This window comes from Plectropomus leopardus, chromosome 3 (genome assembly GCF_026936395.1).
Source record: "Plectropomus leopardus strain MGB_pleo_1.0 chromosome 3, ASM2693639v1, whole genome shotgun sequence".
NCBI lineage: Eukaryota > Metazoa > Chordata > Actinopteri > Perciformes > Serranidae > Plectropomus > Plectropomus leopardus.
In genome coordinates, this window is record NC_142178.1 from 34,242,784 (window position 1) to 34,386,499 (window position 143,716).

Below are 143,716 nucleotides of genomic sequence, written 5' to 3' on the forward strand. Positions count from 1 at the left end.
TTCAAAAAACAAAAAAAAACATTTCTGAAAGAGGTTCCCTCAGCACACAAACTAGGTTATCATTCACATCTGATTAGACATGTTAATAAATTAATCAACTATCACTTTATACCCCTATAGCTCCCCACCCTCCCACCCATCCCAAAAAAAAAAGAAAAATCTCCTCACACACAGTATTCAAACCCAAATTTCGAGCATCCTATCGACCATCACTTTCCTGAGCTGAAACTGACATAAAGTCAATCTTGCATCGCACTTAACAGCTTATAAAATACCATCAGAAGTGGAGTGCTTTACCGTAACCGGTGGGTGATTTTACATTAAGGTGATATGACGTGACACACAACTGTATAAAGCGTTTTTTAACTTGTCAAAGTCTTTGGCTGTCTTTCAGAGTTACACAATCCCACATTCGTGATGGCGTTATAGAGGTCGCTTCAGCTCGGGGCTGATTTCAGTTTTATACTAAATCTACGGAGTCAAATAAGAGTCAAAAACATTTAAGAGCTAGCAAAAGAAAATTTTAAAAACATATACAAGGCTTGTGATTGTTCATCACTCTTGCTGGTGAAAAATCGGTTATTAAGTTTAAATTCCTTCTACCAAGCAGTTGTTATATATTTAAAATTTTTTTTTTTTTAATTTTTCTTTTTTTTCAAAATTCATTCAATTCAATTTTTTCATATTGCTTCTGTCAGTTTAGTACTTATATATTTTTTTAATATTATTTATTTGATTATTTTGTTTGTTTGATTTCAGTAACACTTACTTTTCACAGCCTCAATAAACTTATGTGCCAATGTCTCCTGCTTAATGTGTTGAAAAATGTTACCAAATTGACAAAAACTAAAGACATTTCCTGTATATTCGTATTGTTTCAAGTTAGTTTCGTAGGTAAGGTAAGGTAGGTAAGTCTGGTTTTTATTTTAGTTACCAAAGATGTTTTTTTATACTTAGTTTTTCTTTTCAGTTTAGTTCAGTTTATGTCTGTGCTTTCCTATTTTTCTTCCCCTTATGTGTTTCTATAACCACAAATCATTTCTTTTAACATTTAGAAACTACTCTTTCCGCACGGCAGCGACATACAACAACAGGCTTTGAAATAATTCTGAAATTCATCTCATGAGCTCTAAATCGATTTGACTCTTATTTGAACCCACTGAAATCAATGAAACATTTACATTTTTATATCCTTAAAGGTACTGTTCACTCTCAAATAAAAAATACATGTTTTTAGTTTGATCTTATTTTTGTGCTGAAACTGTAACTGAATGGCTGCGCAGAGGGAAGTGTGCATTTAGCACGACTAACGTTACAGCTCAGTCACGGAACACGTTATTAACTGTTTGCATCTCGCACTTTTACGAAAACAAGCCTCTCGTCCATGAGTCGATGCACACTTCCTTCCTCACAGTGATACAGGTAACAGGTGCGTTTTTTGCACTTTGAGCACCAGAAGCTGATTGCCACCTTATGCCATTATATTGGAGAAAAGGCGGACATCTTTACGGCTGATATCTCCAACACTCCGTAACTCACACCAAAACTATCTAAACTGAATAATAACACGACAGGTAAGAGGAAAAATATGGATTTTTGATCTGGGGGTGAGCTGTCCCTTTAGTTAAAGCAAATTCCAGCCACATTCGGATGAAAATCCCCTTTGTGTATTTGCTGAATCGACCCAAATGCCGGTAGGTGAAACACACTATCATCCACGCTCTCTGATGGTGCGTTAAGACCGATAATCAAAAGCAATCAAGTGCTTTCAAAACGCAAGCAAAAGATTTTAGTTGACCTAGATAAATTACAAAGGTATAAAAATGGCTCATCTTCTATCACAAATATTAACAATTTTCTTAGACGAGTGTTCTGGAAAAAAGGAGTTTAAAAAACAAAACAGAAAAAAAAAACAACCTGTAAAATGTCAGCGATCAGTCGGGTGAATCTGAATGGCTGATGAGGTGGTGGTAATGCGCATCGAGTGGTTGAGGCCAAATCACATCTTATTGAGCTAAATAGTTCACTTGCACCTACAATTAGCCACTCCAAACGTTATCTAGTGAACCGGCATCCTCTAAGCTAACCCGCGGCGCGCTCTGAGGCTGCAACCATGTGTGCAAGTGTACCATTCAGTGTCCCAGGATGTGGTCTGAGCTGAGCCGGGTTGGGTCCTCATGTGCGTCTCGCCTTCTGTCTCTTGGCCTGACGTTTGGCTTCATCCAGAGCAGCGCTGTCCCCGCTGGTCTGGGCCATGCTCCTCACTCCCTGGATACGGTTCACCACCTGCAGCAGGAGGGGGATCACCTGCAAAACAGGTTTGCAAAAGCTTTTAAATAAATGCTTTTTAGATAAACAGTTTCTTACTTGAAATATTAAGAAAATCCCAGACAAAAGTCATGTTTATAATTTTATTTCGAACATGGCAAAAAATGGGAGACTAGAAAATGAAATATGAGTATATAATTATTGTAAATAATAATGATTATAAATAAAAATATAAAAAATTAATAAATAAATAAAATTTAAGTAAAAATACCTTTTTCCTGTTTGATAAAGAATAAATAAATACATTTAAACATAAATATTGCCATTTTCTGCTGCAATATTCACTATACACACCTAAACAAGAACAGATTGATCAGAACACACACACACACACACACACACACACACACACACACACACACACACAGACAGACACAGACACACAAACACACACACACACACACACACACACACACACAGACACACACACACAGACACACAGACACAGACACAGACACACACACACACACACACAGACAGACACACAGAAAACACATCAATAAAGAAAACAAAATCACACCTACCCATCTTGTACTCTGTCTTCTCTACCATCTCACATCCCTTTAATGTGTTGTTTTCAAAAATGTGTTTAAATTTGTTAAATATTCAGTAAACACTGATTAGAAAGCAATAAAACTACAAGAAATAAGACATTCTTCTGATGCCTTTCTAATTTTTAGGCTTTGCCTTGATGAAGCTGAATTCCAGGGAGGTTTTTTTCCATCCAAACAAATTTAAAATATTCAACAGTTGAGCAAGAAGAGCTCTTTGAACATATCGTGTGCAGCAGGAGGAGGTGACTCTGTACCTTCTCGTGGTTGTACGCTGCTAACAGGAGCAGCAGCGTGAGGGGCAGAGCTATGTAGGAGCCCTGGGCAACATCCTGGTCAGGCACTTTACGCTGTGGGGAACGCAAACGCAGAGATGTTTTTATACAAAGCTCCCAAAATCTGCACAACACACCTCACCAGAAATCCTGTAGTTCTTATCAGTGACATATTCTGCAGGTTAAATGTGGGTGAAAATATAAAGAAGCATCTCACAGTGGGGTTGAAGGTGAGGGTGACGTGCTTGTGGTAGCCGCTGGAGGTGAAGGAGACCTGAGGCAGAGTGAAGTCGTACTGGGAGCGCGACAGCGTGGAGTACAGCATCAGCACATAGCTCTGGAGACCAAAGAGAAAGGTGACTTTAGATCCACCAGCAGCATATTCTGGGTCAATACATTTAGTGAAACACAGAATCCGGTCCACATGAAAGAAACTTACAGTCTCTGAAAAATACAGACTGGAAAATATGACTTTTAGCTTTAGGCTTCGTCCACATGGACATGGGTATTTTTGAAAACAGAGTTTTTCTCTGCTTTGCTGTCAGAAAACAAAAAAAATGAAAATGCAAAACACAACTGAATTGCTTTCAAGTGCATGCAAAACCAACAGGTAGTGATATTACTTAACCCTAAAGGCGTACAAAGATGACGATGTTAGCCAAAAAACTTTCACCAGAAGGCTCCCTGTAGCAGGAACATTTATGTGCAAACATGTAAAAAATCCTAGAGCCGGCACTATTTTAGTTGTTGCACAAACTGTTGTCTCATTTGTGGCGCTTTACAAAGGAGATAAAAACACACACTGTTGTCTTTACCGAAAATCTTGTTGTTTTTTTCCTGTCTGCACATCCACACTGATAACTGAGTTTCTGCACATTTTCACCCTGGATGGAATTTTATGGAAGATCCATTTTCAGTGCCCTAAAATGCAATTTGTGTAGGAAAAAAAGGCCAAAATGCACTGCAAAAGCTATATTTTCAAATATATATCCGTGTGCGTGTGAACAAGGCCGTAGAACTACAGTGAAAATGTTTCAGTAGTTTGGTCTTCACAACATCCTTTTTAAAATTAAAAAAAATCTATAAAAAGATCATTTGTTTATCATTTACTCACCCAGTATTACCTTGAATTCATTAAAAAATGTTTTTCTCACATGCCTCCACAGTAAAAAAAAAACTGTGAAGAAAACTCTTGATGAATTGATGGAAGTTGGAGCTGAGCTTATCAACAGCAAAACTCTCACACAACTCATGCAGAACAATTAAAGTCTAAATGATGCGGTCATATGCTCAGTACTTCACAAACACATGCATCTTTGCTAAACTCCGACTATCTTAAACATTTCTGCGTCCTATGATTCTTCGGTCACCGTTCAGGCATGCGAGAAAAACAATGTTTTCTTCACAAATTCGTGATGACACACGGCGAGTAACTGATATAGAAATGATCATTTTTGGGGGCAAGTATTCCATTAAGAGAGCAGAATTACAAACAGATACCTCTCCATCTCTGTCCAGAGGAGGGAAGTGGAAGAAGAGGGACTGTCCCAGAGAGACGCTGTTGATGGGGTTGTCCAGATTGTCACTCTTGTAAAGCTTCACCTGGACAAACAAAGCGGAGAAACGCGGTCTCAATCATGTTAAGCTGCCATATGGGCATCGCAGAGGAGTTGTAGAAATGTCATTAAGTTCAATTTAAAAGAAAATGCAGGGACACTTTAAGCCGTGCACTCGTACCGATAGTGTTGCGAGATGTTCAGGGGACGTGTGGACGTTTCCGCTGAGGTCAAACTGATTGATTTGCCTGAAGGCGATAATGTTGACTCCTTCAATGTCATTGCTGCCGACCTGAGGGGGGAACACAGAGTTTAATGTACAGACACAAACTTGGCCTCTTAAAGAAAACGTAAAATGTGAACTGTGGATAAAGCTTTGTACAAGTCACACGGTGCGATAATAACAGAGAATTAAGTGGAATTAAGGCATTTCCAGCCTTGCCTGAGAGATTAGGGGGTGCTGCACTTTGCAGACAAGCTCAAATTATGAACCGAGAGGTTTAAACTTGCAATGGGATTACGGCTGCTTTTGTTCTGCGTATAGAAAGGAACCATGTGATAAGGCTGCTGATAAGTCATAATCACAGGGTTCCCACAGTTATTTCAACAATTCAATTAGAAAGTTTTCCGTACCCTCCTTTCTAGTTTTCAATGCCACGTATAAAGAAAAAAACACTATGACATTGAACACGAGTTACTGTTTGGACTGAAGGATCATGAATAGCATTTAAGTAGAGGTTTTAAGTTCATTCTTTTCTGGAGCTTTTGATCAAAGCCCATGATATTAATCAGCAGATGGAGACGTCCACTCGTCATCATCAAAGGTGGTATCTGAACCAGAGCTTTTGAAAGATGACTTCAGTATTTTCCAACCCGGACCCCATTTTCACATGTTTTTGTGTCTACGTGTCTGATACACCAGGCTCTATTTAAATAAAAATCTATTTTAGCACGTAAACAGCCAGCATACATTTCATAAATTAAGGGTTTATTTGAACCAATCTGGAGTTGGTGGCTGTTGGATCAGTGTACTTTTCAGTCTTCGAATTTTTGTTTCTTTAATATAAATAAAAAAAACAAAACAAGTAGTTATTTGATCTTTATTTCAAAAACAAAGCACTTTTGGGGGTCAAAAAACCGAGGAGAAAAATAGAAGACGGAAAACAATGTTTTATTCATTTTCTGTTATCCTGGGTAAAAAAAAACCTAAAAAAAACCCCAACTCATCAGAACAAAGTCTATCATCTCTGCCCGTTTGTTGCATGAGTATGGGGAAGTCAGAGGTTTTTCCTGCGAGGTGTGTCAGGAGATTCTGCACTGAAAATGATGATTTTATTTAATATTTAAGAGACCTTTTTAAATCCAGTTACTGCGGCAAAGCAATGCTGGCTTGTAAAGTAACAACGTTCAGGGAGGCTGCAAAAAAACTGAAGGTGCTGCGTTGGCCAATCACATACTGCACATTCCTGGTTAATTCTTTGGTAACATGAGAGGAGGATTTCGACTGTTTACCTCACCATCGCTGTCATGAAAGATGAAATAGTTGCCGCGGTGATTACTTTCCAGAGTTGCAGAATCCTTTCTTCGAGTACTACAAACAAGTAATGTTACAAACCTGCTGTGTGGGCCGAGAGAGGCCTTTAATGAGTTTGCTCCTTACCTCTATAGCTCTGTGTTGCGGTAAGGCCCTCTCTATGTGGTCGTTCCCTTCAGATCGCAGCTGAATTAGATATTTGCAACCAGGCTGCAAGGACACATTACATTCATTAAGTCGTATAAAGTGTGGAGTAAGAAAAGCTAACAAGACGCCGTCTGTTCAAATTGCTTACACAGTCTTTCACAAGGTCAAGTCACTACTTTTTCTAAAGATCTGAGACAGGACAGTCAGGGGTCCCACACATTTTTATGGACAACGTTTCAAAAATTTCCCAGGGCTTTTCAAGGACCCACAATAATAACAACAAAAAATTCTTGTCCCACAGCATTTTTCAAAACACATAATATTCAAACTCTATACTTTCAGCAGGCTGGCACACATGGAGGGAGGGAGAGAACACAGGGAAAAACTGAGGAAACACACATGATGGTAACAAAACGTCACGCATTGTTGTCAAACATCTGCTGAATAAAATTAATTTGCTGTTTTGCTACATCACGTGCGATGTTGGAAATTCACTTTTCTGCCCAAATGCTACTGTGGCTGGTGGATTCCAAAATCTACCAGCCATTCAATAGATTACTAAAGTTCTTTTGGCTGGAGAGTGAAGCAGTTAGCTCATGCTAATTTCTAACCCTGATTACATGAAAGGTTACCAACATAAGATTTCTGTGACAATTTCATTAAACATAGCAAAACTACATGACTTTTTCAAAACTTTCAATGATTTCCACTAATTCCATGACTTTTCCAGGTCTGAAAAAATGTGACTGTAAACATCAATGACTTTTCCAGGTTTTCCATGACCCTTGACTGTGATCTGAACAATGCATACATTTTATTTCTAAACCTTCCTATCTAATTTTAACATGTTAGCTTGCGTACTCACCAGCAGACCCCTGAGTCTGAAGCGGCCCTCCTCGTCGGTGACGGTGTCCTCGCTGTAGAGGCTACACTCTCCCTGTCCCACCGCCTCCACGGCCACGTCCCTCTCTGCATCCCCGCTCAGAGACTGCACCGCTCCGTAGCAGCTGAGGACAGCACAAGACCGAAACACTGGTCAGAATCATGTGATGTGGACATTTTTGGAGCTCCTGAAACAAACAGCATGCAGGTGTATCCGTTTACCTGTAAGCAGTCTTAATGCCAGTTATATCGATGCTGAGGTTTTGACCCTCCTCCACTGTGATCATCTGAGATGCCGGCTCAAAGCGGAACTCCTTCATCATGGGCTTGAAATAGTACTGACCAGGACTCTGGGGACAGAAAAGCAGTGATTACATTGAATGTGAAGCACAAAAATACAGTACATAAATGGTTTGCACACATTTTCACGGTTGCAATTGCAAAACTTTTCCATGACCCTTCAAAGACCCCTAATTAAAAAAAAAAATCTTGCCCCACTTGCAGCACGTCTTTCCAAACAACAGATGCAAACTCTATTCAAACATTGTTTCAGCTTGCCGGTATAAATGAAAAAAAGAGAGGCAACACGTGGAGAAAATGAACAAACGTACGTGGTGGTAAACAAAACGTTTGTAACGTAACGTAGTAACAGCTATGGAAAACCATTTCATGGAAGGGTATTCACAGAAAATAACTGCAAAATTTTTACAGCTATAAATCAGCTTTACAGTTCAGCAGAGTGATATCTGAGACCACGGAAAGAAAATCACAAAGGGTGAAAGCACATGAACAAAGTGCTGGATCCTTACCAAGTTATTAAAGGTGAGCAGGCCGGTGTCCTGAGTCAACAGGTTGGAGCGAAACTGTCCTCCACTCAGAGACAGGAGGACACCCGACAAGGGAAGACCATCTTCTGATTTGATCTAAAGCACAGAGGGACAGAGAGGACAGGTTATGACATGAGTGTGTCAAGACTTAATAATAAAAACTGACAGATAAGTTTGGAAGTAACACATTAAACTCCTCCAGTCTTTTCAAAATAAAAGACTGTGGACTAAATGCCCAATGTAATGATGCTAAACTAGCACAGACAAACTGTGAGATTGTGTGTATAATCAGACTGACAGGTGAGTTTAGTGCCTCTAGTGTTTTATTCCAGAGAGGATTTATAAGAGTAAATAAGGACAGAAATCTCATTGTAAACGCTGTACAAAAGATTTCAAAGCAATTTATTACACAGTCTGAAAAGGAAGCTAACACTGATCGTTTGTGCCAGGATCTCATGGTCGCTGCAGATAATTGCAGACCATTTTAACAAAAGCAGTACAAAGGCGATGCACTAAGAGCACGCAGCAAAGCAGACAAAGTGTTTCAACTAATCATCTGTGATATTTTCTTTTAATTGTATTTGATAAAAACATACTGTATGAACTAACAAATGGCTTTTTTCATCGTGTAATTTCATATTCACTTTAAACCACATAATCACTCAAAGTAGCAAGTGTGAACAAAGAGCTACAATTGTAAGACACTCTGGACCAAAGTGTCAGCCGAATGAGTGCAGATGTAACAGCGGCTGCTGATTATTAGGGTGTAATATGTATGCGAGTGAGGGCTGGTCACATTGTACCTTGAAGGTGACACCAGCCAGAGCGAACGCCTTGAAATCTCCCTGGGTTCCCTCCACGGGACTCAGGACGAAACCCTCTTTACTGGCACTGATGTCGTACTGCCGGTCGCTGTGGAGCGGACCCACACTGAGGGAAACGGAGGAGCAAAGCGGTGGTTAGGACGTCAGGTCTCCGGGATGAGATGCAAAAACAGCACACAATATCATCCAACTTAAATAAAAAATAACTTAAAAATTATCAAACTGTTACTAGTGAAACAAGAGCAAAAAAGACTGAATAAGGGGCATTCATAGGAATTCATTGCATAATGTTGTGAACTTGACATCTTTACTTTTCACACTGACATTTTAAAGTCAGCACAAAATGATTTCTAGTATGTTCCTGCCTGTGAAGAACTATTTTGGTTCAGGGCTCAAGGCAACTGCCGACAAACCCCCGAGACACCCATCTTCAGGGGATCTCCCAGAGGCCAAAACGTGAAGGAACAGTAACCTGCAGATTCAATTTAACATCTTAAATAGCTCCTACACATGTATTATAGGAATCATAATGTACAGCAGTATCTGGAGCAACATGGAGAAAAAAATATGTTAATATTTTTTTTCTCAGAAGATAATTATGCTCAAACTTTTGAAACTAAAGTTCACACAACGCATTGATGCATCAAAAATTTCACTATGGTTTTCATGACACAGACAGCTAAATATCATACTTTCAGGATCCATACATGGCTGCGATTTCTTTTTTTTTTAAAAGATTTTTTGGGGGCTTTTATGGCCTTTATTTGACAAGAAAGCTGGAGAGATGACAGGAAATGGAGACTAGAGTGTGAATGACATGCAGCAAAGGGCTGCCGATTGGATTCGAACCCGCGACAGCTGCAATGAGGACACATAGCCTCTGAATATGGGGTGCACACTCTACCAAATGAGCTACCCAGTGCCCCATAGCTGCAATTTCTACACTTCTTTAAGGGGTTAAAATATATTTAAGGACTGGCCCCCTGGTGTACGAATGATTTGTGTGAGTAAAAAATTTACAGGAATGCTATTTTCATCTCTTTGTATCACAGACAGCTAGTTTTTGTGATGTTTACTTTCATATCTCAGATGAAGTGTTGAGCTCATACCTGTATGCTCCCATCTCATTAGTGGCCACAGTAATGAGCGGTGCAGCGGCGCCTCTTTCAGTGATAGAAATCTCCACACCTTGTAGCTCTGGCGACACCTTGCCCTCCAGGAAGAGACCTGCGCGCCCTGCGATGTCCACCAGCCGACCTGGACACGACTCTGTCGAGAGAGTGTAATTACTTTATTTCTTCCTCCAGTGTGCAATCAATACAGTTCAAAGTTGGTGCTAAAGTATTACAGGCGCTCGCACACAGCTAATACAAGGACCCAAAAAGCTGCCGTGGGTTTGTCAGATTGCAGCGTGTGTAGGAGTTTACCTCCGGTGATAGTGGCCTCCACCTCAGGAGGGTAGAACAGCAGTTCTTTGGATGAGGGTGTCACTGTGATCTTCTCTCCAGCCCTGCACAGTCACACAGTCTATATCAACTCATCACCACATGGATTCAGGACTCAGCAAGACTCTTAGACATGATGGATATTATTAGCTGATAATATTAATGTTGCAAAGTGACAGGAGTCATTTGTGGTTCCAGTGTTTTAAAAGGTAAAAGTCCTAATTATCTTCTCCACAGACAATTTTATGCGACCCACAGTTAGAGCAGTTTGAAAGGTCGCCGGTGCAAAAATATGACCAACTGTGCAAATAAAATATCGAGTACTTAAATAAAAGGTCAAAAGCTACAAGCCTGTGCACATAATAGAGACATTAACTATAACTCCTCGAGGTATATTTCATACAAAAACATTCAATCACTGAACTAAACATTCTTATCAGTGTGAAAGACAAGTGAAGCTCAAAATTAGGCTTTTTTGAAAACTGTTTTACTCTTCTATTTGACTCATGAATCTCGGCAGCTGAGACTCATGGGTACTGTTGTGGATTTACTAAAAAAAAAAAAATAAATAAAAAATCAATTAATCATTAGTTATCTATTCTGATATTCTGCTGATCATTTTCTGCAGTATCGATACACTGGAACCAGCTGCGCTCTCTCTTGAACAAACCAAGAAACAAACCGTAACATAAATGTTTAGGATCGTCACATTATCTGGGAGAATCTTTTCTTTAGGAACACAGTGAATTTCATTAAAAGAAAACTTCGAAACAGAAATTTACTGGAAAAAAAATGCTCCAAAAACCAGCATCTCATTCCACTTTGCACGGCTGAAAAACACTAAGCGCTGTAAAATGCAACAGGCCCATTTTCTTTAAAAACTGCAAAGAGCATAAATAGTATAAATTGAAAAACGCAGTGCAGCTGACCTGGCCCAGTAGGAGAACTCATAGTGGAAGGGGCCAGTCAGTTCATCAGCCTTCTCTTGGATAGGCGGGCTGTCGTCCTTGGCGCCTCCGTCTTCCTCGGCAGCACGGCGCTCTCGTTCCTGACGGCGCAGTTGAATCTCTTGCAGCTGCTGCTCTTGCCTCTGCTCCTCCAGGCTCCTCAGGGGACCCAGCACCAGCGCCGGCTCACTCTCGATAGATGATCTGACCGAGCAGAGGAGAAACATTTGGACATTTGCAGAAGGATGTGCAGAAGCTAATATAAGCACATGGGGTAAAATAAGCCCAGTCTCACTGCGTCTTCTTACTTGATAGTAACTGTGACGTCCATGATCTTGTCGGTTGTGATGAGGCCAGTCATGTGATGCCGCACTGCGGTGAGGGTCAGGATACTTGGGGCCGAGCTGTTGATATGACACATGTTAACAGTCACATGGCTGCACAGAGGAAGAACACTGTTTTTACCCTGAAATAAATGGACACAGCATGCCATTACTTACGTATCGTAGGTGTAGAAGTCCTGCTCAAACTGATGGCAGGAGCGAGGGGTGACTTTGTAAACACCTGGACAAGCCATTTTTAGTTGATTAATCACTTTGCTCCAGTTTTATATTTAGATAAGTCTGACACAGACCTTCGGGCTCAAACACTGTACTCTAACTATGCACGAGGGAGCACTTGGTGCACTGATATTTTTCTTTTTCACATATGCTAATTCATGCTATGTTTAGCTAATGAGAGGTCAGAAGAATGAACCTCACCAGGCTTAGAGAGGCAGAAGCGGTTTACTCCCTTAGAGAGGTTGTATACGCCGACGTTCTCAGGTTTGCTGCCGTCTTGGAAGAACTCCTGTGAAGAAGAAAACATTGGTTAAAATTAGAATAATAATTGTGGACGTGCCACCATTTGCCACCATACACGCTGAATACTGACCAAAGTAATGGCATGGGAGAGGGAGCAGCGCAGGATGTAGCCGATCTGTCTGAACTCAACCCCCACGACGTCAGAGTCCAGAACCTCCACTTCCATGGACTTATGCTTCCAGCACCATTCCTCATGAGTAATACTCACTGACGGGTGTAAACATGAGGGAGAATAATTAAGAAATAGAATGGAAATAACAAAAAAAGCAGAGATGTAAATGTTAAAAAGGACTGAAGGTCCAGTGTGTAATATTTAGGGGATTGCAGGTTACTGGCTGAAAGTTCTCCCCATTAGAATTCCTTGTGTCCATTTTCACTGGGAGCAAAACCATCTGCAGAGGACTCCACCTCTCCAGAACAAGCAGACCAGGTGATTAAAGCCATTTAAAACACTAAATAAAGTACTTAATGTAACTTGTTGGTAGCCAACAATAGGTGGGATGGTGTCAGCAAACTTCCCACTTTTTTGTTTTATCTTGTGTGTGTGTGTGTGTGTGTGTGTGTGTGTGTCCCTTTTTTTTCATTATTCTGTGCCCCATCTCTAAATTCTAACTTTTTTGAGCGTCTGTGAACGCAGTGCAGGTAGAACATATGAGTTATTTATGTCCCTTAGCAGCCGTTTGAGCCGCAACGTGGATAATTGATCAGTTGATCCTGTCAGAGCTGATCAGATCGATGGAGGAGAAGCAGAATGAGTAAATGCAAACTTTCAGACCAAGCATAACGAACGGCAAACTCTTACTTTCACTGCACTTGGTATTTGCTGGTAATAACATGTTGCTTGGCGCAGCGAGATTGTGCTGCATTGAATAACTTCACTGTATATAAAATTCAATGTTTACATGTTTTGATTGTGACAGCCCGTGACAAATTAACAAATGTGTGGGACAGCCTGTTTTCTGAGCCTCATGTCACTGAGGGGGTTACTAGCTATGGCAGCTGATGCAAAAAAGCAAATGGCCCTCTCTTGAGCCAATGTTTAGTTTGTCCATGCTGGGCTACTGTAGAAACAGGGCGGTGCAACATGGTGATCTCTATGGACAGCTCCCTATGTAGATATAAATGGCTCATTCTAAGGTAACGAAAACACAACAATTCTTATTTTCATGTGGTTATAACTTAAAGAAAACATACTTATTATATTATATTCAATTTCTGCTAATATATCTCCCTTAATCCTACACACTGGACTGTGTCACGCCAGCCAATAAGGAACAACCCTCAGAAGCTGATCACTTCAGGTCGATGGCTTTCCCTTCCTATAATTATCTCATCTTTAAACAAATGCTTAAGAAAGTAAACTTCTCGCTGCTCGGTCTTGGCAACACTACAAGCTGAGTAAACATGCCTCAAAAGAGTGCTGTGTGTGCAGACAGCTTGCAGGCACGCAGAACAGATTGTGTGTATTGAACAGCGAGTGAGATGGATGCAGCACCAGAAGGTACAGAAACACTGGCTGAATAATGTGTGTGTCCTGAAGGGCTGGAGCTAAATATCAATTATGATCGGAAGCTGGTAATTACTAATTGATTTCCCTGCAATCAGTCAAGAGTAATTAGTGTGAATTCTGAATGGAAATGTATACAGGACGGAGGAATCAGTTATATAGTGGATTTGAGTTCCTCCAATCAAAATGTGCGTGCTGACTGTGCATTTGTGCTCTCTTTAAATCTTAATTTACACAACTACAAATATTGAAAACCACCAATTTCTAATTTGTAATAGCCCGAAATAACCCCAAACCTAAAAGAAAAGAAAGAATAAATATCACACCTATTGATAATTTTGTTATTAAGAATGTAAAATCTAACTGAGAGTGAGTCCTGACCTTTGTATTTCCCAGGTAAAACGTCGTCAAAGGAGAAGCTGAGGATGTCGCTGCTGCCAGACAGAGCCACCGCCCTTCTCTCTCCCTGCCGACTCACTGGTTGCAAGGTCACGGACAGGTCATCACAGGATGCTAGAGGTCAACCAGAGGACACAAGCTCAGTGAAAATATGAACAACCACACAGACATGACAGATTTTTGTGGGGTTGAAGGCCATTTTAGACAAAGACTGTAATGTAGAAACACATGGGGAAACCGACTTTCATCCAGCTCTGTGTCATCACAGTGTGGGCAGAGTACAGATGAACAGTGCTTAGGTTTGCCTCTTGCCAGCAGCGCGGGGATCTACCTGCCTGTGCTGTTAGCAAAAATTCTGGCTGGTGGATGGGCGGGTAGCTTTGGTAGCTGGAGGCAAACACTGTTCAGCTGCACACACTGCAGTAACACAGAGCTGCTTTAAAACTGGCAAAGTTTCCCTACACATGAAAATAAAAAAACCTCTACCTAAACAGTAGACTTTTCCAGAGACAGAAGCCATGAACTGAGTGAAGAGAAGGTCTGTGAGAGGCCGGTCCACAAGGGAGACCTCCAAGGCCTGAGGCTGCAGAGCTAGACCTGCCTTCACCTCCGCCTCGGGGAGCGACACCTGAACACACAGAAATACAAAAAATACAATATACAAGTTATATATATATATATTTTTTTATCATACTACTAAATAAGCTCTGAAATCAATTATAACTCGGACAATAAATCTAAAAACCTTGTAGTATAATATTTATGACTTATTCTGGCTGTTGGGCTGTCCCTTTTGGTAGGACTGTTATACGTTATGGTGTAAATAGACAAATACTGGAAATCTGAGAGTCAAGAGATTATGGTGATCTTATTTTCATTTAATTAGGCCAATAAAAAGTTGTTTTTGAGATTTTTCCAATGAAATTAGTGAATCTGAATGTTGGACTTTCAACCGTAATTCGGATTTCATTCCCATATTCCCAGTTAAAAATATTTATTTCCTTCTGTGGATTGGAAATCTTGTCAGAAGCGCATCTTATGCACAGACAATTGAGAAGGCATCTATTAAAACTTGTCTTACATGGACACTGTAGTCTCCTGGTTTGGCCTGGAAGCAGAAAGCCCCCTGAGGATCAGAGTCGATGGTCCTGCTAAAGGCCTTGTCTTGGCCCTGGTGTGTCAGAGTGACCTTGTAGCGGCCCTGCTGCTTCATACCCTCAGGCAGGCGGCTGATGGAGATCTGGCCACAAACACTGAACCTGTGTGTGACAGACAACAGAATAATTGAGATAAACTCATAGCACTGAAACAAAGTTTTGGTATTTCAAACCACGTCTTATATTAGTCTTATACTAGGTATTTGAAATTTTTGTGAAAACATATTCAGCGTGTGGACAGACCCTGCTGTGATGATGTCGGGAAGTTGGGGTGTGTTGGGGGCGATCTTCACTGTGATTGGCTCAAAGAACATGAGCTCCTTGTTGACACGGATGGTGTAGGTACCAGCTGTCATGTTCTCCAACCGGAAAGAACCGTCCTCCTTGCTGACGACTGTGAGGACAGAACGGCAAAGGAACCTGCAGTGAGAACATGTCACTGCAACACCGCAACAAAAGCGTGGAGTCTCTTACTATCTACCTTTGATCTGGTTGTTGAGGGACACGGTGGCATCAGGGACGCCCTCACCACCAACACTGTTGAGAACTCGGCCTGTCACAGAGAAGCCCATGACACGGAAGATGGGCTGCGTGCAAAGCAACAGAAACAGCATTACATGTCAGAATCTGGTACCGTGCATAAAATGTACTCACATTTACAAGATAATGACAACTATTAAAACTAATATTGACAAAGATTTGACTCTGTACCTCAAGCTTCAAACTGTTATGTTCCACCTTGAAGTTCATCCTAGAAGGAGCAACATCAAACGTGATCCTCTCCCCCCTGTAGAAAGGCACCTAAATACGGAGAGAGTGACAGAGTCATTTTCAATGCAGTGTTGTCATGTTGTGTTAAGTTGTCATAAAGGGAAACCCCATTTTCATACTTTTAATGGTTGGAATTTTTCTGTTATACTGATTTAATGTATTTAAATTAAACAATTATCTCTTAAAAAAGTAGTTTTAGTGGTGGTGGTGGCTTTTATTGTGAATAAGTCACAGGAAAAATCCTGTATTTGTCACCAGTTAACTGTAATAATTTATCAAATCTGTCTATGAATTGGAAATGCTAATTTTCAATATAATTTTGACAGAGGATCTAGTTTAAATATTGTGGAGCAATAAGGAGCTGCCACAGTGAGCTGAGTGAGATGTGCAGTCTGTTGCCTCTAGCTCTTTATCTAACTTTGCATCTCACTAAAATCACATTCTTATGATTTTTATGTGACAAATAAATAGAGCTGATTGATTCTCAGCAAGACAACCAACTTTACTATGCCCTCAACGGAAAATGACTCTTGCTGTGTACAGTCTGAAATCACAGTGACAGTGTACTGACTTCATTAATTCAACAAAGGGTTGAATACAGAGGAAACATTTCACTGTACAATGTACATGTGACAATAAGAAATTCCTACCCTTCTGTTTGATTTATGACAAAACCACTGCTCCAAGAGTGTTTGACGTGTTGAACTGCACTTGTTGTCACCATAGTAACCACAGATGTCACCATAACCACCAGAACAGAAATCTGAAGGACAACTTTTATCTAGATCAGAAATGGGGACAGCTGTCTTTTGCTGTTTCACAGAAAGCTTACCACGGTGTACTCGCCGCTGGCCAGTGAGGGGAAGACAAAGGTCCCGTCCTCTCTGGACAGAGCGCTGCACAGATAAAGCAGGGAGCTGTCCCCAGAATCTGCCCCCTCCACTGGGGATGTGTTACAGCCACCGACATCCTGAAAACAAACAAATTAAAATGTAGTGATGTAACTTTATTTTGTGGTTATAATACAGTTTCATGATGTTCCAGAAATACCGCTGAAATTAACGTTATAGCTTAATATCTAGACTTTCATCAAATAATGCAGGATTAATCAGGCAAGTCCTGTGCAATCATGATCTAGTTTGACTCCTGACTGTTTCAAAAGATGGAAAATAATGTTAGTTTACCTCTTTTTTGACTGTGGCCGAGTACAGGAGGAAGGTGACCTCTTTCATGGGCTCTCCATCACTGCGGACCTCCCCTGAGACATCGTAGCCTCCAACTACCAGATGGTCGGCGGCCGGGGCATTGGCATTGGAGACAAGTACTGAGGTGGCGCTCTATAGGAAGACGGCAAAGGTCACCACAGAAGTTACAGTGAGGGTCGGAAAAATGGTGCCGTCAGAAGCAGTGCAATCACTTCAGGAGATCATTAGTTATACACCTGCTGACCTGACGGGGAACCTTATCAGCTGAGCGAGTGGGTGAATAATGACGTTTTCCACACTGAAGCGATACAGAATTAAAAAGGCCTCTGAGGTTATGCGTTTACCACTGTGTTAATGACACTGCTCAGACGGAGAACTGCCACACTACGGTACCAAGCCGTGTGTTATTAACTGATGTCAAACATAGGTCGAATCTGACTGCAGCTGGAGATCATTAGTTACAAACCTGCTGATTTGTTCTGATCTCGCTCCGTTTCAAACGTCTCCACTAACAATGTATTATAGAGAAGATCTTAATCCATCTTTTTAAATGATCATTGTGGGTTATCTATTTATATTCCACGCCACTCAAGTATCTACTAATGTAGTTTTTTCATTCTTAAACAGTGTGTGTGGTTTAGTGTATGGAAAGAGTTAAAATACACAATAAAATACACACAGCATTAAAGTTCATGTGCCATTAATTAATCATTAAACACAGTTTTGAAGGTGGGTTTTGATAAATGTTTTGAACTGAGAGTTTGGTGCAGTCATGAATCCGTTTTAGGAGAGTTGCAGAGGGAGGGGGCAGCTATAGAGAAGGCCTCGTGCTTATGGACAACATGACATCTAATCCATTCATGTTTTATATGATCACTGATATTGATACAGCTTAATGAAAACTGAAGTGAAGGAACCAACCTGCTCCAGAGTCCAGGAGGGGTGGGCAGCTGTGATTTCATAATTTCCAGGGAGTACTTTTAAGAAGGTATACCTGTTAGAAAGACCAAAAATATAAAAGCCCATGAAATGGCAAACTAATGAAAAGACAAACTGCAGAAATACCCGTGTAAAGCTCTAACAAATGTAAAAGTGTGAGTCACTTACTTTCCTCCTGGCTGCGTGACGACACTCTGGAGTTTCTCCTCTGTTCCTGCTCGTGTGAGTTTGACTTCTACTCCAGCTGGACCCAGGAGATGGCCTTTACTCAGAACCTAAAGAGAGATATTTTATCACATTAATACATTAATAATTAATTCCTAGAGTGACATATGAAGAGCTGAACCTGAGCACTTTTGATCTCAGTCTATACGTCAAACTTTAAACCTCTTTGAGTGCAGATAAGACCAACTTTGTAAGGGTGATGTAGACTGATGATGTATTTTAATATAAAGTATTTTGATATAAAGATGAATTTTGATACAAAAACAAAATAATGTTTTGAGCATTTGAGATATGTTTGATGTTTTGTACTATGGCCTTAACATCAATGTTTTTCCTTTACTATGTACTTTTTCTAGGTATGTTCTATGTATTTGTTTAATGCCAATTATTTTATCACCCTTCATGGTTCAGATGGTTTAACACACCTGCCACCATAGAGCTCTTCAGCCTATTGATGTACATTATGTATAAATAAAGGTGGTTTTATCTTTTCAAACATTTAACCTGATGAAGATCCAAGCAGGATCGAAATGTCTTAAATAAATTTATGTGGCATGGAGTAAGAGCGCAGGTATTACCTTTTTCTTCATGTGTGCTTCTTTTTTGATAGTGCTGCACTTACATGGTGTGTATGTGTAACTACCCTCTTTCAAAAAGACAAAATGTTTTCATTAAGGAGGCAGGAAATCAATTCTCACCGCTCCTGACACTGAGAAACCAGTGAAAACAAAGTTGATGTCTTCTTCTTTTGTACAGATGTCACTCACTCCATCCACATGGAGGTCGACACTGGTTGGCTCTGGTGAGAGTTAAAGAAGAAAGTTGAAGAAAAAAATCACAAACCAAATGGCACAGAAGTAAGAGCATAGATTAAGCAGACAACTTCTGAGACTGTCTTTACATTTCCTGGACAACAGCAAGGAGGGCGGAAAGAGGAGAAGTCACAGTCTCAAATGACGTCACACATGTGATGAAATCTGGTCTGCTTTGCCGAATCAACACCCTGCAACTGCAGACCAGATTTCACTGCGCATATCCTGTACCACAACTGTGTGACGTCACTTGAGACCGTGACTTTTTTTCTTTCCACCCTATTTGACAACAGCTGTCATAAATTATATTTGGTGAATTGTTAAAATGCAAGAATCGTACCAAAGCTCCACCCAAGAGGAGGCTCAATCTTCAAAACAAAGTCCCCCTGTGTAAAAGAGATAAATCTTTAGATTACAATCATCAACAGTGAGTAATAACTGAGTACTTAAAGAAGTGAATTTCATACCTTGTCATATAGAGGGATCATGAAGTAGCCATTGATGGGAGCACAATCCGTTTGATATTTCAAGGAACCTTGTTTGGTGTACAGTTTAATCTGTGCGTGACAGAAAACAGAAATTGATCATTAAAGTACAAGGTTCCTGCAGATTAAGCCAAGGTATAAAAAACTGAACCAAGAAGAACCATCTTCTGGTGCTCTTTGTTTTTTCAAACATTTAACCCACCACAGAGCACCATGTTTTACCGCTATTAACGCAACACACTGAGCAAGCCGGTCTCCTTTCATTGTTTTTATAATGTTAGACTTAAAATTTCATTTCATGTTTATTTTATCCAAATCCTTATTGTAACATAAAACATAAGTTATTTTGTGAAGTGTGTGTTTAAATATGTAAATGTATGTATATTTATTAGAGATGAAGTTCATGAATTCAACAACCGATTAGCCAAGAAGGGGTTGGAAATAATACTTTTATAATTCCTCCTAATCCTTTTTGCACATGTAGGATGCAATTTCTGGTTGCTTGTTTGAATCAGTTCCTTGAGTATAGATTATCACCCACGTTTGTTATTGCCATTTTGTTTAATTTGATCTTTTCTGTTTGTTTGTTTTACATGTTCGGAATATCTATCTATCAATATGAGTAAATTAAATACCAATAAAGGCCTTATCTTTAGATTAATTTAAATGAATTTTAAGATTATATAATTTTTAACTGGTCTGTTATCGCAGGACTGTCTGAATGGCAGACTGGTGGAGTAATGTGTATAATCTGTCATTCACAAACAGACTAGTCTGACTGGGATTTGGTTTATTTCACTAATTAACCAAATGGCTAATCCCATGGAGCCTGTGAATGAGCAGGATTAGGACAGGTGGCTTGCACTTAAAGTCTCGTCTACAGACAGGTTAAGGGTTTAGGAGTGGGCTGCCATGTGGGACACAAATATATTAATGCTATTTTTTGGTAAGAGAATAAATGGTGTTTCAGTCAACCGTTACCGCGTACAGAAAACACTCCAACTAGCAAACTAGCCGAAAGCTAAACTAACATCTAATTACACTTTCTCCTTTAATTTTTGTTCACCGACAAAAAAGAGCAAACTCTGAGATAAAATAGACTGTTGTTGTGGTAATTTCATTCAGACTGTCATTCAACCAAATCCCAAGTCCTCCTAACCTTTAGCTTACTACGATAAACCGGCTAACTGTCAGCTAGCTGCTAACTAGCATGCTAGCCTGCAGGTTTGCACTCTCACCTCGATCAGGGAGTAATTGATCTCAACGTCGGATTTCACGAATCCCCCGCAGGCCACCACGATGTCATCAGAGGACACGGTCAAAAACTGCGAATACGTGATACAGAATAAAACCCAAAGGGCTCCGACGTCCGCCCGGATTGTAATTCTCAACATTTTGGCTGACTGATGTCTCGATGAGCCGAGCGACAGCACGCTGCCTCCGGTTCCGCACCAGCTGAGCTGCTGTCAGTGGCCGAGAGAAGAGTCCGGATCAGCGGCCTCTGCCGGGCCGGAGGTGCTATAACATGACGCTGATGAAATGTGCATACACTGTATATAAATAAAAATAAAACATATATCTCTATATACAGTCCATGGTTCTGAGAGAGTAGAGGAGAAAGGATAAAAGAAAAAAGTAAGGGACGGTTCGTTACTTGTGAGAGAGGAGGGGGCGGTGCAAAAAGGGAATGGCATGTCAAATATATTTTTTAACACTTGCTTTTTTTGTTATGTACAAAATGTGTAACTAAGACACTATATATATATTTAAAAGGAAGAAACAATTCACATTTTTTAATATTTATTTTACATGTAAACATTTTAATATTAAAGGCAGTCACCACAATGCCTCATAATAAAGTAAAACAGCATATATTCCCCAAACTAAAAAATATTTATGTATAGTGTTTATGATGTAGACTGTTGGGAAATCTATATAAAATCTTCCAACAAAAGGAAAAACAATGAAGTCACAGTTAAAAAAAATAAAAATAAAAAAACACAGTTACAGTTTAGTATTTTGAAATGTGTTAGTTCCTCACATTATCACACCACCTCAGTTGTTAAAAATAACATTATAGGATAGATGTAAAAATGCACAAGATGCATAATGAGCACACTGTTCCGTAAAAACAAAAGTTGTACAAGTAAGAAAATAGTAGTGTTAATACATTTAAAGTGCATAATATTCAAAAAGATTTCCCATCTCCAGTGGTTTTAGTATTCAAGTCCTTCTCAGAAGGAAAAGATGTCAGTATATACATACAGCAGAGAAAAACACCACAAAAGAAATCTAAACCGCAATGACTGTTTTGGTTAAAAATACTTATTAGTTTTATAATAGTCAGATTGTCAACAAACGAACACAGAGATGACACATTACAGTAAGCAGGTCCATAGAAGCTCCCAAGTTGTTCTCAAAATTCAAATAATAAATTTAAGAAATCAATTCAAACAGTTTTCACCTCCAGTCCACCTGTCCTGGCTTGTATTGTGTTATGGTCTTTTAATATCAGGCCCTCGCCTCACACGTGTGTGGAGGAGTCAGGAGGTGAGTGTGCCAGGAACACACTTTCACTGAAATTGCTGGCGAAGCTGGTGTGGTAGCTGGGGCTGCTCCTGCTGCTGCTGCTGCTGCGGGGCTGAGATTTGGACACTGGGGATTTGATAGAAGACAGCCTCTGGGCCTGGCACAGCTTTTGGATCAGGAAACGCTTATCACGGCCCTCCTGGGACATAAAACGATAGATAGTAGATCTCAATTTTGGTAGTGACTCAAATAATAAAGCATAGTTAATGTATTTTAAGAAAAGAGAGAATAAAGAAAAAGAAATTAAACAAAGACAGATTTTGAGTAAACCTACCATAGCTAGCTGCTCTCTTAGCTGCTTAATAACTCTTTTGTGAGCTCCAGCTAGTGCGATCACATAAAACATGGCCAAACTGCAGGGGAAGATATAAAAGTGTTTAAATTAAAACAACAGAGAGAAAAAAAAACACTTATTGTGAATAAATGCTAGAATACCTGACTGAAGCACATACCATGTGAACACAAAGAAGGAGACGGCGAAGGCCTCTGACGAGAGAGCATAGAGGAGCTTTCTGATTCCATCTGGCAGCTCAGATACTGTAACTGGCAGCACCTCCCAGGAGGTGCTGTAATTCACAAATGGTCCACAGGCCTGGGAGGAGTTTATTCTGTGTGACAAGAGAGGAGGTGAATGAGTGTATATGCCAAGTGAAACATGTAAGCAGTGGCAATGAGCAGTGCTTCTTTTATTTATGTCCTTTTTCTACTAAAGTTAGTGCATGCAACCAGGTTTTTAAACATGGGTAAACCCGCTAAAATATGCCATAGACTGATTTCCCATTACCAGTAGAGTGTACACGGCTCTGCAGCAGACGAGTATGTGTGTGTGTGTATGTGATTGTTTCAGTAGACAGCAGCATGGACAGCTGTCTGTGAAAACTTTCCGGTGGTGACTTTTCTTTATATATCTCATTCTAATTTATTCTCTCTTTTAGACTCGGTGGAGACTAATGCGGATCGATGTTTTAGTGCTGCTTAGGTAGAGACAGTGGTAGTGAATTGTGGCACATTACTGCACCTTGTCAGTTAAAGGGCTAAAAGCAGCGTGTTCATGATGTCATGGTAAATGGTAAATGGACTGCACTTGTATAGAGCTTTTAAAGTCCTCCGACCACTCAAAGCGCTTTCACAATACATGTCACATTCATCCATTCACACACAAATTCACACAATGGTGGCTGAGGCTGCTGTACACGTTGCAAAATGCTACTCAGTAAGCACTCACACTCTGATGGCGCAGCATCGGGAGCAATTTGGGGTTCAGCATCTTGCCCAAGGATACTTCAGCATGTTGATTGGAGGAACAGGGAATCAAACCACTGACTTTCTGATTAGAGGATGACCCACTCTACCTCTGTGCCAAAGCCACTATGCTGTTTTTGCATAAATGCTGATTGGGGGCAATATATACCCGTGACTACTGCAGTCATTTGATAGTTTACAGATTTTTTGTGCAGAAATATCTTGTCTTCATGTGTATTTAACAGTAAAATTTGTGTGACAAAAATGGAAGTATTATCCAACAGATTATGGTCATCAACAGTGCATTACTCACTGTGCCACACTGAAGATGACGGGCACACAGGCCAGAGCCAGGCCGATCAGCAGCACCGCCAGGAAGAAAAAGTTGGAGCTGGAAGCTCGGAAGGGGCGTGTGGCTGGACGGCAGTTGTTCATCAATGACACCTACAAAGCAAACAGTTAACTCTGGAAACATCCACAACATCTGGTTTCAATCCATGAAAAAATTGTAATATAAACTCACCTTTTTGATATAGAAAATAAAGAAGTATTTAATAGTGCAGATGGCGGGCAGCATTGGGCTGTAGAAGGTGCCGATCCAGCAGATGGTCTGTCCGTAGACGATCTCCAGCACATTCTGAGGGATAGCAAACTCCTGCTGGCCCCACCACTTCACCAGGCCACAGTCACAGTACTTCACTATCAGCCTGAGCAGGACAGAGCAACACAAGGACAGTTACAAATGACTACAGAACTACGGCTGAGAAAGACTTCCACCTAGAGGCATTACCAAAGGAAACACAAGAAATGTATTTGGGATGACACAGAATAAAATACATATCAGATTTAAGCAAGGCTTTAAAAAAAGTAAAATATGTTAATTTTAAACGTCCAAACATCTTGATATGTTTTAATGGTCATATATTCGCCACAAAACTAGACTGATAACAGTTTTTAAGGTTCTATTTAGATGATGATTTCTTTTTTTTTGTTAGATGAGGACTTACTTTCTGGGAAACTCCACAAAAATGGTGACTGCGACTATGATGATAAAGTCAAAGATGGTGAGTTTGTACATCTCCTGGCCCACACGGGTCTCCCAGCACTGTGGACAACGACAAAGAGGCAGACAGAGACACATATATTAAGTACTATAAATATATTACCATAAGACTGGAGGGAGAATTTCTGAGACACTTCCCAGGATCACTTCCACCACGTGTTACAGTTAAAAAATTCATTTTATACTAAAAACCCAATTCAGAGACTGGGAACTAAACAAATATAGAGCTCACTTACAAATGGCTTGCATTTTGATTAAGACGAAAAACTTACCACTCTGATTAATATAAATTTAAAAAGATTTAAATGATTAAAATTATAAAATTAAATAATAAAATCTTAATAGCTTTGCAACCCCATACATAGTTTCAGGAAATCATTTAAGCATTCAGTTACAGGTATTAGGGCTGCATAAACAGATAAAGTTGCTCAGGTCTTGACTTAGACTTGCACAGTAACTGTGCTTGTTGTTCTCTTCTGTATTCAAAATATTGCCTGACGGCTGACATGGCATTTCTTTTTAGGCACCAATTTCTCTCAGGCATTCACACTCATCTGTGCTCATAGTCACACTTTCGTCCTTCAACCGTGAAGACTAAAACGGAAGCACTAATCTAATAAATCTCCCATATGTGTGAAGATTCTCACTGATCACATGATGCCTAACAGTGTGGGCTCTGTCTGATTGGTCAGACTGTGATTAAATACACTATAACTATATTCAAAATGCAATATCACAGCCTTCAGTGATGTGTTTGTTGCTAAAGTTGCATTTAGAAAATAAGCCCTAACAGGTATGCATGACAGAAATAAAAGTGAGGTTGATGCTGGCACCTGTGTTTTATTTCAAGGAATCATTGTTAACTGAGTTGTAACACAAAAAAATGACTTACAGAGTAAAGCTTATGGTTATAGCCGCAGATGCAGGGATCCGTTTCACATTTAGTGATCTGATACCAGAGAGAGAAGAGCAAAACCCCGATACTCGTCAACCGCATGAAGACGCACCTGAGAAAAATAAGAAGGAGAAAGGAAAATATTGAGCATTTCACAATAAAAACACATGTCTGTACAGCTATAAATGCTTTCAAAATGTCAAGCAATGTACCAGTATGAAAAGGAGGGCTCGCACACTCTCAGGGAAGATTAACTCTTGGCAGAATGAACGCAAGTTTTACACACTCCTTTTGCACAGTTTTTTCCAGATAGTATTTGTCTCTTTATGCACCTATTTATCAAGTTAGTATGACCACTGAAAGAAAGGATGAGTAAGTGGTGAGTGAATGGTAATCCACTGTACCTCATGAGAGTGAAGCGGATCTCGAAGGCGGGTGAGTAATCCTCATAATTGATGATAACGGAGAAGAGGAGCGGGGTGATGAAGTTGGCCATGGTGATAACAATTGAGGGGAGATACTCGTAGATGAGATCCACAATGAAATTCTCCTGCAAACAAGCAAAAAGTTTCATTAGAGAATTTCCTTAATTACCTTTAAAGCTTACTGATGTCTGTTTAAAGTTTTTGAGTGAATTTAGTCCAAATCTCTTTGAAAAAAAAAAAACTCTTTGAAACCTGGGCAATTTGGCCTAATTTCTTTCAAAAAACACAGGAAGAAAGCAATGAGCAACTCAAGGAGAAATTACTAAAAAGTATAGAAAATGAAAGAAAATTGAAATTGCCTTAAAATTAGTCCAAACACAAACAAACAAACAAAAATGAAAAAAACAAAAAGAATAGAAAACAATAATTCTGTGAAAATAATTTTAAATATAGAATTATGATAGCTGGAAATACAGTTTTCTAGACATTTTAAAATAATAGTTTTCAAAATCTACTAATTTTCTGCAGTACTTTTTTCCCCATGCTTTCAAATGAAATCAAACCAACTTGCTCAGGGTTCATAGGTTCAAATACTTGTGAGAGGTATCTGAATGCAGCCCAACAGAAGTGATGCCGATCCAGGTTTCAAAGGGTTAAAGAGTTACACAAAAAAGTGAAACACAGGTGATATTACTTGAACGAAAACTAGTTTAAAGTTTAAATTAAGTTTCCAGTAGAGACGAGCAGAAGGATCATAATAAAGGACTGAAATGGAGGCCATCTTTCATTACCTTAATCTTATCCAGCTGGACTTTTTGGGAGAAGATTGTGGCAACAGAAATGCTGTAGAAGCAAGCGGCCAGTACGGCGATGACAAAAAGGTTGAGAATGAGGCGGATGAGGTATATTCGACACTTCTCTTTGCGGGTGCGGTCTGCTATTTTCTGTTTGATCCTCTCCTCCTCCAAATCTGTCTGGACACATAAAAACATGCAGTTTTAGATTACAGGTAAACATTCAACGGATACATAAATTACACATTTGCAACAACAAAGTAATTTCTGAGGGAGAGACACTCCATCAGCTTTCTGAAAAGGCTAAAAAAATTACAACATACTGAAGGAAATGAGAGATAGAAATCAAAGTCCCTCTGTATTTTATAAAGCTCTCTACTTTGCACAGTCATATCCACCAAAAAACGCTTGAGCCGAAGTTAACCAAGGAAAATCATGGTGGACTAAAATTCTGCTTATCTTCAACCAACTGACTATTACACGGTAAATAAACCTGCAGGTTATCTATAGATTCACAAAATCCACCACAGGGCACTGCGTGTGTTCTACATAGTAGCGTTGACTGTCCACCAAGCGTTTTCTTCCTGTCACAGGGCTGGACATTAAAGACTCTGTGTTCAGTCATAATACTAATATCAATAATAATCATCATCATCGCCATGCAGTTGTCCAATCAGGCAAGTGAAAGTATCTGTAATGTCTAATGTTATGTTATTAAATAATACAGTGCGTAATGTATCACAGAAGAAGTGCTTTTTCAGCTGAGCTGTGTGTGCGAGTCCGTCTCACCACTAACCGCTGAACAAGACTAGGGAAATCTGACACTCGATAAAACAGAAGTTGCAGTTGGAGTCGATTATGCTACATACAACATAACGTTCCTAACGTTAAATATCTCCTGGAACGCTGCATGGGTCACACGGGTACTTTTTCTGCCCAGAAGCTAAGTTAACCTTTGTGCAAAAATGACTACAGTGTGCTAGAATCCCTTTCAGAGGCTTTGTAATCCAGCCTTGAACTGCAGTGTCTTTTTGGAGAGTTTGCAATATAAATCCACACTGATAAATGCAACACTGAATGTTTTCTGGGTTTTTTTTTCTCAGTTTTTCTGATTGAAAATGAGTCTAAAAAATGTTAAAACTTTGGGTAAAATGCTGTGCTCCTTATTGCCACTTTTTTACCTCAACGTCTGCTCATAATGGAGAGGCAGGAAAAATATCACAAAGACCAACCGTCCCATAAATATGCTACTGCTGAACAAAGTTGGTGTTTCAGCTGAGAAAAACGCTCAAGGTGGACAAACAGCTTCAAGAAAGTAATACCAGCTGGACCAATGAGAATTTGGCTGGACATAAGCGTATCAACAAAAGGTGTCAGCCCTAAAAAATACACCCAAAACTACTATTTAGGTTTACATGAAACTGAGCATTTAAACACACCCACTGATACCTTGCCGTTCCTGCTAAATTATGTCCCATAAATCCTCTTGTTTAAGAGAAATGATCCACTAACCCTGAGCTCATAGAGCAAACTGCTTCTCTTCAGCCTCACTGCGTTCTCATTGGTGATGCAGAAGTCCCAGCCAGCAAATATCTTGTTGCAAAAACTCTGAAAGCGATCCTCGTCCTGAACCAGGTTGCGTTTGAATCCTGTGGCAGACCTAGGAGAAATTCAAAGTTAACAACATTCCACACACTGAATTTAATCCCTCATGATTCTTGCCTTTTCAGTACCTTTTAACAATCCAGATTAGACTGAGGATCAGGTAGGCGATGGTGACCATCAGGTAGGCCAGCGGCAAATTATACGTGGTCTTCGGAAAATATATTTTGTCCACCTTGTAGTAGCCGTAGAAAAGATAAGTCTGCTCCAGGAAGCCCTGCAGATTAAAAACAAAAGCTGAGTGAGAAAATCAAACTAAGCTTTACTCCAGGGCCCCCCATTTCTTTATTTTTATTAACAGATGCTCAAATTACAGTGCAATTACAGTTCCAAAATGTGTTAGGTTTCATTTGTGCAATTGAAAAGATTTTTTTTTTAAAAAAAAGTAAAAGTTTAAAGATACTTATCCAAAAACAAAAGAGAAGATGCAAAAGAAAACAACAACAAAAAAACCCCACTAACTATAAGGATACCATTCCTTAAACATATATACACACAGAAAGGATGTAATAAGGGACATTTGCAGGTACTAACATATGAGTCACGAATGGATCAGAAATGACCAGAATTGGGAAAGAAAAACAACAATCTAAACTCTCTATTTTCTGTCAATTATTTGAATATGAGAAACTATTTAACAAAACCAACATACAAGTTTAAGTTAAGGTTGGTCCAGAAATAATCGCATCCCTGTGAGAAAGACGCATCGCTCAAGGCATGACCACTCCTAAAACGCCTTGGAAGTGCATCTGGAAAAACCTCTGGGAGCGCCTGTGGAGTGTGGCTATGTGGACGTTGCCAGAAGTGACACTGACGAGAGGTGCGACTCCATGCCTTGAGCGGAAAAGTTGAAAATATTTGAACTTTTATGCGCAGCAGGCACGCTGTACCATAGGGAAATGATGGTTTTGCTGGCAACGCTTCATTTGCGACAGTGTGATCGGCAACTAATTCCAAATAAGGCAGTGTGTTAATAAAGGACTTACTCCACCAGACAGCAGATCTGTGATGTGCTCATGAAAGATGACCAGACCTCGCCGGGCGCTGCTTGGATACCAGCTGCACACACTTCCTGTAGCAAAACACAGGAAAGAAAAAAATAAGATGATTCTATGCCTGGTTTATGCTTAAAGCTGCAACAAACAAGCGTCCTCTCACCCTCATTCTGGTTGTAGGTGATATTTCCAGAAACACTGGGGGCGATGATGATGGGCAACATGACAAAGCTGAACATGAGCAGAAAGATGATCAAGTTGAGCATGACCAGGTAGCGCAGGAAGGAGAAGTAAGACAGGATCCCTGTGCCAAACGTCCCTGTTGAGAGTAAAAGAGAAGAAACAAAACCACAATTGGTACACTTTCTGTTAGAGCGGGAGTATATTTACTCATGTCGACCATCCAAGCAGAAATCAATAAATGCCTCTGAGGCTTAAGATATAGTTTTCTGACAGTCCATTACAGCTTTCATCTCTCACCCTCTATCAGGTGGATGTCTCCCCTCCAGAGCTTCAGGGAGTTCAGCCATTCCTGGGCATCATCCCTCAGCCTCCTCAGGTACCTGCTGGTGTTTTGCTTCAACTGTCTCACTTTGCTGAGCTCTCGATCTTCCTCCAAGCGCTGTGTTCTAAAAAGTAACAGTCAAACGCACACTGTCGGTTTGAGAACTTTTAAAGAATAAAAAACAAATAATTTTTGAACTCTAAAAACATCTTTCCTACTTGTCTCTGCGTTTCTCTGCCATGCTCTTGGCCAGTTCCCTGATGGGTCTGTGCTCCGTGTGAGTCTTGTGTTTCTCCCGATGTCTTTTGAACGTGTTAATGCCCCATTTCCCGCTGCCCGAAGAACCAAGTCTGCCTCTAGAGCTGTTCCTACGTTTGCTGCCGGTAGCGGACGACTTCCTGCGGTACAGCAGGGACTGGTAGCTGGGGAGCTGGTCCAACAGAGGGTTACTGACTCTTCCACTATTATCAGTGTAGAAGACTAGAAAAGGAGAATAAATACGATTAGATCTTACAGAGTTTAAGTGTTTTACTGCTGTCTAATTAATAATTAGGCTGTCTATGCAGTAGGAGGATGCAAATACTACACTGTCATATGATCAGAGAAAACAGAAGAAAAGGGACTGTGGTGTTTGCTTTTTCTCAAGAGGTAGAAAATGTACAACTACTAGAACACACTGGAGAAATAAACGCTCCTGCTGGCAAATATGTCACCCACCACCAATATGTGAATCGTCACACAGCCTCTGGTTTGCTACATAACTATCTTCTTTAAAGTCACTTCTGAAGACTTACTTTTATTAAAAGGTGTTCCTAAGATTTCTCTTTAAAGGATTGTTATTATTATTATTATTTTTATTATTATACTGTACAATACTCCTAAGATAACTTAAGTCTTGCACTGCTGTTTGATTTTAAATTCAATCACTGTTTTCATAGTTTTCTTCTGAGTTGTATTTTTGCTTTTAAAATGCGTGTCCTTTGTATGTGTTTTATTGTGATTTCATGTATAAAGCACTTAATGTAACGTTGCTCTGATAAGTGCAATAAAAATAAACTTTACAATAATAATATTAATAATAAGAAAAAAATATTATTAGACTAGATTGATTAAATTAGATTAGATCTTTATTTGTCCAAAATGTAAAAAATTGTCTTTGGCCTCACAAAAAAAACCACAATGACATGGATTACAAACAAAACAACATTTAAAAACAGAGAGATTAAGATAGCGCTTTAATTATTATTACTATTACATCCGAAGAGTATCTTATACACGTTAATGTATGTTATGTTGTAATTTGTGTTAATATGACAAGATGTTGCTTCTAGTTATTAAAATATGTTCCTAAAGCGATAAAACAAACTAAGCTTTATGTTTGTTGCGCTTTATAAACAAAAGAGGATGTCGTAGCCAAGACGCAAAGTCAGCAGGTAAAAATGCCAACCGCGGAGTTTCGACACGTAACACTGACGAGACTCAAACAAAACCAAACAACTCTTTAAACACCGTAACTTTAGCTTCAGAGACATTTTAACAAATCATTAACGACCAGGTCAAAGCTGTCAGCAGCTCTGTGAACTAACTTTGAGGTTAGCATTACTAGCTGCTGAGCTAACGCCGCACTAAGTTTTAATGAACCAGGCTAACTTCTCAGTTAGCAGCAGACTCAAGTAGATGACTTTACCTGAGTCGACCTCCATCGTTCTCGTTTCTGAATAGAAAATATGTATTTATCGTAATAATAATGTTTGCAAACAATGAACCTAGCAGACTCTGTGGACAGGGAGTTGACTCTCCGCTGTCAGGAAGACAACAGTCCTTCCCGGAGACAACTTCCTGGATATGGATCCAGGAGCAGCTCCGACCTCTCACTCACTGGGTTTTATTTTTTGGCATTTTATTGTACCCTTTTCGAGTGCTTATTCTAATTTTACTGGTTTTAATTTAATTAAACATATTTTTAAAATAATATTTTCAATCCTTCATCTATTTAGTTATGTTAGACGGTTAAAAAAATATGAAAGAATCAGAATTAATAGTATAAATAATAACAAACAAACAAATAAATGAATAAACAAAAAGTAATACAATAAATTAATAGAACAATTTAAAAATAATTATTTATTTATAAAAATGAATGAATAAGAATAAAGATAAATAGTTTGAAATTATTAAAGGGTAGCATTCTCAGTGATTGTAAGTGAAAAGACACTTTCAAAAATTAAAGTATAAAAATATGTATTCAATTTGATGCAGCAGACTTTGAGATTTGGATGGGCAAATTGTCAAACTCATGCTCAAACTCCAGAGACGCTACATCCTACAATTCTCATAATGCAACTGCATACCATCTTTTTAGACTTTACCTATGCCCATGTCTGTCAAACTCCATGAGCTAATATCCCATGCTGTCTGTTATAAATTTGAAGTGTTTTTTAATTTTTATTTATTTATTTTTTTTAAATTTTACTTATTTTACTCTTGTGAGCAGACAGAGATTAAGCTGGTCCTGGACACATTCTTGTGCAGTGAAGGATTTGTGTATAAAGAGGTTATTGGTACGTAGCAACCGAAACGTCGGAAGTAAAAAGATCAAATGAAATATAAAAAAAATGAAGTTTATAATTATAATAAATAAACAATATTAAGACAAACAATACACCTTGATAAATGTTTCTACGTACAAATTGAATTCAACCTGAACTTGGCATATATTAAAGTTTGGGAAGGACTTAGACAATCTTGCCTGCACAAGTGTGAGATTTGTCATGTACCTCAGAGACTTGTTATGATACTGCACTCAAATGTGGTTTTACCGTGTTCATGAGAAGAGTCTGAATGCACCCGTTGTGGTATTCAAAACCTTGTACATTTTTTGAGAGCCCTGAGTTCACAAGGTCGTGTTCACAACATCCCATGTCATAAACACGAGCTCACAAGTTCCATTTGAAGACAACATTACGTCAGAATTTATTGATAATGACGGACAAATTTGAAGTCTCATGCCAAGATAACCCCCAGTGACATCATCGGTTATTTTTCCCTCCAGGTCCAAAGAAGACAATGTTCAACTCTTTTTACATGCTCTGTCTTTGTGGTCATTTGTAGAAGAAAGGGAGTGTGTGTTTAAGGTTAAACAGGAGGAGAGAAAAAGAGAAAATACGATCTCAAGACAGAGAGCAAACATTCATGAAATATCCTACTTTTTTAAGAGAATAGATGAGCACTTTTGTTATGTTTATGTAAGAGTAGTCTGACCTTTACCAGTTATGCAAAACAATACTGTGTGTGTAGTTTGAGAATTTTCCTTTAGTAGGTGTGTAATCAAATCCGATTTGCAAGAGCACTTCCTTGTAAAGGACTTCTTAAAAGTTTGTGGATTTCTCTCTCCTTCTTTCCTTATTTCCAATCTGTAGATCTTTCTGTACATCTATCTATCTATATATCTATCTATACATCTATCTACACATCTATACATCTGTACATGCATTCACACATACACACATTGACTTTTCTGCACCTCCACAGGTCAACCTACAGCACACACACACCATTCACTCTCTTAATACGGATGCAAATTACACTTCAACCTTAGGGGTTTAATTATTTTTATCACTCCACAAAGAGTGCTCATGGGATTACCATCACCTATTCTGAAGCAGTGGACTTTTACCTTTATGAGCTCGGTCACACACTTCCTGGTAGACAGCATGTCTTTTTTTATCTCACAGACGGTGCTTCTCAGACTCATTTAGCACTCAGGCTGGGTCGGCACGGACTTCTAAAGAGATATTTTCCGACTTTAAATCTACAGCATTTTAGCAGGACTTGCTACTATACATTTTCCATCATCACAGCACATCTACCAGGTAAGCAGAGTATATTTTATGTGACATGTATCATTCATACACTATTTGAAGTCCCACTGTGTGAGTTTGTTCTCTTCTCAGCTTCTATTGTTGATTTGTTGGAGAGTAGTTTTCTGTTCATTGTTATTCAGATTTTCCGTCACCCTTCAGTGGCTCTGTGTGAGAACCACAGAGCCAGGCTACTACATGAGGTGGAAACCATACCTGATGTATGAATTAATGATGAACACACGAGGATGGGACTAAAAGATTAAATTACACATGCTTTCCCCCCCTCCTGACAATAGCTGTCACTCTGAACCCAAAGCAGCACTCAGACCTCAACATGTGATGCTTGATGCTTGTTTAGACTTCATCAAAGTTGACTCAGCTGCCCCAATAAAACATGTCATGAAGGCATACAACTTAACACACAAGTATAGTCACTGAAAGTGCATGTTTTTTTTTGTTTTTTTTTTTAACAGTGTATTTCTGGAATTGGACTATACAAGAGAAACTGCGCCGGGCTGAAGGATCGTCCTAACAGAAGAGCAAAGGGATCAAATTGAAGGATCTCATGACAAGTTACAGCAGCGGAGGATTGTTCAACCCTGGTTACCATGACAGCGACACTCTGGAAATTGATAGGTCTGTGTATTTAGATCATCTTTTATTATTTGCAATGTGTTGGAGTGAATGCCGTGCTTTTGTTTGTACTTGTAATCAAAGAGGATGTGAAAGAACGAACAGGATGTCCTCAAAGAGCAGGCTGCCGTGTGATATTTATCCAGCGATACTGCAGGCTGTAGGAGTGATTTCATTATTTTTCACCTTAAAAACATAAATATTCTGAAAGTTTCTAAAAACAATTACAGCAAACTTTAGAAATAAATATATAAGTCGGTTGGTCTCTAATCCTACACTTCCTTGTAGGATGTTATATCAATAGTATTAGCTACAGGAGAAAAACATCTCCTCCATATTAGTCATATCTATGACACATTTTTCTTAGTCACTTTGGAACATTTCTTGGATCAAAATAAAGACTCCCAACACTACTTGTTCAGCCTTCACATCATCTATAGTCACTTGTGATTAACATGAAAGCAATTTATCCATATTTTTCAGCATAGGGGTGTCATGTCATAACTCTGTTGACAGTAGCCAGCTTGAGCAATGAGCAACTGTAGAAGAAGTTACCCCAAAATTTAGTACAAGAAAATTACCTAAGAATTAGAAGGAAAAACAAAACAAAGACAAATAAAGTATAAAAAGATCAAGAAAGTGACCTTAAATGCTTAAAATAGCAATTTTATTATAAAACATTATTATCATTTAAAACAGATAATTATGATAATATAGTTTACAATTTACTCAGGGTTTAAAAGGTTAAATGACCAAATGCCACTTAAATCTTTTTTGTGTCTGTGCTTGCTTTGTCTTCCTTTTCCAGCACTGTTTGGTTGCCTTTCTACCTTCTGTTAAGTTTAACAAGGACTCATCATTCAAATCACACTGACATGTTCACTGATATAAACTTTTGAGAGCCAAACTAAGGATTTTGAGCAAGTTACAGGCTTTTGTATTGTGTGGGACTGTTTACAAATTGTTCCGAGAAACACTGTTTTGCAAATATTAAGGATGATTCGAGAAACGAACCAAAGCGACTGTAATTTCAGATAAGGATAATGAAAACTTTAAGTTCCTGTTCATGTCTTGAGCTGATAACCCCGGTGCTCTTAAGTATTGTAAACACAATCTGACCTCACTGATAAGCAGTTTCACTTAACACATTATGTGTTCCTTGTTGTCTCTGTGTTTTCAGCAGAACTCAGCACGCTAACCCCTATGCCAGGGGTGAGAGGGTGGACACTCGTTACTCCACAACTGGTCAGATCGGGGGTGATGATGCTGTGGGGAGAGTGCCCTGGGGGGGCTGGCGGGAGGAGAGCTGGAGGGAGAGAGAAAACATCCCCATGGGCCTCATCTCAACGCGCCCTGGGAGTCCTTCCTGGCAGCATGACCTCAGTGAGTGAACCGGCACTGAACAGCTGAGCTCACTCAATGTCAGAAGAGTGTTTTGCCTCAGTGTGTCACAGCAAAAAGCAACGTTAATTTGGTGTTCTTGTTCAGCTATATCATTTGGCTCTACAGGCTTTTTATGTGCCTCTGTGTGTTGCTAAGTGACACTTGTGTTGTCTGTCCTCTTTCTCTCTCTCTCCTCGCTTTTATTCAGATCACAGTACGTTCCAAATCCCACCTGACTCTCAGTACGATCGATCGCCTCCTGTCCGCCTGCCCTCTGTAACATCAGGTAATGTGTTCACATTAATCTTTCTCCAAAGATAATAGCCTATTTTCACAGGTATTGTAAGCTCTCACACTGTTCCTATGGTACCGCCACACACACACACACACACACACACACACACACACACACACACACACACACACACACACACACACACACACACACACACACACACACACACACACACACACACACAGACACACACACACACACACACACAGGCAACAAACAAGGCAATTATTTAAAATAAATGTGACGTTCATGTTGACCTGTTGACTCTGATTATTAATCAACCCCTTTGCAAAGTCCTACTGGATAATTATTAATGGAAGCCACACAAAACAACAAATGACGAGGAAGTTGGAACAGCAAATAAAACGGAGAGGAGAGGAGAGCTGTGGCGGGGGGTGGGGGGTGGGGGGGTGTCTTAAGCTGAAGGACACGAACTAAAGGTTTTGTGTCTAAAAGTAAATAAGTGGACATTCAGTGTTATTAGGGATCAGTGTTAGGAAGGTTACTTTTGAAATTTAATAGGTTACAGATTACCCTGTTAAAATGTATTAAGTTATGCAACTGTTACAATTACTAGTCATGTAACCTATTATATTTGATTACTTTTGATTACTTTTCTAACAAATGTTTAAACGGGGCAATAAAGCTGAAAAGATCTAAAAGACAGTACGTGTGTTATGGCTTTATTGACCCGAAAAATCTGCCAAAACAAGGCATTCCTGCAGGACAACAAGCTGTAAAGCAACAGAATGAATGTTTTTATGTTTTAAGATGATTTTTATATGTTGTTATCACTGACATTTTGATTAGTAACCATAATTTAATGACATATTTTCTTCTCAATAACTAACTGGTCACAATCGCATTTATTTTGTTATGCAATTACTGTAACAAAAAAGCCCTGAGCATGGCTGTGGACGCTGTAGTTTAGTTACAACTTAAATGAATTATAATTTACAGGCTTTATTGTTTTATTGTATTTCTCTTTTAAAATTGTGTAATAAAGTCACAGAATAGAACAAGTGAAGGCAACTAGCCTACAGGGGAACGTGAACAGCCTAAAGAGACAATAAAAACAAAAGGGTGCAAAGTTAACTATTGAAAAAACAACCAAAAAAACCATAAAGAGAGAGAGAGAAAAGGAGAGAGAAGGGGAAAAGTGATAAAAGAAAAAAAACTTCAACTTCAAAAAATCAATGATTACCACTATTATACCCATCACTGCCACTATTATGCAAGCCATATTACTAAGCATTACATAGGCTACTACATGCACGTAACAGTAATCACTTTAGCGACAGAGTTGGCACAGTAGTTTAATCAGGTGTAAAGATAATCTAAAGTCAGCACCCACAATAACTCATACTGTATTGCCCTGCTGTCAGCTGCACTTTCAGTGTATCTACAGTACACACAGTTTATTTGCATTAATTAATCAGGGATATATAAAAGAAGAAAGTAAATCTCTGTCACTGTTGTGATATAGTAAATGTTTGCATGTGTGAGCAGCTGCAGGTGTTATATTTAAAAATGCCAATCTGCCCTGAGACAAAACATTTTTCTCTTTACATTCGTACGCCCAGGCAACATGACAGTGAGATGGAGGGGAATGAGGAGGATGAGCATGTTTCCTAACGGTGATGCTGCCCATCTAGCCTTCACAGAGGACGCCATCAGGAGCGAGATGGAGAACGGTAAGAGCTGGTGATGGGAGACAGATTGACACCTGATCTGCATTCTGGGTGGTTTCTAACAGGGAGGGCTATATCTTGTCATCTTGTGTGACAGAGGAACAGAACCTGGTTAAGGAGCTCGTCGCCATGTCAACGCAAGACCGAATTCGGGCCATTCGGGACCTTCCAATGAGCTTTGACGAGAAGAAACATATCAGGTGCGTTTTGACTGACAAGCAGTTAGAGGTGATAAGTTTCCTTGTCAGTGTCATTCCAGGCAGCGAGTTAACCATTACACCCTGCTGGGAACCATAAAATAAAAGACTGATACTGTGTTGCAATGTGGATCACTGGAGGAAAAGTTACATATGTGTGTGCAAACACACACATATGTACGCACGGCTCACTTGTTAAAGTTTCATTACACAAGAATCTATTAAAATGACAGAAAGTCCAACGTCTTCTTTTCTGAAACTGCATGGTGTCCATGGGTAATTTATGAGACAATGGTCACAAATATGCAAAAGGACCCACCACCTCTTCTACTCAGGAACAAGACACAGACTTTACTGTTGTTTGTGGTCGTTCTGTGTCTATTTGAGACAATCCTGTATTTTTTGTATTCATTTTGTGTCTCTTTATTGTCATTTTGTGTCTCACAAATGTTTTTTTGCAGACATTTATTTCGTTGTCATAGTGTTTCTTTAAGGTGGCATTTTTTTTTTTTTTTTTAGCTTTTTTGAATCTCTTTGTAGTTGTTTTGTCTCTCTTTAGGGCAATTTTGTGTCTCCTTTGTGTAATTTTGTGTCTATGAGCTATTGTATATCTTTTCTGTCATTTTGTGTCTCTTTGTAGTCATTTGTCTCTCTGGGGTCATTTTGTGTCTCTTTATAATAACTTTGTGTATCTTTGAAGTAGTTTTGATTCTCTTTTAGGGAATTTTGTGTCTCTTTGTCATTCTTTTACTCCTTTTGTAGTTGTTCTGTGTCTTTTTGTTGTTCCTTTGCATCTTTTCGTGATCTTTCTGAGTCTCTTCCTGGTCAGTATGTGTTAATTTGAGTGATATTCTGCAGGCGAGGGCCAGAGAGTGATACTTTTGGCCCCTGGTAGGGGTTAGGCCAGTAATCCTTCCATGGTTGTCATAATTTATCTTATTAATCTCATCTAATTCATCAGGCAATGTAGATTTTAATGGTAGTAATGTCATTATCAACCCTTAAATATGTTCTAAATTACTTCTACAGGAGCCAAGTGCTGGCATTCAAGTCTTCCAAGAAATCTCGCCAGTTCACATGTTTTGCAGATTGCTCTGAGAATGTGTCACTGGTGAGTAAACATTATGTTGCAATGCCATACTTAACTCATTTTGAGTATAGCCATCTGATTCATAACCTATGCTTGCATTCTGTACACATCACAAAGTGTTCTTTCAGTCTTTCCGCAGGTGCGGCTACAGTATGAGGTCAGCCAGGCAGACCCTGGAGCTTTGGCAAGGCATCATGAAAGAGATTAGCGGCAAGTTTGGCACCAGCGTCCTCTCTTATTTTGTCTTTCTCAAGTGGCTGCTCATGTTCAACATTTTCTCCTTCCTGGTCAACTTTGGTTTTATCACCATCCCGCTGCTTGTTTACGACCCCTCACCCAACATACCTGCGAATGTGAGCTTCAGAGGGTTGGAGATACTGACTGGAGCTGTAAGTGGAGGCTCTTATCACGCCATAAAACCTGTTTGTAAAGACACAAGAATACAAATGATGCCTAATACGTAACAGTTTTTTCTTTTCAAATCATTGCACAATTCAATTCAGCTGCTCTGATCAATATTTTTATGTTTATAATTGATGAAACTATGATGCGTAACTCATACATTTCTGCAGTTCCCCTCCGCTTCACCAAACGTTTAGCATCTTTTAGCTCATTGTTTTGGTTGTCTGCAGTTGGTTAAGGGACAGATCACCCCCAAATCAAAAATATATATTTTTCCTCCTGCCTGTAGTGCTACTTATCAATCTAGATTGTTTAGATGTGAGTTGCCAAGTGTTGGAGCTATCGGCCATAGAGATGTCTGCCTTCTCTTCAGTGTACTGGAACTAAATAGCACTCAGCTTGTGGTGCTCAAAGCACCAAAAAAATACATTTGAAAAACTCAACAGCAATGTCTCTTTTCAGAGGTCTTGACTCGGTTACTTGAGATAATCCACAGAACTTGATGTGAGCACTGTCATGCAGGAACTATTTTCTTTCTACCGAACTACACCAACTAACATCACCGCTCAGAGGGAAACCTGCATCTAATTATGGGCGAGAGGCTCGTGGGTTCCTCCTCTGCTAAGCTGTAACATTAGCTCCTTCCAAGTGAACGAATTTCGTAGATTTAGCTTCCTTCTGTGCAGTGATACGGTTGGTGGGTGTGGTTTGGTAGAAATAAAATAGCTTTTACATTAAACTGCCGACAACAAGGTCTGTCGTCTTATCTTGAGCACTTCAGGAGGTTGAGACCAAAATATAGCCAAAAGGAGAGTAAATATTTGACTTACATTTGTCAGTTGGCCAGAACTACAACTCTGAGTGTATGTAAATGTCGCCCTATGTGTGCTAAATGTGTAAAGACACCACTGTCTACTAACATTTACAAGTAGCTGTAACAACTTTATGTAGTCATATGTCAGTGTTCTGTTTACAGCTTGTTGCACTGCTCCTAAGTGGCAAAAATAATCAATGAATGCAGGTTTAACTGAGATAAAGATGCTGGGTCAAGGTGCTTTTTTAATGCATAGTAAATGTGTTTTGGTTTCTTCAGGGTTACTTCACCTACACTGTCATGTACTACGGTGGCTACAGCAATGAAACCCTGGTGGGTCTGGTGGAGTACAACATGCAGTTAGCCTATTTCTTCACCATTGCAGTCTACATGGTTCTTTGTGGAATTGCACTTATCCTCAGGTCAGCCCATTTGTCTCTAGAACATGAAGTGTACATTATAGTATTTCGGGTTTATTGTACATTTCCTTCAATTTACCCCTCTGAATTTCTCTCATGCAGCATGGCCAGCTCATTCAAGAAAAACTACGTACTAGCAGACCCAATTTCAAACAGTGCGTGGCAGCTTCTATGTAGCTGGGATTTTAATATTACCAATGAGAGAGCAGTGAGACAACGCAAGAACAATCTACGTGTCCAACTCAAGGTGACTATTGCTGTTTCACACTCGCTTTTGTCAGTCGAGAAAGCCAGTGAGGAAAGAAAGAGGTTTTTTGCTTACAGAATAATTTTACATGTCAAGATATATATCTGACACAAGACACTGTGAATGACATGTTTAACATATCCACTAATTCATATTTTTCAATTTCAGGAGTCTCTGTCGGAGAAGGCCCAGGGGGAGCTGCTAACTCTCTCTGAAAAGCTGAAGCACTTTGGGGTTTATCTTGGGTCCTGGTTCCTCTCCACTGGTTTGGCTGTTGGCTGTGGAGCTAGCATCTATTATCTCTGCCAATATGAACAGCAGGTACACAAGTTAAGATTGAATAATTAGTTTCAATTTTAGTGGAATAGTTGTTTTTGTTAGATATAGACAGCTGAGAACAGATGGTTTCTTCTCCAACTGGAAAATTGTTCCTGTCTATTTAAAACCAGTAATAAATCGCCTTGCCTGCACAGTTGTAGATCTCTCACATGTATTGGGAATCTGTGTATGATAAAACTTTATAGCATGGTAAAGTATCAGTATGCTTCATAAGATTGCAACTTACTGAAAGCAATGTGTCAAGTAATTTACCAGCAGCGCAGGGTATGATTTGTTGTATTGCACATAGTTTTTGCCGTCTAGTGCTATCTTGAGCTGACCTCCATCTGTTATCTTTATAGCGGGCAACAGACGCTGCAAACTGGTCTCTGCTTCAGGAGGCAGAGACTCTGCTAGTTCCCTTTGTGGTGTCTCTGATGAACCTGGTTGTCCCGCTCTTCTACTCCCTCTTCAACAAGTTTGAGCCGTACTCCAGCCAGCGCAGACAGATCTACGCTCTGGTGATCAGGTTAGATAGCAGAGGCGAGTGTGAATAAAAGAACATAACATCAATGTTTTTGAAGGAGTTGAGGAATTCTGTAAAATAAACTCATTTTCTTCTTGCAGACACCCTGGCCAACGTATTGTCATACAACAGTTCATTTTATATCTAACTAATTAGCACCCCTCAAATTATGTTGCGCATTTAATGCATATTTAATGTAGTTACGCAGGTTAGGTTTAGGAAAAGAAACATGGTAACAATGTTCCTTCAAATGACTCAAAGTTAACTTAGTCCGAAACATTGAACTCTGGGGTTAAATTCTTATGTTTTTTGACCAATCCAACACCCAGCCCTGGCTCCTTACATGCTACTTGTGTTTTTGCCCTTTAACAAATTGGTCACATGATTGCAGCCTTCTCAAATATGAGGGATATACACAAATTACAGGCTCATGATTACATGACATACACAAATTTTGATGCATTATTTTTCATGGGTACAAAAAGTGCATGAGAACAGCCTGACCAGGCTCAGTGTTTCTACTGTTTCAAGGTTTCTGTCATTATTTATCACAAGGTAAAATAAAGTGATTTTGATGGAATATAACTATTTTAAGTGTAGATTTAACTATGTTTCCTAACTGAAGTGTCTGTCACACATGATGCGTTAAGAGACTGTCAAAAATGGGAAAATCTGCTGATAATTTCTAATGTTACAGTTTTTGGCCATTTTAAAGTATAAATTTGGCCATAAAAATGCCTTTTAAACCAATAAACACAACCATTTAAAGCTGTATGTCCCCTTAGCCAAAGCAAAAAAAAAACATAAGACCCTACCCAGTGCGTAAAAGATGAACTGATGTGTCTCCCCTGTTTCCACCCCATTCTATTCATGCTTCATAATTACAATAAAGAAGTGGTATCAATCTTCTAATCTAGCGCTAAGCAAAAAAGGAAGCATATTTCCCAAAATTCCACACTATAACTTTGAACATCAATAGTGCTCAAAATATTTTTTCTCTTTTCCCACAGGAATGTGTTTCTCAAGATGTCCATTTTGGCAGTCTTGTGTTACTACTGGATGAACGTGGTGGCCACGAAGTTTTCAGTATGTTTGACATAAATTAACCTTTAATTTGCCATCTTTAAACACATCAATATTAGTTTGGTTAGAAGACACTGATGTAGAGAGTCATTGATTAACTAAATGTATTCTTCACAGTGTTGGGAGGCCATCGTTGGACAGGCTTTGTACCGTCTGGTCATTTTTGATTTCTTCTTCCTGATGTTGGGATCCTTCTTTGGAGAGTTTCTTAGCAAGTGAGTTACATGCTTTCAGTTTGTTTGCATGCTTTACAATAATAAAAATGAGGAAAACTAACATCAGTGGTAAATTATATTTACTTTTGTGTAACAGTGTGATTGGGACGAGATTTCTACCGCGTCTGGGAGTTCCAGAGTTTGACGTAGCCAGAAATGTCCTTGAACTCATCTATGCACAGACTCTGGCCTGGTAAGAATGATGGTTACAATATAGTAACCCTGGCTCTGTTAGCACAAGCAGAGCACTCTACTGGACTTAAGGGGTAATGAGCATGCCTCCCCCCCTGAAATTTGCAGAAACCTATCCTCCCAACAGGACACACTTACCTAATAAAATGCAAATTCCACAAAGGCAGCACACAATGGTGTCTGCTATCCTATGCCATTTTCAGCAAGCTTTTACGGAGCAACAGGGCCCCTAGGTCACTGGCTCTGCTTACTCAGTGTTGGTATCAGTACCACTTTAAGCGTTGATTTTTGCTCAACATTCGATATGTATATGGACATGGATGGAGCCCTCTGGCCCTACTGTACATTCATTTTGTCCGTATTTGTGCAGATTTTCTGAAAGCTAAAGGATATGAAAGAAACTGAGCAGTACCACCACAGATCATGAGGGCAGTGCAGTGTAGCTCAATGACTGAGGAGGTGATGATGGGACAAATTGGTAATATAGTGAAAAGAATTATCCAATGTATATGAGTGCCCAACAGACCAGTCCAGTAAAAGCTACATAATTATGACCTTTGTTAATTATGACATTTGTTGTCGTCTGGAACCTTTGAATCTGCCCTCTAGTGCCATCTGTTGGCTGTATCTAGTATGTGAGCAGTGATGTTTACAACATTTGAAACCAACGTATCTATTTTTGTACATAAAGGGTGCTAAAGTTATCCTTTATTTTGTCTCCATAGGATTGGAATCTACTTCTCCCCTCTGCTTCCTGCCATCCAGATCCTCAAATTTTTCATTTTGTTTTACTTGAAGAAGGTAAACACAGGTTCATTAAGTTTAAAGGCCATGGTGATTGTCAACCAAACTGCCATGACACATCACCATAGGCACATACTGTACAACGCTGGCTGAGCTCCTTTGTATAATGTATTAGGCTCATGTTGCACTATTTGTGCACCTGGTTGAATAATTGATTTAAATCCTTTCATCACACTGACAGCATGCTTTATTTTGTGTTATGGAAAAGACGGGTAGTTTGGGATTTATGAAGTCGACCTGTTGTTGCACTGTAAGGTCAATCAATCCCAGAAGATTGAATGAATGATTGGTAATTTGACCCAGGCTGGATCTGGTGTTGAATGTTTTATGAGCATGCTGAATGACCTTTGAAGCAACGCTATTCAAAGCTCTAATGAGCTCTTTAAATTTTCTATTACGGAGTGAAATAGATATGATGTTATGGCTCAAAGAAGCTCATGGATTGTAAACTTTAATATCATATGAGTTATTGCAGTAATGACTGGAGAAACAGTGTTTATGTTATTCATATGTGTGCGTTACCTCTCTCCCCCAGGTCAGCCTGACCCAGAACTGCCAGCCTCCGCGGCGGTCAGGCAGAGCAGCTCAGATGCAAACCATCTTCATCTTCCTCCTCTTCTTTCCTTTCTTTGTGGGAGCCCTGTCCATGGTTGCATACACTGCCTGGAGGTACGAGGTCATTTTGATCATTATAAACATTCATATCAGAACAGCCTGGAGTTATTTTGCTAGAATAAAATTATCACAAAACCACAACACCAAAGTTGCTGCATTCATTACCAGAACACAAATCCCCCCCAAACTAAACTTACGTCTTGTTTGTCCACTTTGTCCCTCTCTGTAGACTGACTCCCTCAGAGACTTGCGGCCCTTTTCGGGGACTCAACAACACCTTCAGTGTGGTCGGGGTGTGGATGGATGATCTGAAGGAGATTCCTGGTTCTCAGTGGGTCGTCTGGATCTATCAAAATGTCATCAGAAGTGAAATCTTCTACTTTCTTCTCACACTCATCATCATGTAAGTGCGTGGTGCAAGTGTTTCGTTGTGTGTGGCTACATCTATTGTGCTGATGCAGATAAAATCCAGTCGAATCAGTTTTTGCAAGACACCTTCACTCATTCTGGGCCTGCAGATCAAACACAAGATTTAAAAACAAACAGTTTAATGTTTTGTTATGTGCAGCTCAGATGTTAGCCTAACTCTAATGTTGATAAAACAACCTCACCTTAAGGTCCAGTTAGTAGCTGGAGCTTTCCATTGTTTCTCGTGATCTTCATCAGTATTAGATTTTAATATGGTTTGGATTTGCGGAGCATCAACTAAGATGCAACCATACCAGCAGGTCTATGATGCTACACATTGGCATGGTGAAGCAATAAGAGATAAATGTTAGCATGCTAACATACTCACAATGGCAATGCTAACATAAAGATGTTACTGAGGAGTTTGACCAAACGAGAAAATTTTCCCTTAATTTTGAAAAAGGTGGCAAAAAAGAAAATCCTACCCGGTCCAGGGTAACAAAAGTTGCACTGTGGACAAAAGCTGACAATGAATTTTAAGCTTTTGTCTTACACCATTCAAGTTGTCTTCTAGTGGACCGAGCATGAGGGACTGTCACCGGTCAGTCCTCTTGCCTTCCTTTCTCGCCTCTGAGGCTTGGAGAGGAGCCTTTTAGCCAGTGCTGGGCTGATTGGAGATGAGCTACAGCTGTTTCTCCCTCTGATTGAAGCATGTGGCAGAGAAATACTGATTACCTTTCACAATCCCCAGCTGGCATCTGTTCCTTCAGGGTCGTTGTTCGTTGCTCTAGCTCCATCTCCTGGTGTTTACTGACCCAAGATTTGGCACAAGCATAAACATAAAAACAATGGACGTAGCTATTGTGATGCCATCCAACTATTGGCAGACAGCTTGTCACTCAATTGTCTTGCCCTTTAAGCATTAAAAAAATGTTAATGGATGAGTTATATTAAAATTCAACCACCATACAGTAGTCATGAATGTTGAAATTAGCTATAGAGATCAAAACAGTTTTGTACCAGGCTGAAAACGTGTACTCCTGCTGTAAAGTCGGGACTGTCTTCTTGATTTTAAGGTTTGCAGAGATATTAAACGATCTGTACGGGTTGCCCAGTAGCTCAGTGAATGGTGCGTCACCCCAAGTACGAGGGCAGTGTCCTTGTCTTGGGTTCACTTCCCTTTCACACTAAAATTCTGTCCTGTTCAATTAAGGCTACAACGAAGAAAAAAAAACTAAGAAAAAAAAACCCCCAATCTGTACACTGGTGAGTAAGTCATAACCGTGGTGCTAACTTTAACAACATATAATAGGCATCATACTGAACAGTCAAACTGTTGCAGTGCCCTTACTGACATTCATTTGCTTATGAAAACATAGACTGATACATCCTGGAACAATGTGTGCGCACAGCCTGTTCTTGTGTATGTATTCATGTACAATTTTACATTTTTGCATCTGTATGCAAAAAGAGTAAACAATATTATCATGTTTTCCAACTCAGGGTTATCATATACATCTTCTGGAAAGTCACTCAAGGCCGCAAGCAGCTTATTGGTCTACTGAGACAACAGATTGTTAATGTAAGTATGTTTCGGACACTGTCCTTTAAAATGTGCTTTTGTATATTTTTGCCTTTATTTGGCACCCATTTAGTATGTAGGCCATCCCTTGGCTGCATTTAAAATTCGCTCCTTCTCTCTTACAGGAAGGGAAAGACAAGTCCTTCTTGTTGGAAAAGCTACAAAACCTCCAGAAATCTCAGCCTGATAAAAAATCCAAACAGAAGAAGCAAAAAAAGGTTTGTTGTGAAGATTCGTCCATGCTTGCTAATCACCTTTCAGGCTGAGATTTGTTATCAACCTCACTGCATATTTTCTCCCTTCGTTCAGCACACCAAACGGCGCTCAGATGACAACTCCTCTAGCGGTCAGTCCAGCTCAAACGCCATGGTTCAGGCTTTACTCGCTCGCCAGCAGCTTGAAGAGGAGGAGAGATGCAGCTCTGGAGGTGTTCCCGTTCCCTCTGAGATCTCCACCTCCAGAGCTGTGATTCAGGCCATGCGGGCCCGTCAGAGAGCTGACGACCAGGATGAAGATAAATATTCCCCCAGCGCCTTAATGCAAGCCAGGCAGCGGGCCGAGGGTCAAGAGAGAGATGAATACTACAGCACGGGTTTTTCTGAAAACTCTCTCAGCGCATCCAGTGCTGTCACACAGGCGATGCAAGCCAGACAAAGAGCAGAGGACAGAGCAGATGACCCATCGTCTTCTGTGTCAAGTGTTATGATGCAAGTGATGCAAGCCAGGCAGAGAGCAGAGGCAGAGGACAGGACTCAGTGGAGCCCAGATCCTCCACAAAGCCAAGCTCCTGCAGGCTCCAGCGCTCTCATACAGGCCATGTTGGCCCGGCAGCAGGCCCAGAACGAGTACGATGACGGTTACTGACCAAAGGGGTCTAACTTTTTCTGACCGTGGGGAGAGGGACTGAAAAGATGACTGAAATCACACTTGTCAGGTGATGATTTCTGTTGTCACCCACAGATAAAATAGCATCAGTTATAAGTCTGTAACTGCATGAAAGTGGGATTTTCCTGAATAAATCACCGTGGACGTGCAGGTTAATGACTGCTCACAGGGGAATTAAACTAGAGTCGACCCCGCAGCTGCTCATCCAGCGTAGGTTTTCCTGCTGGAGTGAAAATACAGTGAACGTAAAAAATGCAAACAAAGATAGCAAGGGAATTTTGACTCATCAATGGTCCAGGGGTTTCGACTTCTTTTAAGGTCACATCCACACTAATATGTTTTAGTTTCAATCCGACAGCTCGAGACAAAAGTGATCTCAGTCCAACCAAGTGTTTTACCACCGTTTCAGAAATAATTTCCGTCCTAGGGTACCCACAGACTCAGTGGATAGAGCGGGGGCCCCATGTACAGAGACTGTGTCCTCACCACAGTAGCTGCAGGTTCGATTCTGGCCTCAACCCTTTACTGCATGTCGCCCCTACTCTCTCTCTCCCACTTAAACTGTCATCCATTAAAGGCGAAAACGCCCCAAAATATAATCTTTCAGATAAAAGAAATAACCTCCGCCCATACTAACATAAGCAAAGTAAGTCCTTTGCTTGGACTGACGATGAGGTGTGAGGGTAAGGCGAGTGTATGGCAGTTAAAGTGGTAGAAAATAGATTGGGAGTCGTTGCAAAGTAAATACGGCGACGTATAAGAGCAATACCGGGAGTGTTATCCATCACCAGAGGAAGCCACGGCAATGGATAAGGAGTACCCACACAAGAGGATAAAATGACAAAAGATATGCAGACCTCTTTATACTCAGCTCCATGACTACAGTGTTTTGGATTGAAGCTTCATGATTTATAAGACACAGAAAGAGGATGCGAGTGTTTACTTCATGGTTTGGAAAAGTCTAAAATGCAACCCTGTAGTTATCAAACTAAGAAGGGTCAGCAGCGTTTTAAAAGGGCTCCGTTTTAGGGGTTCCAAAAACCAGAGCAGGGTGGACACTAGCTGTTAATGTAGCAATATTTTTGTCTTTTAAAAAGAAAACGTATTGGTGTGGATGTAGCCTGAGAAGCTTGGAAGTTGACTCCTCAGCCTCAATGAAAATGCTGTGAGCTATACAAATGCAAATGCAGACAGTAGGCTGATTCTGACTCACCCATTGGTCTAGAGCAGGCATGTCAAACCGGTCCACAGGGGGGCCGGTGTGGCTGCAGGTTTTGTTTCCAACCAAGTAGCAGCACACCAGACTTGACTCATTTAATCAACTGATCTCCGTCTTCAGACAGTTGATTGGTCAAACTGTGTGCTCTTGGTTGGTTGGCACAAAAACCTGCAGCCACACCGGCCCCCCTGTGGACCAGTTTGACATGCCTGGTCTAGAGGCTACACCCTTTTTTTTTACAAGATACTAACTTGATTTTAAGAAAATCTCTGGCATAATATCAGCCTTAAAAAGACTCATGAACTGTAGCTTGAATAGATTTGTTTTAAGTATGTATGAAAGTATTCTGTGGAAGTTAGTAGAATGGGATGTAATCACAATTCTTGCACACCTTTGTCATCCCATCTGAGCTCATAGTTTTCAGTAAGCACGTATCCCATCTTACGTTTTGGACAAACCACATATTGTAAGCGCTGGGGATGCCTGTCTATTTTCTAAAGAGGAATAAAGTCTTTGGAATATTTCTTTCGGCACCATTGATGCAAACTGCACGTCCCTCTACTGGTCACCCTGAGCCTTCCTAATACAGGCCGAGGTAAACCCTCCTTTACAATCATAAAAATAAAGATGATAGTGGTTTAATTTTAACTTATGAATATAATTAGTGAGCTATATACTGTATAGTCATTTGATATATATGTTGTATATATTCATGTTGTTGCTATACTATTGGCTACACTATAATCAATAACATGAATATTAATTGAAGCTGGAAAGAAAAAAAAACATTTGTAAAATATGTGTTGATTAAATGTAAATCTTTAGAAGTATTAGCAGATACAAAAATAACAAAAACAATACCACGAGTTATGTTACAGCAGGACCTGGGGCATCAGATGAGCCTTGAAATGTCTTTTTGCTGCGTCTTTGTCGTATGAGTTCAAAGGCATCCTGTCCGAAGGCGGGCCGATGCGCAGACGTTTGGGATGTGTCGCCGTGTACTTCGGACTAGCCTCCAGTCTTTTCTGAAGCGTGGCACACAGATCTGAGAGCTCCTGGCTGCGAAAGGATGGCGGCCGCACGATGAACCCAGACACGCCCCCAAAGCAGCCGTCCTCCTCATCGGACATCATGTCCATTGTGATGCCACTCCAGAAGTCCATTTCATTTGGCGCTAGTACACTCTGCCTCGCTTCCAGCAGCTGTGAACACAACAAGTACTGATCAATGCGCTGCGTGGTGCCAGTCTTTATTCTTTAGCACACAAATACTCAACTTTCAAAATGACAGAGGGTCCGGGACCAGTTGCAGCAGCCCAATACATGTTTCTGGGAGTTCAAGACATTTCAAGGATTTTGATACATTTCTAGGATTTTAGCATGTTTCTTGGATGTTAGGACATTCCTAAGATTTCAGCACATTTCTACAAATTTAGGACTTTTCTATGATCGCAGGATGCTTCTCGGATTTTAGGATATTTTGGGGATTTTAGCACATCTCTAGGAATTTCAGACATTTCTAGGATTCTGAGACGTCTCTAGGAATTTAGCACATTACTAGGGTATTAGGACATTTCTTGGATTTTAGGACATTTCTAGGATTTTAGGACATTTCTTGGATTTAGATCATTTCTTGGATTTTGGGACGACCTATAGGGTTTTAGGATGTTTTTAGGATTTAAAAATGTTTTGAAGATTACAGGACATTACTATGATTTTAGGACATTTCTATGATTTAAGGACATTTCATGGATTTTAGGATGTTTTCAGGATTTTAGGATGTTTTTAGGATTTTATGAAGTTTCTAGGATATTAGGACTTCAGGGGCTTAGCAAGGACCTCTGTTAGGGTGCGCATAGAATCCTTCACTGGCACTTTCTTTCATGAATAAGCTCTATTTTGATGCTGTTTTATGCACTCTTGCACCTTTATGAATCACAGAATGGTTCGAGGGTGATCTGGCATCTTATCGGGGGCCAGATTTGGCCCGTGGACTGTAAGCTGAGTATCTCTGCTTAAGTACATTATATATTACACTGTACAGCACCTCAATGCATCTTTTGCACTTCCGGTTAGATTCTGAACTGCATTTCGTTGTCTCAGTGCTTGCTCTCGGCGTAATGACAGTAAAGTAGGATCTAATCTAATGAATCTCACTGAATAAATCTTACCCTCTTCCTTCTCTGTCGGCTCACAGCTGAATACTTCATGGCTGCCGCCTGAGCTGCAAGATCTGGCGGCTGGCTGTACCGCAGGTTTCTGCATAATGTCTCATAGTAGTCCCTACAGGCAGCTAGAAAACAATTCAATGAGTGGATTTTAAATTCTTTAAAAGGGCAATAGCCACAGTTCATTAACAGTTACTTACATAGAATGGCGTCATTATCCATATTGTACAAATCCGAACTTGCAGCTACAGCTTTGACCAAATAAGAAGTGACTGCCTTGTTGTGAGCCGAGTACAGTCTGTGAAAACAAAACGTGAACAGATCACAGGATGAAATTATTTACCCCAATACAGCAGAATGCATGTAGCCCATTTTTTTATGCTACCCTTGCTCTGGTTTGTAGCGCTTCCAATTTGCCTCAGAGTTGTGAAGACGTCGCACTGTTTCCTATCAAATACAAGACAAAATAATTACTTTTGTGAACAAATATATCCAAATTTAAGCAGTTGAGCTGGGCGATATGAATGAAAAAGTTATGCTAAATGTCAATTCATTATTTCTTTGAAGTTTAAAAGCTGATTTTTTTTACTTGCGAGTGAAAGTTAACTACACCAGACTGTCAGTTTCAGTTTTAATCTAATCCCACAGTTGTTAACACGCTATTCAGATTTGCTGGTTACTTTAATTTAGCAGGTAGCTTGGTTAATGTATTTTTAGTAATACATTACCTCAATTTTACAATTGTGCGCCCGTTTTTTCCTCTTAATCTCCTCCACACTGGTGCTGCAGTTCACATTGGCTTCTACAGCAGTAATCCTCCCCTGAATGGAGAGCAATTTAGTGTTCATTGCGGTCAGTTGCGGTTTCACCTCAGCAGTAAACTGAGTCAAGTGGTGAGTCAGTTCGCTCATCATAGTCAGCAGTTTCTTGTCGTCTGTTGCGGGACTGGCTGAAAGAGGTCCATCACCAGACGGTCCGTGTCCACGCTGAGGAGTTTCTGTGGTGTTGAAGGTTACATATTACAGTCACAATCTCATCCTCTGCAAATGTGCAAATACAAGGAACAAATTGGGAGTTTTTCCAAGGAAGACAAAGTATCACTGCCTTTTGATTGTATGCCTCCAAGTACCAGTCAAGATGTACTTACAGTTTAATTGTGTTTGTGAAAACATGCATGTAGATCTGCTTCATGCATCTCTACAGCTCAGAAGATTTAAACAATCAGCACAGTTTAAAGGTGGGCACCCAAGACTGGTGTCACCAATTCTGACCAAATGTCTCCCCTTTGGTTTATGAGTTATGGTGTTGAATAATGGCCAAAACACACCCAGCCCAGATTTTACCACTGTCGTATTGCTACTTATTTTTTTTAGACCAGAATTCTTCAGCCAATCAAAAATATCTCTGTGTAGTCGTAGGATGCTAATGATCAATTACTACTTCCTAACATTTCTAGCTCCTGTGTTTTGTTATATAAACAGCTGAAAGGACGTAGCAATCTGCTGTCTACCAACTCTACAGAACGCCACGGCAACCTGCTGGAGACTACACTCATTCATTCATACATGACACACACCTGGTCTGAAGAGCGTTACTCCATCTGTTAAAACAGTCCGCTGCTCAATCCGCCGTTTCAACAGGTTGATTTCTCTCTTGGCTCTGCATTCGTTAGAAGTATCTGCCTCCATGTCGTGACTGATCCACTGATCCACCCTCTCCTCCTTGACCTGTGGGTAGGGCTGGGCGAAAGAATGAAATAAAGTCTTATCAAGATATTTTTTTTCATATCAGTCAATATTGATATATATCACGATATACATCAAATCATTATTTCTGTCAAGCTTAAAGGTTCCCTTTTACTCCTAAGTGAGATATGAAGATATCATGAGGTTCATTTTGGTTTAAATCTTTTCTGTCAGACGTTGAACATCACAAATATACCGTAGAACAGGCTTCGCCAACCTGAGGACCTATTCTACTAAAATTCAAAGACATTTCCTCCCAGCAAAGGTCCAAACCTCATACTTAAAATCACTACCACGATTAACTGAACATTTTACATTGATAACGATTAAAGAACGATTATTTTGCTATTTGCTTTTTTTTTTTTTAAGATTACTTTTTTGGGGCTTTTATTGCCTTTAATTGACAGTGAGAGTGTGAAAGGGGGAGAGAGAGAGGGGAGACATGCAGCAAAGGGCCGGGCCAGATTCGAACTTGCGGCCGCTGCAGCGAGGACACAGCCTCTGTACATGGGGCGCTGCTCTAGCCACTGAGCCATCAGGTGCCCCTATTTGCTCCTTTTTTTGTGGTTTGTTTTTTGCCCTCATAGTTCACTGACACAGTAAAAAGCTCCATCTTAAACAAACTTCAGATAAACTTAAGCACATTGTGCTGATAACAGTCCAACCTCTCCTGACTGCAGGACTCTGACTTTAACTTCTGAGAATCTTCTGTGCTATTAATCACTTACACGGGAATTAAAAACTTCTCCTATATCTGCCAACAGCCTGCCTAAATTCTCAGTTAGAGAAAGGGTGAAAATAAGGTCATGTGCTTGTGGCCCCAGGCCCCCAAAACATTACATCTGCCCCTGGTAATAATAACGAGAGCTCAGCGCGAGCGGCTGGATAAGACACGGAGTGATGCGTCCTGGTGTATCTAAATAATTCATCCAAAGTCTGATTAAACCTGAAACTAACACAAAGTAGTCTGTAGAAGTTTAAAGAAGTCACTTTCTGCCTCTGCAAATTTGGCTGTTTCGACGCTGTGGCTGTCAAACACTCAGCTGTTTAGAGTCAAAGTCGTTGACTGCATTTGGTTCACCGTGGCTCTAGTCTTATGATCATTGGCTGTTCATTTGTCTGTCAAAACATGGCTGGATGCGTTCTATCGACATTCTATCGACTACGTTTCATGTTTCAATAGAGGAAAAGTTATTTCACAATTGATATTGTTATCATTTTATCGCCCAGCCCTACCTGTGGGTGCTCTTGGATCTGTGTTTGCTCCTGAACGGGAATCTCTTCCATCTTAATGACAGATTGCTGCAAAGAAGCAGGCGGTTCCTCAGGGATCAGCGCGGTGTCTAAAGAACAGAGAGGACAAGTAGGGGTAGGGGAAAAAAATCGATACAGCATAGTATCACATGGCAATATCGAACTGACACATAAACACCAAATACTGATTTTTAAGGTATTAATATTGCAAAGACATATTAAACTTTTAATAATCTACTAGAGTAACAAAATCAGTTGCTTCTTCAGTCAACTGGATACAATTTGCTGCAATAATAATGACTAAAGGGAGATGGTCAGACTGAAATCTTTTTAACTATAACAGGTTAACAATGTTTTTCTTTAGGGAAATAATTTGCAGTTTAAGAAGGGTACTAAATCAAAATATTTCACAATATATGTTATAGCAATACTTGCCATATCCAAAACATTTAAAACTGCAGCAATATAGTATAGTATAGTATAATTGGTGTTCATGAAACACAATTTTTAAAAGTGACTTGGCGTTACAGATGAAGATGGGAGAGTATAAACTGGGCTGAGGTCATGGTGCAAAACAGGGAAAGGCATATCAAATAATTACTAAAGCACTGGGGAGAAACTTTTTATTTTTTATTTTGGCTTAGCATGACTTGACATGCCTTCGTGTTTTCTTAAAAAAATCTTTGAAATTGCCAAAATTACACCATTTAACATAACCAGAAACTTTATTTTTATAAAAAAATAAATAATGGTTGAATTTTGATATTTCTGAAAATCCCTAAATTCTTTGTATGGGACTAATGCTTCAGCCAGAAAAAAACATAACCAAATATGAGCTTAAAATGTTCTAATGATATTTCATCAAAAATTACAAGAAAAACTTTTTTCACTTCCAGGATTCATTTTTACATTCAACTTTTAACTTTCAAACATAAAAGGGTAAGTTTTCAAAATCCAACAGCTAATTTTTGGTGGAGGAAGGGTTTTGCATTTGCCTCAAGTCGCTCGGGAGGACTCAAGGGGGAAAAAAAACCCCTCCTCTGATAAATAAAGAACAGTCCCTAATATCCACAGCTGTATCACAGCAGTTGCTTAGCAACGCAATACCAACCGGCTCGAGGCTACACTGCATGCATGATGACACAAACCGGCTTTGAATAACACTACTGCAGGTTTTAAAAAGGCCAGCTGCTCGATCTGCTGCCTCAGCTCGATGACTTCTCTGTTGGAGCGGACAGCTTCATCCTGATACTCCGCTATCGTCTTCTCGACCAGCCCGAAGATTTCCTCTGCAGCCGCCGACAGCCGCTCCTTCACCCGCAGCCTGAGCAGCTGCGTCCCCGACATGACGGAGCTCCGGCTGGCGGTAAATGTGGAAGGCTTCGGTGTTAGACCGACTTTCAAAATAAGAAATGAACTCTCTGTGAACTGACTGCTGTACTGTTCAGCAAAATAAACTAACCATGTTGGTGAAACACAAGTTAGTAAGCTTCCGGTTTGAGGTAATGGTGCACAGGATTAATTTTCTGTAGCTCCACCTGCTGCCCTGGATGGCTCCTTTTTCCGCCACTGTACATACATACATACATACACAAATAAATAAATAAATAAATAAATAAATAATAAAATAAAATAAAATAAAAAAAACACTGCTTTACATTTATTTTATAAAGACAAACAAATAATAAAATCCAACAAACAAAAAAGTTGCATGTTTGGGTTTCATTCTTGAATAACTATTTTTTAATAAATGACAAATTGCTTTTTTTCATTAATATAAATTAATAAAATAACAAAAACAAAAACAACAACAAAAAACAAAAACAAAAAACAAACAAACAAACAAACCATGATTTATACACTGAATTGGCATCATGACAGTACCTCTTCCAACTTTATTATTTTCACCGTGTAAAGATGTGGTTATTTCTATAGCCCAATAAAACAAATATTTCAATGGACTGAACAGGTCCCATCAGCAATAATCTGGTTAATTATGAAAAAAATATATAATATTGAGATTATTATCTTGTTAATTCAGAAAACAAGCATTTTTCTTCTCATGAAAACTTTCCTGACAATTCCCAGATAATAATCTTGTTAATCATAAAATCCCAGAACATATTTTTTCAATTAAAATTTTGTACATAGTTCTAAAAAAATAATATCATTAATTTAGTAAAATAAGGGCAGATTTGTTTTATTAAAAATGTTCTCAAAAGTCTGAGATAATCTTAATTTGGAAAAGCAAAGCAGTTTTTTTCCATTAAAAACTTCTCATAATTCTCAGACAATAATACTGCCAATTCACAAAAATGAGGGCAGATTTTAGTCTCATATTTCTGAGATAATCTCATCAATTCAGGAAAAACATGCTTTTTTTCCCCACAATCACTTTCCTCAGAATGCTGAGATAATGACATTATTAATTCAGAAAAAAATGAGAAATATTTTTCTTACATGTTTTTCTTATGCTTCTATAACTAGGCTTGACCTTGTGCCATTTCTCATGTAATTTCTGTATCATAAACACGAGTTAATACTCGTGACTTAAAATTCTCTTTGAAATGTGGACAAACACCAGATATAAAATTAAGTCAAAAGTAGATTTGTCACTGTTCCCTGTGTTATATTACATTTTAAGACATGACTTTTGAAAGCAAACTAATCATGCCAGTTTTAAACCAGAGTGAGCAAATAAAAATACAATCATCACCAAATCATGTAAAAATGTAATTCAGTCTGTCAAAACAACAGTGCCCTCTGTAGGGTTTATGTATACAATGCCACAGATAAGGCATTTAGTTTGAAATTTAACACACATTGAAAACAAACTCAATTTAACAAACTTTTTTTTGGCCATCGGTTCTTCAGTTATATTAGAAATCTTGTCCAAACCCATCTTAACACATATATAAAATATGTTTTTTCAAAAATAAATAAATAAAAATCTTGTTTAAAATTAAATTAAATTTGCTTCTATTCTAATACAATTCTGATAAAATTAAAAAAGCCCTTGAAAGTAGAAATAACCAAAACACATTTTTTGAGATGAGGGGGGCTTTAATATTCAGTGTATTCATCTGATACACTTCAAGAAACATTTTCACAGCATTGAGTATTTATTTTCCTCCAGTCAAAGCAGAAATATCAACTGAAATGACATACTTTGCTGGAAATGTGTGATACTGACTGTTAATCATCATGCAATGACACGTGTTGAAACAAAGACTAATCTTTCTTGTAGTTTTTTTCCTGATTTGACTAAAAGTGGCTGCAAATGCTCATATGGGCTTCGTGAGACAATGTGTGAACAGAAACATTATGCACAACTTTCCACAGCCATTCTGTGTACAAAAATACTGCACACTTACTCCCTACAACATATTTACAATTTATATATGTAGGCACATCATTTGCTGTAAGTTTTGTGGCTTTACACAATGAATGAAAACCAGTTATCCATCAGTCACCTTGTCTTTGCACTGATTTTTGACTGATTGACTGACGCATATTGAATAAGGCTAGTAGCATCTGAGAGGCCCTCGCTCTTTTTACATGGATCACATTTTCTTTTCAATGTACATTGTGGCAGGTTACATAACGAAGAAAACACCTTCATCTGTGAGATCAGTTCATGTCCAGTTTTTCCAGTTATCAGCTGGTTTGAAGTTCTATAGTGACTTGAAGATCTTTGACAACTAACGTCAACACCCGCAGTTAAGGCAGTGTTAAAATCAGATGGAGCTGATGATGCAGCCTGAAATCTTGTTTAAATGTTCATCCTGCACTGGATGCCAAACACAGTCGGACAGCAGCGCTTCCGTCCAAAGTGCCACCACCTGCTGTCCCGTCCCGCTCAGCACTGCTCTTCCCCCAAAGATGCTGCAATGTCACTCAGGTCCAGCGAGTCAGCAGGTATGGGAGTTTTCCTCCCACTTTTCAGCGTCTGGCTGGAATAAACCTCCACTGATTTGGAGATGGAGTGCAGGGAGTGTTCCCGTAAGAATCCGAAAGCATCCCGCGCGTGCTCCTCGCGGATGCTCTGCTCAAAGGTTTTGCGTTTGTGCCTGAACTCGATGACCGTCTTTGTGTAGGAGTTGAGGGTGGTGACTGATGCGCCCATGCAGCAGGTGAAGGACGCCCACGCCATGCTGAGAGAAAACATAGCAAAAACTAAATAATAATGATCTCATTAAATCAGAAAAATGAGATTATCTTTTAAAAAACAGGGCCACACTTTTTCTCAAGTAACATTTCTGGGAGTTTTTCTGATAATACTCTTGTTAATTAAATATATTCATATATTTTTTTTTTACATTAAAAATTATCTAAACATTCTGGGATGATAATCTCATTGATTCAGAAAACAAGACTTTTCATCAGAATCCCATAAAACATTTCTTTGAATACAGAAACATTATTGATAATTCAGGAAAAGGGGTAGAATTTGTTTTCAACAAAAACTTTTCTCAAAATACTGAGAAAATAATAGTGTTGATTCAGAAAAAAATGGAGATTTTGTCTTGTGTTTCTGTAACCAGCTTTGATCTCTTTCCATTTCTAATGTCATTTCTGCATCATTAGCACTGATTATTTATACTGTAGGCTATACATCATGCTGTTGCCTTTGGTGATGAGAAATGGAGAGCACTCGTGTAGCGACACAATTCAAATTGCATTTAGACATTTTTACCCTCAATATTTTTGTCTGCTGAGATTAGTGTCGATCACTTCTAAGTCCTTCCGCTCCCCTCGAGCATGCGGGGCCACATGCGAGATCAGACAATCAAATCAACGTCTCATGTACTTTTCACGCGGGTTGGTTAATGCCCACAAAAGGTCAAGAATTGTTTAGCCTCTAAAAGGAATTTTCAGCATACTGTGCATATTGTAAAGGAGTGAAATATCATCCCCTTATGCAATGCCAATCACGCCTGTACTGAGGCTTTGGACACCAAAGCCTAATCCTGCCATAACATGGGAGCTTTGGGCTTTTTTCATTAGCGACAGTGATGCTGGGAAGAGGTGAGAGCACAGCTACAACCAACTATTTGGGGCTGCTACATGCAGAAAAGAGTCTCTCAAACGGGTCTCCTGATGGGTGAGTCAACCTAAACCTGATTAAATGACAGCGCGTCATGTGAATAAAGTGTGTGTGGTCTTTGATTTCTGTCGGACTCATACCAGAAGGACCAGCCGTAGTCCCAGTTGTAGGGTCTCCAATCAGGTGGACCGAGACTGACAGTGACCTGGAAGACCTGTGTGTACATCACATGAGCCACCATACCAAGAAGACCTGAAATAATACAGACAACATGCGGCTGAATTACATATGGTTCAAATACAAAATATGCACAAATAATTCCTCAGAAATAGAATTTGTTTCTTCAAGTACAGACTTACGGCCGGAAGCCCAATGACACGATATAATCATGATACTACTAATACTACTACTAATAATAATAAACTTTATTTATAAGGCACTTTTCATACAAGGGATGCAGCTCAATTAAATGACAGGTGGTGATAAACAAGATATAAAAGTCAAAGTAAAAAGTGCAGAGACCAATGGGAATAGTAAAAATAAGAGAACTGATATAAAATAAGAATTAAAAGAATAACATTAATTCAAATCCAGACTAAATAAATAGGTTTTCAGCTGTCGTTTTAATATGTCCACAGAGTGTGCTTCTCTTATGGTGTTTGGAAAGGTTTTCCATAATTTTGGAGCATAGTTAACAAAAGATTTGCTTGTGTTACTATCCAATATTATTGTGAACATTTTGCGATATGCTGAGTATGGCGATAACATATAAAATTTACTACCTTTTTCAGACAGCAAATTTGTCCCTAAAGGAAAACTTTGTCAACATCTGTTTGGCCCAAAATACAAAGTTTTCAGTCTGTTCATCAAAGTTCATTTTTATTGCAGCAAAATGTTTCCATTGGACTGAAAAAGCGATTGATTTTATTATTCTAGCAGGCTTTCAAAAGTTTCATTTGTATTTTCAATTTTAGTAATTTATATATTTAAAAAATCATGTTTGGTGTCAATGTATCAATACAATATTGCCATGCAAAATAATGCAGTACTGTGCTGTATTGATTTTCCCCCGCCCCTAACTTGCAGTAAAGCCATTTCATGTCCACACAAATATGCGTGTAAACACAATAATGAGATGATACTCCTGACAGCCTTAAATCCCCCAACCGAACAGCTCATCATGTCCTGCTTACCACCAGATGGGATGTAATATGTTTTGCACATCTTCTATCAAGTTTTTGAAACTGGAAACACTTTACTATAGTGTATCACAGGCAATAAAAACAAGCACTCAAAGCCTCTCAGTTAAAGAGAAATAAAATACCTGAGAGCACAGTGAAGACGGCAGCAAAGGCATTGAGCTTGAGTCCATCGATGACGTTACTGGGGTGGACCAGGTCTAAACACATGAGGCTGAAGCCCACCACCAGCAGAACAATGTACAACATCTCAGACACCAGCGACAGCCACAGCATCCCTGCAAAATTACACATTTGATTAGAAAAACATCAAATGTGACGTGTGAAGTTGGTGGGATTTAGGTTGATGTGTTGGCAGAAATGGATTATATTATAAATATCTATGTTTTCATGAGTTCATTTAAACCTGAAACTAAGAATCTTTGTGTTTTCATCACCTCAGAATGAGCCGTTTACGTGAACATACAGAGCTGGTTATTTTCCATGGGGTCCAACATGTTGTTTCTACAGTAGCCCATAAGGGACAAACCAAACTTTTTTCATCAGCCACTGTAGTTTTCCTTAACGTTTGGCACAACAGAAGTTTTAGTTGGTTGTAATCTGCAAACTCACTGCTAGATGCCATAAAATCCTCCACACTAGACCAGTGGTTCCCAACATTTTTTTTTATAAGGGACCCCTTTACGCTCATCCAGTAAATTGATGCACCCTGACAAAGTGACATATTTTAAGGAATTTTATATAATATTTAATGCATAACAGTATGGACCAATTGATAAATTCGACAATTAAATAAAAGAGTGATTGCAATTTATGTAAAATAAGCAATTTGGATACATTTTGAGCAGATTATTTTCTGTGAACATTTAATCAGAGATGGGTTTTTAGATGAATAACTTTTTATACAATTAGGCATATACAGTATATATATATATATATATATATATATATATATATATATATAAATTATAAATTATATAAATTTTTTTTATCAATCATACATACTTACTAGGCTTCCTTTTTGGATAATTTCAGAAAAAAAGGTCTTAAGACCCTCTTGAAGTTTTGGCGACCCCCAGTTCAGACAAGAACCCCTTGGTTGGGAACCAATGCACTAGAACTTAAATATTTAATATAATTATTTTGATACTACTTTTTTTATTAAATAGAGATATAATTTGCAGTATAATTACAATATGTTACAATAACAGCCTAAGTGCACAGTGCAGGACAATAATTACATTAGCAACAGACACTAATGTGTTTCAGACAAGTGGACGATTTAAATCTAATCCAACATCTCAGTGGTTCCTCTGGCAGCTATCGGGGCTGATGTTACAGTGAAATGTCCGACTGGCAGGATGCAGAATTTCGACTGATGTCAGAGCGCTTCGCTCTGCTCCAAATCTTTTTCAGCTTTCCAGTGAATCAAGCCAAACGTAATTGCATCTCCATTTGCAGGCTGACTCTTGTCTTTCTTCCTATTCAGCCACTTCACAGAGAGACAGGAAGTGAGTATTTCTCAGTGACAACTGAAAATCCCGAAGGTTAACACCACATGTGTGGGGCAGAATCTGTGTCCAAGTGGTTTTATATTAATAGGACGCACTCAAAATGAAAGTGCTTATTGAATTTAAAAATTGGGAAGTTAGAGAAGCAGATCAAACATGACATATGCAAGTATTTACAGTAGAGGGAAACAGTTACCTTCAATAGTCCATAATTTACAACTTCACTAATCATCAAAAGGTCAAATTTTAAGAAAATGTATATTTCGAGGGACAGTTCACCCCCAAAATGAAAAATACGATTTTTTTCCTCTTACCTATAAAGATTTTTACCAGTCTAGATTGTTTTAATGTGATTTGTTGAGTGTTTCAGATATCGGCCATTGAGATGTCTGCTTTCTCTCCAATATAATGGAACGAGATGGCACTCGGCTGGTAGTGCTCAAAGCACCAAAAAAAGAAAGAAAACAGCAATGTTGTAACTTCAGGTGAGCAAGCAGGAGATGCACGCTTCCTTTTGTGTGGTGATTTTGTTGGTGGGTGTAGTTCGGGTGAGTTTTTCAAATAGATTATTTTGGCGCTTAAAGCACCAGAAGCCAATTACTATTTAGTGCTATCTAGTTTTAATATATATTGGAAAAATATGTATTTTTGATTTTTGGGTGAAGTGTCCCTTTAATTTCTCCTCTGAGGTCACTGTCCCAGTAATCAACTTAAAGATTTTAAATGAAGCTTCACAAGCGTAGTTCATTCGTTTGGAATGAAAAATGTGCTTCGAGCCATTACCCTTCATGAAGATCGGTGAGGATGCCTCGATTGTCGCCTGTGTCACAGCGGATTAATTCTAAAATCTTATTATTAACATTAAATGCACTTCCTTCACTTTCCCCTGCTTATCTCACAGACATCCTTCAGAGCAACACTCCCTGCTGCTCCCCGCGGTCTTCATCAGCAGGTCTGCTGGCACTAATAGCAATCAACCTTTAGCACAGCGGGTGCCAAGACCTTCTCCTCTGCTGCACACAAACTTTGGATCTCACTTCCTCCTCACATCTGCACACTGGACTCTGCAGAATTCAAAACTGCTCTGAAAACCCATCTTTCAAAACTGGCTTACTCACTGCAGCAACCGCATCTTTTTATATATTGATTAAACTTATTGCTGAGCTATGTTCTGCTGCTTATTGTATGTTTTATGTTGATTTCATTGATATTGTACGAGCACTTTACTGCTTATTGTATGTTTTATGTTGATTTCATTGATATTGTACGAGCACTTTACTGCTTATTGTATGTTTTATTATAGATTGTATTTTTGTTTTAGTACTGGTGCTTCCTGCTTGTATGCTCTGTGTTTGATTTTATGACATGTAAGGTGACTTCTCGTGCCAAAAAATGGCACCAAAGGGATTAGTATTACTTTTAATTCAATAACCTTTCTAACCTCTTTCAAGCAGAATTTAACCCTCTGAAACCCAGATTTACATAGTATTTCTTGTACTGCATTCGGATGCCTTTCACAAGAATTTAAACCTTTAAAACCAGAGTAGATCGGTTAGATTTCTTTGGAAAACATGAACGAAAGGCAGCCAGCAAGAATGTGAAAATAGACCTGAGAATTAGTTTTAAAAAAAGAAACACAGAGAGAAGAGAGAATTTTTTTTTAGAAAATTAGAAACAAAAAAAATAGTGAAACATTTATAGTTAGGGATGCACACAAACACACAAACACACACACACACACAGACACGCACGTGTATATATATAATATTTCTTTGCAAGTTACACATTGCCTTCTTACGATGATTTAATTTTTTTTTTCAACCAAGTCAATCTGTTCAGGTTTCACAAGGTTAAACAAGTGAACTGCACTAAGACAAAGTGTAACTGTTTTGTGAGTGTGGGACACCTCCTGGTGACAATTAGTGGACACTCACCTTTTTCTGACGCCGGTGCCAAGTCAATGAAGCTTCTGCACATCTCACCTGCAATGACAAACAGCATATTGTTATGACTTAGCAAACAGAGGCAGCAGTGGCATCTTGAACGTGTACTTTATGTTGAATCCACAATGTGGCGGTTCAGAAATAAGTAGAGTTGTTCTGATACCAATACCAGTATTGAAAAGCCTTTGAGACATGACAAGTCTATACACTCATCCTATACCATGCAATTTATTAATAAACTTTAAGTACCATCAGATTACAATGACTTGTAGTTTTACACCCAGATAAAATAACAGTTTTCCCAAAAATCTATTATTTTCTCTAAAATAATACAGCAAGTTGTGCTGCTAAGTACTGCTGTAATGCAGTCAAGAATAATTGATTTTCAGTAAATAGTGTACCGATAGCCGATTATACTCAAAGCCATGCCATATAACAATGATAGCAACCATTTCAAATCCATACAGCGTTAGCTGTATGCAGCTTTTGTTTTTTGTATAGCATTTGTATAGTATTGGTATTAGCTGATATGCAAATTCAAGAATGGGAATCAGTTTTGGGAAGGAACAGGAACAAGGAAAAAAAACAGTAATATGTTTGTGGAAAAGTTATAAATAATTAAAAAATAAATGTTCTCAGTGCTGCACTGATACGTGCCTCAGTCTGAGTTCTAATCTGTGTTTAATTCCCAATTTCTGCCCAGGTGTGTTTCACTGGATCGGCTTAAACTGAGTGCGACCTCGTGCCTGATGACCACACAGCAAGATCAAATTCAGAGTTCATACGTTCAAAAATGAATAAACAGAATGTTGAGTAAGAGGCATATGTCAGAAATGCAGCTTTTTGGGCTTCTGATTCAGTGTCACCAGCTGGCGTGTTGGCAGCGTCGCTCAACATCTGCTTCTTGCCCTATTGAATCCCAGGTACTCTGCACAGAATTACAATGATAGAGTAGAATAGAGATGCAGTGCGACTGCACGCGTGCCTGTCAAACCTTAAAACACGCTGCGAGACGTAATGACAGCCTGTGTCAATTTAACAACCAGGATGTAAAAAATTGACCCTTGACACGTCACATTCCTGCAGATGTGATGTTTTGTTGCTGTCATCTGTCGAGCGGAGCGTGTGGCTGGATTTGTCCTAAGTGGAACACTTTAATCAGGTAGAAGGAGGGTGGCAACAGCTGTTTTGAGGAAAAACTCATCAAGGCTGCTGTTGCATAATCCTTATTAACTCAAGCTGTCTCTGCCCCCTCCATCGTATAGCCACTTGATGAGATAGACATGTGCTGGGAATTCCTTTTAGAGTAATCTCAGTGTGTTGTTTATCACTACTCTTGAGCATGATGAAAATATAAAACATTAACATTATCACAGGTATAGGCAGAGTGATGGCTCAGAATCAGAATCAGAAATACTAACTGTTTGGCCCATTTTACGCGCTTCTTTCATTTTTTAAGAACTTTCGCTGTGTTCGTGCATATGGCAGAAATTTTGAGTGTAGTGTATTTTTGTTATATATATGAATGAATGAAAGCTTTAATTTTAGTGTCATGCCACCTAGTGGCCAATCCCCCATGGGATTATATGACACCTTTGCAACAAGATGCACAGTAGTCCAAAGTAAATGTTTCATTACAGGAAGATAGTTTCTGGTATTGCTGGCAAAAAAAGACGAGAGAGAGAGAGAGAGAAAAAAGCTCAGCTCCTACAGTAAGTCTGAATTACACTGTGTAGGCGAAATTGTGGCATTCATGCTGTTAGATGCAAAAGATGCACCATTGAAACCAATCAAACTGAAATTCCATAGCCATTAAAGCATAACAACATGCAGTGTGTTATTTCTGGGTGTCATTCTGGGCTTTTTGCCTTAGACTTTGTAATTTTTTTACTATTTTCCACCTGTCAGTTTTACCATATTTGGCATATGGAGAAAATACATGCTATTTCCACTACTTGCACCGTCACAATCAATGTTGCTGCAAAGCATTGACATATCCCACGCTATGATAATAAAAAATCTACTTGCCTGCAGCATATTGAAAATAACAAATTTTTGTGTTTTTGTTTTTTTCATCTAAAAACATAGTGACATCATGACAAAAACCTGGCATTTAAAGGGTTACTGAATATTTGATATCAATGATTAGGACTGACTGTTGGTTAGAAAATTAATTTGATGAAAGGAGACAATCACATTGATGTGTAATATTTTTTAACGCTTGATTTTGAAATTTTGTGCATTTTGTACGCAGAGCAATGCGAGTGTGTGTAATATTAATGCAGGCCCTAAGGGTTAATTGATCCCTGGGGGGAAACTGCTACAGTTGCTGTGATACCAAGCATAAAGAAATATAGAAAGCAGAAATAAGTACCAGCACAAAGTCTGTAAAACTATATATATATATATATATATATATATATATATATATATATATATAACAGAAATACAGTAAGAAAAATGATTAGCACTAGCATGTGAATATTTAAAAATTATAAATATGTATAATGTGCCGAGTGTATAAACAGAGTAAAAATATATAACTATGTGCCTTGTGCTACAATAAAATGTACAAAACTAGTATGTTAGGTAGAAATATAAAATATGTGCTTGATGATACACACGAGTAAGAAGAACAATAAGAATATATACACATACACAATATGTGTGTTTTTTCAGTATTACAGATGGATGCTGACGTGAGCTAACCAAAGACGATGAGCCTAATCTGGTCTGATTACACCTCTGACCCAAACTTTGACCAGCTTCTGACACAGATGTTACCTTCGCAGCTCCACCCCGAGCAGCTTGTTATTGAACAACTCTACTCGACTATATTTCCATTTCCCTGATTTAAAAACTAAAGCTCACACTCGGTCCATTCACTTCTCTTCTCTTTGGCTTTAAGCTGTGAAGCAATCACACTCTGCCCGTATCAAGTGCTGCACAAAATCCCACTTAAAGCCCCGTTGCAAACACAATACTGAATCTGCTGTTTGCTCTGCATTTCATGCCAGATAAAAAGCAATTTTGCCAGATTGCTGCAATTTGATAAGCAGACCGATACAAATGGAAGGCGATTATCCTGAAATTGTCATGAAAGGGAATAAATCAAAAAAAGCGACCTATCTGAACTGAGTGAGAGCTGACAGTCTGAACTGAGAGCTCCATCATGACAAATGAGGGAGATAAAGTGACTAAAATGATCATTTAAAAGGTGGATATTTTTGTTTATTTGGGTTAGTGATTTAATGTTGAAATCCTGGTTATGTAGACTCAGACAGTAACCTGCTGTTTTAACTTTGAATTGGTTGTTTTTATGCATTATGTTGTTTTTAACCATTTTTGCACAGAACCTTGAAACTACCTCTGTGTATGAAAAGTGCTTTATAAACAAAAATGGAGTGTGATGTTCAGGGGCGTAGGTTTTGTTAAGGATACATACAGTATGAAAGGGGAATTTGGGGGTCCTCGACCAGAAAATTTGGAGTATCACATACTTAATTTCCTTTAATCTGTGCATTTTTTGCACCAATTTATGATATAAATGTCTTTAATTTTGTTAAAAATAAAAGTCCTCTGCTACTAGTGTGTTTATATTGGCAGGGACAAATGCACTTTCTAAATATTGACGAGAACGTGTCCCTGGCGTCCCCCTGAAATCTACACTTCTAGTGATAATGATGATGACAATGATGGCCTATTCTAAAAATAGTGAAATTTAAGGAGAAAAATAGTTTTAATTACCCCTACTAAAGAAAAGTACTTATAACAGCCCCATGTTCATATTAATATATATATATATATATATATATATATATATATATATATATATATATATAGATATATAGATATATAGATATATAGATATATATTCACATAAACAGTATAAATAAAAAGGTGTTACGGGACTGTTGGTTATTTATGTAGAATGGGGGGATTCATGTTTTATTTTTTAAATCACAGCATTTATCGTAGCTAGAAAGTGTAAAATGTGATGATTTGTGGTGAAGGGAGGCTCGTACATTTTCCCCTCACTAAAGGAAAAATATTTGTGTCCCTGGGTAGGGTCATGATAAAACAAAAAGCCTAAACAAACAAAAAAGTCACACTCAAGCCACCCCATTACTCAAATAACTAAAGCACTGTCAATATAATTTGAAACAATGAGAAAATACTGTTTTTTCTACATTATGGCTTGTTTTTCTTAATTTTATCCTTTAAACTACTCCTCATGATTGACTGCTCTGACTGCAAAGTAATTCTTAAACTTGCTTTTAAGGAATTATTTTATCTTTCCACTTGTCTGTACTTTCGCTATTTTTTTTAAATGATTTTTATTTAAGAGAAAATTGTACATCATTTGATAGTTCATGTTTAACTTGTATATCTTATCTCTTTACTGTTATTGTAAATCTGTGTAAATCTATGTTATAGCCTACTTAATTGCTCCATAAAGCACTTTGAATTGCGCTGTTTTATGAAATGTGAAAGCTGCCTTGCTCTCTTATCCCTGCAATAACAGTTACTAAAATTTGGATATGGATATAAAAATGTCCTTGAGCATTAAATAACTATAGCCTAAAGTTAACACACACACGCACACACACATACACACACATACTTCTCGTCTTACTTTCATCGTGGATATTCTCCTCACATGAGAACCAGATGCCGGTGTGAAACTGCCTGAAGAGGAAGCGGTCGTCCCCGGTCTCCCAGCTGTACACCACCTTGTTGGGGTCGGTCTCGTTCACTCCGTAGTCTATGCACTGGTGTGTCCGCAGCTTGCTGCACTTTGGTTTGGGGACTCTCTGCGTCCCCACGCACCAGTAAGTGGTTATAAACGCGGTTATGGAGAACAACAGCGCGAAAAAGTTCAAGGTAACCGACAAAAGGCTCCTGCATTTCCGAGTCGTCTTCATTGTCCGTGAGGAGGAGGATGCAGCGGCGCGCGGAAAAGTTCATGAGTGCCGAGTGCATCCGATGCGCGAGCCCCGGCTCATTCCCAAACTCACCTGGTGGAGTCCAGGTCCCATTTGGCACTCCGCAGTTACCAAAGCACGCAGTTAGACTACATTAACAACTCCATTGATGCGCAGGATGTCTTCAGCTTCCCCACACCGACAGCTCCGTGCCAAAGTGTCACACTCACTGTTTTTTTCTCTTTCACGCGCGGTGTCCCACGAGCGTCCAGCCTATAGATGTCACGTTGTCAAAGGATTTGACGCAAGCTTGTGTCAAGTGTGGGATTTTCTAATGACGCCCTCTCTCTGATGCATGCCACTACTTATCAACAGTGCTGGGAACACTACATTAACCCTTTGAAACCTGAGCAATTCACCTTGGTTTTTATTCAAAAACATGGAATTAGAGCATTGAACAACTTAACAACAAATTAGCAAAAGTTTGCAAGAAATTAGAAGGCTAAATTACAAGAAAATTGCCTGAAAATAAGCAAAATCAGAAAATGTATTTAAGCATTTTGAATGCCACTTTGAATGTAAATTGCGGGCTGTGAAAGTGTGTGTTTGTCCACACTTAAGTCTATATACTGTATAAACTCCTGACTTTGAATGTGGGAAGCTTTTGTTTAATTTGTGACTTTGATTTTTAGCATTTATTTAATGGGGACAATACATGTATTGCACCAGTTACAAATAGAAGCTCATTTGTAGTCCTCGAATGGAGGCCAGCAGTGAAGTAAGTAAAAGACATCAGTCATTTGCTGTGAATTAAGACATTAAATCTGACACTTATTCTGGATAATGCAGAATTCCCCAAAATATTGCATTTATCAGTTAATGAAATAAATGAATTGTAATAAAAATGTAGCTGGTAAACTATTTCTTGTTAATCCTTCACAGCAGCTGAAGTTTTTTTGTGGTTTCTGAGAGGTGTTCCTGTTTTCAGAGAAGCTGATCTCTGCTCTCTTGTTCAGACAGAGGTCATGGGGGGGTGATGAGCTGCTGACGGTGATGGTGGTCTGTTGAGCTCTGCACACTGTGAAAAGCAGAGATGAGAGTCTGCAGTGAACGCCCTCTAATCTGAAGTGAAACAGCACAAATGTTGGCATTTCAAAGGCGTTTCCCTTGAAACTGCGATTCCTCTGTTTGGGAATGAGCTAAAAATACCAGTCGTTTGAGCCTCTGTGCAAACAGTGTTTTCAGCCCCTGAGTAAATGAGGCCAAGATCGGCCTGACATCTCTGTTACCTCAGCAGCATGCCTTCATGTTTTCAGCCCCCGGAGGCTAAGCCGCACTTCAACACGACTCCGACAAATCAGGCCACCAAAGTGCCCCAAATACTGCTGAACAAGCTGCTGGTGATAATGTGGGTAATTACTGGTGTGGTCTTCAACATAAAGGTGATTAAGGGGTGAGGGGCATATTTGCTGCTGCCATTACAAAGGATTAAACCTCATACTTCAAATACCACTTACTTTATAGGCACAAAAATAACTGTGATAGCTGAAAAGATTCCAGGAGAAGACTCAGTGAAGTACTGCAGGGCAATGGTTCCCAACTGGTCCGGCCACTGGGTCCAAATTTTTCCTTAATCATTAATTCAAGGTCTGAACGTTAGAGAAATTACCTTTTTAAAGACATTGGGGGCTTAGGCCTGATCTCTGTAGGAAAAACATTACTGCCCTCCAAACCTGCGGGCCCAGGGCCTGCATTAATTTTAATGTTTTTTTTTCTTTTTTTAATTTTGGGAAAAAATGTTTCTTTGAAATTAAAATGTCAAATTTCAAATTCAAATGAATGGCACTTTTCTTTTTCTCTAAAACTATTTTTTGGTGATTTTAAAAAAACTTTTGGCAATTTTTTTATTTAAATTTTTGGCAGTGTGTTTTTTCTTTAAAATCTTTTTTGGGGGCAATTTTTATTTATTTATTTTTGGGTTGATTTCTTCTTCTCAGAATTTTTTGTCCATTTTTTTTGTTTACAAAAATGGTGATATTAAAGAAAACATGTGTTCCGAAAATAAAATAAAATATAGTTAGAAATATTTGTACCTTTGAGGATAGTTAAAAAAAACAAAACAAAACAAAACAAAACAAAACAAAACAAAACAAAACTAAACTAAACTAAACTAAACTAAACTAAACTAAACTAAACTAATCTAAACTAAACTAAACTAAACTAAACGGGTCACATAGTATCAAGAACAGGGCGATAAATTAGTTACTGTTCTCTACAGGAGGAAACTGCACTCCAAAATAAAAGCTCTGTGCTGCAATTTTGTTTTTCACAAACTTGACATGGTCCCAAGTTACTTGCGGTCCATTCAGAATGGACCAGTGACCCACTTTTGTACCCTGACCCAGCAATTGGGACCCACTGCTGTAAGGAAAATCATCATTTCCCACTCTGTGAGTAAATCCTTCTTTGCATCTCAAAGCTTCAAGAAGTGCCGTGTGTCCTGAAATCACCCAGCGGTTCTCTGCAAACAGCTGCCGAGAGTCTTATTGAATATCAGCAGCATATTGGAAGTGGGAATACTTTGCTACAGTCTGGTAAACAGTACTTATGACGTCCATGAGGGGTGATAGGCTGTCTCTTCAATTTGTGGCAATAACAAGGAGTTAATCCCTTCTCTCAAATTAACACATTTTAAGTCCTTTGCTGCAGTGTCTTTGAATCAGTGTTCACACATCCACCAAAGACTTTAATGGGAGAATTATTCAGCTTGGCACATTTTGGAGGAGGCCTCTGTGTACAGAGAACACTCACTACAGTAAAAAAATACATTTAAGATGAATTTCAGACCAAAGTCCCCAATACTGAACTGCCTAACACATTTAGCAATTTCATGAGCTACCACATAGCTTCTTTGAAAGAATGAATTGACTTTTCCTTAAACCTCCTTTTCTCCTGAACCATATGATGTTCTTTTGTGCTGGCTTTTTCATTTCACTTCCACATTAAACTGACAGGTTGTCCATTAACCTGGTAAGAAATGTATATTAAGAAGAAGTATTTTTAAAAAGCTAGGAAAAAAAACTATATTTAAAATTATAATAATTACATGTTTAACATTATGTTAAGAATTTCTGAAGCATTTTTTCCAGGTCATTTCCTTGTTTTTTTTTTTAAAGATTTTTTATTTTCATTTTTATAATTTTAGATAATACTGAACTTTTTTACTAATTTCTTGCATTGTTTGGATAATTTCTTTCTGTTTTTTTGCTCATTACCTTCTTCTCGCATTTTTGAAAGAAATTAAGCTCATCTGCTCAGGTTTCAAAGGGTTAATATACATTAAGAGTTAAGTTTGAGCTCCTATAATCTGAATCGCTGGAAAGGAACAGAACTTTACTATTAATGGCCTGAATCATCTGCAGTCTTGTGTCAATCATAGTTACATAAACATGCTATGCCATATTCCATATAGAAATCTTACATAAGTCATCTGGGACAGAGGCGGGAATGGATTTCTCTGGCTGCTGGACGAGAACTGATCCGTTAGGATTTGATAGGAGATAATAAGACAACACATTTCCTTCCAGCTTTGCCTAAGCCTGGGAATCACATGGACATGAGCATCATGAATGATCACCGAAGACAAAAAAAAAAAAGAAATAAGTGTGCTGGGAGGTTTTTTAATGTGCTTTTGTTCCCTTGAACGTCATTGCACATGCACAGCTGCAGCCTTTGCATGGAGATGGCAAAGCATATATACAAGCAGATTAAAATGAGGACACGATTATGTTTTTTTATGAGATAATTTCATATCCATGTACACTGGAGCATCAGATGTCACGCAGCTGCACCAATCTAGACTGAAAAACGCATGAGACCTAAAAGGAGCTTTTGGTACTGTGCCGGAGTATCCATGTCAAAAGAGATTAAGAGCCGTTGCATCTTTTTACTTGGCCTTGAATACCTTTGGAGCATATGTGGCGTCAGAGTGCAACATTGTACGGCCTAAGCTCTTGATAGACACAGACTTCATTTGTATTTCAGCGGCGACTTCCGCTTAAAGCTGCTAAGAGTAGAATTTGCCTCTAAACAGATAGCCCCCAAGGATTAGTCTTCATAATCTGTCGTTCACTGATCCTCGAAATCATACTGTCTGGGTGCTCTGGAATCAGCTTACAGTGACAGTAGATGGTGTGCGAGCGGCTTTGTGATTGCGTGCCGTCCGGGCTTTATGTACAGTAGCAGCAAATGAGAAAAAGACAATTGTTGATGTCGAGTGACGCTTCCGATAAGCACGAGGACCTGCTGCTGTAGCAACACGCTGCATGCCTGTCTCTCGCACTCACTGACATGCAAATCTGCAACGTTAGACGGGTAAGAGCAAGACCTTTCCCTCTGCTGCACATCAACAAACAGATGCTCGTGTATGAACTGAGCATCACTGCTAACCTCTGTGACTTCCATGAGAAAATCCAGAGCTAAAGTTGATTTTTTCCCTTTTTTTAATGCTTTGTGAATCAAACAAAACAGACAGTGTGTTTCCTGCCGACAGCGTTTTATGTGGGTAGCATTAAAACTCCAGACAGGATCTAAATCAAACAACTGTCCCTTTTATACAGTCTTACAGTATATTAAAGTTTGATTACAGACACTTGGGCAGTCATCGGGTGCAAAATACCAGATGGTGATGACACGGGATAAACTATAGTGTGTATAAAGTTTAAAAATAAATCTAAATGTTCGTCATTGAAAAACAGTCTCATCTGAGTTGTGATTGATTTCTCGGAACATTAATCCTCATTATTCAGAGGGAATTTTCTTGGAAAACACTTAAAAAGGTATAATCCGTGTCGGATTTTAAATCTCAAATGAACTGTGATTAACAACAGTGTGAATTAGCCCGTTGAACATTTCTTAGAGGTACCATTATAATTTATTCATGAGAAAACTCTTTTTTAGCTATAGACAAACACATATAAGCATCCTATTAAACAAGAGCCTTCGACCAAGTCTGATGCAGTAGACACACATGTTAACGACAAACGCACAAAAAGAAAACAAAAAAATCAGCATTAGTCTAATCATTCTGCATGTCAGAGGTAATATCAAATATAAGACATAGAGGATTTGATATTGCTTACATGAGGACAGTCTGGAGCCGTTTCTCATAAATAACAATGAAAATGAGTACAAATGTGTGTGTTTTTTCTTTTTTTAGGAACTGTGCTCCCTTTTTCTGTACATTTCATAGCACAGATATGTCACATGTGACTCCAGAAAGCACACAATCAAGCAAGCACATACAGCTGACTCTCTGGCTCCTTTACAAAAACAGGAAATGTTAATGGATCCCTATATCACAGCGGGAATGTCGGATCACTCCGAGGTGGAGCGGAGACGTCTACGCTGAGCTGGAAACCGCCAGTTTCTTCAAGTGGTCCATGAAGACCTGCAGACTGACGTCGTCAGTGAGGATCGGGGCTCCCGTCTCCTGCGGATGCACGGGAATCATAAAACAGGGGTTGAGGGGTTTAGGTAAAAATATTTCTGTGACATAACTCTGATTCCCTGGGCACTTCATTAAAGCAAACAGGTTTATCGCTAAGATTAGCTTATGCAAGACCTTGTCCTCTTGATAATCTCATTCTCAGACTCAGTGTTTGTAAACTGCAGGTTAGAGTTTGTCTCGTCATGGGAAATAAAAGATTAATGCTATTTTCAGCTTTCAATCCTCCACACTTAAAGGTCAGAGGTTAGCAGATGCAAGACCTGCGTTTGATGACAGTTAGATTGTCAAATTGTTTTTTTTCCACCCAGAGGTACGGGGGGGAACCTCCGCGTGGGTAAACAAAGTAACGTAACGTGATGTAATTACATTTGTCCTTCATCCTGCTACATCTTGTTGAGTTGAAGGGTGATTAAAATCACCATCTTGTGATTTGACTTTTAACATATGTATTTTTTATGATGTAAAATTTATATAAAAAGATAGTTCTACCTTTTTAATTGAAAATTCTGCATTTGCTGTGAGAAAGTTAATAAACTCAACTCAACATGGAAGCTGATCTGTGTATGGCGGCAGCAGCAAAATGTAGTTTAGCCTCTTTAAAAAGGCCTAGCTAAAATAAAAATCAATATAAGTTTAAGTGGATATTATATTTAGAATATTTTCACCTCCCCACCTTACCGTCAGACAACTCCTTTGGCACTACATTTTCTCAACTTCATAACTTCCATATTCCTACGCAAAAGAGCAACTGTGCCGTGCACGGTATTAGCTTGCAGACTGGCTGTTTGGGTCAAATGCTCAGCAGTTTATGGAAAAGACAAATAAATACAAGAAAGTATTGCTAAAACAATGAGTGATTATGACAGTGGCGACTAAATGTCATTCACTGTGCAGACTAAAGGATATCTCTGTGAACCAAAGTACACAAAAGAAGTTTTGTAAATGATGACTGAATGGGCCGAAAGAGAGAGATACGTTGGAATATGAAGGTTTTATGGTTAAGAAAATATAGTGCCAGAGAAAAGTGCTGTCTCAAGGTAAAGGGGTGACATTTTTCTCAATATAGTGTCCATTCAAAGTGATATTGATTTTTTTTAGGGAGGCCTTTTCAAAAAGTGGCAAGAAAATGCCAATCCTCGTCCACAGCAGGTCATCACTTTGCTTTGTTGTGGTACTTCAACCTCTTGGTAGAAGTTGGTACGTCTACGTCTCCAAACTGAGGGCGTGTCAGCTGCCGTCTGCTCTATGTAATACTCTGACTATGGATAAGTACCTCATACCACCCCACTTCAGAAAAATCCCCAAACTATCCCTTTAAAGCCTTGATTTGGACATATGATGTGAATGATATATCTCTGAAACATTCATGAATTATTTTAAACACATATGAATTGATGAAAGCTCATTAGGAGGTTGTAATTAACTGCAGCCCACTGAAGCTGCACAAGGACGCAGCAAATGAGTTAAAATCCTCTCAATTTGATATTTTTGGATAGAAATGTTGATGAGCTCTTAAAGCAAATCTATTTTCATGTTTAAAAAGTAGAGAAATGGTATTGTATTGCGTACCTGTCCCCAGGCGTAGAGGTTGTTGTGGGTCTGTGACGGGTTGACCTTGGAGAGCAGGAAGCGAGCCTGTGAGCCTCCGTGCTCTGTGTCGATGTAGCGCGGCATGGGGAAGCGCGACTGTAGGATCTCCTGGGCGTCGTCCAGCGGAGCCTGCAGCAGCTGTTTGAAGTTCTCGTACTCTGCCATCTCTTGGTAGCCCGCCTTTCGCCACTGTGCTATGGTCTGGAAATAAAGAGGGAAATAATAGCTTTAAGAAATGCCTGCTGTGTCGTCTATTATGTTTGTATCCTCTCGAACGAAATGAAGGAGGTGATGGTTTTTGGAGCTGCTCTGTCTCACCTCTCCGTGGTAGATAACCAGCTGGAAGAAAGTGTCCATCAGCAGGATTCGATCTGGCAGGATGCTGCTGCTGTCCAGGAGGACGGGCTGTGAACAGGAGACAAGTCGATGAGTTCAGAGGAATTCAATCACCAAATAATTCATCACCGACGGACATTTTTATAAAGACATCCTGCTGCTCTGACACTGATGGTGATGGTGTGGAGTGTGTGAGGCTGACCTCTGGTGGTCCATGGAAGGAGTAGGAGTAGAGGATGGGTTGGATCATGATGAGGGACTGGGTCAGGTCCTGCCTGACAAAGTGGTGCCTGTAGTAGGACGACTCATCGGGGCTGTTGTTGAACACCTGCAGGAAGGGCGACCGCCGCAGGTGGAACATAAACTGCAGACAGAGAGAGGAAGAAAATGTTAGGCTTTTGAAAATCATTATAATCCTCATGCAAATCAATTCAGACTGCGGACGGTTTCATAATAAGAACCGATTGTTACATTTTAAATCAAATCTGTAAGAATTAAGGATGTGCACTATACTTCAACTCGTCCATTAAACTTTTTTTTCTGTCTCTAGTCGGCACCAGAAATACGAGCTGATCCCCAGAGGAAAACGGGAGGATTTTGAATCGGCATGCGAGACTAACCGGCAGCTCTAATCATCAACGGTTCTCTTTCTCTCATATCTCTTTCACACAAAAATGCACAAACACACGTCTGCTCTCAGACTCCATGGATGGAGCTGCGTGCACACTATCAGTACGAGTCCGCGGCTGTCTGTGGATATGCTTTGTCATTGGATGCCCTCTTGCTCGGCCGAACAACACAGGCGCTTTTGGGCACACGAGAGATCCTGAGAGGCCTCAGTGTATGTGTGTGCCAACTTGCATGCACACTCATGCATGAGAAAGGTACTCTGTGTGTGTGTGTGTGTGTGTGTGTGTGTGTGTGTGTGTGTGTGTGTGTTTTTGAATGGAGATAAGTTGCAACGTTAAATACATAGTAACGTTTATTTATTGCGTTGTTGTCATTAGAGCTGCAACTAACAATTATCTTTTTTGTCTATTGATTTTGTCAGTTATTTTCTTGATTAACTGATAAGTTGTTTGGTCTAAAAATTGTCAGAAAAATCATGAAAAATGCCAATCAGTCTTTTCCAAAGCCGAAGATGAAAATTCAATTTACTGTCATAGAGGAGTAAAGTCACCAGGATGCACATTTAAGAAGCGAAAATCTGAAAACTTTTACTTTTCGTTGCTTAAAAATACCGAAACTGATAGTTGGCTATTAATTTAATAGTTGACAAGTAATCGATTCGTCATTAATCGCTGCAGTTTGTATGATAATGTATAATGTTCGCAATGCATGGAGCGAAATGGCTACTGTAATATACCAAATTTTATTTTCACTAGCTGTTAGGAACATCCCTGATAAGGATTTGAAATTTCTTTACAGATTCGCATTCATGCAAGTCCACTAGGAGGCAGGCTTACCTGTGGGTAGAGGGACAGAGACTCTGACAGTCTGAAGGATGCAGGATCGTCTTTGTTGAACTGTCCGAACTTCTGACACTGAAACAGCCGGAGACACAACATTGTTTAAACACCAAACACACATCTTACATAACCTGGCTTTTACACAACCCGTCACATCACACAGCAACACAATACGTGAGCAATCACAGAATTGAAATAATATCAAATAACTCTACGTATGCCAACTGTGCATCGATCTCGTCACAGAGTAGGGAAGAGCCGGTGTGTGAGCGTCACTCACCAGGCGGATGAGCTGCCTGTCAAGCCAGCGTAGGACGTCTGGCCCCTCCTCCGACTCGGCTCTGAAGACTCCCAGGCGAGCCATGAGCACTGCGGCCGCTTCCTGGTCGAATGACGACTCGATGTGCTGGATTTGGGACTGTGCATCGGCCCAGCTTTGGTATTAACAGAAAGAAAAAAAAGAGAGGAGAGGAGGCAGGAGGCACAGGTGAGCTTGGGTGTGGTGTGAATGACGCACATGTCTCTGAAGGCGTCGCCATGAATTGCAGGAATGTAAACATCCGGTCTAACAAGGCTTATGTTGATTCTAGCTGTCGCTCTCTCTAGACAAAATGCCAGCTCCTATTATCACTAACTAACACGTGTAAGTGCATAAAGACAATCTTTTCTGCAAATAACTTGCTGTTTATAATGATAATAATGTTCCAGATTGACATGAAATAAGAGTTCTAGTGTGAAGGATTTAGGATATCTCAATAAAAATAGATATATTGGCAGAAATGGAATAAAATAAAATAATCTTTAGTGTATCATCACCTGAAAATGAGAACCATTGTGTTTCTGGTACCTTAGAATGAGCTGTTTATGTCTATATAGGGGGCTAATGAAATCACCATGACGCACTGCCATGTTTCTACAGTAGCCCAGAATGGACAAACCAAAAACAAAAACAGGCTCCATTTATTGCCATTCTGGTTTTTGTGTTGCCCGCCATAGTTGGCAGCCCCTCAGCAATAAACAGCATCAGAATTTTTTTTAAAATTATTTTATTTATTTATTATTATTTATTTATTTTATTTGGCGTTTTTACCAATTTTTAATCACCTAGTTTATTTGTTTTGGAGAGTATGAGACCTCTGCCGATAATTCGGCTCCCAGTAAAAACCTCCTGAACAATGACTACTGAAGAAATTATAAATGTGAGAAGTTTCATCTGACTGAAATCTGTAATCCTTACCACTAGACGCCACTAAATACCCCTAAATCTTACACACTGTTCCTTTTAAGAGTGTTTTTAAGGTGTCTTACTTCCTCGCGATAGTAGTGACCCGTATCCTCCTCTGTGTGCTGGAGTGCTGGTACTGGGTTACGAACTGGATCGCCCCTCGGCCACCCTGGGGAACTGGTGCATTGTGCTAAACACACACACACACACACAAACACAAGTCAAGACAGTAAGACCACTATTCTCAATCACTTCTCTCTTTGCCCGAGTCAAACAAATGATCTTATTCTACAAAGGAAAACACACAAAAAGCCATTGTTTAAAGAGTTTTTCCAAACGAAGCCTTCATCATCCCACAATTAATCACTTGTTTGATGTAATTAGCGCCTGTTCTTTCATCACCCTGCAGTAATCCCATTGGAGGTCACAAGCTAAGGTCCAAGAAGGTGTTTTTCTCACCTGATTCACCACTTCAAAATAAATGCCCAAAGTGGTGGAAGGGTTGAGGCCGCACACTTTCCACTGGCTCGTGCCACCGATGCCCATCTCCTACACAAACACAGAGGACATATTGTGATGAAACAACAGCTCTCAGATTACAATTCAGTTGTGAGGAGAAAGGAATCTGAATTTGGGTTGGCGACTCACATTCTCTGAAACACAGGCACCCTTGGAGTTGAGTGAAACACATGGACCAATGGTCCCGCAAATCTTCACTTCCCTTGATGTCTAAAGAGAAAGACAGACACAAAATATTTATGAAAATGTAAATGTTTTCCATGCTCTGAAATCTCAAAGTTTAAGGAAAGCATTGATATGAAGTATTATTTCAATGACTAAATCACTTCTTTACCTTGACCTCCAGGACGCCTCCGAAGGCCATGCGGAAGTCTCCATTGTAGTCTTTGCTAAAGACTCTCTGAAAGGTCTGTTTGAACAGGGAGGTGTTGAAGGAGTCTCCCATCACAATGTGCCCCCTGATAAGAAATTTTAACAGATCCATTAGAATCAAATTTCTTTGTGTGTGAAGAACCACACATCCCAAACAATGAAGTGCTGACGTACCCGGTGAGATTAGATAAGCACTTCATCTCCAGCAGCCCCGTCTGGTCCAGGGCACAGGCGTAGATATCAATACAGTGGCCGTTCACTGCTGAGCGGTTGGCCATGGCTTCATAGTACTGTGTGGTACAAAAGACAAAAAGGAAAAAAGACATGAAACAACAACTTAATGTCAGCGAACATACCCTACATGTATATGACTTCAATCGTGACTTTTTCACAACAAAAGAAAACCGTAAGTAATAATGCAAATGCCAGGAGCTGCTGAGACTTTGTGCATTTGCTCACCTTGGTGGCCTTCTTCAAATAGCGAGCATTGTCTTTCTGGATGTCGTGCCAGGAACGGATAGGGGTTTTCAGCTCGTCTCCCACCACCATGCCTGGGCCCTGGGTGGGGGGCCCTCCAATGAACAGCATCACACGAGCCCCTGTGTTGGGGAATGTACCCTGAAAACAAAGACAAGAGGAAATGGGTTTCAGTTAAGAATCACTGTACAGTTGATCTGCTAGAGTTACAATTTAACACCACAAGCTTGTAATTATACAATATCACATAGTAGTTACATTCAAGATAGATTAAAGACTTTTTAATGTCACTTGGAATTAAATTCAAAACCAATTTTACAATAAGCAAAATTAAATGAAAAAACAAAAACATGAACAGACATAAATTCCATACAGTTATGGACAATTTTGACAATGTTCTTTTTTAGGTGATTTTTGTTTGTTTTTTTGGTATAAAACAGGATTTTCTCTTGGTAAGGTTTAAAAGTTAGATGGTCTACTTCAAATGCTGAGAAAATGCAAAACTTTCTAGAGTGGAAAATATGGAAAACAATGAACTTATAGTATAGTAGAAATATCCATTTGCTTTGCCTCGAAAAAGATTCGTGCTTTTACCATTTGACTGCAAATCTATGAGTGCTGTTGGTTCCTTTATCATGATTTGTGTGAGGTTAATGCGTGAGGTATAAAATGTTGCATTATAATGCCAATTGAGGCCTTATTTTTAGATTAATGACTCCAATACCTTTTTAGACTTTAAGGATCCATAGAAACCCTGAGTTATAATAGACTGCTGCCAGTTGAAATATACAGAATGCACTCATTTGTATCCATATTAATATCCAGGTTGCATTTCAGGACTGTTCATAAACTGCAGCACGTGTGCTGATCCCTGTTTTCGGTCTGTGAATGTGGATAATGAGCGTTAATGGACTACTGACATAGTTCTCAAATGTGCAATTTAAAGATTTGTATAAAAAAAGACTGCTTTATTAAAAGAATTAAGATCATCTGTCCAAATACAGCGTCAGTAATCCATAATAAAACCTATTTAAGACACATTTAAAAGCTGAAATCTGATAGCACTAAGTGTGGGCGGGAAGGATTTACACATCAGCAACAAAACAGAATTATATAATACTTCCTAATTATTTTATCAAGTCACTTAAAATAATTATCAATTCTAAAAAGCTGTTTTAATTTGCTATTGGTTAAAGAGTATACCAACGACAATATAGAGCTTTTGTCGAATTAGTTACACAGTCAAGACTTACAACAAAGTCTATAGTCCAGGAATCTGGGAAAGTCAGCGACATTTGGAAGCAGGCCACATTGTGACAGAGCCACTGAAATGAGCTTTTAACAATGACAAGTTCCACGTACACAGTGACTCATTTATACAGGGACGACGTGTTCTCATTCAAAGAGAACAATCCATTAAATAAGCCAACAAATAGTGGCTGATAAACACTTTTTTGCAGTTCTGCTTTATATGTAAAAGATCCATTTATCAAGTCAAACGCCTCTCAACAAATCAGTGTCTCTGGAGTCACTAAGAGAGCCAAATTTATTCTAATCGGGCCTCATCTCCTATCAGCTGAAGGAGAGTTTAGCCGGAGAATGATCTGTTGCATCAGTTATATAACCACGCAGATTAGCAGTAGGAGAGGATAATGATGGTGGAGGGAAAAGACAGAAGGCAAACAAGGAACTAGCCTTTGAACTGACAGAGCACATGGACTGCTCCTGTGGAAGATAATCATCGGGCAGTTTGTGCATTTCTGAACAGTTACATGTGGCACAATCATCCTCAAGAGGCTAAAGTTCACGTTACTGTGAGGACCTCGACGAATGGCTGCCAATTTATTGTGTCACGAAAATAAGTAAACACCCAGATATGCTGTTTGCATTGTGTTAATACATTTATGGAAGTGAGTGTGGCATTATTTGTATCCACTTTATTTGTATTTCTGCACGTGTGTGTTTGCTGTACCTCCAGCAGGCCGACGGCAACAGACAGTGCGACACCAGTGGAGCGGAGGGGCCGTTTGCCCTGAGGGACCGGCCACGGGTCTCTCTGAAGCTCACCGAGCAAGTCAGTCAGGTTCATATCGACTCTGTGCACAGGCTGGAGGAACCTGATTATGAAAACAAATAATCTTTAGACAAGAAAAGCTGACTGTGTTGTTTTTAACTTATGTAAACAGCTACCATTCAGGGAATTCTGGTATTTTTCAACCTTGACCCTATTTTCTCATCTTTTGTGTCTAAGTGACTTGTAGGAACAACAATTTTTGAAACTGTCCAGTATTGAGAGAAACCTACAATGTAACCACTCGGGGCAGGTGTGCCCCTTCATTTATGTCCATTCAAAATGCTTGTTTTTGCCACTGACAGGCTCAGATTGGTGTTATTTTGCACCCTCTCAAAATTTTGGACCAATTTCAAAAATTGTTGTTCCTGTGAGTCAATTAGACAGAAAAACATTGGAAAATTGGGTCAAGCTTGAAAAATACAGGAATTTGTCTTTAACTGAAAGACAAGTGGTAGGTGTTAATGCTCCTCCACACCTGCAAGAGGCTGCAGCATCCTGAGGTGCTGGTGGGCGACCAGCTGTTGCTGTTGCTCCTGGCTTCATCAAACCCAGCATCTCCTGAAACACACAAAAGCAAAGCAGTTATTACTGTCGTTTTTTATATTTGCACATTAACTCCTCCATGTTTCTCATTTTTCAAACCCACACACCTGGATCTGTTTGGAGGAGAGGTCCTTGGTCCCCCTGAACACGTAACTCTTGGCAATCCCCTCGCAGCTGAGCTCGTGAACCTGAACCATGCGTCCGAATGTGATGAGACCCACCAGAGCGTTGGGTGGCAGCAGGCTGAGGGACATCTGGAGGGACTCCTTGAGGGCCTGGAGGTCCTCTTCTTCCAAACATGTGTCCACAACATACAGGAAGATGAGAGGGGCCGGGGGTCCGCGCTGTAAGAAGATGGGAGAGATGAAATCGTGAGCTTTGTCTCCACACACATACACAGAGTAGCTGTCACTGTTTATTTATGTCTTTGTTTATTTTTCTTGTCTGCAAACTGAAAAAAAATGTTTGCTAAGAAGAAGGAGAAGCTGAACTAATGTTTGGTTTGTTGTTTGCTGAATAAAGTCTTCTGCTAAAATACAACTAGAACATACAGGAAATGTGTATACATTATTAAAAATGCAAATATTTCAGAATAAAACAATTTCAACAGGCTAATGTTGCAAGTATTTCATGTGACCTGCCTTTCCACTTGTCTTGAACTCTCTTTGGCAGACAATATGAGATCTAAAATATTAAAATTTCAGGTGTATTTACACCAGTTTGCATTTCACACATGTCCAAAGCTCAATATTGATTGTTTGAGTTACATTTGCAATTCCATGTTTCACACAAAATGTTGACTTCAGTCTAAAGAAGCCAATTTGTTCAGACTTTTTTGGCATTTTAATGCATTGTACGTGTTCTCTGTATTCTTGGTTTGTATCTTGATAAAGACACTGAGAAATACACAGTACTGAATGAGTCTAAAATACTTACACAAGCACATTCACAGCTCATATTACTTTTGGAAACAACATGCATTATTTATGAGGCCACACTTGTTAGTCACAATAGTAGTCAAGCCCTCATTGATCAAAAAGCCATGTTTCTATATAATTCAATTACAAAATATCTAATAAAGCCTGTTGTTGACTTAACATATCTAAATACTACATGAATCTGACAAACCTTGTTAACTAATGTACCAAAATAGGAGCACCAAACTTTGAACCATGGGAAATGATCCCCAAATCCATAACAACATTGCTCAGCTGCTGCAGGATGAAATAGTTGCTATTCACCTTTGCACAGAACACCTGCAGTACATATAATCTCAATGTACAGGGCCGAGGTCAGAGTGCAGACATGTATGCTGTATTTACCTGTACTATGTACTCAATGGTAGAAAACTGTGGCATGAGTTCAGCTGGCTGGTTCACTTCTGATATGCCTGCGTAAGAGGGCGGGAACTGCAGAGAGACAAAGGAATAATAAAGGAATGTAGCTCGTCCACGTTGAGTTATGTCACCTCATGAGTTATGTCAACCATAAATATCAAACTGAACGTCAGTGCTTACCGGGTTTCTCTGAAAGCAGAAGTTGCACGCCCATATTTTGGCTCTGAAGTCGACTTGACTGTGGAGGAGGGAACAAAAAAATTCAGGGTTTGCATCCAATTGGCAGGTGTGTAACCGTGACTGATAGTGGGCCACTTAAGGTGTGTTTGCCGCTCTTATGTACCACGCCTTGTACTTGGAACACATCAGCATTTTCATATGCTGATGTGTTAAAAAAAATTCTTGAACTCAGCGCCAAATTCAAATCCCTGCAAAACTCTTTCATCCCCATTTTCTTTTCCTAAATGATAGTTTATGTATTTTTCCCCTTGGAGCCTCTAAGTGACTAATGGGAGCAACAATTTCTGAAATTCCAGTACTGATAGGCTCAGATTGTTTTTTATGTGACAAAATTATGGAAAAGATCCCTTTAGAGATAGACCTCTTTTTGTCTGACCAGATGGAGTCACAAAATTGCTTCTGTCAAATCAACCAAAAACAGTAAACTAATTTTATCACCATTAAACACACCTCATTCAAATTTGACAAGCAAACAAAACTCACTAAGACATCTTGTCAACTACCCACTATTGTAAGAATGACCAACTTAAGTTAAGTTTAAAAATAAAATCTAAATTCACACTGATGTAAATACGCTTGCTCTACAGTATAAACGCTTCAACCAATGTTTACTAAAATGGAGTGTGGTGTCTTTGGCGGTTGAGATTTCAAGGCTGTTTCGGGTTCAACATAAAAAGATCCTGCTGTATAACACAAGTTCAGTTTCATGAGTTGTCAGACACTTCTAATAACAATCTGGGCCTGTCAGTGGCAAAAACAAGCACTTTTAGTGGATGCAAATTGACAGTGCTCAGTTGCCTGCAGGGTTTACACTGCAGCCAGTTTCCCAGTTGCTGGCTGCAGCAGTCTCGCTCAATGCTGGACCAGTTTCAAAAACTTTTGCACTAATTAGTCACTTAGACATAAAAACAAAGGACAATATGGTCCAGGTAAATAAAACAAAACAAAAAACAAAGTTACCCTTGAGGGAGTGCCAGAATGACGAAATGTCAAAACATCGTTGGCAAAAGAAAGATGCACAGATGGTTAAACACAATTCCAATGTTAAAATATTAAATCTGTCTACTCAAATCCTTTTTCTTTGATGCTTTGCTGCAGAAACAAACATTTAAAGGTCAAATCTGAAAGCAGGGACATGGTTCTCTCTTTAACTCACCATAGAGGGTTAAGCACTGCCTTGCAGTTAGCCCGGCTGCACAAAACTGGCTCATACTGGACCGGCGGCAAGTCAGGCCTTTCCTTGAGTGGTGTGAAGAGGCATGAAACTGGAACCACGAGCCTGGTGGCTTCCAGGCGGCTGGACGGCCACAGGTTCCAGCTGAATCGCACCCCATCTCTGTCCTCGTTCTGTTGGATGAACTCCTGGTAGGTTGCCATTATCGGGCTTCAGCTGCAAAGAGCCCGAATAGATTACAGTGAGGTTGTAAGTCCAACAAAAGAACTAGATATAGTTTGAGTGACACTGATGGCCTAAACTTGTTACGTTCTTCTGGAGCTGCAGAGAGCGGCTCTTTATACAGGTGCTCTTTCCTGTTTGTCTAAATTGTTTGTGCTTTTCACTGCACTGATCTGCTCTTTATACAGGTGCTCCCTTCTCTCTTATGCTAAAATAAGACACAGATTTGAAAGAATGACGCACAAGTGTGTCATCAGTAAACATGACCAGCGTATTTTCTGGATATCGAGAACAATGCAAAGGAATCCCAGTGGTATTTTTAGGTTACACCTTTGTTGGCCTGTGTCAGTGAAACATCAATGACGCCTTTAGCAAAGCATCACCAGAGATCCTGTTATAGCAACTGTCTACTCTCCCTCTTTCTCACTATCAGAGGAACTTTGTATTCCCTGAGCGAACAACAGCCTTTCAGTAGGCTTTCAAGGTGCATTTGAAAAGATGACAAAAACAAAAGCAACAATCATTTGTTGTAAGCCTTGGCAAAAGATTTCAGAGGACACAATATTACTTATACTTCTGTAGGCATAACACCTGTGTACTAGATACTTTTATGTAACTATAAAAGTCCAGTAGGGTGAAGGAGTTGAAAATGGGCAATAGCCACATGAGTATCGTGCTCTGTATTGAAAACTATGTTGAATTGCATCGTACCTATCAAATAAATAACTTACAATCACATAAAAACAATAATTTTCTCATGTAATTACCAAAATAACGGGTCTTTAAAATGTCAAAATCTTGAGTTAACCATCATATAAGACAAAGAGAACAAGCAAATCCTCCAAGTTTAAAACCCAAAACTATAGGCAATGAGTTAAATGATCAGTCTATTATAAAAATAGTTGGCAATCTACATTTATTATTTCTGTCACTTAAACAACCACTGAACTGATGATTCTAGTACAACACCACACTTTTATATTTATGAAATTTAATTATTGCAGGTGTCAATAATCTGGTTGAGATAAGAGGCCATTTATATCCTGGTAGCTATAAACACCCGGTGCTGTGCAATAAATCTACATTATACCAATATCATAATATGAAACTAGATATTGTCTTAGATTATTATAATATTTTAAGTGTTTTCCTGGTTTTACAGGCTGCATAACAGTACAGTGATGTAATTTTCTGAACTTATCTGACAGTTCAAGCTGCTGTTTTTCTTGCCTAAACCAACTTGGTCATATCCACATTACTGATGATTATATATCAAAAATCCAATTGTGAAAATGTTTTTTGAAAGCACCAATCGTCATAGATTTTCCACTTTATCACCCAGCACTATAAACACCTCTAAAAAAGCAACCACTACTGTAACTTTGTTCAATTTGTTCAATTGATAATGTAAGAAAAGTGTCAAACAGTTTACGTAGTTTTACTTGTTTGTTTTCGCTTAAAAAAAAACTTTTCATTTTTTTCTTATTTCAAGTAATTTTCTTGTTCTGATTATGCATTTATTTCTTCTAAAATTGTCTGTTCATTTATTACCATATACTATTTACTATATACTTACTATACTAAGTACTAGCTACTATATATACTATTTATTATAAAGTTACTTCTTGTTTTTATCTCATATCTTGCTAATTTTTGGGCCATTTCTATTCGTTGCTCATAGCCGCCTTATCATATAATTTTTTGAAAGAAAAGTAAAAAATCAAGCCAGTTCACTCGGGTTTCAAAGGGTTAAAGTATTTATTCTGTGTCTTACTCTCTTTAATATTATGACAGAGGCTAGCGTTTGACACGCCACGTATCATCGCTGACAAACAGAAACTCAGGGATGGTATCTGCCATTAACAGCATTTCTACACAGAAATGAACAAATGTGATCGTTTTGTTGCTTTCTATCCCCACAAAAAGACACAAGGAACTCTTTATAATAACGACAGTGATGTAGAAACCCAGTAAATATGACAGTAAACCGTCTTGTTGCCAAATATTCCTCCGTTACTCTGTCTGCCACTCAAGCTAACGTTACGGTGAACGGCTAGCAGGGTTAGCTAACGGAATGTAGCATTAACCCACTTCCTGTCCCTCGATGAATGGAAGCAGAGCCAGGCGGCCTACTTTCCAGCTAAATTAAGTCGAGTGCTTACCTTGTATATCAGGTTGGCCTCGGGTATAAACAAGAGTAAAACGTCTGCTGTACTGAAGAGGAATTACAGCATTTGGAGGTAAAAGCAGACGGATGTACAGGGCAGAAAGACGACGGTGAGGGGATCGCTCCCTGCCAGCCGGCTCCTGCACTTCACTAGAGTGACGTGTTACTCCAAGTTAGGGCGTCTCCTATTGGCTGTTCTTTCCTTGACGTTTTAGGAGCGTGCTCTGCGTACGCACGGCAAGAAGGGAACTATGGGAAAGTGAGTTTACAGTATTGGCCTACGGCAACGACGTATCTGGCCCTGAAGCAAAGGAGTTGTTATCGTGTACAGTGTGATGACGTGTGATTAGACGTTTTTTTTGTTTACTCTTTGTTATCAAACCACTTGGTTACTCACTGTGTAGAGCGGTATCAACCTCAGTCTATTTATATTATGATCTTTGGCCAGTGATGGGAAGCAAAGTTAATTTATTCACTCAACTGAGTGACCTATAAACCATAAACTAAAAAGTGGCTTGATTTCTTTCAAAATCAAGAAATGGTCAAAAAGAAAGCATAAAAAAATTAATTTAAAAAAGAAAGGTATAGAAAAAACCCCCAAAGAAAACAAGCTAAAAATAAGTAATACAAACTGTATATTTTCTTTTTCTATAACATAATTTAAACATATAACTAAGGCAATTATGTATGTAGTTTTTTGGACATTTTTTCCTTTAAAAAAATAAAAATAAACAAAATATATATAATAGTCGCTCCCAACCCAAGCCAATTTCCAATTCCTTTTTCTGTCACTTTTTACTTTTTTTCAGTTTGCTGGACATTTCTTGCCAAGGTGCTTATGATGTGTTTTTTTCCCATGTGTTTTTGAAAAAAACATAACTATTTTTGTCAGGATTTGGGGGTTTGCATGCTAGTAAAAGGCAACTGAATACAAGATAAGAAAACTGATGTTGATCCATGAAGAGAAGAATAAAATAAGATAAACAGGGAAAGTGTAATGAAAGTGCAGACAATTAAAGAAACTGATACAATAAATATGAGCACCTACTTGAGTTTATGCCTCTTTTATGGTTTCTATAATCCTATAATACAAAGAGCACATAATTATTTATTTTGTTTTGATGGAGATTAATTTCCACCAAATTCAAATCACTTGTCTCTACAGATTTTGACATTAGGTCTACATACAATTCTTATATTCCATTCATATGATCACCTTTATTATGCATTGCTGTTATAGCCTGTAACAGTAAATGAAAAGTATTTTGGCAGCTTGACTCAAACCCAGATACCCTTTTTCATACATCTTAAGTCAAGCTTGATTTCTTTGAATAAACAGAAGATGCACCGTACTCCCAGCCTCAGTGTTCACCTACTGCACCCTGTAATAACATTCCTTTTTAAGTTAAGTAACAACTGGCAAGTAGCACATGTGTAGGCCAGCTGCTATATATGTTCTCTGTACAGTTTTATAATTAGTTGCTGTCCATGGTACTGGAATTAACACTTTGGTCAACTGCTGGGAGTAGTCATGCTGATGCTTACTTAATATACCAGTAACGTTTATTGAATTATTCTGGAGGTATTTAATCAACTCAACTGTATGTCTTACAGTATATATTTTCTCCTGTGGGCCTATGTGCAGCCTGCGTGAGGTCAGGAGAATGTGTGACTGATGCAGGTCAGAGGAAGGAGAAGGACGCTTTGGGATGCACCGGTACTCAGAGTTTTACCAAAAGCTAATCCATATGTATTTTCACACTTGGGGTCTAATTTCATGGCAGTAAAGTGGTGTAATCGGCAGACAACACTGTATTTTTGCTGTTTAGTCTCTGAAATTTGCTGGGCCATTATCGACTATTGATATGAGTAACACACATTCTCCTTTTTTTTTTCGCAACAAATATTATAAATCATGATCTATAATAAAATGTACTATGATTACTATGACTGGAGGCTGATGGGTCTCAGTAGTGAACTGATTTGTGAACCACATAAATAGCCTCCTTTGTACACACAAACATTATTGCTGTGAAACTAGAGGGATTCAGAATTTGGAATGAGAGAGAGAAAAAAAGATTTCAACGTAAACATTTTTTTGATCATAGGACTCAAGTAATCATGCTGAGTCTGAATTATTATAACAACCTAATTTTATTAATGATGGATAATATCTAAAAGTTGGGAACCCTACAGAGAACAGTCAGTATGAGCAATTACAAGCTATTCGACAAATTTCCACATTGGGAAATGTTGGGAGAACATTTGAACCCGATACAAACCTGCGTTTTCCCTCCTGCACTACAAGTAAGAAGCAGTAAATCCGAGAGTAAGTGAACTCAGCATTTCACTCAGCTGGTTTAGAGCGTCGGTGAACATTAAGTGGCGCTGTAACCAAGCTGTATTTTTGGTGGAGCACAAACCCCTGGAGGGAGAGAGCTAGAGAGAGGGAGAGAGAGGGGTAGAGCTGTTCCCTCTCCTCCTCTATCTGTGTTTCTGCCGTGCACAGCAGACTCTCTCCTCTCTGTCTGCTGAGCCTACAGGCGGCAGGTGTGCACACCGACTGTCCGCCGAAGCTTTACGCACTTCCACCACGTCTGGGACCAAAATTGGATACTAAAACCGAGGCGGCAACTCACGCTGTAAGTAGGCAGCCTGCTGTACAGCCCGACGGAGAGGATGTTGCAGTGATAGACAGCAGAGCAGCTTCTCCACTGTATCAGCCGGCATCGTCAGCTGTTGCTCTAGCGGAGAGTGGAAGAGTCGGGAGCAACAGAGAAAAAAGGCCAAACTATGCGACTGACTTTCTGCCGGTAACCGTTTCCATTATCAGTCAACCGGGGAGCGGATGCGAGCAGAGGTTGCCAGCGAGCCTCTGACTATTTTCTGCCCTTTGTCGGAGCCGGAGGAGCCTTGCCAATGGAGAAAGCGACTCCGCCGCCCCAGCCCCAGCTCCAGCTGTCGATAGCGAAGACTGAAAGTCCAGCGGAGGACATCTCCGGTCTGACCGACGAGGAGCTGCTCAAGTGGACCAAGGAGGATCTGGTGCGGCGGCTGAGGCGCTCCGAGGCCGATAAGATGAGCGTGATTCTGGACCACGGGAATCTCATCCGAGAGGTCAATCGCAGCCTCCAGTTGCACTTGAACGAGATCAGGGGGCTGAAGGTGAGGGGGCGCGCATCGGTGAAGGATGAGATCATAGGTTTTGGAGCGCACCTGAGAACGCGCATAGCAGGAGGGATGTTCTGCTGTTGAGAGAGCGCCTCTGCAAACATGGAGTGAGAATAGATGGTATCATTGAAGTTCACTGTGTAGGCCTGTGTGAGAACCTGATGGGGATGAATGTGCACCCTGTGTGCAGTTATAGGCTTTATGGGCTTTTTGTTTTGCTTTAACAAATCGGACTTATAGTTTTAATTTAACTTTTGCTGGGGAGGTCAGAAAAAAATAAAAATCAAAATAAAGAAAAGTGCAATTAATCCTTTGTAACCTGAGTAAATTGGCTTGATATCTCAAAAAACATGAGGAAAAGTCAATGCGTAACTGGAAAAAAAATTAGCAAGAAATTAGGCTAATAAAAAAGATTACCAAAAATGAGCACAAAAAAGAAAAGTAAAATAACAACAATTAACAAACAGGGGATGACCTGAAAAAAAAGTAATAAAGTAATGATAATAATTGCCTAATGTATGTAAATTCTGTAACCTAATTTTATAAATATAATATAATGATAATAATATTTTTTGTGCATGTGTTTTCCTTTATATCATTCTGTGTCCCCTTTCTAAATTCAGAAGTTTTTTTGGGTCCTTAAACGCAGCACAGGGGGAGCCCTCCATTACTTCTTTTGTTCCTCAGCAGCAGTTTGTAACTTGTGGGGCAGATAATTGATCTAGCCATCTGTTCACAGCTGATCAGATCAGATTGATGGATAAGAAGAGCAGCTGCAGTGAGTGAATGCAAATTTTTGGACCCCTGCAGAATTAATGGCTAAGTTTCACTTTCAATGCACCAGATGTGCTGCTGCTCCCTCTGTACTCAGAGTACGCTCAGCTCTCAGAGAGTGTGATGCAGTAAATAACTGCGCTTTACATTTCAACAGTGCTCTTAAAGAACAGTCCAGCCCCCAAAATATATAGTCAATTTGAGGTGGCAGATGTTTTACTCATGGCAGGCCGCCACAAATAAATGTATGTGTAGGAAACCCTCCAAAAATAACCATATTTCACAGTTTCTGGCGATGATAAATGGTGTGATTTTGGAGTTTTTTCCAAAGAAAAAATGGTTCTTATGGTATTTAAGATATAAAAAAAAAAGTTGTTCTCCCAAGCCAAATCAAAAAACAGAACTCCCTCCCCAGTCCTTAAAAATTATTTTAAGAGCCTCCCTTATTTTGCACTGCAACCTCCCCTCCCATAAATAACAAACAAGCCCTACAACTGAAGGGGATGACATGCTGCTCTGTTCATATGCCAGTGCTGAAATCTGGTGTCCAGATCTCTGCCTGTCTGAGCTACACACACCTCACATTCCTAGACAATCCCTGCACATAAATCTACAGCATGTGCAGTACGATCTGCCCTCAGACAAACGTGGCATTTGCTCTGAACGTACATGCAAGCATTCTACTTTTTCAGTAACCTTTACACTGCCTTCATTTTCTGCTAATAAGAAGAATGTGCCACAAATGTCCACAATATTTACAGCTAGAGCTGAGACCCAGCCTGAGGTGGCTTCACATGAAACACATGGGGATCATTTGGCTTTCTCTGAGACCCCGTCACCTCTCCACCCATCCTATCCGAGCTGCCTAATTACACAGGAAAGAGCTGGAGGGTAGGAGAGCGGGAGAGGGAGGGGGAGAGAAAAGGAGCTCTCGGGAAGGGATGTTTAAGTAAATGTTGCTGGGTGTAAAATGTTCGGGGCGTGTGATTTCACAGCTCTACCCCAGTCTTATTTCTGTGTGTGGCCTCTCCATCTCCAGCAGAGCGTTCTAATCTACATTATGTACTTGACGTTGAATGGCACACAGTGAGTCGGTGCTTTTGTGGAAAAGACAGAGAGGATTAGGATTTCATTTCATTATGCTTGCATACAGCGTTTGACTGATATCTAAAAGAGCAGCAAAATGGATTGAAATCGGACAATGGTTGCAACGATTTAGCTAGAGTTAAATCAATAGAAGACAAATTATTTTGTTTTGTACCAAATCAAAAGCACATTTGCGTTCTTTCTACACTGATCGGCATCTTAATAGCAAGCGTTTAACTTTCTTTTCCTTTTGTTTTTTCCTCCTCTTCCTCACAGGATATTAACCAGAAGCTGCAGGAGGACAACCGTGAGCTGCGGGACTTGTGCTGCTTCCTGGACGACGACCGCCAAAAGGGCAAGCGTGTATCCAGGGAGTGGCAGCGCTTGGGACGCTACAGCGCCAGCATCATGCGCAAAGAGGTGACCCTCTACCTCCAGAAACTCAAGGAGCTGGAGCTTCGACAGGAGGAGGTGATCCGGGAGAACCTGGAGCTGAAGGAGCTCTGTCTTCTGTTGGACGAGGAGAAAGGGGTGGTAGTTGGAGGAAGTGGTGGCGGAGGAAGTGTAGGGGTAGGGAGTGTAGGGGTGGGAGGGTGCCGTAACTCCATAGACAGCCAGAGCAGTCTGCTGCTGGTGCCCGGGCAGGGGCTACTCATGAGAGACGTTGGTGACGGGAGCAGCACCTCCAGCGCAGGGAGTGCTGACAGCTCCGATCACCCTCACCACAAGCAGCCTCACCTGGCTCCGGGGGTGGGTGGGGTTGGTAGTGGCGGGGAAAAAGGGAGCCCTGAGCTTGTGCACAAACCCAGGTGTAGCAGCATCAGTGGAATAGGAGGAGAAAGGGAGGTGTCCAGTCCTGAGCACCCTGCTGGGCGCCACCGGAGTACAAGCCTGGAGTACCCATACACGCTGCCGCAGCTGTGCCGGCCCCGCTGCGGCTCCATATCCGTGCCTGACCACAGTAGAGTCATGCGGGGCCTCAGCCCGGAAAAATACGGGAGGAACGTGGGTCGACGCAGTCCAGAGCAGCACCCCAAGCACCACAGCTCAGATCTCCTCCTGGGCCAGAGGCAGCACTTCCTGGGTCAGGGGGGCAGCGGGGAGCTCTATCAGAGGCACAACAGGAGCAGCATCAGCAGTATAAGCTGTGGGAGCCCAGAGCCCCGGCAGTCACATTTAGGGGCCACGGAGCACCATGAAAAAGGCTGCGTGGTTCAGGGGGGCAGCCCCGAAACTCATAGGCACCAGTACAGTCTGAGCCCTGACCATGGGAAGTTTGGCAGCCCGGTGAGAGACGGGCAGAGGAGGCCGGCTGGAGACGAGCTGTCGCCACATCATCGAAGCATCTATAACGGCATGAATGGTAGGTTTGTGTGTGTGTGAGTCGATGTAATGTGATCATGTGGTTTCTAATAACTTGTAAAACTTTCCCATGCACACAATGCCTGAAATTTACTGGATGAAATTGTGCAACATAGATTTGCACTTTAAACTTGAGCACTAAAAGTTAACACCAAAGCTTCTCAAGGTTTTTCTAAATTATTATTTTTGTGCTGTACAAAAACAATTCAGTAGGGCAACTTACCGCCCTGGGCCAAATTTGGAACCTGATGGGGTTCCAGGTGGTCCCCCAACCATGCTCTAATTCACTGTAAAATCACAATTAAGTGTTTTACACTGGATATATACTTTTTACTTTTAATATAGGGTGCCATAGTGCACAAAACAGCATAAAAATAGAGCATTTTAAAAGAGAGTGCCAGTGGAGGATCCCCCCTTCCCCACAACAGGGGTCTTAGCTAAGTCCCTGATGTCTTAAAATTATTGAAGTGTCCTAAAGTCCAACAATTCTCAAAACAGCCTAAAATCTGGGAAATGTCCAAAAACTATAGAAACATCCTAAAATCCTAGAAACCTTCTAAAACCCTGGAATTGTCCTAAAATCCTAGAAACATGTTTAGGGCTGCTGCTGTGGGCCCCTAGCGTCCTGTCATTTGCAAAAGTGTCCCCCAAGCAAAGCAAGTTGAGTATCACTATAAAAGAGTAAAGACAGTTATCTTCTCTGTCAAAACTGTAAAAATTAGAAAAGAGAGTTGCTGTGTGTTATACGGTTAGAAAGCACTTATTTGATTGAGAAAACACTGATACTCGTTCTCATTGTGACTGTTGCAAAATTTACAGCATTATTGATTTTTTTGGCGTCTCGGGAGGAATGTGGGTTGGCTCAGTGGATGCGAGACAAAATAAGGGATTCATATTATTTTATTATTTTACATGCTTTGCTTCTAAGTCCAACAGATTCGACTCAAATGAACCATGCACAGACATCAGTGTGTGGTGTAGCGTTGCAACGCAGATGCACCTCTCAGACGACGAATTACCCCTAAGTCTTTGCTGCAGTTGTGCCCATCTCAGTGAGATCAGTGAGAGTTAAGGATGTCAGAGAGAAAGAGGAATATCAAAGTACCAACTTGGCTGCTGTTTAAATACCCCACAGTGGCTGATAATGATTTCTGGAGTCCGGGGGAAAAAAAGTGCTGAGTGGCACAGAGCTGGCAGAAGCTAAAGGACAAATTCCTCAAGGTGAAATATCTGCCTGAGTTTGCAATACGAGGCTGAAATTACAAACAGAAACAGAGTACACAGAGCAGAGTGTGTGTGTGTGTGTGTGTGTGTGTGTCAATAGTTTTCCGTATGTTAGATGATTTGCTGTTACTTACTGGTAAGTCATTTTTGCCAGTTGATTATTTGGAATAACATATTTCATTATGATTACAAAGCAAAGCGATACATTTCTGGTTACAGTGTGCTATTTTTCCTGACATTAGCATGACCTTAAAGGGGCACTCCACAGATTTTACACATGAAAATCGGTTTTCTCATCACATGGTGTTTAACTCAGCCTGTGAAAACAGTTTTATGTGGTCTGTGGCTCTGCAGGAGCTTTGTTAAGTTTGAGTAAAAAGCCCTGATGATGTTAGTATAAAGTCATCAGGGTTATCTCAGCAGTTTGGAGACTAAAAGGTCTTGCAGACACTGTTTTAGAGTTCTTATAGTTTTGTATTTTCATTCGTTTTTTTTGTTTGTTATTTTTTAATCTATGTGTGTATTTGCAATTCGGTTTAGTTTCCAGACTGGGTTTGCTCATTTCAGTGTGGTTTTTATTCTTCTTCTTAGTATTAATTTAAGTATTTTTTAAATTATTAAATGCTACATATCCTCATACAACAGTTCATATGAAAATGGCGTCCCAAAAACTATGTTCCAACTTAAAGTTATGTTTAGTTTAGGCAAGTAGGCAGTTACTTTGGTTATGTTTAGGAACGAAACATGGTTATCGTGGGTTAGGGATATTTAAAAAGACAATATGGAGCTGCATTATGGGAAATGTAGAGTTTTTGGGGTTTGACTTTATACTCAAGACCAACAGTAAAGTTAAAACCTTAAAGTACAAGAACTACAATGTAGCCACTATAACCTCAGAAGTAACAGTCTAGGAGTATACATGGTCTCTTCAGCCATTCTGCAATCTCTACTGATTGCACCGGATTATCAAACAGACACACACAACTTTGATTTGGATCATCATTTTGTTTCTATTTTAGCCCTTTCCTGTGTGCTCTGCAGCTCTATGAGAGATTTCAATCTTGATGTAACCTGAAACCCATATGATGTCTGCAAAAGGCCACGCCACATTAATGCCTCACAAATCCTTAATTGGAAAATGTTGTGAGTGCACGGGGCGCTCACTGGCCCCCGAGTCTGGTTGTTTGCCAACTGTGGCATAACTGTTGTAAACGTAGCTCAGAGCGAAATATACATATGCAAATGCAAATAGCCTTTAAACAGGCTCATAAAGACCTCATTAAGCATGTGTGTGAGAGAAATGTGGTTGTGTGCGTGTTGCTAGAGTCATACAGGTAAATCATGACAGTTGTCTGTCAGTATGTTTTTATCATGAATGTCCCCAGAGGGCCTCCACTGACCTGACAAGGACGCTAACGTCAAGTGTCACAACACAGTATTAACAGTTAGATTAAGACATGCAGTCAATAATCAGCCGGAGGTGGGAGATTTTGCTTTTGTGTTAATTAATTACGTCAAAATTTAACCAGACGGGCTGCAGACTGGTGTGAAATTTTGCTGACAGATTGAAATAAACAAACGCTGCTTAAATGAGTGCATGAATAGATAGCCCGCTGTGAGGTAGGACAAGTAAAGAGAGCAGCTTTGCGGTCGTGTCCGTGTGTGACATCCACTGACCCATCCTTACTGCCATGTCCTTTTTTGGACGAAGAGGGAATTTAATTCCTGTGACGATGTAGTACACTCCACTCACTTGGATTATCCTCTAAGCCCTTTGCACAGTATTATTTCATTTTTTATGTACTTGCGTGTACTATGCTTGTGTGTGTGTGAGTGAGATTTGGGTGGATGTGCCAAAGTGTTCCATCCGGGGTCACTGCAGCAGTGTTTTTATTATAGACAAATGAAAGTCTCATGTTCACGTGCCACTTGACAGCACTGAAGCTCAGGCCATTTAAATTCCCGACAAAATCCAATATGAGAGCAAAACATCAGTGACCTCTGCCGCGTTTTAACACAAACTGCTTCTGCGTCTTTTGGAAAGCTTATCACACATATTTTGTTCTGCAGGGCCCCCCGAATACCATTTTCTGGGCACCACAGCTTCCGAATTGATCAACAGTGAATAACTGAAGCTTGAGTGGACCAATATGCTGTGTGCAGATGTACAATTAAATGAGTCAAAGTTGTGGGATCAGACAAAATTGCAAGGCCAAGCAGAATTCACAGGGACTGCCTAATTTTGCATGAATTGTTGCGATCGGATCATTGCAAAATCCTGGAGGGACTGATCAAAAACATTCGAAACTCCAGAGGTTTTATTTTCAGTGACCTATTTATGCACTTTTTATAACATTACACAACTTTTGACGATTTTTATTAACATGGACAAATTATTATAGGCCGACAAACTACTCATAAAAACCCAACAGAGCCCTGTGAGAGAAAAGCAGAGCAACTCACTAACTCCAACAAATCAAAGATTTAAGATGTATTTATTGTTTTTTACAAACACTGAAATGACATTCGTCCTCTGCAAACAAAAAAAACAAAACAAGAAAAAACCCTGAATATCTAAATCCCTAAATTAAAAACTGACGACCCGGTTAACTAATACCTGGGGTCCAGGCTTTGCTTATAGCTGAGAGAAAGTTATGACACCCCAACAATAACTAGAATCATTCTTAGTTTTGCTTTGAGACATTCATTTTTCTGCCAAAAGAAATGAAGCCAGCTCACCTCAACAATACATGAACAAAAATGTATTGCTGTACCTAAAGAGGGCATTTAGAGAAATAAAAAAGGAAATTGCAGTTCAGTTGTGACCTAGATCAAATCCGTCCATCTTCCCATGTGATAGATTCCCTCTCAGTGAAAGATAATCAGCCATGAACACTGTAGTCTCCTGACCCAGACTGTTCGCTAAGCCTGTAGGATCTCTGCACTGCAGAGGGTCTTTTTCAAAAAGAGGAGAGACTTAATCATGTTTTCTGCTTTAGCAATCACAAGTTCTGCATATTAGCTTAAGCTGCTCAGATGATCGAGAGGAGAAAAAAAAGGGCCGCATGGGAAGAAAAAGACATGACAATGTGTGGGAGAACCTCTGCCCTTGTGATGCCAATGAATGCCACACATGCACGCATGCACGCGCGCGCACACACACACACACACACACACACACACACACACAGAGTCTGCAAATGACTGTTCACAAAGTTATTGTTGTTAATGGTTAAACTTTCCATTTTTGCACTGCACATATGCGCTGTGTGTATTATATGTTTAGAAGGACAACAGCAGCACGTTTGCCACTCCAAATTCTTAGTTATTTTTGAAGCTATCATTCTTGATTTCACACAGATGTAGACAAAAGCTGCCTTTTCGCTGCGATGAGCAAAGAACCCTCGATGAGCGGCTCGGGGAGCTTGTGCCTAAAGTTTAACGAGTTTGAACTTTAGGCGTTGCATTCTGTGATGAATACCCACGTGGCCAATAGAAACAAGGCAGCCAGCCAGGCATGAAAAGCTGAAAAGGAAGGTATGAAAAAATTAAATACCGCCCAAGCCTATGAACTTAGAAAAGCCCAGACTGTCTCACAGGACTGTCTTGCTCAATGTTGATCCATTTTCTCACACAGCCAGTCAGAGTTGATGTACCACATCTTTTACAGTGGCAGCGGCATTCGCCAGTGATATTGACTTCACCAATGTGCCGATCTGTTTCACCTCACACGAGCTTCTGTGATATTGTCTTAATAACGTTCTGCAAGAGCCACTTACAGCCAGCAAATCATCTGTAGTTTTAAAGGGTCCAGTGAGCTCCTCCAGAGCTAAAGTATAGTCAGGCTTCACCTCCAGGGCACCAATTATCAAATTATGTTTGTTCTTTTTATCAGTAAAAGCTGAATCACGCGGTTGACATATGTCTGTTCCTGTTTTTTCTTTTGCTGAGCCACTTTAATGATGAATAATTCTCATCTCCCCACATGCAAAATACTGCTTTAATTACAGATATACATCTCTTCAGCATTTGGAGAAATGCAAAGCCTGAAAGGCCTGCCATCTGGTTATAATAATAATAATAATAACAATAACTTTATTTATATAGCAAAAATAAGTTACAAAGTGCTGTACAATTTAAAACAATAAAAACAAAAACAACAATTATTACAATCAACTTAATAAAATAATAAATTAAAAGCGATCCCAGCAATAAAACAGTATAAAAAATAAAACAATAAAACAATTAAAAGCCCACAGTTAAGGAAAAGCTAAATGATAAAAGTGAGTTTTAAAAAGAGATGTAAAAGAAGATACTGAATTTGCCTGCCTGAGATCCTCAGGCTGTGAATGGTTATGGTTGTTAAACTATGATTGGACTATTCCTGTTTTTGGGAGGGGTTTAGTTTCAGTCAGTTAAACAATTATATTTATTCACAGATTGAATCTTTGAAAAAGTGTCTGGTGAACTTTTGGATGTCTAACTTCTCTTAATGAGAACTGACAAACACTGGCAGCATAATTCTCCATTCTTGAGCATTTTCTGCTGTTTTATCTGATCGAATTAGCAAAGATCATCTGACTGTCTCATGCGTTCTCATCCTATTAATCTATAATTGTAGCATCAGTTCAGAGCGTCCAGCTCCTCTGGCTGTTGTTTGGAAGTGCTGCTGTCTGTCTGCAACAGGAAATCATCACTGAAGCTGTGGCCTCAGATAATGTTCTCCCTCTCCACTGTCACTGTGAAAGCCTGGCTATCATTTTCTCTCTCTCTTCCTCCTCTGTCTTGTTTTTCTCCCTCTTTCCATCCTAATTGGCTGCCAGTGTGAGCAACCAGCTGTCGGACAGAGAGAGAACTCTGATTACAAAGCCCTGTTTCTGGAGGAGGCCGGAGGATGTACTGTTTGCCAGGCTGAGCTGAGGAAAGAGGGTTGAAGAAGTGTTTGAGTGGATTACTGGCCGTTTTCTTCTTCTCCCTCTTCGTCTCTTTCTGTCTTCCTCTCTGCAACATATCCTATCCTCTTCCTTTTCTTCCTCGCTGGTTTGCCAGGGCGATAGATGGAAAGCATCCCCTTGACAAATTGTGAAGTCTCACAGTCTGAGCCCCATGAAGAAACTCAAATGTTTGTCACAGCTGCTTGGCATGACAAGATTTGGGGAGCATTAGGCTGCTGTAATTCAAATACATCAGTATTATTACCAGATAACCTCATCTGCATGGCTAGCATCACAGCTTTTCTATCTCATTACTGGTTCAACTCACCAAAGTTGCATGATGTTGTGTTGATTGACTTGTTCAGACACATAATACTGTGTTTAAAACAAAGACTATTTAATTTTTTTGCGCTATTAAGGCAAACAAAAAACAAAAATATCCTCTAGAGGTGTAACCCAACACGTTCTCATCCCAAGTCATCACATACTGCTGTGTTGCGGTGGACTTCTGCATCTACATTTTACACTCTAGTTACCCTTCTGTGTCTGCTATTAACATGTCGATGCCCCTACTGTGATGACAACAAATGCACATGGTGGAAGGACGCTGTATGTGGTTATGTTTAGGCAACAATGGCACATAGCAACCGATGTGGGGATGTCAACACACGCTGCCACGGATGGTTAGGATTAGGGGGCGGAGGTACATGGTAGAAAAAAGACATCACATAAAGTCCAGGATTTGTTGGACCCATCCACCACCCCTTCCGCCCACCGTATAGGCGCCCTCGTGCTCCTTATATTATGTTGTCATCTGCAGTGTTTCAACTTGACACTGTCCTGCCGTGTTTTGTGCAGACACAACAGGTTATGTCCGGCCACAATCTGAGGTGATGTGTCAGGTTCCATCTGACTGTCTGCTGATGTATAGTAACACCACGCCCGGTTCACCTGGCTGCATTCCCACCTGATGCCATCCTGCTGCGTTTCACATGGATGCAAGAGGTAGCTTTTGCATTGTGATCTTATGCCAAAAGCACCGTCAAAGCAGTGGTATTTTAAGAGTTTGAAATGAGAAGGCTGATGCATCACAAGTTTCATCCTTATACAACAGTATATCATTTTTTTTGACAATTCTACAATATTTGCTGATATCACAAAGTCATGATACGATTTAAATTCGATTCAGTTCAGGGACTGCAGTTGATACGAGACAATATCAGTAAATGTCCTCATTGGTTTTTTTCATGGTTTTTCTGCCTGACACTAGGCTGCTAGCACTGTCTGAATGTTTAGGAAGGTGGTGTGCTTGGATGGAAATTGTGACACAGACCTGGGAGTTTCAAAATAAATGTGGATCCTAAGGATGACAATATGTATCAATGTTTTCACTTTGCACAGATAACAAAGGATGGATATAATCCAGATCAATGTTTTGTTACAGCCCTGTATCCTAATACAAAGGTTTATATGATATCTTCTTAGGTGCCCTATCAGTTGAATTTAGGAAAAGAATCATACTTAAGCATCATCATGTTACAGACCTGTCGTTATTTGACAGCTTGATGTTACACATGTAACGTGAAATAACTCAACATTGTGTTAAGTGTTAGTTCAAAATGAGGACCAAAAATACTGAGGCAGGTGATTTGAACAGAAAAAGTGAGCTTGAATGTGGCAGGAAAAACCTCCAAAACCAGCAGTTAACAAAAACTCGAAGTACAAAAGAAAGAAGAGCCAAAACTAAACTGAAAACAAACCAGGCTGACACCATAAACACACGGACGAACTCAGAAGAACTGACCAAGGACAAAGGCAGAGACACAGGTGTATATACACAGAAAACTAATCACAAGAACAAGGCACAGCTGGAGTAGGTGGACACTACGCACAAGGAGGGAAACACAGGGATTGGCTATGAGCAAGATCATGTTAGGAAACACTAGTGTGGAGAAAACAATACAGAGCAAGCGTGCAGGGAAGATGAACAGGGAAGATGAACAGGGAAGGACTAATGAGACTGATAGAGGACAGGTGTGTCAGAACACAGGCAGGAAACAGACAAAGCCAGGAAGTCACACATGACATGGCACATGAAGAGCTTTACTGACAGAATAAAACAGGAAATAAACTACAGTAAAACCTGGGATCATAACATGCTGACCTTTGATTTCACATGAATGAACGGGGGCCTGCCTCCAACGCTGTATCCAATTCTCGTCGTCGTATGAGTGAAGATAGCCCGCAGTGCATATGCCATCACAGCCTCCTGGCTCAGGATTTCATGGGTTATATACGAATTATAGTCCATTATTTTTTGAAAAAGATTAAGCCAATATCCCCAGGTTCTAAAGGGTTAACAGCAAGTATTTTGCTGATCTGACTTGACAAACTGTAGAGGTTGAAGCTAACTATTACTTTCCTCTCTGGAAGACCACCATACGGTGCTAAAATAATCCTTTGCCATGCTGATCTAATGTTTTTAGGTGTGGTTTTCAGAGTATGCTGCTCTGTCTCTAGTCCTTGCATAATGTGTTTTATCATTTAAAACAGTAGAGGAATGAAAGCAGGTTGAAAGCTCCTGGGATAACTCACGTTGAAGCCATCAGAGACGTTTGTTTCTCAAGGTGGATGTCTTTATCACAACCCCTGCAAAGGAGAAAATGTTACTTTAAATGCTATCATGGAATTTGAATTTGTAATCACACCTGAGACCAATTATCCCAAACACCCTTGCCTATAGGCCATCAGAGCAGCCATTAACCAAGGAGTGCATGATTAGGCATTTTGTTTATCTACCTCTGGTGCATATCATTGTCATTTTTAATCAAGCCACCCTCAGCTCTGTCTCTTTAAAGCTTGCTTCTCCTGGATGGAGCAAAGAGTCATGTCTTTGCAATGCAATACTCAAACAATGCATGCTCTTTTTTTCTGGTCCTTTATTCATAAATCAAAATGCTCATGACAACATTAACATCAATGGGAAATTGAGTGTGAAACGTCCCTAACAAGAGCATAAAAAATATTTTTGACAAACTAAATTGTAAATTAGAGGGAAGCAATGAGAACGATAATGTTCTGCAGATGTAACCAAGATGACCGTATGTTTGCATGCATTCTGCCACTCCGATGGATGTAAATGTTATGATTAGTCATAATGCGTCACTCAGTCAGCATACATGAACATGTTGCACAGTTGGCCACTGATAAACCCATACATTTCCCCCAATCAGCAGCTCCACAGCTAAATAGCCGTGTGAGTTATGAAGGGGGCTGCTTGGTGTATTCGAGCGTCGCTCCAGCCCAAACCCCAGAGGTATGTAACAAATGTTCCACAATAGCCCCAGTCATCCGGTAGACACGCAAACCCAGTGGAATGGAGAACAGCCTTTGTCCTCTTACGCCGTGCCAATGGGGAACGGCCCACTGAGCTAAGAGGAAATTAGCTTCCTAGGCCAGGTAATTAACTGGAAGTTGAGTAGCTGCCATGTTCGAGGGCAGCACTGGGCCTGAGGGAACCTCTGTCAGTCCCAAAGTCACCAGCAGTAACCACATTTAGCTATGTTGCACATACTTCAGCTGTAGCTGTGTGTCATGCCGGCAGTCTGAGGGCATCAGGTGATCAGGTGGGAGTTGAGCTGGACAGATTTGGACAGCTTTATGTTTGGCATTTTTCAGCAGGAAGGACTGATTTCCATGTTTTTGCAGTCATACTGACTTGCACGAATTTCATGAATTATTTGAATTAATATATATTCAGCCTGAGTGAGTTTGCTGTGGGGCATCAACAGAGTACGAGGAGAAATTATAATGAGTATCTCCAGATTATCTCACCACCACTCAAAGCAACTTTTGCAGAAAAGCATCCACTGCGGCCACTGGTTACTATTTTAGGCCATTGCTAAAATGCTAAGAAAATAGCAGAGTAATGTACTTAGCAATTCCCATGAATGCAGTGCAATAAAATTGTCCTTGATTTTTATCTCGTATGCATGTAGAAAATCAGTAAAATCAGTTTAATAAAATGTGTAACATAGCAAATGATCCAATTTGGAGATTTTTAGGAGATTATTTTTGCTCCCCTTGTTGTGCAAGACAATGTTACACAACAGCAATCAGATCAGCATTTCCACTCTATATCTTCACTCTTCATCCATGCCGTAAGCATTTACATACAGCATGTGAGCAAATATGGATTAACAGGCCCTTTTCAGAGAAGTTTTCAGTTTTAAATCTCGCTGTAGAAACAAGACAGGTGTAAATGATGAAATAAATGATGGCTGAATTCCATTTAGCTGCTGTGACTTTAGGATGATTTTATCCGGCATGTTTGGTCACTGCCACTCTCACTGCAACACTTGATTAGAAAAGAGCTATCGTTAGCATTGTAAGTAACACCTGTGCTTTTTTTGTGCTTTTTTCAAAATGTCTGCTATGAAAAATACGACGACGTATTAGGGCCTCCGGGATCAATATTCGGAGGAAAAACTCCAATATTAATAATAATAATATTATAATATTAATACTGCAAATGTTTGAGAAAAAGTTGGATATTGTCTGGGTTTATAGATGCAGATTTGTGAGAACAAACGTTTTTTTTATTTCTCGGGGGGCCAAAGAAACATTAGTTCACTTTGGATTAACCTTACCTAATTTCAAGGTGATGAGGTAGATCCAAAGTGAAGTGATGTCATTCTTTGACACCCCCAAAAAACAAGAAAAAACATTATTTTTCTGACTTTTTCTTGCAAATTTGCAATGTTTATCTAGGAAATTTTCCGAGAAGTTTTTTTTTCTCAGAATATTGCCCTCTGTTTTCTTTTAATCCACAGTGGCCCTAATACGCTGTTGTAGAGAAAGGCTTATCACTTACTTACTATAACCGCTACTGATTAAGCCTATGAGAGAACTTAATTCATATAATGTTTAACTCACCACTGTTCTCCAGCATTGACACCACTCCCTGTCGAGTCTAAATAAAGCCATTACAAATATTCTTAAATGATAAAAAGCCATTTCTATAACATAGAGTTAAAAACAACAATGTTAAGTGCTCCGTGCCAAAAAGGGTTTATGGTTAGCTAACATTGGCCAGCAGCAGCTACTGCTCATACCAGAACAGTTACGTTGGTATGGGCAAAACCCCTCAGTGCACCGTATTGAGTGAAAGCATTAAATGCTTTTGAATCCAACACTTAATCCCTAAAAGAAAGGATGTGTCATTTCTTCTTTTGAAACCTGCATACAGTCTCGCTGTAATGCTCGGTTAGGTTGTCAGTGGTGCCTGTCTTTTGTGCATTTGTATCACTGATCAAGCAGCGGTGATGAGCTGCTTTGCCGCTGTCATCATGGTGATGGTTTTTACAGCCTTACCATCTGTTAAAACAGGGATGGAAAGTGAGATAACGTATCAGGAACATAACATGTCAAAAACCACTGTAGCTGACAACATGATTATCCCTCGCTTTCACAACACCCAGGATGTAGTTATCCATTTTCTGTGGCATAAATCTCCTGCCCATATTGTGCATTATGTGCATTTGATGTAATGTTTTTCCTGATGAGAATGACAGCGAGGCACGTGAGCAGCTCCCATTACCGTGGATGGATAGGCTGATCCCACAGACATGAAATGATTGGCACCACTGTCATTATATTTATATCATTATCTCTAACCAGTTTTCTTTCAGAGAAGTCTTTTGGTCTGTGAGATTTCCTCTCGGAGATATTGAAATCAATTTCATTACCCCCCACTGCTCCAGACTGACTGGCTCATTTCCTTTACTGTTAAAGCAAAAAGGTGCATTTAATTACCTCTTTCATCTGGCTTTATGGGAGCTGTAGCTGCAGGTAAAACATGGAATTGGGAGAATTCTCGTGTTGCTTTGTAAATGGTCATTTTCTGTGCTGGTATTTTACATTTTTAATAGTTTCTCTTAATGTGGGCTGATGAATTTCCTTATTCTATTGCCATTAAACTTCATATCTTTTCAAGGAGGAGGAGGAGGATTTAGTGGCATTCAGTGGTGAGGAATGCAGTTTCTGACTAGTTGAAACTTCTCTTGAGAATTCCTTCAGTGTTCATTATTCAGGAGGAGGTCAAATTATCTGCAGAGGTCTCTTCCTCTCCAAAATAAATGGACCCAGTGACTTAAACCCCCTAAAAACATTGAATAAAGCAGTTCCCTGTTACAAATCAGGGTCTGTAGGGCCTAGCACCTGTTAATCTGCGCTCATCTTTTTCTCTGATAACTTAAAAGCCAGACATTACACTGAAGTTTTTATCAGGAGCTGAATTATCTGCAGAAGTCTCCTTCTCTGTGTTTTTTTCCAGTGTTGCTCATCACAGAGGGACTGCTAACTATGGTGGCTGGTGGGAAACTGAGAGTGGCCCTATGTAGAGCCACTGTTTGTTTTTTCTGTTTTTGGCTTCTGTGAGAACATGACAGTGCAACATGGTTATCTCTGTGAACGAGGACCTGCTAAATAAACGGCTTATTCTGAGGTTACAAAAACATGCTGATTCTTAAAACAAACTAATTATATTATAGTCCATTCCTACTAATATATCTTTCTAAATCCTATGGACCTTTAATGGTCTAATTTCACCTTTACTCTACTCTGATGTGATGCAGTCTTTTTATTCTATATAATAGAGGCTAAAAATATTATTTTCACTCATTTGATGTGAGAACTGTGTGAAACATGCAGAAGAATGTAAATTCTTGTCTACACCTATGGTAGATGCAACCCGAAGGCAAAGTTACACCAGCACTATTGTCAGTTTATCCTTCAGGCATTAACGTAATGTTACCTTAATTCTGTAATTTATTGCATTTTTTTTGTAACCAAACCGCCTCATGTATGATGCAATCGATTGCATTATTTCTATCCTAACACAAAGGGCCTTTTAACGTGACACAACTACAGAAGGATTACTTGTTTTCACCAGGGAGGGGAGAGCCAAAACAGTCTCAGAGAGTGTAAACAAATTTCCGCCTCAGGACACGGGTCATCGAGGTCCGAAAGCTTGTGGGAGTTTTGAAGACAGAAGCCATTAAATGCAGATTGTTGGTGCAAAGATGAAGCAGCAAATAGTGAAATCTAACATCATTCCACAGCTGGTGGAATTACCAATATTGCGTCTCATTCCCACCCATCTGAGCCACACGCACACAAACACACACAGAGCAATCTTCTACACGCTTCTGTATGCCTGGCCTGTTTTATTATTCAACAGCGTTGAGGAGTGATGGGTGGTGACATGTTAAAATAGGACAACAGCAGTTTATCTTGCAAATGTCTGCTTAAATATTTAATTTACCTTTGAGAGTCACACCAGAGCGCTCACCACACCAATGTGACTGACAACACGGAGGGCAAAAGTACGAAAAGAAGAGTTAAAGGGCTGATGTTGTGACAGCAATTGCTTCTCTAAATCTCTCTGACAGTATTCTGTTTCTTTTCTCCTGCTCGGCTGATTTCTTTTGTTTAGATGTGAATCTTGCAGCAGTGGTTGATTTCAGAAGAAAGATTTCAATTTTTGCAGCACTCACACAAAGCACAACCATTCCTGGTAATAGTCAAAATGCAGCGTCTTTACTCCACGCTTGAGTTTGCACGAGTACGCTTTTTGATTTGGATGTGTGTACGTCTTTCCGAGTCCCTGGGATCACAAAAGCAAAATAACTGCACACACACACACAGAATCACACAAAGCCCTTGTAGCCTTGATCAGCCTACAGGGCTCCAATTATCCAGCTCTACTCCAGTGAGTTTCGTACTCTCATCTCTCCACAGTCTCCCTCAGCCTCACAGTGAGCCAAAATGCACAAACCACGGCTTCAAGTTATTTGCCGTTCTTACCTGCTGCCATCGCTCACTTCATTACAGTTCTTACACAGTAGTCAGAAGACACTTAGCATTAATTATAGCAGCATGGCAGCTTGTCCTCTCCTATTATTGTATTTTAATTTAAATTTAAAAAAAATTAAGCAATACCAGGGCGGATTTCTGTGAAGCTGGGCCTTCAATACATTTAAAAAAGAACAAAGAAGAATAAGGAAGATCTTTTTAACCAATTATACAAATCTGAATTGTTCCTCTGAAAGCAGCGAGTGATTTAGAGAAGTACGCTTTTAATGACCCCAAATGGATGACAAAGAAATGTACTGAGTCCAGTTGTTTCTTCTAACAAATAGTTCTACTTTTTGGGAAAAAAAGATGTTTATTCACGTTTTCGCCCGAGCAAGAGAGCCATTACTTTCACACAAACACTCCGTGTGAAACCACAAATTATTGTTTTTACATATATAGCAAGATGCAGTGTGTTTGTTAGGGAATTTTAGAGGCAGTAGGCAGATTTGTGAAGTTTGAAAACATAGTCAGGCTAGTTCTTTTCCCCTGCTTTCATTTTTTACACTGCACCTCCTTTGGTCTTGAGTTATACACCCACCAAGTGTGAAGTTGATTGAATGAATGGTTGTTGAGAGAATCGAAGGGCAGACATAAATACAGGCAGAGACATTTTAATTAGATATGAATTTGGAAAAATTGTAAGAGGACTCGTGTTTATGAGTTTGAGAAGGCAAGCTTCAGGAAATGACACTTTGATATTATTTCTTTAGACAAATAAGTTTACCCTTACTGGTGTTTAATTTGATTTAAATAAGGAGGACAAGCCACCTGGGTCTCTCCAACACTGACTGACAGCTAATGCATCAATGACTGACACCCAGTGTAGCCAATCAGCACATCGGTGCTACAATACTGTGGCGGAAAACGACCAAAGCGATGAAATTCCCCCAGACCTAAAGTGGTATCGACCTGAAATCTGGCCTTTCGAAACTGGGCCTTTCTGTGAGACTGACCAAACGCTGACTTGAATCCATAAATATCCTGCATTCTGTGTTTCCACTTTGTGCTCTGGCCACTCATAATCTCGGTATTATGCATTCAGAGCTTAGCCTCATGCTCCACAGTTGCACGTAACAGCACTGACTGTAGCAGCCCGAGGGACATCAAGACAAGTAGTTCTCCTGCCAAGCAGCATCGCTGACTGACTGACTGTCTCCCTGATCGTCTGACTGACTGCTAGCTAAATGGAAGGTCACTGATCTACCATGCATCTCCACAGGCTCGCCTGCGCAGCCAGCCTGAATAATTTATGTGGTAGATTTTTAGGAGATCTGAGGGAATGGCCATGTGAAATTACCTTGCATTGATCCTGTTAGTTGAGAGAAGAAAAGGAGGAGGGGGGGCTGACAGATCAAAAAGGACTGAGAGATGAGCAGCCATGAGGAGAACAGGTTCTTGTGTTTACTGGCTTGATTCAGACATCGATAACAATGGGATTACTGGTTTTGACGAATTACACGGATACACCGCACTTTTATTTTTTTCCAGAGCTGCTAAGGACCCCTACCTCCTTTTAAAGGTCCGGCAGAAATGGTCTACTGGAAATGGTCATTTCGCAACAATAAGCTGTCTCCAATAAGTTATTTCCGTTAATTTGGCAGTACATCCAACTGGCTTCTTCACCTGCAAGATTAAACCACCAAAGAGCCAATGCAACAAATATTGCATAAACTGTCAGAAACCATGTTTGGAAAGCTCATCTGCTTGCTTATCGTCCTCACCAAGGACCTGACCTGACAACAGTTTCTCTTGTAACTGACTTTTGCAGTTATGAGGCCGGTTGGATGTACTGCCAAATTTAAGCAAACGACATTTGAGGCGTCTTATGGTAGTACAATGAACATTAATTCCATGGGTAACAGCTGTAAGAGTCTTAAAACAAAAAAAACAAAAGTGTTTCATTTAAACATTTGTTCAGTCTCCAAAGGGAGCATGTCCTTTTCTACAGAGATGCCATGTTGCACTACCGTCTTTCTACAATAGCCCAGAACAGACAAAGTAAACACTAGCTCTAGACAGGGCCATTTGCGTCTACATGTTGGCCACCATAATTAATATCCTCTCCACAACATGCAGTGTCAGAAAAAACACAGCTTTCTACAGTGAATTGCTTTATTCAGTGTATTTACTGGTTTAAATCCCCAAATCTGTCTATTTTGGAAAGGAAGAGACCTCTGCGGATAATTTGGCTCCCGGTCAAAATTTCCTGAGCAGTGAAATTTGCAAGCATTCTGACCTGCTGAAGTTTCAGGTGGTTTCAATCTGCAAATCTAACTGTCAGATGCCATTAAATACCCCAATACTCTGACACACTATTTATTTAAATCCCTTTTCAAGCTTATTTCACCAATTTTCTAGTAACAAAAGAGATCTGCTTATGTAAAAAAAAAACAGCCTTGAATTGCTTCTATGATCTAATATTATGAGTTAGAGTTAATAATTGTCTGTCTGGCTGCACAGGGAAAAGGGTTCCCCATCTGGAACAGTGATTTATTCAGTGTGGGAGCAGCCTCTCCCCAGCCAATCTTACAGATCTCTTTGTGGGGGAAATTTAGAGCCTTTCACTCGAACGCCGGTGTACAGAGGTGGAATTTAAGGGAGCTTAGGCCCCACATTATTCTTGAGTAATCACATTATCTATATACTTTTGCTCTGACCCACACAGAGCCCTCTTCCCTCTACACATCTCTCACGTCCCGTTAAATCCAATTTTGGTTTTAACGCCCGTAACTAAATCAACAAACACGGTCCGAGTGCGCTGTATGTTTTCTCACTTATAACTCTCCTTGAAGAGGTCACAAGGCACGTTTCATTAGACACTGATCAAGATCACTTTAAAGGGATTCTCTCGGATTTTGGCACAGTACGATAACGGGACTGCTTCATCATGAGAGAGCAGTTTGTAATCTTGTGACCTGTGTGTGTGACTGCAAACCTCGAGACCGTGCATTTAATCCATTTTCAAATCCATTTAAGCTAATTGTTGTTGTGCTTGAGCGAGTGAGTCCTAAGACCCAGAACTGACTTAGCATGATAGGTTAAACAAGAAACTTCATGGTTTCTACCCACTGGAGCTTTAAATCTTTCATGCAGTGTCTGTCTTCACTGACATATTTTTTGAACCGTACATTCTGATTTCTAGCTGTACTGTAGGCTATCTGTACGACTTGCGCTTTATCTACTGTGACGTACAGAGCAGCTAGACTGACACCAAAAATAATGCAACAAGACAAAAATATCAACCATGTTTGAAACCGATCTGGACGTCCCAGACAAGGCGATGAGCTCAAGAACAGAGGGGCGTCAACCTTCATACGGCAGGGTGACGACAAGGCTGCACAGTCATGTGTTTATTATGAAGAATCATCTGGAACACATCTGGAAGTAATCACATTGTATAGCGAGCCTGATCATTTTGCACCGGCATAAACTGACATAAATTCAGAACTCTGGCATTAATCCAAAAACACATTCAGAAACTGCTGGGAAATCATTGGCAGGCCATCCTATGTTTATATTGATCTGTCAGAGCATGTTCACACAAAGTCCTGCTTTCAAATGCATCATTTGAATCGCTATCAGCTGCTCTTCCTGGAGACTTTCTGTGTTTGTTTCTATTGGAACAAATTACGGACCCACTGCAACATACAAGGTGAAGGTCATGTGACAGATGGAGACAGCAAAGGATGTCTGTAGGCTACATTTTCTGTTTGTTAGCATTGCTAATTTTACTTTTCAAAGAACTTGTAAAAAACAGTAAAGAAACACTACAAAAAAGGCCTCTGAAAACTATTAAAAAAGTATAAAACATATATAAGCCCTCTATCACTAGACAGGTTTCCATTAACCCTGAAACTGCACAAATTGAAGTTGCAAATATAGAATATGCCTAATGGAAATGTCAAATTCGAAAAAGTTTTTATGCTCACATGAGGTGGTATTTCAGTTGATTTGGAAAAGCCATATTTTGCAAAACTGCAATGGAAACTGACTCCCTCGAGCATGATGCAGCTGGTGCTGCAAGAAGTTTTATTGCATCACATAACTCACATAAGTTGAGTGCATCATCTGGAAATTTTGCATCCACAGTTCCTCTGTGAAATCGTGGACTATCACCTCCTAGAAATCCCTCATACGTGGCTGCTGCAGTGTATAAGGGGCTTTCCTTTCTATTATCACTAGCAAAACATGCCTACATCAACTTTCATTGGAAATTCAGACATTCTCTGCGGCGGCTGCAATAGAAATAAACCTGCTAATGTTTTGAACGTCCATCACTATGCTTCTTGGAATGTTATCACAAGAAAAGTCACACAACATCACTCAATAGAAATGCAGTCATCTCGCTACTTTGTTTCAGCAACATTTCGAAAACATTGCCTAAGTTTTGCACAGATCTGTAATGGAAACCCGTCAGTTGTTATCGGACACAAGAGATCAAATTCTGATAGTGAAACAAAACAATTTGTGGGGGTTGTGATGCTTCAAAAAACTGATCAGCTGTTTTACAGCTTCCCCTTTTCTCCATGATTATGTGCAAGAGAAATACACTTTGGGGCCTTGCCGGACAGGCACGTTGTAATTCCAAGGTTTGACCATTTTCTCAAATTGGCTACAAAGCCTGGTGCTTGTTGGGTGTTGCTCAGAAGCTCTTCACCTGATTCTGAGCTGCTCAGCTTGAGTTGACAGCTGAGTATCAGGTGATTCACTCACTCTGAAGATTCGTTCAGCCCAAGTCAGACCTAGCTGGGGGGTGGCTGTGGCTCAGGAGGTACAGCAGGTCATCCACTAATTGGAAGATTGACGATTCGATCCCCAGATGCTCCAGTCCACATTTCAGTGTCCATAGGCAAGATACTGACCGCCAAATTGCTCCTGATGTCCATGCCATACGTGTGTGAGTGAGTGTAAATGTTTCAATTAAACAGCAGGTAGCACCTTGTATGGTAACCTCGGACAATAGTGTGTGAGGAGGGGCGAGTCAGTGAACGAGTCAGTGGAGATGAGCACTTGTCACTCAGTAAAAAGAGTTTGTCTTGAAGGATTGATTCATGACTCACATATCACCAGTCTGGATGTTCCACACAAGGCTCTTAGCTCAGAAAGAGAGGGGACGCCAACTATGTGTTTGTTATGAAAATTCATCTGGAGCACATCTGGGACCAGCATAAATTCAGAGCTGAGAGAGTAAGAATTTTCTCTTTCAATGTTAGAATTAATAAATGCAGATTTTATTTCGAGCACCGCTCTAAAACCACACTCGGAAACAGCTAGGATGTCACTGATAGACCACTCCATATGCATCGATCCATCAGAGCATGTTCAGACAAAGTCCTGCTTTCAAATGAACCACCTAAACAGCTATCAGCTTCACTTCCGGTAGACTTTCTGTGTCTTTGTGCTCATGTGTGAGGAGGAAGTGAGATGTGATCATGTATTTACCACTCTCTAACTGGTCTATAAGCTCTGCTTTAGCCATGAAATCAATTCCGTTGCACACACCCTGACCTCCAAATGAAAACACCCTCCAGCCCACCGCTGCATCCCCCGACACTGTAAAGGAGTTTTCATATCTCTTTGTGCAGTCTTTCCTCACCCCACACCCCCTTCTCTCCATGAGGATAAACAGAGCGAGGGAAGGGCCAGGGAACTTTGTGAAGGTGGCTATACTGGAATCTTTCGGAGAACTCGGCGGTCACAAGAGCGTTATGAATCTTTAATGAGAGATGTTAGCGCGGCAAGGAGAGGAAATGTGCTGAAAACATGATTATGGGCTCATGGGGAGGAAACCGTTAGTGGAGAGAGAAAGAGAGCGAGAGGGATATCAAGCAGGGGGGGACGAGGATAAGAATTGTTTGAAGGGCGAAGGAGGTACAGAGGGATAACATTTTTTTTTTTAAAGCTTGGTCTGCTTAAGGCAAAGGCATTTTTCCACCGCTTAACCGAACCAAGTTCTGACCAGAAGTGCTCACAGAGTGTGTGAGGGCAAACTGTGTGTCCTGTACTTTGAAACAGCTTTAGATTAACACCATTTGGTTTGACAGCAACATTTTTCTTTCCGAGAAGAAATAAAGCGGCACAGGAGTTTGGGTGAAGAATGTCGAGATAGAGTCAAGAGCCTGCCTTGTATTTAAGGACAATAATGTTGACTGCGATAGTGTGATGTCTCGCACAAAGCTGTTACTCCTTAATAAATCCTTGTTCTTATCTCTTGCTGTCTGCCCCTCTTAGTCTCTTGCTATTGTTCCACGTTATCTCCCAGTCTTAAATTTGATACATTTGCGATTAAGGGTCTAGATAAATCAGTCTGCCTGTAGGTGTGCATGTGTTTGTACATAATGATCCACATTTTTTGTGAAGGTTGCCTCTGCTCGCTGTCACTTGCTCTGTTGCAGCAGAGATTGAAACAGACGAGGGGGGGCTGTTGGAAAGTTATAAATGCTACAACACAGTATAGATTAGTGGCCATGGACTTTCTGAGTGAAGGCTACATGTTTCAGTGAATTCTAAAAGCTCATTCAGGTTGTTTCTTGTGCTTTGAATCTATAAAAGAAAAAGATAAAGGTCTAAAGAGATAATGAATGTAAGTTTTGATTAATTCTGCTTACCAGAATCAGACCCATTTACCACTGACTAACCGCTTGATTTTTTTAGAAAAAGAAAAAGATTCAAATATGATCTAAGTCCGGAGCTCCATTGACTCAGTGAGCCTAAATACCAAATTTCAAAGCATTGTCCACTTAAGCCCCTTTTCCACTGCACAAAAAACCCTGCTGACATTTGTTTGAAAGGTCACATTAGCATTCACACCTGTGTCAAACGACTGAACTATTCACAGGTGTGAATAGCTCGTGTTGACAACAGAGTGAATCAGTAATATCAGTCCCTTAACGGGTGGGATGCAATGATGCACCATCATGTAATACCCTCCTGTCTCCACCCAAGCAATTACTGGCTCATTATTATGTAGAACATGTACAAATTTTGGTGCATTACTTTTTGTAGGAAAATGTTCAAACAGTGCATGAGAACAGCCTGGCAGACGCATTCTAATGCCAGGTGTGAGCAGACAGATTTTGAGCTGTCCACTTGTGATCAGATCACCCAAGATGCATAATAAGGTGTAAACAGGCTCTAAGATTAATGAGGCGCTCTTCTCTTGTCGAAACAACACACTGAATTCTCATCCTTCCTCTGTCTCTGTTCTTCTCTCTCTCTGTCACAGCTTTGATATCAGCTGGCTGCTGCACCAACAACTGTAGAAATGTCAAGCTATGGGACAGGTAAGAAGCCCTCTCTGCCTTGTTTCTGCTTCACAAACATCTTTTGCATTAATTAGAGTCTTTGAAAGAAGAAAACCCAATGAAGGTCACTGTATGCTCTTTCCACAAGGGCCCATAATCCTGTAATTAGTTCCCATTATTTTATTTTACCGTACAAAGCGCCTCCTTCAGCAGGAGTCTCAAACCCTATTTACATTTAACAGCTGGAATGGAGGATATTTGTGATGGCAACTGGAAATCTCCCATACAAAATAAATCAATAATCTCACCCTGTTCTATTGCTGATCATTAGGTGATCAACACAATATCTGTGATTTATATTCTGTTGTTATCCGGTGTCATTGTAGGGTCAGTCCTTGAGTTACCCCGGTGTCCCGGCCCCAGATGAGTAATGAGTTTGCATGCTTGGTCTGGCCCAGGTGTAATCACAGTGGGTTTACAGTGGGACTACAGAGTTAGAGGTGACCCTATCCTGTCCCTGTGTGCCATCCTACATCTTCAATCAGGCCCCGGTGGGAGGGCGAGATGGCTGTGTTAATATTTAATGACTGCAAGACAAGACACACCTCCCCCCTCCTCTGACGGGAACACGCACATGCAAACACGCATAATTCGCGCACATCCTCATGGTCGTTTCTTTATAGACTGTGACCTTTTCTACCTGTGGATGAAGGCGTCCTCCTCCGTTTCTTTCACATCAGTCTTTTCACCTCGTCATTCCTTCCGTGCCTGCGCTTTTTCAGCCCACTCCCACTTACCTCGTACAAAAATATCAATGACTCAGGTGAGGACTAGAAGAAAGTGTACTTTGTGTCAGTAGATGATTTGCAAGCTCAGAGAAAAGCAACAAGGATGTGCTAACAGTGCAGACTGAAGTCAGGTCCCCTGGCCGTGCCTGGGTTGTCTCTGCTGTGGTGAAGACAGACGCAGACAAAAGGATCTGTCACTGATAAGCAGCACAAAAGCCTGCAGTGATGAACATTTTTATCTCACTTAAACTCTCTGTCTCTTTTATTTGCATCTATCTATCTATCTATCTATCTATCTATCTATCTATCTATCTATCTATCTATCTATCTATCTATTACCATGAATTAGGTTTGTCTCAAGTGAGTGATTCATAAAGAGTAAATCAGGTTTTCAAGCCATCCAAGTCACTGAGTCAGTCACTCAGAGTTTCGCAGTTTGGCTAACTTCTGCTTCAGCACTTTGCTATCTTGAATGGGGACAAATAATACAATGATATAAAGCTGCGGCTCTTCTAGACCTTCCACATGTCGGATCGGATTGTGTGGATCAAATTCAGAAAATGAAGCAAATCCATGGTGCTTCAAAAAATGTCCCACTGTTTTACATTCGCTCCCTATTCCTTTCTTTTCCTGTGTGAAAGAAAAATGCTTTTAGGGGCCCCTGCCAGACAAGTTTAAACTAATGGCTTAATTAATAAATAATTTGCTCATGCTTTTTAGTTAAGGAAAAAGCCAATAGCATCTTTTGGGTTGCCAGATTGTGAAATTGACCAAAATCTGTTTATCAAGTAGTTGAGTTTATGAAGTTATTTTCATTTACATTTGATGGATCACTGTAAGAACTGAACATTGCCTTTAAGGTTAAATTCAGTTTTTAGCTGGTATGAGAGTCCACTGATCACTGAGCCCAACATCGTGAAAAGCTGAGGTTGGAGATCGTGTGATCTGAGCGAGGGGGCTGGAACTTGAGGTAGGAAAGGGGCCATTGACTCTTTACGCAGAACACAAACATACACACAAGCACGCTGTGGCGCTCTGTCCTTGTGTCAACCCTCCGTCCTGAGAATTGTGCTACTGTAATCAATAAAGTTGGCAGTTTGCAGGTCAGGTCAGGTTGAGATAGTTCATTTTTATGTGGTGGCTCCCCAACCACAACAACGATATTTTTGTCCTTGCAATGTTTCACTGTTATAAGATGCCAATTCGGTAGACATCACCCAACTGTAATACTTATCTGGCAAGAGAACACAGGTATACAGGGCCTTATTACAGCAGACGTTTTGACGTGTCACAGTAGGAAAAACAAATAATAACATTAATGGTGGCTGAATTCCATTTAGCTGTTGTTGTGCATGCTTACTCACCGTCACAGCTGATTGTGACACTTGAACACAACAGAGCCATTGCTAATGTTATTAGTAACACCTTTGCTTTTTCCTACAAGTCAGAATGCCTGCAGTGAAAAAATAGTTTGTATTGCTAATGGCTGAGTATTAATCGCCATGATATTGAGTAATGCTTTCTGAGTAATGCATTGCCATGCAGAATTTCAGGGGTGCCTTTCTTAGTAAGCAGCTACTCTGCAAGAATGCATTTAAACATTGTGCTCATATCATCCCACAGCAGCTAGACTTCCTGTTGAATTAGAGCTGTAATCCCGACTTCATCTCAACCATTCAGAGAGAGTGGGATCACATTGATAGCTTCATAATCAATGATAGGTTCATTCAATTTCTTTTGCATAAGACATACAATAGTCTATTATACAGGTGTATAGTTATACACTATGATCAAAATTATAAATATTATATATAGGTGTGTATAAGTGTATGTTGGTACGAATATGACAAGCCTTCCATTTCTGTCTGGGTTTTTTTGCGAACAATAATGTAATAAAGTTGTAGGATAAGTTTATACTAATTTATACTTTGTGCCTGTAAACTGCTGCAATTTGCAGATGGCATTCGTCATGTCTTCTTTTTCTTTCTCTTTTGTTATCGATATATTTTGAATTACTGTTTTTGTTGTATTTTGCATTGATCAATCAAAATAATACACATGTTAATCTATGCCCAAACAAAAAGATTCTTCACTACTTATGAAATCATGCTGCTGCCAGTTCTACCCATATTTATACTATAACAATAAAAAATCTTCTTCTTGTTCTTTTATTTCTGTGCAGCTTTGATGCCTCCTCTTGACCCCAACTTGACCAGCTAGGCTTGTCAAACAGAGGGGGGATCGCAGTGGTACAGCCCTCTTGCGCCTCTGGCCTTGACAGACGCAAGGGCCCCTGGACGCCACCGTCCACAACTCCGGATGGTCTGTCGTCCACGGCATCATCCATGTCCACAGCTCTGAAACAGCCTGCCTCCATGTTTTTATTTCTACATATCGAGAGTTTGAGGAAAAAGGGGGGAATGCTTTTAGTACGGATGGTAAAACTTGTGAAGACTGCCGTGGCTAAATGGATTAAAGTGGATATCTCTCCCTTCCAACTGTGACACGGCTACCTCCCGGAGAGCGTCTGCAGAAAGGGAGGGACGCTGGGGATCGGTGAGAGAAGATGTGGAGGACTCTGCACTGTTTTGTGCCGCTACCCTCTGTTTACAAATGTACATCACTGGTGGAGAAGCACATAAATTAAACTTTGTATCCCCTGCTGTTCAAAACCTGAATCATTATCCCACTTTTTCCTCCCTGTTTATTCACTTTCTCCTTCCTCTCCGCAATCTTTCCATCACCTTCAAAGTGTGTAATGAGACTGGTGTAATCTAACGTTCTGTCTCTCAGTCTCCAAATCCAGCCGATCACTTGATTCATCGTCTTCAACTGAATTTAAAAAGCATATTTGTCAAAGATGTTCTAGCAAAGATTAAAAAAAAAACAACCTCTTCCTGTGTCTTAAACCAAGATGGTCATCATTACTAGCTGCTGACAGATGTTCTAGTTCTATAAGATGCAATGTTCAGGTGTAATTTTTGTTCTTTTTTGTATTATCTTCTTTGCTCCCATAAAGCGCCTATATTGAAGCTGGGGAGGAGATTATCTGTTTCTCCATGTTGTTTTTTACAAGGAAGTAAAGTTCAAGTAAAAAGTAGATTATTGGATTAGTTTTCTATATATCTATATATATAAATATAATATGATTATTATTTTTGACTTACTGGTATTAGAACTATTATATGAAGATGCATAATGATATATATCAAATAATAAACAGACTTCTTTATGTAAAAGTGCATCACTTGTTCAGGTTTTATTTCAGCATGCTGAATTTCAGTGTGTGTTGACCTTTGACCCTGCAGCTTAAGGTCGTATTGGACACACTGTGAAGCTGATTACATGGTTAGGAAAAAAAATCTTTCAGTCACGTACTGCAGCAATGATGAAAAAAGGATCAGATAATAAGTTTCTACTCTACTGTTAGAATACATGTGGTAAAGAATAAACCAAATTTATTTATGTCATAAAAGAAATCGAGATTATAATGAAGTGAGGTAATCAAGCACTTGCAAAAATACATCCAGATCATCACACGTTAAACATAACAAGTTTCCATGTCTCATCCTGTTCGCTGGGAAACAATAGATTCAAACAGGAAAGAATTTCCTGTTACAGTAACACAGAAACAGCCAGTTCTCCTTCCTCTGCACAAATCACCGTCCCTCACATCCTGACCAACAGTTGAGCCATCATCTGCTACTAAGGATTTCAGACACCATCCTGTTGGTGTTTGTGTGTGTGTGTGTGTGTGTGCCTGTAATTTGGTCAAAGGATACAACTGAAGAGTTTTCTATCAAAAGTCCAAAGCCAAGATTGCATTATTCCATCCCTTTGCTATAAAACTTCTTTGGCCCAAAGCCTCATTTTTCCCTGCTGCAGCACCCCGTTTTGGCAAGGGGTGAAACAACACAGTCTGTAAATAGTTGTCTATTGAACTAATAGCCTATCTGAGCATTAGTTTTAAAGTTTAAACTGCATATAAGATGCCTGTCAGGAAATATGAATACATGAATAAAAATTTGTTTAAATGTGCACATTTGATTAATTCCTCCGATCTGGCATGACAGCGTTATGACGTCATGTCAAAGTACGAAGGTCAGGGACAGCTAAATTTGGGGAGAGATTTGCGGTTGTGGGAGCTAATCAATAGCACCGACGGCCTGAATAGGCTAAGAAAAATACAACGAAACAAAACAAAACAAAAATAAAGAACATCACGAGAATACTTCTTTAATATTAGTGTTGAGGCAATGCATCTTCTTGTTGTGTTTATGATTCAGTGGGGGAATGCCCCCAGGAAAAGAACGAAAGTCAGCACAAGGTCATTGCAAATACCAGTGCGTATTAGTCCGTCCACTAGGTTGAAGTATTACCAGTACACTAAGTACAAGCAAAAACAAACTGGAGCTGATCTGGTTTGATCTGATTGCTCAGAGTGATTAGGGTTTACTTATTTGCCCCAGAAAATCTCTTTAATGAGGGTCTTTGCTGTGCTGGTGTTTAAATCAGATATCTTGGCGCTGCTGCTATATGTTGTCCTCCTATGGGACGCCCTGCAGGGGCGTCTGGGCTCTGGTGACTGATGGGGCTGATTGATCGGCTTATCTGTAAAGAAGTAACTGTTTTTGCAACGCTAAAAGAGAAAAAAACATTGAAGATTTATACATGTATGTGATAAGGAGGACTCTGCTTAGATGCAGATAAAAAGGAAAAGCAGAGCATTATTTTTAGTGTGTGCAATGGTGTGTATGTAGTGCTATGAATGTGTGTGTTATGACTACTTAAGCTAATAGTCAGGATGTGTTATAGTGCAAATTTTGACAGTTTATAGATTTTCCATGTGTCTGTGTATATGTGTGTGTGTGTGTGTGTGTGTGTGCGCGTGTGCATCCATGAAGGGGTGTGGAAGTAAATGTGTGTGAGCATGTGCGTGTTTACATGCTGTTCAATATGCAGAGTCATGTGGGTGGTGTGTGCGTTTCAGCCAGCCAGAAAGTGGCAGGTTGATTAAGACACACCCTCGCTTGCTTATCCAGGAAAACAAAGAGAGAGAGTGCGTGTGTGTTTCTATTGATTTGTTTGCATCTGAGCAGATATTGCCGTTAAATGGTATTTATATACAGTGCGTGTGTTTGTATGCGTGAAAAGTGTGTAAGTGAGCTGCAGTTTCTGTGTTTGCGCGTGTGTGTGGGGGTGAGAGCATGCAGCGCCACTGATCTGCTCTGCTGCATTGCAGCACGTCCTGCCCATCCCGAGGTCGCCGTCGTCCTCCGCCAGGGCAGTCTTCCAAGGTCGCAGCAGGTCAATCCTCCCCATCTGCATACCCTGCCGACACAAGGGTAAATCTATAAACACCACACCAAATCTGTCGGCTGTTAGAGCAATGGGACACCAGTAAGAACCAGAGCCGGAGATAACTGTACTCAGGCTGCGTGGCTGCAATAATCTATCAACATGGAGATCAGACATGTAATCTACCCAGATGACCGGTCGATCAACTGGGAAAACCTATCAACACAAGATAAACTACTGCAGCACACACGTTCTACATGCAAATGCAAGCAGCTGGAGTCAGATATGGTGACACTTTGACTTGAGAGCTGTCATGTGGAATTTATTGTCAGTCCGTGGAAGATGAGAACTTTTATGAGACTCGTCAATAAGCATGTGGAGCCAAGGCTTTATGACCAAAAATGTCCTAATACGTCATGAAACAAGGATGTTATCGCTCCATATGTCATTGACTGAGATAACATGTAAGAAAATAGAAATAAATATTTTTTAGTGCGTTGAAATGCACATTCTAAAAAAACAGACACACCACAGAATGTGTTTCTGCATGTGCACGCAGTAAACACAAACACAGTCCTTGGTAGAGTGACTGTGTTACTGTGAAGGACAAATCTAAGTTCAAGGGCAGAATCAGACAAATTAAATATTTTCTTGCACTGCTGTTAGGGCTGGGAATCATTTAAAAAAATTACAATACCAGTACCCTTAAACTGATACCCACACTAAGAAGAGTACTTCATTGGATATATTTATCTTGAATGGAGTGGTGCATAGTATAGCCATACTTTTAAACATTTTCGTGGTTTCTTGGCATGCTGGACAGCACTCTCAACAGTACCAGGACAAACCCAAAGGAATCACATTGCTGAAGTTACTTATTGATTGGTTTAATGACAGAGTTAAACCACTTTGGTGTTGTTGTGAATTTGTTGGGACTATTTATTGGCTTGGTATTGGATGTTAGCTACTAGCACTGTTAAAGCTTCTCCTAACCACCACACCTTGAATTGACTGTTTGCTGAAAGGAGAGAGGCTCTGGAGATGGCGGCAACAGAAAGTGTGCTGATCCGGCAGGGAGTAAGGACAGTCCAAAATCAGATCCCCTGCACAAAGGGTTTAAATACAGGTATCCTTTGACGGGAGATGTTTCAATATTACTTGGTACAGTTATTGTAGTCGATACCCTAAAAGGTGTTGAGTATCGATACCCAGCCTCTAACTGCTGCAGATACAAGTAATTAGACAGTCTAAAAAAGTATGACTGACACTGTATTTTCATGGCATATAGCACTATCAACCAGTACCACAATAACCTCATAGCATCCGCGTTAGCTTGCTCAACTTCTCACCCTCTTCTTTGTGCAGCTGCAAATGTTGGAGCAGGAAGTTGTTGCATCTTTGTTTGCAATTTTCGTTCCACCAGTTTTGCATATTGCATTTTTGGCAATCCCGTAGTTGTTTTTTTACATAGATGAAATAATCTTTCGGTATCAGTTTTTCTAAATGGTGCCCAGAAATGTAACCTTAGTTCCTCATTGTTTCACTCTTGCAAATTGATTGGATACAGTGGGATTGTTCAAACAAAGTTCATCTGGGGCATTATGGCCAACTTGCTGGAAATGAATAGCATTAGCTGTCTAATTAATCAAATGCATTGATTCATGGCATACTTTTTAAATAACATACTTTTGAAATGTTTGGGCTTGGGGGAAAGTATCAAATATTTAAGTTAAAAGGCTGAAGTTCAAGTGAATTCACAAGTCATTGGTGTTAAAGTTTAAGTTGAGTTGTGAGTTGTTTTTGATTTTGTCAAGTCGAGTCCAAAGTCGTCACATTTTAGACTCAAGTCTGACTCAAGCCCAAATGACTCCAGTTGACAGTTAGTTGTAGTGTTACGTAGTATAAAAATCACTATACCTGTTCTTATCATCTTATAAGAAAACACTGGCGAATTAGGTTTCAGTCATACATGTTAATATTGTTGACGAGTATTTAGCAAATGTGGACATAAGTGATGCTGTCAGAGGGATGCATTTCCACTTAGAAGTTAATGTTTCTCTTCTACTAGCATTAACTCTCTTCTTATCTATGAACAGAGCCCAGCATTAGAGAGTGGACTGTGGCCCGTTTCCAGTGCTCTAAAAAGGAATCCCCTTCAACTGCAACTACAATAAAGAAGAGGAAGCCTCTATCAATACTCCAGAAACAACAAGCACTGACCCCCTCAGCAGACATCACAATTGCACTTTCATCCAAACTTCTGGCGATTTTTGGGAGTATGCTGGAAAGGTGCCTATTATTTTGCTACATGCATCATATTTTGGCTGTTGAAGAACTCCTAAGATTTTTGACTCCCTCTCAGAAACGCTTTGTTGGATCCTTTCTAATCACTACAGACTCCCTTAATTGCTCCATTTTCTCAACAGTTTTCTCACCTCCGTGCCCTGAGCTTATCACTCTCACAAAAGCTTTCTCAGAACTTGGCATACTTCTTCCCGAAGAGAAATTGCAGCTTTATCTTCATGGAGTTTCATAGAGAATATCTTTATCTCCTAGCCGAGAGAAGCCCCAAACGCCAGCTACTAGACCCATAACTGCCCAAGAGAGACCTTTTCTGTTTGACCTTTGAACCAAAGCAGCAGATGTCCCTGCTCTCTGTGATAGTTGTTCAAAATGAAATGTGTCTGCAGCAAAACTTTAAGTCTACTTGAAAATCCCTCCTTCTGCAATGACTTCATCACTCAATCTGGAGACATTTGAACAACATTGTCTTTCTCAAGTTTTGGGGGAGGGGTTATAAAGGGAGATGGCTTACTTCTAGTTGGCCTTCAGAGGTTGAATCTCTCGAATCAGAGTCCCACTCTCCTTTGTCTGTGCTCCCCACCCTAACTTTTAAGTAGGTTTGTCTAACCCGGGAGATAATATCTATATGATTGTCTTAGTGCTCATGTTTCTTGCCCGGTCAATCTTATTTAGTGATCTCATCAATTAGTCACTGGTGAGTACAATGTTATAGTCGCACATTGGAATGACGGCCAAAACTGTGACAACATTAATGAAAGGGATTAAACGTAACTATCGACGTTGTAATTACTTAAACTACCCTTTAATTAACTTTGTCCACCTACACAAGTGAACCTGAGACTTTGTTTACTGTACGTCAATAGGTTCATAATCCCACGTCTATTTAGTACCTTAGGCTGTTTTCACGACTGTTAGTATGTTTTCCTACAAAAAGTAATGCAATAAATTTTCATACCTATCCAATGTAATCATGACCCAGTAATTTTTGCAAACCCACATATTTGGAAGGCTGAGCTCACGTTATGAATGCACTGATGGGAGTCAAAAAGGAAATGGTCCTGAGCGGTTCCTGTAAGTAGGCATGTTGGGGAGGTAGATGGATGACAAAACACAGGACGTTCCCTGGAAGACCAGTGCTCAGGACCATGTGAACTGTGAGTAATTTTAGGGTACGTTGTCACCATATTTTTTCCCCTAGGGTTAGAAAACCTATCCCCAACCCTAAGTCCTCACCATGTTTCTTTTACTAAATCCAATCAAAATGACTTTAATTGCCTAAAGCAACCTCTGTAACATTTATTTAAATATTATTTAATTGAATGGCTTTGCATTATGTGCGTAATGTCCGTGGAGCACTAATTTGTAGAAAATCCTATGAACCTCTGTATGGACAGAAGCTGAATACCTCCTTCCCACATTGTCCCCATGAAAAAAGCTTGCTTATACAAAACACCTGCATTTGCCAGTTCTCCAGTTTCTAATATCATTGAAAAGAGTAAGAATTTTGGTATAGATCAAACAAAGCACCTTGGGAAATGCAGTGTGTGACAGCTGCCTGACTTGCCTTCTGACCATGTCTCTTGCCCGATGTGGCTTCAGGGAGCTGTTTGACAAGGAGTGGCTTGTTGTACAAATACTCAACCTCAGCTCATCTGCCAGGATGTTTGGGATTTTATTACATTCATGCAGCAGCAGGATTTGAACGGGGCTATCAATGATTTATCATCTCGATACAACGGAAACAAACAAATAGATCCCTGATGAATTTACTGTAACACAGCAAAGTCTCAAATTCCCCTCACATGAAAGAACCTAATTTATTTATGTAAATGGGTGGCATCCCAGTGAGCTCCCATGTGTAAAATGTAAACCACGTCAGACAGGCCAGTATGGGGCCAGGAAGGAAAAACATCTAGCAGGTATGAAATTCTCCCTGCACGCTTGGTTCTCTGGAGACAGAGAGAGATGACGAGCAACCTTAATCTACGCTGATTTGAATACACGCACACATGCATGAAATTTGAACATTTATTTTGAGTTTCCAAAAGACTCACAAAAGGTCTACATCCTCTCAGTGAAAACAAGAAATACTTGTCTTCACAATGCTGCATCTGCATCAAAGTGAGGAAACAAAGTGCCTCATCTGCATTCGGTTGATGATCATACTTTGCAAAAACATAACTTCTTTGTGATCACAGCCAAACACTGTGCTGTAAACACAGCATCAACACGGCCCGGCAGTCTCACAACAAAGTGTGTTTAAATTCTCACCCCATGTAGGTCACCGCCGAATCACGTCAATGCTACATGCGTCTTAGGCTCGTTTGCTAATGACCCATCTCTACTACAATAGGAGTTAATTACATCCTCTAATGACTTCACACACTAAGGCTAATGGCCAACAAAGATAACAGATCTCTCATTACTTGTCCCATATCTTGGCTTGAATAGGGGACTTAAACAATGAAACAAACGTCATCGAGGGGACACTTGCCATATTTATATGGGTCCTGCTAGAAAGAGACACTAATGTCTTCAAATCTGTCATGCAGCTGGTACCTTTAAAAAAATATATTTTTACCAGTGAGGTAAGTGTGCTTTTTGATGTGACCAGCACTTCATTGGGGTTGCATGAGACAACCAAGCAAATGCCCTAATCCATTTTCAAGGTAATAACCTGCAGAGTAGTGCTCTTTGGAAAAATGCATCATATTCATCAAACTAAAAAGCACTCACATACCCTACAAGCACATGTCTACCAAAATTTTACATTTGTTGTTTTATTAATAGAAAAGTTGATCTAGGTTTAAATATCCATCACAATCTACATGACAAACAATCATGCTACATTCATTGATGGCAGAATTTTTTCACTGCAAAATACCTATCCTTCAGTATCTGGTATTATTAGCATGAATTATGCACAATGTAAAGTAAGTATAATGTGTAACATGACCACTTGTGACCATTTATGTTTATGCTGCTGCAGCACCATCTACAGTATAGATATAATACAAACATATTGTGCATGATTGCTGGGACTTCACGTCACCTTCATTTTGTTGAAATTTCACATTTCAGTTACAGTTACAGTTACACCAGTAAGTGCCACCTAGAAAAATGTTAGCACAAATAACCCAGAAATTGCATTCAATATCATAATAAATACCTATTGGCTATGTAATTCCAAGTATATATTACACATCAAATCAGGTGGAAATAAATCCCATATTTCTATGGAAAGTGTGCCCAAAATGTCTGAAAAACTCCCACGAATATCAACCACATTGGCATTGAACGATGCACTGAGTTGAAGCACATGATCAGTCTTGAGAAATATCTGCAAGTGAATGATGAAAGATTTTAATTTTTTTAAAGGGGAAAAAGGAAGACATGGTTAATTTCAATCTCTGTGCACTGAACTTTGAACCAGCTTTTGTGAAGTTTGAATGTGCACAAAATTGCATTCAGACTGACTGGTCCATAGTAGGACCTTCCATGTAACTGTCTTAGAGGCAGCCCATCAGGGTGGCAAGCTGCAGGAAGTATAACTATTGTTTCAATAAAACTATCCAACCCATAAAGGATACTGAGGCAATGAGGCAGCACACTGACTCATGTTATGGGTTCTGGCGACTCAATTTAACTGACATGCTGATAGACAGATGAGTAGATTGATGGATGTGCAAAGACTCTGTGCCAGAAAGCATTCATTCTGTTTGCAGTTGCAATCTGTGTGTAATTAGCATCTGATTTAGTAAAGGGATCATGTAATTATGCAATCACAGACTGGTACTGCCTGCTTTGTGTGTGCCAGTAAAGGGTAGGTGCAGCTCAGTGGTAGAATTTATGTGAAAACTGCTTCTTTCTTCCAATTTCCCCAAGACTTTTTGTGATGTGCTCACTGTGAATGCTGTCAGTGAAATTTTGTTGTTGAATAAAAGTCAATTAAATTTCTTCTTTCATACCAATATCCCTGTGCAATCTGGCAGTACCTTTTGAAGATGGAGTATTTTCCACACAAAATGACCCTTGCAAATTGAGTGAACCTTTGTGGATTTTCTGTCAGCAGGCAAGATGTATAATCATGCATTCTCATACCTCAGTATCTGCATTTAGATTTTGTTAGTTTTTATCTTACCTGATCATTTCTGGTCGCTGTTGGTATTTCTGCCATTGTTTCTACGTTCTTTCTCCACTCATTTCTTTTTCCTTTGTTTAGTTTTTTCTTTTGTCTCCTGAGTGGGTGAACAGAGTCAGGAATGGTGACGTGAGATTTTAACATTAACACAATGCTGATGTGCAGTGACAGCAGCGGAGGCAGGCAAAGGTAGGAGCTGAACTCAGAGAGAGAGACCTGGGTCTGACTCATCGAGACAGGGGTGAGAGTGAGAGACCGGACCCTTACGCCAACCTCCCACATGAAAGTGCTGCAACTTCTGTGACCACTTGTCTACATCCTTTCTACTACTGCATCTCTTTGTTTTAATTTTTTCTTTGTTTTGCAGTTTCATGCAGTCAAGTGTTCACTTTCTTAGTCCCAAAAAGCAATATCTCTATCATTATTCATTTCAGTAAGTGCCCACTCAAATCTGATTACTCTTGATGTGACAGCCCAATTACAGCTGACTATGCTAATGGACAACACAGACAGGGACATCAAAGAATTGCTGTTTGTCTGCTTGTATTCCTTTGTCTTTTCTCTTTCTGGTGGCAGTGGTGTTTGTTGACAATGAATACATGGATATGGTTAAACAAAGAAACATTTTCATTTCAAGTAATGCTGGACAAATTAGCACTTTGTGATTTAAAACCAGTTCCACAACAAATGTTTTTTTATTGCTGCATAAGTTACAACTCAACACAACACATACTGGCACTGTGCTGACACTGCTAATGGCCTTACCTGGTCAACAAGGAGTTTCACGGCTTAAAATAAAGCTGCTTTCTCAACAGGACCATAAACACATTGCACTGTTGGGTCAACGTTACTAGCGGTAATTGCCAAATGAGTGGTGCTACTAACCATATTGCTCCTCCAGGTGGTTGCACAGTGCAGTAAAATAAAAATGAACAAATTTAACCTTTAGACCAACAAGTATAACAAGTCAAAAATATGCTCAGTGGTTAACCAGTTAATGGTCTGACATCCCTAGTTAGCTCCAAATGGCAGACCATAGACTAGTGGTTGGTGTTGCTTGCAATCAATAGCGCTGCTCATGATTATTTGGACAGGTGTTTGGGCAGGAACTTGATACCACAGAGATTGATACTGTCACTCCTGACTTTGGCTCCAAATGATGTCACCAACTCAACATGGCAGTGGCTGTATCCGCAATATCTTGGCTTCAGATGCATTGTCCATCTTTACATAGAGTCTACGTGGCAGACAGATAAAGATGAACATAGTGGGACCTTTAACAGCTAAATAGTAAGATATTTTCCTCTTGAGTTGGAGGAGACCAAAAACAGAGTAATAAGTGGATGGTGGACTTACAACTATCAGGTGGAAAGAAACAAAACTCTGCATGAACGCTAATGTTGCTCTGTATTATAAGGTGATAATATATCAAAGGTGGGTTGACATATTGAGCCTGTTTCTGCGGCTCCTGGGGTGCCAAAGAATCAGTTAATGCAGATTTAATAACCTAGTTAGAGCACCATGTCTTAACAGCACTTTCAGCTGCTTTAAATTCAAATTTAATTTCCATTTTTAACAATTTAATACTAGTCTACATGTCTTTAGGGTAGCAAAAGAGCTAAATACAAAAGCAACACATTTGTTCTTTCACCATTTCTCGGGAAAATGTTCTTTTTGACAAGGACATCGAAGTGTGCTGCATGCATTTGGTTGAATTGCATACACTGGATATACTATTTAGTAAAATCTGTGAGTATGTGGTAGAATATGCTAACAGTTTAGACCACAGATTAGAGAGCGTACCTATAATTACTTTGGGTGAAATGTATGCCACTGCTGGATAATAGTTACCTAGTGTTGCAGTGTAATTTGACACACACTTAGGGTAGAATATAATCATAAGTGTGCTGCCAGGGCCAACACACAAATGGATGGACTGTAACATTCATAGCTGTGAGCAGTTTAAAGTCTCCACACCAGCTGATGTCTGTATCTATAGAATCTTAGAGAAAACTGAGGCACCAGAGAACACCCACATTCAAACCACATCATGCTCGTTGTTACAAAATAACTTTTCCAAAAGTTAACTAGGACAGAGCAGGCAGAGAGAGCCGCAGCTGGACTCAAAGCTGGAGGAAGTGGATTTGAATTCACTGCACTGCTGGGAGGCATACCATGTATTGGATTCACAAACAGCACCTGGTACAACGACAAATTTGAATTCTCCGATGAGGGAGGAACGCCTTTGGTTGATGATTTGCTGCTTAATCGCCTACAGATCATTCAGATATTGGAGCAAAAACACATCAGCAAATTTGAATTTCTAATGTCTAACATTATGGCTCTCAATCTATCTCTGTCAAAGATCAAATTAATAGAAGGCTGTCCCTACCAGAGGAATGGCGCCAGCAATAAGCTGTCCAACTCAGCCTCACGCTCACACATGCTCACAATCTAATTATCATTTGACCCAGTATGACACGAACATTTGACGACCAAGCTGTAGCTAGATGTGTCCAGCTTTCACTTCAAAGAGACGATGCTTTGGTTGCCCCCTGATAATGGTGACTGCCTCTCTGACTAATGATCAGCTTAAATTGGTTTAAATTATCTCTCCTGATTTGAATATTAGAAATTTATCACTTGATGGGTAAGTAACACAATAAGACTTCGACGCACAACTTAACATTTCTGCAGTGTGCCATTGTGTGAGGTTAGCAAAGTTTAATCTCCCCCGTAGAAAGGAAATCTATGGACAAAACCAATGGGGTGCAATTTCAGCACCTCTTTTCACAATGATCAGACACAAGGGTGCACTCATGCAAGCACACACACACACACACACACACACACACACACACACACACACACACACACACACAGACACACAGACACACAATCGCACACACCAAGAAGATGAGGGTGAGAAATAAAGGGCCATCTTAGATCGTTTCACTATATTAGTTTAGCTACGGGGCTTGAAATAAAGGATGAGATGGCTCCTTGGGGATATTTTTGATGACTTTGTCCCCTCCTGTTCTTTACCACACTGACATTCCCAGTCCCCCTTTTTTTCTGTGGTTTTATTATCACTTTAAAAATAGCCAAGCCCCAACAACCATCTGCAGAAGCAGACTGCTGCCGTGCTGTGAGACAAAGGAGATGCATTTGCAAGAGCAAATATAGGGAGTGAGAGGGGATTGCACATCCAAGCATTTGACAGAAATATAATTTTAAATGATCATGAAAACATAAATTAAATAATAAATAGTTAAATTACTCTGTAATCTCTGCAAAATGATGTTTTTAGAGCTGTAATGGATTAAAAGCTGAGTCAGTTCACAATGAATCAAAAGGATTATCATTCACCTCATGCTGGTGGTAGCTCATGCTAATAGAGTGATGTAGGAATAAGTCACTCATTTCTGAAATCCAGAAAAAGACACTTTGGTTTCTTTAGAGCCAGAGGTGACCATATTTGGATGAGAGGCTGGAGCTGTGGAGGAGTGAGGGGTGGATCTAACCGAGAAGCTGAGGACACTATCACGAAGAGTGGCCAAGCTCTTAATTTATGTGCCACTATATGTTAGATTTTGGTTTTGTTTGGACCCCAAACTGGAGACTGATGCAGGTTGGTATGTATAAAAAGAGTTTATTTTACACAAGAAAAACAAAGGAGCTGCAACGGAGTCAGGGAGCTGGCTGACTAACCCTTACCCTAGAATAATTTCCCGCAAAGGCTGAACACATGGATAAACTCACGCAGTGAAGACACTAAGGCTGAAACAGCAAGGCACACAGGAGTACCTGAGCACACAGAAAAAACCCCCCGCTAAGTACAAAAAAATCACAAGCAAACCAGAAATCCTACAAAACTGGCAGCTTAAATGCCAAAAAACACTCAAAAATCACTGAGGGAACATATAAAGTACAGAGAGCACTACTGAATTATATAGAATTATCTAGCAGAGTAGTGGGGTGAAGAGAAAAGTTATATAGGCAGGTTGATGAGCTGAGTGGAGACAGGAGTGCCTCGTCTGTTGCCCTTGGAGGAGTAGCCACACCCTCTGCCACACACACACCTTGCTGGAGAAAGAGAAGAGAAAGAGAAAGGTGATAGAGAGATATACATACAAAACCACAACTAAAGCAGAATCATCACACTTTAAGCCTTAATAAAATGTAAATGAATTATATATATTATAAAAAAAAAATCACCAGTTGCCACAGTTGCAATGGGAAATTACAGAGACTAAAATCGTATTTGTACCAGGCTTGAAACATGTTTAATTCTACTTTAAAGTTTTGCATTTTCACATGTAGTCTATGGGGATACTCACTTCTGGCACCAGCCTCATGTGGTCGTTTGAAGGCCTGCAGTTTTTAGCATTTTAGTGTTGGCTTCATTTTCAGCCCCAGAGGTTGTCTCTTGGCCGAATCCAGTGGAAAAATCCCAATCGCTTTTTTGTCAAAGCAATCAGGGCAATTTTAACTTTGGGATGGCATCCAAAAAAATGCAATACCGATCATACATCAGTTTGAGGTGGGAGGGCAAAAGGACCGGATGAGATTCCTTCTCAATGTTCCAATATGATAAAAGATGCTCTGAAGTTGGATTAGAAAATGCACTGATATGAGCGTGTGCACCTCACTCAGCATACACACACAAATACAATAATCTGTTAATCTGCATGCACGTCAATATGCCATTAGTGTCGTTTGAAAGGAGAGGGAATAGGTATCATTCCTATGAGACCATCAGGCCGGCAAAGGCTTTAGACAGATTTGTTTGGGCTAATCCCTTCCGATGGTGGAGAGACTCTGAGACAGAGAAGGAAAGAGAGTTGGAGAGAATGAATAGTGGGCACGGAGGAGACTCAAAGAGGCAGAATGAGTGCAGAATGTGAGTTTGGAGGAGATAAAACGGGCGGGCCCTGGTGAGGGAAACATTGAGATAAATCAGTGAGCCTTGCAGAAGGAGCATGGAGGAGAGACAACACAGGGTTTTATTTTGGTGGTTTATTTTCCACATACTGCCAGTGGTGCCCCAGAAATTCTTCACAGAGGTTACTATATAGAGCCACTGAAAATCTTGGGGTGGCACCAAAACCAAAAGCCATATCTAAATTTCAGAAATTTGATTATGGTAGTGAGGTATATAGGCTAGTTGACAGCTATGTCACTATGGAGACTGAAAGACTCACATGCTGATATACTTTGGTTTCTTTATTATTACTAATTATTGATGTGAATTGACTGATGAAGCTACAATTCACATTTTAAGTTCTACAACTATCCTGTTTAAATATGGACATGTTAGGCAATTCATATTTTCCACCAAATTTTGCAGGTTTTTTAAACAAAGGAAAGCCCATTAAATAGGTAACAGACTTCTGTCACATTGCCTATTGACCAGAGCTGTGTAAAATCACATTTATTCCATAAACTAGTGTAACAAAGAGCTCAAAACAAAAGCTCTGTGTTTGTACTGAGACATGGCACAGGATGACACACAACGGATGAAGAAAAAGGAAAGTAATTAATGCCTTTCCTCAGCTGTATTCTGTCAAACCAGATCTATTCTTGTCCAGTCTAGTCAAGTCTGTTAATGTGAGGCTACTCTGAGGAGCCAACGCTGGGAGGAAACATCGTTGAGTGTAAAACAGTGCGGATGGTGTGAAACAGTGGATGACGTGTGAGGAGCTTTGGGACAAGAATCAGAGAGCCAGAGACAGGCTGGAACAGCCATCCTGCTGCCCAGCAGGCCTCGGCCTCATTAGAATCAGCAGCAGTTTGGTTCTGAGTGTGTGTGTGTGTGTGTGTGTGTGTGTGTGTGTGTGTGTGTGAGTGTGTGTGAGAGAGAGAGAGAGAGAGAGAGGGAGAGAGAGAGTGTTTGCTTGCACTAGCTGGGAGGCCCAGTGGGCAGGAGCAGATGCTTCATCCTCACGCTCAAACTCCCCCAATAGAGTGTGTTATCTCTGTCTGAGTTAGGCTTTTTGCTTGCCTCGACTCTTTCTGCGTTTCACTCACACTTGGCCTCTTAACCTCTGACACTCGGATATATAGACAGTATATATTATTCTTTCATACTGCAGAACTAAGATCTTACCATCCTTCCCGTCTGATCAATGGTGTTGTTGGTACAAATAAATATGAAGAAAATGCGGCCATCTCCTCCCTAAAGCTCTGCTTTACTGCTCTGTCTATAATAAACTACAGATTATTAATGTCTTACTTTACTTTAATGATTTAAAGCAAAACAGTGTTATCGCTGTTCTCATCTAGGTCACATTATTCCAATTTTTTGCACCGCATTCTGTGTGTATTTTGTTTTTTGACACTTTCTTGCACTTCATTATTTCAAAAACACAATTCTATGGCGTGCCTTACTTTGCCACATCCATCTGTATTTCCCCTGGATCCTCACAGCAGAGGGTTATGCACTGGCACTGACCCATGATAATATGGCCGCACTCCAAAGCAGAGCCAAACTGTGATGATCTTTGCCCTCATACGAGCGGCTCTGACATCACAGCGACCTGATTGGCTTAACGCGTGTGGTCATGCGGTTGACAAGAGACAAGGTGCTATTTTTAAAAGCTCAGCATTGAAAGATGCTGTGTATTTGTTTGGACATTTGACGTGTTTGGCTGTTTCCTTCAGATCCGCCCTCTTCTGCTGTGATTTCATTGGTACAAACTGATAGAGTTTTAACGCAGGCTACTGTTGGGATGGCAGTGTTGGTCTGTGGGTTCACCACTTTGGTACAGATTGATATATCTTAATGACCATGTGATGGATTGCCTTGGAATTTTGTACAGACATGCATGGTCACCAGAGGATGAATCTTGTGGACTTTGGTGATTCCCAAACTTTACCTCTGGCACCACAATCAGTGTTTTTTTTTTTTTTTACAGTGTTGTATCGCAACATTTTCTTGACAGAAACGGCAAAATTTAATTTATTTTATAAAGGCAATCATAGTTCCCAAATAATCTGTTCTAATGTTTGTTATTCATGCTGTGAATATAACAATATCTACAAAATAGAAAATGTGTGCCCTACCAACTTTGGTTATCCCTTTATATTTCCTCTAGGAGATGAAGTCGACATTTGAAAAAAAAGATTGGAATATCTAAACCAATATTAGATTAATTGCTGTAAAATTTGGTGAACGCATTCATGGTCCCCAGATGACAATTTGTAATAACTTTGATTCCCGATCTAGTGCCATCATCAAATATTCAAAATTTGATTTAATTTTTAGGGTTTATTACCAGATACCTGCACTCATAACATTTGCATAAGCCAGCAGTTTTTTCTGCACACATTAAACTAAAACAGTGAACATCGAAAAGAACTGCTTAATATCAACATGGTAGCATTATTAGCATTATATCATGAGCATTTACCTTATGTAAAGCTTTACAGAGCCATAATTACATTTATAGATAACTCTAAGCGCATCCATATGCTCCTTTGATTGTCCCATTTTCTGAGATGGGATGTCTTTCTTCCCACTGCAATGCGGTTATGAGCATTTAAACAATTACATCGACAGCTGTAATGAAGCAGTTTTGTCCCAGATTTGTACTGCACCAGTACATTCCCTAAAAACCACTAAAATATTACTTTAGACTAATGCTAAGGAAAAACTTCTCTAACTAATCTAGGTCACTGCACGCAGTCAGCAACTGATGGTTACAAATCCATGCAATACATGAATTAATAAAAAGGGTCTTACCAAACAGTTACTTCCTTTTTCCACCACATTTCTGTGTAGGCTATATGACGTTAAAGTAGTCAAGTCGTGAAACAAAATTCTCGCCAACTTTCCAAGTTGTTGTTTTGACTTGAGGGGGCATTCACATGAAGTTTCCCTTGTTGGGAAATATTTCTGTGATTGATCCAACACCACATGTGTGTCAATGAAGTTAGCGACCAACTGCTTGCTACTTGGTTGATATAAATCTGTCTCCATCACTTCGGACACATTTTAGTTTTTTTTAAATCAAGAGATTTCAAATCAGGACAGGGTGGAAACAAGCTTCAGCCACAGGGGAGGTGTGTCAAAACCACATTGTGCCTGCTGTGCAACATTGTGGACAAACCTCAAACCTCATCTTGATCAAGGCAACACCAATCCCCATGCAATCCCTGTCATAGAAAAACTTGTGTGCATGCATCATAGGGCTCTGATCACAGTTGCTCACAGTATGGCGCCTCGCTGTTAGGCAGCTGTCTTGACAACAACAATGCCCCAAGTGAGACATGTGCTCGAAAACAAAGTTTGTTGGGCAACATAGTTTCAAGGGGTTCTTTCCCGGTCGAAACTTCTATTTATTCCTGTGGGTGTCATGTTGATTGACACTAAGCAGAGAGTGACATGATGTTGACACTGATAACACTCAACTAGGCACTATGAAATAATATCAAAACAGGGAAGCTTTGACATAATGAATCTGAGGAAAGACTGATAGAAACTAATACAAATACTTGATACTAGATATGATCAGCACAATGTTAAAAGAACAGTTTTATCCATCAACCTCGCAACAGTTGATGCCATTTCAACCAGTCCATCTGCGCAACCCTTCAATTTTGTCCAATCAATGTAACTTTTCCACAAATTTGATCAATAATTAGATCAATTATCGTAGTTTCCCCAACCTAACAGTCCCCTACATAACACCAATTACTCACGTCCTTGTTTCTGGCAAGGCTATTCAAAGAAGGCTTGTACACACTCTCTTGACCACATGGGATCTACGGGGTATGACACATGTGCAGTGTGCCTGGAGCTGCAATGATGGAAGGTTACAGCAGACAGCACTAGAAATAAAGAGTCTGCCAGCAGATTTTCCCCCAACACTGTCATCCTTGTCTATTTATTATGTTTTAGGTATCCTCCTACATCAGCAAATGCACATGGATGACACAGCATGTGGTTGTGTGCAGACAACATGAGCTCCAACATGGACCGTCAACAAATGCACATGCTGGCACGGAGAGTTAGGATTAAACATAAGAGGCACATGGCCAGATATAAAAAAGTAATATCACATTCAGACAGGAAGCAAACAGGAAGCTCCTGCATGTAAGTCAGTTGTTTGTGGGATCCATCCACCACCCCATCCACCCACCTTATAGGTGCACTCATGTTCCTTATATTACATTGTTACAGGCAACATTACAACCTGATGCTGCCATGTTTCAAGCTTCTTTCAAGCTGTGCCTGACAGAAGTTTTTGGGTATGCTTAAATGGATGGCAGCTGCATGTTTTCATGTAGAAAGGGTTGTTTATGGTTTTTTAGTAAGGGTCTTTTCAACAACTGCAGAATCGTAATTCTTACCCAAATCTTTTTAAATACATGTTGACCTTAGGCTGACTGTGGACGCCTCAGTAAAACAAATCAATCATGCCCATGTTCTGTGATAGTGGAACAGCTATTGAGCTTGAGCTTGAGCTGCTTTTGGAAAATGCAGATCAGATTTTACTGCATGTTTTTTTTACTCCAATGATATGCGCAATGATGCTGCAACATCTCCCCTTTTTAACCTCCTTAGTTACTGGTGTTAAGATGTTGACGTGTAACATGAACGTCTCACAATTAACAACAAAAATTACTGCTAAAGACCATGCAAGTCAAATCCCTGATGTTCTGCATGAAACTGAGGGTAAGTATTCTGCAATATGTGCAATTTTGTGGTGGAAAACAAACCACAGTGATTGACAAACACCTTTCTGCTGTGGAGAATGGCTGCAGCATGTGGGTAATATACAAGACAAATCACCATGACAGAGGCTGTTGCATTCAGATCTACTGAAAGAATCAAGGTGAGTTAGATTAAATATGCATGGATAGTAATAATATAAATCACAAACTCAGAACATTGCAGTTTTATTTGCAACAAGTTGCCATTAATTTTTTGTGAATTACACATCTATCTATCTATCTATCTATCTATCTATCTATCTATCTATCTATCTATCACATGCATACATGTACATAGTACACACATACAGTACTTGGGCCGTGCCCCAGATTGCCCATTATGTCTGCCGTCTCGTCCTTGTCTCTGCTCATCTTGCTGCCTCCTGTTATCTCCAAAAAGAAGCTCTATCATTTTGTCTGAGTAGCAGTGTCAACAACCAGGCTAAATGGCCTTTTCCAGGACCCATTTGGCTCTCCATCGATTAAAGACCCTGCCACCCTGATGGGCGATAGTTGCAAGGGGAGACGGGGGGATATGTCACAGAGGAAGCCCAGTGATGGAGTGACTCGGCATGGGCAGAAACTCGGGTGGGGTAGATGGAGACAGTAGCAAGAGGAGGACCACTGAACCTCGACACCAGTAAATATTGGATGGAAGCTGTTTACGAACCTGTCGGAGAGCAGTATTGATTTCCCCTTGTGTCCAGTCTAAAGAGGTAAACAAGAGAATAGGACTAACATACAGTGCCATGCCGATGAGTCCCTGTGAATCAATGCATGAGGGAAAAGTACATTGTTCCTTCACCTGGAAGTAGACAGCAGAGCTTTAACTCATGTGGATGACACTTTTATTTCCGGTGACAACTGTTTTATTTTGACATCTGTGCCTGCGTCTTCAGCAGCTTCCTACTGAACATCTATCAAATAAAGATGAAGCCATAAGCATTAGCCTGGAAACAAATTGAATGAACAGCATTGGAAACCACGATGTGACCTTCACTTCTGGGGTCAAATGGCAAAGGTCACATTATGTCATCATGACAGCATACTTTAGGCAATGATAGAGCAGAGCATTAAGAGCTTTAAATCGTTAAATGTTTCCAGCATGAATCAGCTTTGAAAGGGGTGGACAAGCATTTGTGAAAATACTTAATCAAATTATCATCTTTCTGTCTTGAATTATACTGGGGTAGAATGTCATCATTTCAAATTTTGTGTGACATTTTTCTTTCTTGACAAAAGGTTTCCGCTAGGATTTACAATGTGGCCTATTTAGTTTATGGCCAGCATCACAAGCCCCAAGCCATATATTTTTTTCTTTTTTGGTGAATACACGTATTAATTTTCATTTTGAGAATTAGATTAGGCGATCGATACCCCCTCATATCCAGCCCCTCCCCATTCCAAAGTCTACTGCTGTTTTTGCAGCAATTTCAGCGTAAGATCCTGACACCAAAAAGTTACCTTTCACGACTATATAATTCACTGCAGTGTAATTTCACCATGTGCTTTTGTTGACATCACAGCCGTGGCATCCCAGAACATCAACAGCAGATGCAGAAGGATACCTAGAGTGTAATATGTGTGCAGATGTCCACTACAAAGGAGTGATTTGTGATGACTTGGAATCATAAATGCCAAATTTGCCAAAGACGTTATTTTCTGCATAATCCAAAATCCAGTGGATTGGCTATGCTAACTTCTCAGTTTGTCTACAAAAGACTATCATCCCTGCTACACTTTATAGTGCTGGTTGCTTTGCAAACTCACTGTGATGGCCCAGGGGAAATGATGCACCTGGCTGTTGTTCGTCAATTGTAACAGCACCCAAAAACCACAAGTTGTGTTTTTACACTCCTGTTGACTTAAGAATTAAATAAAGAGGATACAACCTGTTTGTCAGCTCTAAAAGTGCTGGTAGGCATAGTTTTTTCAACTTCGGACAGAGATAGTTGTTAATTGATTGATGAAAAGAAATGTTTCCTCTGAGTGCCTATTTAATTTATATTCCTCACAATATGGATTTTTCAGAGGACACTGGACCCAAATTCCATTTCCCTGGCAGGGAAATGTGCCAGATTGTAAAGCAAGACCTGAACAGCAGTTTGATATATTTATGCAGAAAATATAGTGGAGGGAAGTGATTACTAACAAGGCTTCGGTTTCCATATGAGCGTAATGTTTGAATACACAGTTTGACTCTTTGAATATACAGAGTGCATCTTGTACAGGATAGTGCCTGCCTGTTTCTCCTCAGAGAGCCAAGTCTGGAGGGTCTGCAAAAACAGGCCAAGCTGCTCTTAAAATGGCCACCGGGGTCTTGAAATTTATCACACCACCTGCACACTAGTAAAAAGAGATCATTTGCTCCCCTCCCCTCCATACATAAACTGCTGCCTCATTCCAGGGGGCATAGCATTTATCATGGCACACTTTCTGCCTTCTTCATCCCAGAGATGGTGTTGTGTAGTAACAACAAAATTTATCGCTCTGTTTTATGCATCAGTACAGATGTCTTGTCGGACAGGAGTCACTGCGGTGGCTAATTGTAAAATGTCAGTTGCGGTTAGCGTCAGATTTGCATAAATACACACAGGTCGGGTATGTTGACCTGGGGGCATAGAGGTGAGGGAAATCAGAAAACATGCTTTAGTTTGGAGGCTTTGGATCAAGCAACAGTTCTGTCACTGAAACAAATCGCAGCAGACAGGCTATCTTAAAAGAACACAAAGCATATCACAATACCAATCCTGTAGGTTCAAAAACCAGCTGTCTGTTCATGTTTGTCCATACGTCCCCTCTAGTGTCTATGAATGGAGGGTGGACTTTTGTAAATGAGGCCCTTGCCGCAATGTTTTGCAGTAATGCTGATATTCAGCAAAGCTTGGGTTGAAGCGTGTCAGCCTCGGTTTAGCTCACACGTTATCCTGGAGGATTTTGCTCGAGGAAGAAACTCTGAGCGGCTGAAGACAAGAGAGCTCTCCAGCTGCAGCCGCACTCGCTGCTGATAGTCCTTTAAATAGAAGTACTTGTAGGGTTGTTTTAGACAAAAGTGGGCCTTGACATGGTGTTGTGTGTGAGGACACACACACACAAGCACACACTCAAACACACCCTCAAATCAATAGCCTGATTGAATTTGGTTCTCCCCTTCTTGCTCCCCGGGGGTCCTGTTGATTGGGCCTGGCAATATGGTGTGTGCGTAACAGAAAAAAAAATGAGTGTGTTTCTTTCATTGCACACACTGCAAAGTAGAGACAGTGATGTGCATTCTGAGACGTCTCTCCCCACAGCAAAAATCAAGGCAAAAACGTTCATCCATCCATCTTGGCAAATTGTTTCCCGTAAGGCCCAAAACTGGTCGCTCAGCCCTGTCAGGAAGTCAGTAACAGTCAAGCAGAGGAAATCGCCCACAGCTGATGTATTCAGTTAATCTGGTAATTTATTGCGATTCAGAAGGAGCTGTGAGTCAATGCATGATTAGTTGGCTGTGCATCAGCTCTGTCCTCTACAAAACTCTCACACTGAGGAAATGTTCTGTCAGTGTTTGGAAACCATTGTGATACAAGTAAAAACGCTAACAGCCATCACTCCAGTGACATTTTTCTTGTTAATGTGCAGGTGTGTTCAGACAAAATGCAAATTAACTTTTCTAGGATTACAACAAAAATTATTTTCATTGTCAGTTATTCTTTTAAATTATTTCATCCATTAATGGACTAATTGTTGTATATATGAAATGTCAGAATATTGTGAAAAATGACAGTGTTTTCCAAAACCCAACATTTGTCAAAGTTAACAGACAGAAAACCTAAGAACATGACTCAGAGGGCAGAAGAACAAGGCAGGGAGCGACATACTTGGATACAAAGAGATCCAGGCAGTTAAAACAGTAACAATGGGTAGGGCTAAGGATAAATCCAAATAATACAGGCAGGGTCGAAATTTTGATCAAAATCACAAAGCAGATTTGCGACACTGGAAAGCTAAGGCATGGGGCACAAAGACAAGCAGAGAGCTAGTTAAAGAGCACCAGTAGCTCGACTGGGGAGTTAACGAGGAACAGGAGAGAGATGATCAGCAGGTGGAGGGAATCTACTAAGGAGAGAGCGGGCAGTGGGAGGGTAAGAAATAACAGCACACAGTGTACAAACAAACCAAATGAAAACAGAAAATGAATGATGAATGAACAAGGTGTACTACAATTTAATATACTGAATATAATAATAATGAAGATAAAATCCTAGTCAGACAATAGCTGATGGATTCTGAGTTTGTATTTCAACCAATGCATTACACCTCTCCATTTGGTCACTAAAATATGATTGATCTACCACAAGCAGAAACCAAATCAAAGTTTTACCAACATTTTGTTCCATCACTTACAGATTTTGCATATTAATGCATCATTTATTTGTAGAGATTAGTTGGCAATAAATTTAATGGCTGACAACTAATCCATGAATCGTTGCAGCTCTGGATTTTTCGGCTTACGTTACTCACGCTTATATGACAGCTGGAGTGTTTTTAATGCAGTAAAAAATAGCTTTTTATAGAACTTACCATGTGGCCCTATGGCTTTGTCCACTTTTCTTTGCATGTCTTTTTTGTTCTGTCTCAGTACAGTACTGAAGTTGAGTTGTAGTGATCCTGATCCTGTTCTCAATTTCTGATTTTATGAGACATCAGGAGGATCTCAATGCTTATAGACTTTTGCCCAGACCCAGTGCAAATTTGTGTCTTGTTGTGTTTTTGCATTGACTTTATGAGCAACTGCACCGTGCAAAAGAATTTTCTCCGCATTTGGTCTGAACATACCTCAAGAGAATGTGCGGTTTTGGGAGGCATCAGTTAAATATGACACGCACGCTTATCATCTTTTATAATAAATACAACCAATGGTACTGATTTTTCATTAGACCACACTGACATGCTTTATAACCAAATATTTGACAAATGTGCAGTGCTTGTCAAGATGAGCCTATTGCTATAACCACTGTAATGAGTTCAATTTGGAGGCTGAATATTTTTAATAGCTCATAACCGTGATTGTCTTCTTGCCAGTCCCTCTGTCTGTGTAATGTAACAGCTTTAACACCAACCGAGAGGGAGATAAAACGGAGCAAATGAGAGAAAAGGAGAGGAGTTGTGTGTCTCTCTCTCTCTATGACTTTGCACTTTTCTCCTTATTAGTGGAGGCGGACCTGCCAGCGTCCTGCCGGGGGCAGCAGCAGCAGCAGCAGCCCCAAACTGTGGCCAGAATGTCTAATGAGAGGTCTACAGAGATAATTGATGACAATTTTGAATTTGCTAGCCATTATACAGGCCTTGAACACTTTGGTTTAATGAGAATTAAAGATTCAAAAGCAATGCATTTTATATCAATCAGGCAAACAACTCCTGGGAGAGGAAGACGGGAGTGGAAAAAGAGGGAAAGAAACAGAGAGGGCAGTTGTCATGTGAAATCAGCAGGCAGGAAGGAAAAAGAGTCACAACTAATGGTGTTTATGGATATAATGTGTACATATTTATCATTTTGCTGCTTGAGATTGGTCTTTAATGAAATGTTAATGCCTTATACAATTGTGTGGTTCAGTTTCAGGAGAAAACATGTTTTAAACTTGATGTTTGTGCATGTTCATGATTTAAACTGATTTCTTCAGTACATGGCAATTAAGTTTTTATCTGTGATAATATCCACATATTAACACTTAACAACCTACTTGCCTGATATTTCAGTGCAGTATGAGGTCAGAATATTACTTATTTCAGTCTAATCTGATCTGATCTTTATATTATTTGACAATAGTACACAAAATCCAAATACTTATTTCTGCTTAAAGTTTATGTAATGTAATGTTCTATTTGTTTACTGAACCGCATGAAGGCTGCATACATACAGTAGGTGGTCTCCCTTTTCATCAGCCTTCCTGTATGAAAAAAGGAACACAATGTCCTGCTGACAGCTCTCAGGCAGAACG

General features: G+C 39.9%; 7 protein-coding genes and 1 long non-coding RNA gene across 11 annotated transcripts; 2 read left to right on the forward strand and 6 right to left on the reverse strand.

The window, feature by feature from the left end:
• Positions 1–625: 625 nt before the first annotated feature.
• On the reverse strand, positions 626–21,131 carry nomo (nodal modulator). Its single transcript, XM_042484608.2, has 31 exons — positions 20,918–21,131; positions 19,662–19,751; positions 19,535–19,580; positions 19,081–19,181; positions 18,326–18,432; positions 18,140–18,212; positions 17,198–17,350; positions 16,846–16,983; positions 15,954–16,043; positions 15,724–15,829; positions 15,486–15,636; positions 15,167–15,344; positions 14,572–14,713; positions 14,068–14,199; positions 12,250–12,386; positions 12,078–12,165; positions 11,817–11,880; positions 11,625–11,720; positions 11,299–11,520; positions 10,352–10,434; positions 10,034–10,193; positions 8,904–9,030; positions 8,083–8,196; positions 7,496–7,623; positions 7,257–7,398; positions 6,371–6,454; positions 4,892–5,002; positions 4,655–4,756; positions 3,372–3,491; positions 3,137–3,229; positions 626–2,307 (listed from the first exon to the last, which is right to left on the reverse strand). Exons 1-31 carry the CDS (start codon positions 21,071–21,073, stop codon positions 2,176–2,178), a joined length of 3,666 nt encoding a protein of 1,221 aa, XP_042340542.2. The 5' UTR covers positions 21,074–21,131; the 3' UTR covers positions 626–2,175.
• A 335-nt stretch (positions 21,132–21,466) lies between these two features.
• On the reverse strand, positions 21,467–31,685 carry tmc7 (transmembrane channel like 7). The gene is made up of 16 exons (XM_088074103.1): positions 31,537–31,685; positions 30,068–30,329; positions 29,825–29,973; positions 29,508–29,663; positions 29,336–29,421; positions 28,421–28,566; positions 28,200–28,347; positions 26,685–26,867; positions 25,873–26,018; positions 25,466–25,580; positions 24,518–24,615; positions 24,034–24,217; positions 23,824–23,954; positions 22,721–22,876; positions 22,543–22,621; positions 21,467–22,407 (listed from the first exon to the last, which is right to left on the reverse strand). The coding sequence occupies exons 1-16, from the start codon at positions 31,550–31,552 to the stop codon at positions 22,204–22,206; spliced, it is 2,259 nt and encodes a 752-aa protein (XP_087930229.1). The 5' UTR covers positions 31,553–31,685; the 3' UTR covers positions 21,467–22,203.
• A 1,827-nt stretch (positions 31,686–33,512) lies between these two features.
• Positions 33,513–50,913, forward strand: tmc5 (transmembrane channel like 5). 2 transcript variants are annotated; one of them, XM_088074111.1, is made up of 21 exons: positions 33,513–33,721; positions 34,186–34,348; positions 35,526–35,728; positions 35,937–36,014; positions 37,607–37,717; positions 37,812–37,914; positions 38,941–39,022; positions 39,130–39,390; positions 40,497–40,639; positions 40,739–40,883; positions 41,052–41,204; positions 41,564–41,730; positions 42,738–42,813; positions 42,928–43,025; positions 43,123–43,218; positions 43,943–44,018; positions 44,557–44,690; positions 44,866–45,039; positions 46,548–46,626; positions 46,752–46,844; positions 46,936–50,913. In XM_088074111.1, the coding sequence occupies exons 2-21, from the start codon at positions 34,278–34,280 to the stop codon at positions 47,488–47,490; spliced, it is 2,898 nt and encodes a 965-aa protein (XP_087930237.1). In that variant the 5' UTR covers positions 33,513–33,721; positions 34,186–34,277; the 3' UTR covers positions 47,491–50,913. The 2 variants fall into 2 exon arrangements, with proteins under 2 accessions (XP_087930237.1, XP_087930238.1); XM_088074112.1 differs by having other exon boundaries at positions 33,514–33,721; positions 35,529–35,728.
• LOC121942439 (uncharacterized) lies at positions 34,386–45,666 on the reverse strand. Its single transcript, XR_006105809.2, has 6 exons — positions 45,530–45,666; positions 45,248–45,374; positions 44,834–45,148; positions 44,544–44,684; positions 39,347–39,421; positions 34,386–35,651 (listed from the first exon to the last, which is right to left on the reverse strand). It is a non-coding gene; the product is annotated as an uncharacterized LOC121942439 (long non-coding RNA).
• LOC121942495 (uncharacterized protein C14orf93-like) lies at positions 49,532–55,411 on the reverse strand. Of its 2 annotated transcripts, none has more exons than XM_042485712.2 (8): positions 55,045–55,411; positions 53,879–53,985; positions 52,474–52,636; positions 51,626–51,894; positions 51,283–51,344; positions 51,098–51,195; positions 50,901–51,022; positions 49,532–49,932 (listed from the first exon to the last, which is right to left on the reverse strand). In XM_042485712.2, exons 1-8 carry the CDS (start codon positions 55,241–55,243, stop codon positions 49,603–49,605), a joined length of 1,350 nt encoding a protein of 449 aa, XP_042341646.2. In that variant the 5' UTR covers positions 55,244–55,411; the 3' UTR covers positions 49,532–49,602. The 2 variants fall into 2 exon arrangements, with proteins under 2 accessions (XP_042341646.2, XP_087930242.1); XM_088074116.1 differs by having other exon boundaries at positions 55,008–55,188.
• A 179-nt stretch (positions 55,412–55,590) lies between these two features.
• Positions 55,591–68,841, reverse strand: LOC121942553 (germ cell-specific gene 1-like protein). Its single transcript, XM_042485797.2, has 5 exons — positions 68,233–68,841; positions 63,588–63,635; positions 60,268–60,420; positions 59,084–59,195; positions 55,591–58,050 (listed from the first exon to the last, which is right to left on the reverse strand). Exons 1-5 carry the CDS (start codon positions 68,519–68,521, stop codon positions 57,756–57,758), a joined length of 897 nt encoding a protein of 298 aa, XP_042341731.1. The 5' UTR covers positions 68,522–68,841; the 3' UTR covers positions 55,591–57,755.
• Positions 68,842–73,005: 4,164 nt separating this feature from the next.
• On the reverse strand, positions 73,006–87,959 carry sec23b (SEC23 homolog B, coat complex II component). Its single transcript, XM_042485097.2, has 19 exons — positions 87,771–87,959; positions 85,369–85,602; positions 84,153–84,210; positions 83,958–84,044; positions 82,743–82,979; positions 82,568–82,650; positions 81,991–82,135; positions 80,001–80,159; positions 79,716–79,831; positions 79,504–79,627; positions 79,299–79,379; positions 79,110–79,199; positions 78,734–78,840; positions 77,706–77,859; positions 77,423–77,500; positions 76,159–76,320; positions 75,939–76,025; positions 75,600–75,821; positions 73,006–74,012 (listed from the first exon to the last, which is right to left on the reverse strand). The coding sequence occupies exons 2-19, from the start codon at positions 85,587–85,589 to the stop codon at positions 73,923–73,925; spliced, it is 2,301 nt and encodes a 766-aa protein (XP_042341031.1). The 5' UTR covers positions 85,590–85,602; positions 87,771–87,959; the 3' UTR covers positions 73,006–73,922.
• Positions 87,960–90,218: 2,259 nt separating this feature from the next.
• Positions 90,219–119,517, forward strand: ccdc85al (coiled-coil domain containing 85A, like). Of its 2 annotated transcripts, XM_042485662.2 has the most exons (4): positions 90,220–90,940; positions 93,083–94,169; positions 115,469–115,526; positions 118,458–119,517. In XM_042485662.2, exons 1-4 carry the CDS (start codon positions 90,695–90,697, stop codon positions 118,474–118,476), a joined length of 1,410 nt encoding a protein of 469 aa, XP_042341596.1. In that variant the 5' UTR covers positions 90,220–90,694; the 3' UTR covers positions 118,477–119,517. The 2 variants fall into 2 exon arrangements, with proteins under 2 accessions (XP_087930243.1, XP_042341596.1); XM_088074117.1 differs by lacking the exon at positions 115,469–115,526 and having other exon boundaries at positions 90,219–90,940.
• The last annotated feature ends 24,199 nt before the right edge of the window (positions 119,518–143,716 follow it).

What these genes read in the sequence shown, in the direction of transcription:
- ccdc85al (XM_042485662.2), top strand. Translation starts at nt 90,695, where the DNA reads ATGGAGAAAGCGACTCCGCCGCCCCAGCCCCAGCTCCAGCTGTCGATA. An exon ending in ACGAGATCAGGGGGCTGAAG is followed by an intron (nt 90,941 to 93,082) that starts GTGAGGGGGCGC and finishes TCTTCCTCACAG; the next exon opens with GATATTAACCAGAAGCTGCA. An exon ending in CATCTATAACGGCATGAATG is followed by an intron (nt 94,170 to 115,468) that starts GTAGGTTTGTGT and finishes TCTCTGTCACAG; the next exon opens with CTTTGATATCAGCTGGCTGC.
- LOC121942495 (XM_042485712.2), bottom strand. Translation starts at nt 55,243, where the DNA reads ATGTCGGGGACGCAGCTGCTCAGGCTGCGGGTGAAGGAGCGGCTGTCG. An exon ending in AGTAGTGTTATTCAAAGCCG is followed by an intron (nt 53,986 to 55,044) that starts GTTTGTGTCATC and finishes TCTGTTCTTTAG; the next exon opens with ACACCGCGCTGATCCCTGAG. An exon ending in CGCTACAAACCAGAGCAAGG is followed by an intron (nt 51,196 to 51,282) that starts GTAGCATAAAAA and finishes TTGTTTTCACAG; the next exon opens with ACTGTACTCGGCTCACAACA.
- tmc7 (XM_088074103.1), bottom strand. An exon ending in GCAGAGAAACGCAGAGACAA is followed by an intron (nt 29,974 to 30,067) that starts GTAGGAAAGATG and finishes GTTACTTTTTAG; the next exon opens with AACACAGCGCTTGGAGGAAG. An exon ending in ATCCGCTTCACTCTCATGAG is followed by an intron (nt 25,581 to 25,872) that starts GTACAGTGGATT and finishes TATTTTTCTCAG; the next exon opens with GTGCGTCTTCATGCGGTTGA.
- tmc5 (XM_088074111.1), top strand. Translation starts at nt 34,278, where the DNA reads ATGACAAGTTACAGCAGCGGAGGATTGTTCAACCCTGGTTACCATGAC. An exon ending in GGAATTGCACTTATCCTCAG is followed by an intron (nt 40,640 to 40,738) that starts GTCAGCCCATTT and finishes TCTCTCATGCAG; the next exon opens with CATGGCCAGCTCATTCAAGA. An exon ending in TATGCACAGACTCTGGCCTG is followed by an intron (nt 43,219 to 43,942) that starts GTAAGAATGATG and finishes TTGTCTCCATAG; the next exon opens with GATTGGAATCTACTTCTCCC.
- LOC121942553 (XM_042485797.2), bottom strand. Translation starts at nt 68,521, where the DNA reads ATGAAGACGACTCGGAAATGCAGGAGCCTTTTGTCGGTTACCTTGAAC. An exon ending in GGAGAATATCCACGATGAAA is followed by an intron (nt 63,636 to 68,232) that starts GTAAGACGAGAA and finishes TTGTCATTGCAG; the next exon opens with GTGAGATGTGCAGAAGCTTC. An exon ending in CGTCTTCACTGTGCTCTCAG is followed by an intron (nt 59,196 to 60,267) that starts GTATTTTATTTC and finishes GTATTATTTCAG; the next exon opens with GTCTTCTTGGTATGGTGGCT.
- sec23b (XM_042485097.2), bottom strand. Translation starts at nt 85,589, where the DNA reads ATGGCAACCTACCAGGAGTTCATCCAACAGAACGAGGACAGAGATGGG. An exon ending in TTGCCGTCGGCCTGCTGGAG is followed by an intron (nt 80,160 to 81,990) that starts GTACAGCAAACA and finishes CTTTGTTTTCAG; the next exon opens with GGTACATTCCCCAACACAGG. An exon ending in ACCTCTACGCCTGGGGACAG is followed by an intron (nt 74,013 to 75,599) that starts GTACGCAATACA and finishes GTGCATCCGCAG; the next exon opens with GAGACGGGAGCCCCGATCCT.
- nomo (XM_042484608.2), bottom strand. Translation starts at nt 21,073, where the DNA reads ATGTTGAGAATTACAATCCGGGCGGACGTCGGAGCCCTTTGGGTTTTA. An exon ending in CTTCTGCCTCTCTAAGCCTG is followed by an intron (nt 11,881 to 12,077) that starts GTGAGGTTCATT and finishes TGGCTTGTCCAG; the next exon opens with GTGTTTACAAAGTCACCCCT. An exon ending in GAGTTCTCCTACTGGGCCAG is followed by an intron (nt 10,435 to 11,298) that starts GTCAGCTGCACT and finishes GTGACTGTGCAG; the next exon opens with GGCTGGAGAGAAGATCACAG.